Source organism: Callithrix jacchus, chromosome 1, assembly GCF_049354715.1.
Source record: "Callithrix jacchus isolate 240 chromosome 1, calJac240_pri, whole genome shotgun sequence".
NCBI classification, from domain to species: domain Eukaryota; kingdom Metazoa; phylum Chordata; class Mammalia; order Primates; family Cebidae; genus Callithrix; species Callithrix jacchus.
The window spans coordinates 155512203-155636236 of NC_133502.1; the positions used below are offsets into that span (position 1 = coordinate 155512203).

Below are 124034 nucleotides of genomic sequence, written 5' to 3' on the forward strand. Positions count from 1 at the left end.
AGCAAAGGGCTAAGTAGCAGCTGGAGCCTCTCTCCTGAAGGAAGAGAAAATGTCAAGGGCTATCAAGACTCTAGCTGCAGGGCACAAACTCATTACCAGCTGTGGTTAAGGAATAAAAAATATCCCTGTATGATATACTACCATCCAATTATGAGCTTCACCCAGGCTTGAAGCAGTTGACATTGTCCACAATCAAGATTCTGAACCCAGTCTGGATAAGGACATGGTTTGCATTCTCTGGCTACAGGGTGATACTAAGATAGATCTGAGAAAAAAAATAATAACATGGAGAGAGTTTCACACTGCCAGATCATTCGAGCTGACATTATTACTATCACGCCCAGTGATTAAGAAGAAAATAAAGGCAGAGTCCCACTTGTCTAATTTGATTACCAGAAAACCTCTGTGTTGATTACTAACGTCTGCTTGCAATTGGGGACAGAAAATGGGTATCCAATCAGCTGAAAGCTGGGAAATCACACACAGGAGCCTGAGGTCTGTGTAAATGAAATTTAATAATAAATGGGATGTGCTCCCAGATAAAGAGGTAAATTACAGGCGGAGAAAAGGGAGGTTCATACTATTTAGGCAGGAAAGGGATTCCAGCCAACCTGGAATAAGTGGGGAAATGGTGTGTGTTGAGAGGGGAAGACATGCTCAGGGCAAGAGCAAAGTGAAGGAGGCAGAGGGATGGAAAGGAAGACAATGAATTAGAGATGAGACTACAGTGTGGATGTGGTCTCAGGAGAGGTGATTATAAGTACTGCTGGGGGTGGTGTGCAAAAAGGCTTCTGTGTATACAGGAGAAAAAATATGGCCAAACGAGGAGGATCTCAGAGCCAAGCAGAGAAAGACTGCATGATGAAGGGCCAGCATCTAGTTGAAACCCATGCGCATTGCATAGGAAAGAAAGGAGCCAGCTCAGAGAACCAAAGCAGCCAGGAAATCGGAAGGACCTAGAAGTCCTAGATTAGGTTCCTAGCAGTTCACAGCCCTGCACAAAGACTCCAGAGGTAGCCATGCCATCGCCTGAAGATATTTACATGTGCACAAGCAATGGCCCAACTTGGAACTGTTGAAGTGGTGCCAGTACTGGGGCAGGGGGAGATGCTAGGTTCAAAGTCAGAAGACCTGGCTCTTTTCCTTCTCATCTGCAAAATGGGGATAATAATATAGTTTGCCCTTAGGGGTGAGGGAATAGGGGGAAAAGACAATTTAAAATAAGGAGACTGAGGTAACCCTCTGCAGATTAAAACTATAAAATCAGCATGTTACAGATCAAAGCAGAGATTGGCAAGGTCACATTAAAGAGACAGAAAAGTGCCCAGGCTGAGCAAGCGTTTGATTAAAAGTATTTAACAGGCCCGGCACAGTGGCTCCTGCCTGTAATTGGGAAGCTGAGGCAGGAGGAGCTCTTGAGCCTAGGAATTTGAGAACAGCCTGGACAACATAGTGAGATCCTATCTCTACCAAAAAAATTTAAAAATTAGCCAGGTGTGGTGTCACACACCTGTGATCCCAGCCACTCGGGTAGCTGAGGTAAGGGGATCACTTGAGCCTGGGAGGTCGAGACTGCAGTGAGCCATGATCATGCCACTGCACTCCAGCCTGGGCTCAAAACAAAAAAGGAAAGGAAAAGAAAAAAGTACTAATCAAATATGAAGAAGGAGATAGTGCAACCAAAGGGGACTTGATGGGAAACAGGAGCATCACAAAAAGGAGGACCAGAGGCAGTGGCTCGTCCAATAAATTCAAACCGGTCTTACCACAGGCCTAGAGGATTCTGGTCCCATGGGTAAGATCATACCTACTGTGGCCATCTTGGGATGAGGTCATTAACTATTCCAACCATCTAACTCCACAACTTGGTTCTGCACTCAGCAGCATCACCTTGTTTTATTCCATGGGGGAAATACTCTACTTACTTTAGAATTTCCCCTGGGTCAGTCCCAGAATATTGTATTGGTCTTTCTTGCAGAGCAAGGCCACTGTGTTCACTGAGCTTTTCCCAGGAGAGCAGCAGGAGAGGAGCCCTGCTGCTTGTGCAGTGAGGTTCTTCGTGCTCTGCCAGCCTCCAAGGTATAGAGGTGCACCAAACATCTTTGCTGCCAAAGAACCCATCAATGGGGAAGTCAGCCATGCTAATAATAGGATGTGGTAAGTACCTGTAGTTAAGCCCCTCTGTGCCTCTGCATCCTGTAACTATAAAATAGGTAATGATATAAATGAGTTTATACATGGAAAGCTCTTAACACTATGCCAGGCACATAGCGAGCTCCCAATAAAGGCTCACCACAAGCAACTACTGGGCACAGTGGCATGTGTCTTTACTCTGCTGTGCCTACTGTCCTCTTGACTTTGCAAACTTATTTCTTCATGCCATTTTTAACAGCTATAATGTGCTTCCTTATTATTGGTAGGATATGATTATCAGGATATAAACACTATGCTACATATGAAGGAAAAAAACTGCTTTGTTCAGACTGAAATAATCATTTATAAAGTGGGGAACAGAAAGATCTTCTAACACATTCACAGGTTATTTTAATATGTTCCAAATAAATGCCAAGGAAGGCAGTGTTTATAAATAGCATTCAAAACAGCCCCTTCTACTTTCTTGGTGACTGTGCACCAGCTTGTCAATGTCCCCATTGTGCAGGGCCCAGAGCAGGATATAATTAAATCCTATTACCAAGGAAAACTTGCAGCATAGTTGGTCTGACACATTTAATGATTTATTAACTCAATATGCAAATGTAATGAGAATAACTGTGCCTGGGAAGTGGGGTATGGATGATACAGTAAGGCGCCATCTTGGTCCTCAACGAGCTTATAATCCAGTGGATAAGATAGATATGGAAATGGCTAAATATGGTCTCAAGCACAAATAAGTGAATGCCAAGTATACCTTCAGCAGCAAGAGGCACCAGTCTCTGAACTGTTCAAGAGCAAGGTTTTGTCTGTGCCCCTTCATCTGTAATGAGAGACAGCTGGTGCAGTGATTGGAAATCTGAACTCTGGTGTCGGACTGCCTGAGTATGAATTCAAGCCCAAACCCTTGCCTATTGTATGAACTTAGCAGGGTGAGAAGGTTAACTTCTCTGAACCTCTGTTTCCTTATCTTTAACATAAGGATAATAATAGTAACTATCTCAGAGATGGGTGAAGGCTGAGATAATGAATATATAACACATGTTGCAATACCCGCCGCATAATCAGTGTCCACCTCAGCTCACTTTTCCCCAGCACCCACTGTAGAGATCACCCATAGTAGGTACCACTAGTGGGTATTTAAAGAATAAACAATGTATGAATAAAATAAAGAGTGAATAAATTGTTTAATTAAGGTGAATATTATATGGGAATAAATGTGAAAGTGGAATTATCTTCAATTAGGGAAACAGGAGGTTGCTTAGAGGAGGCAATATTGGAGCCCTAAAGGCTACACTTTCATGACCTGGGTGGAGCAGGGTAGATGTGCATTAAATGAGTCCTTGGAAACAATCCAAGGACTGTGTAATACTTTTTGAGGGGAAAGAAGAACCAGTGGAGGTTTTACTAGAGGGATTTGATGTGATATCAATTTTTGAAAGTGCTATTCAGGCCACATACAAAGAAGCAGTGAGAGAAAAGAGCAGAAGCTGGGGAGCAATCAGGAGGCCACCCCAACAGTTCAGGTAAGAAACCATGGGAGTCTGCACCAGGCAAAGGCTGTGGGAATAAGGAGAAGGAGTCCAAAGGGACGGAATGTCAGGGCCAGAGGAGAGGGGAGGAGTAAATGTGGACACTGACATTTCTCACCTGGGTGATTGGCACAGCCTTTATTATAGAGAGAGGTCATTATTAAACCATAGAGAGAAAATGGCGCGTAAACAATTGTTCAGTTATTTCTCCTAAATCTATAATCCTAGATTATCATGGTGGATGAGACAAGTCCCCCAAACATTCACCATCTGCTGCAACAATTTTACTCATCTGCATCCTAATTCCAAAGCAGCTTCAGGACATCTCTTATTCTTAAAAAGGTCAGCCTTATAGTGAGTTAAAATCTGCTTTCCCATAATTTCCAACCTTTGGTCCTGCTTTTAGCTTCTAGAAACACTGATCAAGTTTAGATTCTCTTCTTTAAGACCCTATTTTCCCCGACTTTGGACCCATTTAGCTAGCTAAATCAGAATGCCACTTCGTTTTTCTAATTTGTTCATAAAAATAACAAGAGGTACCTCATCAAATGATCTGCTGAAATCACAATACATGTGTCTGCCTCCTGCTGCTCTATTAGTCTATTAAACTTGACCCTCTAAAAAATATGGAGAGGATCTAATTCTGTTAGTGGTGACAAACTGGACACTAATGACCATCAATTTTGGTCTAAGTGCATGTGAATAATCTGTTTCATTCTCTATACTGGAATTTCTCCCAAGATCACCAAGTTGATGGTCCAAGTTCAATTGCAATAGTATCGTAAAGGAAAATCTCCTCTGCAAATCTCACAGAGCATCATCACTCTTAGGAAAAGTTTCTACTGCTTTTTGATCTTTGATGACACTATGACAGATCTCCCCAGCTGATTTCTGCATTTGCTGATTCTTCTATAACTTACTGATTGTGTAACTAGTTCTTTCTCATCGCCTGGGTTTTAGCTCAAATATCCCGCACTAGGGAGGACTTCCAAACCACTTGATCTAAACTCAAACTTTGTTTGCTTACCATCAAATAGAAGTCTCTTGAGGGTAGGTATTTTGTCTTATTCATGTACCAGCATTAAGGACGCTGCCTGGCCCAGAGCCTGTGCTGAAAATGAACTTGCTGAATAAATGTGTAAACATCACTGCCTTAGAATTCTAACTGTCCAGCCTCCTATCCTTTCTGCTTTCACAAACCCCAGAATGATGTTGTTCTTCTCTCTTAGTTTCCTGTCACAACCATTTTGTGAAGCAATTTTTCCTAGTTGATCAGAATTAGGTCCAGAACAGAAGTTCCCCAAGTCTCTTCCACTTCTGGCTGAAAGATGAAATTATCAGCCAAGTTGAGCAAGACAAAATGGATCAGATGCCCTGTGTGAGGCTGAATGAAGCTCCCAGCAGTTATTGCCCCCACACCATTCCTCACAGGGAGAGGCCACATCCCCCAGCTGTCTCCTTTCATCATAGGAGCTCCCCAGCTTCAAGAAGGGGCTGGATCTGCTCTGGCATTGTCAAAGCAAGGTTACCATGACCCACCGACCTCCTTCTCCTCTCTATCTTGAGTTCTTTACTCCTGGCTTTAACAACTGACATTAGGCCAGACTCTGATAGTAGCTTTCACCATGGAATTATAATCAGTGTGTACCATTGGTTGCATGGGTCAGAAACCCTCAAACTAAAAAAAAAAAGTAGTAAGTGCAATTCATAGACCCCAGGGGAATAGACAGGCAACTATTGTTATTGTCTCTGTCTCTGTCTCTGTCCCCTGCCCCTCTGAGGCCACATGCTCTTGAATCCTTTTTTTCTTTTTGCAGAGCTGAGTCATGCTCCTTTGTTTAAAAGCTGACTTTCACTCCTGGATCATGGTTTCTCTGTTCTCCAAAACCTTTGAAGTACATGTGCTATGGCTTTCCCTTTGTCATGCTGCAAACTTACTCTCAAGTCTCTATGACCTTTCAGCTCAGACACCTACCACTGATTGACTACAATCGTTAGCCTGCTGGTTCAAGCTGGCCAATGAATTGTCCTGTATTTTAGGTACTTCTCTTTGCTCCAATCAGACATAGCTTGAGAGGCCATCATATGGTTCATAGGGATGCTCCCCACAAGAGCAGTGAATGGGATTTTCTGAGGTAGGATGTAAAAAAGGGAGACATCTCAAGACATTCTAATTTGTATAGCATGATATCCTTGCTAAGGTGACATTTCTTCCTTGGTGCTCTTTGTTTTTCTAGCTCGGAGCCCAGATCAAGCCTTTGTACATTCTAGACCCGAACCTCTCTTCCAAAGGTGGAAGGAGGCCCATCTGTGTGGCAGTTAGCAGCTCTCATTCTGTCCTTACTGCTGGATTTCTGCTGCTTCTAGCATAAGCCAAACATACTCTCATGCCCAGATGCTGACACCTACTGTACTAGATGTAGTTGGTCTCAACCATGAGTGGTACCATCACTATAGGAGGGGTAAGGAAATGTATGGGAGTAGCTATGAATTATCCAAATGACTAGGGACACCTGCTGGTCTTGAATAGTCAGGGGCCAATCATCCTTAATCTCCTGTAGCATGCAGGATCATCCCTCTCAACAAAGATGTGTCCTGTCTAAAATGCCAGTAGTGTCCCCATTGAGAAACACAAGTAGACTGACAACTCAGTCAGTCATCCATGCTTATGCTCAGTACCTTTATTGCCAACAACTATGTTAGTCTAGATATAAAAAAATAAGTATGTACAACATAGTCCCTGCTGTAGGTTCTCATGGCCTGAAACAGAAGAGAGTAATATAAACGAACAATGCCAAATGGGGAAATAAGGAAAGAACTATTTCTAGATTTTTTTAAGCTGTATAAGAAAGGTAGCATAGTCATAGTACACTATTTGACTCAGCGATGAGAGATATATAATCAGAATAAATATCAATGTAATCAAAAAATTGTTATGTATCTATTTTGGTACTATGCAGGGAATGAGAAGTGGGGTAGACTTTTATAAGAAAATGGAAGAGTCATCTACTGTAAAAGAATAGATGATTCCAAGAAATTGCAGCATAGCTGTATAAGCACATTATTTAGAAATATTGAGGTAAATTCCAGAGGACATAACTAGAAGAACTTCATTGGCCACCTCTGGAGGATAGATGATAAGACCAAGTTTGGGTTTTTGGTAATAAATCTTTTCAAATAATGTAATTTTTATTTATGAATATCTATTATCCTTTGATATAAAATTTAATTTTAAAGTTAACACAGAGTGATAAGGGCTATCTTGGAGGAATGCACAAGATGCTATGCATTTACTCTTAATGTTATTATACCTCTGATTGGTGAAGGAATGAAAGGTTTTACTAAGCTAAGTGTGGGGGCCTGTGAAAATATACCACCAATCCCCAACCAAAGAATAAGTCATGTTCCAAAAGTTTATTTATTTATTTTTTAGCATCTCTGTTGGAAAATGCTCTTATTAATCTACCAGGAGCAGAGAATTCCAAGAATCTCAGCAATGGCTCCCACTTAGGGTATAGAGGAAATACAGTAAATACCAGAGGGAAGGGAATTTGGAGCCTAGGGGAAATCTAGGAGACAGGAGGTAAGAAGAGAGAAAGGAGAGGAAAAGGCAACCCAAGAGTAGCATGCAAGGATATCAGTGCCTGTGAGGCCCCCACCTGACTTTGGGGTTTCTCAGTTTTTCTACTGTAACTGGTGATTTATCTGTTTCCTCCTCCTCCATCTGTAAGTTCCCAATAGGCAAGGTCCATACCTCAATAACATCTGAATCCCTTGCATCTAAGAGGGGACCCTGCCTGTGCTTCCCTGAACAGCAGAGAATGATTGCATGTTTATTCCTGACAGATGCTATTCTAAGTACACTCTGTGTATGAACACATTTAGTTCTGACAGACACCTGGAGAGACAGGTATTATTATCTCCACTTTGCAGAGGATGAAACCAAACCACTTAGACACTCAGAAAATCTAACTGAATCATGTTGAGCCCATCTGAAATTTTAGCTCTAAATATGGCCCCATTCTGGAGAAACTTTGTTTCTCTGATTTGCAACCTCCCATGCCAATATAATTCCCTTCCTTTCTAATTCTAAAAATGCAGTGGCAGAAAAGAGAGTTAATATTTATTAAGCTATTTTTTAATGTGCCAAGCATTTTGCATGTGTTACCTAATTGAAACCTCATGATAAACATTTGAAGCAGATGTTATTATATTTGTCTTCATTTCATTGGTGAAGAAATTGAAGGTCAGAAGAGTTAATTCCCAGGATCCTATACACTTGGTTACTTGCAGAAGTGAAGTTTGAGCCCAGGTCTGTCTGATGACCATGGCTTTCAAAGTGGCCAGACTCCAAGACGGTCCCACAAGATCCCACCTCCTGGCATGAACCTTTATGAAGTCTGGGTTAGTCCATTCTCATGCTGTTATGAAGAAATACCCAAGACTGGGTAATTTATACAGGAAAGAGGTTTAAATTAACTTACAGTTCTGCATGGCTGGGGAAACCTCAGGAAACTTACAGTTGTGGCAGAAGGCACCTCTTCACAGGGCAGCAGGAGAGAGAATGAGAACCAATTACAGGGGCAACACCCTAATAAAACCCTTATAAAATCAGATCTTGTGAGAACTCACTCACTATCACAAGAACAGTATGGGGAACACCATCCCCATGATTCACTTATCTCTACCTGGTCCCTATTATGACATGTGGAGATTATAGGAACTGTAACTCAAGATGAGATTTGGGTGGGGACACAGCCAAACCATATCAAAGTCCTTTTCTTGGTCATTCTTTCAGGGTGTGTCTACATGACCAACCGAATAAAGTGAAAGTGGTAAATTGTGATGTTGAGACTATAAGTCATAGAAGACCCGTTGACTTCTGTTTGTTGGTCTCTCTCTCTCTTTCAAATCATTCACTCAAGGAGGGGCCAGTTGCCAGGTCATGAGGACCATACTGCAAGAATCTAAGGTCTCTTGCCAAGAGCCATATGAGTGAGTCATCTTGGACATCTTGCAACCCTAGTCAGTCCATCAGATGACTACAGCCCCAAGTGACAACTTGAGTTTAACTGCAAACAGTAAAAGACCCTGAGCCAGAACCACACATTTAAGCTGCTCTCACATTCCTGACCTTCAGAAACTATGTAGGACAGTAAATGTTTTAAGTTGCTACGGTTTGGAGTAATTTGTTACATAGCAATACATAGCCAGTATATCTTGTTCTTCTTTCGGAGGAGTCTGCAAGCGAGGCATTTGTATCAGTGTGACCTCCTCACCTTCCTGACTACTCCCTGCTCTTCTTGAGCACAGAGCTAATACCTGATCTCACTCAGTGGCCATGAAAAGAGTAGCCACATATCTGTGATGACTTCTTGCTCAAGTAAGCACAGAACTGGCATTGAGCACATCAGCACATGAGAAAAAGAAAGCATTTTCAACATTTGCCATACTGAACCTGGTTCTGGAAAATGAATTTGGTGACCTACAGAAAGATATCTTGTTCATCCTACACACTTGTACCTTTGCCACTTCAAAAGAACCACAGAGAATGGAGCAATTTGTGTCTTGGTACAACTCAGGGAGTTAAATTTTCAAGGGAAATTAATGTAATGCATTTAATTAGGGTTACTGTGACAATGGGCAAACCAGAGCACTTTCCCAAGCCTGTTACATTTTTGCTATTGTTGCTTCCAATTTAAATAGCACAAGGAGCTCCAGAGTGAGTCTACTCATGCTTAAACCATAATCATAAGAGGGCTGTTTGTCTCTGAAATCAGGAGCCCAGGCAGAGGATGGAGGAGAGAGAGAGCAAATGGAACAACCCACTCCCTCCTCTGCCCAGCTCAGTACCCAGCTCCCAGTGCAAAAAAAAAAAAAAAAAAAAAATCTTGGGCTGCCACAAAGGAGAGTGGATTTTCTGTTTGTTAAGATCCTACTTGGTATCGAGCCCTGTGGTGGTCTGTTTTCTCATAAGCAACTCATGAGAACCCTGTTAGGTAGGAATTGCAGTCACCATTTTTATAGACAAGAAAGGGAGGCTCAGGGAGGTGATGCCCTTGTGGGAAGTCACACAGGTCGGTAGTGAATTAGAATTCAAACTGGAAATTTTGCTGTGAGACCCAACCTCCCCTTTCCTCTACACACCCCCTTAGATGCCCACTGAAGAGATCTAGGCATGCATGATTTAAAACCCAGACCCCACCCCACAAAACCAGCAAACTGAAGTCCTCATGGAGAGTCTGCAACAGGCAGTGGAAAGTCATGGGTTCCCATCCCAAGACCTCTTTGGCTATTTGCTAAGTGGCCTTGAGCAAATCTCTCAACCCATCTGAGCCTCCACTCCTGTTCAATAATCTTAGGGTTCTTGAGATGATTAGATGAGAAAATACATGTAAAGTACAGAGCAGAATGAATGAATGATCAATAATTAAATATCATAATCAGGTAGCAGAGAGACCAATATCCCCCTCCTCATTCTGCCTCCTTGAGTTTTCAGAAACCATGACATAGCACTAGAGACAGAAGTGCCTCAAAGTCCTGAAATTTCCCTATGGAAAAACCCAGAGCAGGAATATAATATGTAGGAAGTTTCCTTCTCTGGGCCCAGCTACCTCTTTCATCAAATGGGCCTCAAATTAATTCCCACATCACAGGGTTGCAATGGCAATCAAAAGGAGCAATGTATGTGATAGTAACAGAGAACTTTAAGAATCTTAAACAAGTTATGGCTTTTTCCCTTTATCTGTTGTTTACTTTTGGATCTCTAAGACATCACTCCAGTTAAATGTGGTCAACTTGCTATCAGGTTCCATCCAGACCCAGGGACAATAGGGAGGACACACAGTTCACAAGCAAAAATGGGGTAGGAACTGCTCCATCCAACCTTTACCCAAAACCTGACCCCACCCGAATAGGACCCCACCCAACCAGGCCTCCCATGAGCAAGGAAGGTGTGTTCTTAGGGACATGCTAGGTTTTAAGCCTTGGCTTGCCTTTCTTTTGATGGAACAAGCACAAATTTTGGTATTAGAAGCCTTGTGTTTCAACCTCAGATCTGCCACCCACTGGCTGTGTAACCTCAGAGAGTCACCTAACCTCTTTGAGAATTATGGTTTTTATCAGGATTTGATAAGCTATTGTGTTTGACTGCTGAAGAATTGTGGCCAGGGATCAAGTGGTCCTTTCAAAACTGATTCAAGGAGTTTCAGACTTGAGTCCTTGTTTACCAAGAAATCCAGCACATCACCTTTTGTGATGTTGCACCTCATCCTCCTGGAGATGCCTCCTACAAAGACCTTCAGAGCCCTTGTGGGATGCTCCTATGGCATGTCTCTTACTCAGGTCAGAGCACCCACCCGGTCATCCTGTAGCAAGTCAGTCCAAACTTACCAAGCTAATGCTGGGTGATCTAAATGCTGGGAAATGCCAGCTTCCAGTGGCCAAAATTTGAGAATCTCTTTTCTCACCTGTGATTTGAAAAGTCTCAGTATATCAGTGGAGTGATCACCTCCGCATTTAAAATGTTTCTTGCAAATGTGAAATTCTCTGGGCAGTGAGGGCAGTCTCTTAACTATGGAACCCTGGTGTTCTGCAGACTGGGCCAGGTGTCAGCTGTAAAAATAACAGCACATCAATCATCCCCAAGTCATGGAAATACATTAAGCCAATGGCTGGAAATTTTTCAACTTCAAATATTTTCTCATACCTATGTTACCAGTTAGTGCTTGTCCATGCTAGAATTTGGTATTGAATTATGTCATATATATTTAGCTATTTCAAATTTCATATATCAATATTTTATGGCGTTCCACAAATAGTACAATTTAAGACACAGATAGTGTCAGCTCCCCTGCCCATCTCTGCCTGCTCACAGCTTGAGATACATAGTATCTGTGAAACAAAGGCATTGACTCACAGATTTTCTTTTTAAAACGGGAAAAAAGAAAGAATGGCCATCAACATTTCTTTCTAAGTCCGGCTCCTCAATTTGTAAGATGGATCTCATCCATTCTCATCTACTCAAAGAGTTTACTCCTGTCGATCTAATGCTCCATTTTTCAGGTTCTCTTTATAAAAAACTCTAAAGTAAATTAAGTGATGAAGCTCACTATCAGTGCTTCATCTCCCTTTCTCTTCTGGAGTCACTGTAATCAGGTTTTTGGTCTGGACATTCTGCTGAGAGAGTTCTTGCAAGGTCACCGTGACCTCCATGTTGCCAAATGCAGTAGTCAATCCTCAGTTCTCTACTTTCTCAAACTCCCAGCTCATTTTACTCCTTCTTGGAGCACTTTCTTCACTTGGTTCCCAAGACATGACTGTCTTGTGGCTCTCTTCCTGCCTCACCTCACACTCATTCTCAGTGCCTTCCCTCACTGCCCCGTGCCCCAGAGCTTGATTCTTGGGCTGCTTCTCTTTTGTTGCTCCATACCTATTTTTACTTCCTGGAGAATGATGATGATTTTATACTACTCTTTAAATGCCACCTGTACTCTGACAACTCTCAAATGTACAGATCCAACCTGGAGCTCTCCCTGAAATCCAGGCTTTTATCTACAACTGCCTCATTGACATCTCCTCTTGGATGGCTAAATGACATCTTAGACCTGACAAGTTCAAAACCAGACTCTTGACTTTCCTGTTTTAAATTTCCCGTCCACATTTTTGCCTGTTTTGGAAATGGCAACTCCATTCTTCCAGGCATTCAAACTCGGAATTACCCTTGGCTCTCCTTTCTTTCACATCCAATCCCTCAGCACATCCTGCAAGCTCCATCTTAAAAATGCATCCACCTTTTACCACATCCACTGTGTCCACCCTGGTTGGAGCCACTACAGTTTCCATCTGGATTCCAACAATAGGCTCCTGACTAACTCTCTGCTGCTTCCATGCTCCTTTCACTCTGGTCTCCCCTCAACACCTAGAGTGATCCTGTGAAAAGGGCTCACATCATATCCCTCCTTTGCCCAGTGTCCTCTGAGTGCTTTACTCCATCAAGCCCTCTGTTCAAATGGCATCTTAACAGAGAGCCCTTCCCTATTTTTAATCAACTTTTTAAAAATTACTAATCCCTATTGACTCACTGCACTCCTTTGTCCTTACCCAACTTTGCTTTTCTTCACAGAGATATTTATTTTAAATTCCATATATCAATATTTTATGGTGTTCCACAAATAGACTGAATATATATGTGTGTGTGTGTATATATAGAATGTTGACTCCCCATAGATCCTAATGCTTTGAACACTTGCCTTTTTATATTCACTACTTTGTCCCTAGCACCTAGAAAAGTATCTTACTCAAAGTTGATCAATAAATACTTGTTGAATCAATGAATGAAATGAATCAATAAATGACCTCACTACTAGAAGTGCCAAAATAGAAGAACACAGAGCAGAGCATGATTATCTGACTTTAGAGGAGGTCATAAGAGCAGCCTCCTTGGGAGAAAAGGTTCTGACATTGAGTTGTTTGGTATAAGTTTGAGAACCACTGACTGATAACAAAGTAGGAGTTATGCCCATTGAAGCCTGAACATGACTCCAGTTCAAATATCATCATTCGTAGAATTCTTTTCTTTGGTAAGGGGACCAGGTGTGCCTGACTTTCAAACTCCTTTCACATAAAAGATCCTGCCTTTGGGTCTTCATCCCCGTGCCCAGTAGAAATGGAGGCCTGTGACTGTCAGCACAAGGTACCTTTAATGTCCATGGTTCAGCCCACATAGAAAAGGGGCAATATAGAAAGCTTGCTCAGAGAGTTTAAAGGGCACATTTGCCAAACCAGACCTGCAGGAAGTTTCATGTTGCTAGAAATGTTCTGTTCTCCTGGAATGGCTGCAACCAGTAATGTTTGAGAGAAAGGAATCACATCCATTTCCAGAGGGGGCTCTAGAGAGAGCAGGTTAATTTCAGCAGCTGCCACTAGAGGTCTATTCACAGCTAGAAATAAGAGGCATCACTCCTGTAGCTTTTTCAGGGCTCCTGGAGAGCCTGGGGGAGGGGGGGTGTCTGCCCCCAGAGCACACTGAGCTCACATCACAGCTACCAGTGCCTCTGCTGTGGTCTTTTTTTTTTTTTAATCACTCAGAAACCCCATGTTGGGCCTCCTCCCCCAAACATCATGGAAGGACAGACAACCACTTAGAAGCGCTGACTGTCCTGAGCCATGGCTTGAAGGTGAAGAGATGAGGAAATGGATTCTGGTAACTAAATAAGCATTTCTACATGTAGTGGTAGCATTTGCAATTACCCAAAGCAGATCTTCTTCCTTTCATGCAATAAATGCTTCCCTAAAGCCCTGTCTAAAAATCAAGTTGTTTTCATGCAAAAGACTTGAGAGCTCACAGTCTGAAGAAATACTTTGAGAATCCTGTGAGTAGTGACTTGATAACTCTGAATAATATATCTCTTTGGTAGATTCATGCTTCGGGGTTACTTTAAGTGGCTCTAAGACTTGTCAGGAGATGAGTTTGAAGTATCAATCCTTTGTGCTGCAGAGTTTGGTTATGTATTATATGTAGATCCATTATGTGCTTTTTATTGAGGTAAAATTTATTTAACATAAAATTTGGCTGGGCACAGTGGCTCATGCCTTGATATGCTTTGGCTGTGTCACCACCCAAATCTCAACTTGAATTGTATCTCTCAGAATTCCCCCATGTTGTGGGAGGGACCCAGGGGGACGTAATTGAATCATGGGGGCCAGTTTTTCCCATGCTGGTCTCGTGATAGTGAATAAGTCTCTTGAAATCTGATGGGTTTATCAGGGGTTTCCACTTTTGCTTCTTCCTGATTTTTCTCTTGCCATCGCCATGTAAGAAGTAACTTTCACTTCCCACCATGAGTCTGACACCTCCGCAGCCATGTGGAACTGTAAATCCAATTAAACCTCTTTTTCTTCCCAGTCTCGGGTATGTCTTTATCAGTAGCATGAAAACGGACTAATACAGTAAATTGGTATCAGTAGAGTGGGGCGTTGCTGAAACGATCTCCAACAAATGTGGAAACGACTTTGGAACTAGGTAACAAGCAGAGGTTGGAACAGTTTGGAGGGCTCAGAAGAAAACAGGAAAATGTAGGAAAGTTTGGAACTTCCTAGAGACTTGTTGAATGGCTTTGACCAAAATGCTAGTGATATGGACGCTAAGGTCCAGGCTGAGGTAATCTCAGATGGAGATGAGGAACTTGTTGGGAACTAGGGCAAAGGTGACTCTTGTTATATTTTAGCAAAGAAAGTGGCAGCATTTTGCCTCTTCCCTAGAGGTTTGTGAAACTTTGAACTTGTGAGAGATGATTTAGGGTATTTGGTGGAAGAAATTTCTAAGCAGCAAAGCATTCAAGATATGACTTGGGTGCTGTTAAAGGCATTCAGTTTTATAAGGGAAGCAGAGCATAAAAGTTTGGACAATTTGCAGCCTATGTGATTTAAAAAAAAAAAAAAGGAAAACCCATTTTCTAGGGAGAAATTCAAGCTGGCTGCAGAAATTTGCATAAGTAGCAAGGATACTAATGTTAATCCCCAACACTGTGGGAAAAATGTCTCCAGGCCATGTCAGAGACCTTCACAGCAGCCCCTCCCATCACAGGTCAGAAAGCCCCGGAGGAAAAAGTGGTTTTGTGAGCTGAGCCCAGGGTCCCCATGCCATGTGCTACCTAGGAACTTGGTGCCCTGTTTCCCAGCCACTCCAGCTGTGGCTGAATGGGGTAGAAGCCCCAAGCCTTGAACCTTCCATGTGGTGTTGAGCCTATGGGTGACAGAAGTCAAGAATTGAGGTTTGGGAACCTCTGTCTAGATTTCAGAAGATGTATGAAAATGCCTGAATGTGCAGGCAAACGTTTTGCTGCAGGGGCGGGGACCTCATGGAGAACCTCTGCTAAGGCAGTGCAGAAGGGAAACATGGGGTTGGAGATCCCACATGGAGTCCCCACTGGGGCACCGCCTAGTGGAGCTATGAGAAGAGGGCCACTGTACTCCAGACCCCAGAATAGATCCACTGACAGCTTGTACTGTGCACCTGGAAAAGCCAGACACTCAATTCCAGCCTGTGAAAGCAGCTGGGAGGGAGGCTGTACCCTGCAAAGCCACAGGGACAGAGCTTCCCAAGACCATGGGAACCCACCTCTTGCATTAGTGTGACCTGGGTGTGAGACCTAGGAGTCAAAGGAGATCATTTTGGAGCTGTAAAATTTGACTGCCCTGCTGGATTTCAGACTCGCATGGGCCCTGTAACCCCTTTGTTTTGGCCAATTTCTCTTATTGGAATGGCTGTATTTACCCAATGCCTGTACCCGCATTGCATCCAGGAGGTAACTAGCTTGGTTTCAATTTTACAGGCTCATGGGCAGAAGGAACTTGCCTTATCTCAGATGAGATTTTGGACTGTGGACTTTTGGGTTAATGCTAAATTGAGTTAAGACTTTGAGGGACTGTTGGGAAGGCATGATTGGTTTTGAAATGTGAAGACATGAGATTTGTAGCGGCCAAGGACAGAATGATATGGTTTGGCTGTGTCCCCACCCAAATCTCAATATGAATTATATCTCCCAGAATTCCCCCATATTGTGGGAGGGACCCAGGGTAGGTAATTTTATCAAGGGGGCCAGTTTTTCCCATACTGGTCTTGTGATAGTGAATAAGTCTCACAAGATCGGATAGGTTTATCAGGGATGTTCACTTTTGGTTTTTCCTAATTTTTCTCTCGTCGCTGCCATGTAAGAAGCGCCTTTCACCTCCTGCCATGATTCTGAGGCCTCCCCAGTCATGCAAAACTGTAAGTCCAACTAAACCTTTTTTTCTTCCCAGTCTCAGCTATGTCTTTTTCAGTAGCATGAAAATGGACTAATACATGCCTGTAACCCCAGCATTTTAGAAGGCTGAGGTGGGTAGATCACTGATGCTCAGGAGTTTGAGAGGAGCCTGGGCATCATGGCAAAATCCCATTGCTAAGAAAAAATTAGCTGAGCATGGTAGCATCTGCTTGTAGTCCCAGTTACTCAGGAGGCTGAGGTTGGAGGATCACCTGAGCTCGGGTAAGTTGAGGCTGCAGTGAGCTGTGATCTGCACTCCAGCCTGGGTGACAGAACAAGGCCCTGTCTAAAAAATGAAAAGAAAGAAAAGAAAATATAAAATTAACCATTTTAGTGTGTACAATTCAGTGGCTTTCAGTATATTAATGGTGTTACACAACCATCAACACTAATTCCACTATTTAATTCTATTTTCATCACCCCAAAAATAAACCTGTACTTATCAAACAATCACTCCACATTCCCCTTTCCCCCAGCCCCTGGAAACCACTAGTCTTCCTTTCCATCTCTCTGAATTTGTCTTTTCTGGACATTTCATATAAATAACATCATACAATATGTGGCTTTTTGTATTTGACTTCTTTCACTTAGCATAAAGTCTTCAAGGCCCAGGCATGTTATGGTACTTATCAGAACTTCCTTCCTCTTTATGGCTGAATAATACTTTATCACATGACTATGTCCCCATTTTTGGTTTGTTTATCTACTCATCAGTTGATGGACATTTAAGCTGTTCCACCTCTTGTATATTAAGAATTATGTTGCTCTGAACATTTTTGTACAAGTCTTTGTTTGAACATCTCTTTTCAGTTCTTTGGCATACATACCTGGGAGTGGAATGATTATTCATTTTTGCATTCAATACCAAACGCCTACTCTCTGTGAGGCATCAGAGTACAAAGAGGAATAAGACAAAACTTGTCCCTCCCCTCAAGTAAACTTCCTCCCTGTTTTCTGCATGCTGTTCGTTTGTTCAACAAGCACATGCCAGGCACCGGGAGTATATCTGTGATCAGGACAAAGGTCCCAGCTGTCATGGAGCTCGCAGTTGAGTGAGCAGATGGGAATGAATCAAGTAAACAGATGAAAAAAATAAGGTAATTTCAGATGATAGTACAGAAGGACTAGTTTTAGCTGGATGGTCAGGGACAGCCTCTCTGAGAAGGTGACATTTGAGCTGAGGTCTGAATAACAAGGAGCCAGTCATATGAGGATCCACAGATTAAGCCATGAGGACATGGAGGGAAGAGCATTCTGGACAGAGGGAACAGCAGCTGCAAAGGCCCTTAGGAGGGGTGAATTTGGCATATTCAAAGAACGGAAAATTCGCTCTCATCCACAGCCCTCCCTTTCTGCATCCCTCCTGTGCAGCCAAAGCCTGATCTCATGCCCACTCATGGACCTTACTCCATCTGCCATATCCTCTCTCTTCTGTATTCCTTACCTCTCCCTCTCTACCGGTCTCCTTTTAACCATAGTTAAATTAATCTACCCTTCAGCCAACAAAACTAGAACCCTTTATGGTTCTTTCTGGCCATTGCACCATCTTTTTCCTTCTCTCTACATTTGAGTATATCAAAAGGATAATAAACACTTGAATTATCACTTTTCTAATCTTCTTTATTCTTCAACCTTCAGCTGTGTGGCTTCAACCCCCACAAATTCACGGACACTGTTTTCCTCAAGGTATCCTCCTGTTTGTAAAATCTAGTGGACTCTTTAGTCCTTACCTTAATTAACTCTTAATTATGATGGATACTCTTGAGTACTCCTGCTCCTGAAACTTTGTATTCTATGGGTATTAAACCTCACTGTCCTGCTCCTCTCCCTAAGTCTTCCTTCCACGTATCTTTTCTGCTGCCCACTTATCAAATGTCAGTGTACCCAGGGCATATTTTAGCCTCTCTCACTCTCATTCTAATCTTTCTCAAAGTGACATCAACCGAACATTCATGGCTTTAAATTCATTGCATCCTCATGATTCAATAATTTGTCTACTCACTAAAATTTATTTGTAACCACCAAATCAATACTCCTGGGCAGTGTCATGGTCATTCATGAACATGAACAGGTTGAACAAGGCAGTACTCCTATTTTAGCTTTTATACTGTAAACAACTATCCTTTCCATGGTCTATTTAGGAACTCTGTCTATTTTTGCATTTGTGTGCATTTTCTTGGTGATTTGGCTGTTCAAGATGGCCCTAGAGCAGAGTGCTGAAGTGCTGGCTGGTGTTTCTAAGTGCCAGATGATTATGATGTTCCTTAGAGAGAAAATATATGTATGAGAAAAGCTTCAGTTAGGCATAAGTTATAGTGTTGTTGACCATGAGTTTAATGTTAGTGAATCAACAATATTTATTAAATAAGGCATCTTTAAATGGAAACACACATAAAACAAGGTTATGCACTGATTAGTTGATAAAAATATTATGACCAAAGGCTCACAGAAACCTAACCCTATATTTCCCCTAGGAGCAATGGCTCCATGTTCACTAATTCAGTGTTTTTGGTGACTTTGTAGAACATAACTACCATAAATAAAGAGAATCAACTACCTGATCCAAACCATAATGTCCCCAAGGGCATTCTGTCTTCAGCCCAAACTTCACGTCTTTTATAAACCCAAATATTCAGTTCCCTATTGAACAATTCTTCTCAATTGTCACAAAACACTTTATAATTAGTACGTGCAAAGCTAGAGTTGAATCTTCATCTTGCTTTCTTTCCCCAACTAATAGATTCACCCTCCTAGTTTCTTTTCTCTGCTAATGACCTGACTAACCCGTGATTTCAGCCACCCTCCCAGAGTCCTCCTTACTGTCCCATCTCCCAAATATCTGCATCAAAGCAGTCTCCAAGTCTTCTGCATTATTCCTTCCATGTCTTGAGTCAGTCTTCTGTGTCCCATTACTCCTGCTTGCAAGAGTACTATATGCCTGCCAGACTACTATCATCCTTGGCTTTCTGGAGGGCCTCCTACTGCTTCCCTTCTAATCAAGGCTTCAACTTACTGCCAGAATTGTCTTTCTACAATGTCAGTTCAATCCTATTGGATTAATCCTATCATTTAAAATCTTTACTGGCTTTATTTTGCAAACAATGTCAAGTCCAAACTCCAGCCTGGCATGAAAGGACTTCCCCCAGCTGGACCCTGACTACCCCTCCTGCCACCTCTCCAGCTGATCCGCTCTAGCAGAAATAAATTTCTTTGCTGTTTCCTAAGCATTCTATAGTTGCATGTTGTTCTCTCTGCCTGGAATATCCTTCTTTCTCTGACTTGACCTTCCATTCCAATACACTGTATCCTTTTAGCATCCTTCCTATTCTTTTTCTCACTCCCACCAGACTGAATTAAATGCAGTCTCTGTCTTCTCTAAGCTTAAGTGAGTTAGAGTTTACTGTTCTGCAAGAGAGGATGGGCTTATGTCTGGTTACTTCTGAATCCCAGAGGTGCACTCTTCCTAAAAGGTATATCCTTGGACAAAAATGTTAGCTCCTCTGAGCCTCAAATTCACTTTTGCAAAAATGAATTAGTCCAACACTCTTCAAATGGGTCTTGTAAAAACAAAGTGAACAATGCCCTAAAACAAAGAAAAAAATTGCCCAGAATTTAGACCCTCCCCCCCACCAAAAAAAAAAAAACCCACTCAAATCTTGCTGGGACTTTTGCCTCACACATTTCAGCAAGAATTCCCCCTCACCATCCAATTATGCCCCAAACAACTTCTCCCCAAGACTTCTTTATCTTCACCAACACCATCCAAATTACTCATACTCTAAACCTGTCTTTTCCGTATTTCTGCCTATATTCATTTTTTGTTCATGGAGACGTTGAAGTTTTCTTTCATATTTCTAGCAACAACATCTTCCTGTTCATTTCCAATGCCACTTGTCTTACTTTAAAAACAAATGGACCACTCTTGTATTGTTCCTTACAATCTTCGCTGGTCTTCCTGCTCCCACTTCCCTCAATCCTCTCCATTCCTCCTGATGCTTCAAGCTACAGTAACCTGAAAATGCACAATTGCCAAAAGCTCCCAGTGTACTCACACAGGGGTGAAATGTGTATGGGTGTGATGGTAAATAATTGAGTGTCAACTTGATTAAACTGAAGGATGCAAAGTATTTTTCCTGGGTGTGTCAGTGAGGGTGTTTCCCAAGGAGACTAACATTTCAGTTAGTGCAATGGAAAAGGCAGACCTACCCTCAACATGGGTGGGCACAATACAGTCAGCTGCCAGAGCAGACAGAATAAAAGCAGACAGAGGAACACAGAAACACCAAACTGGCTGAGTATTCCAACCTACATCTTTCTCCCATACTGAATGCTTCCTCCCCTTCAACATCAGACTCCAAATTCTTCAGCTTTTGGACTCTTAGACCTTCAACCACAGACTGATGGCTGCACTGTTAGTTTCCCTGCTTTTGAGGTTTTGGGACTCAGACTGGCTTCCTTGCTTCTCAGCTTGCAGACAGCCTATTATGGGACTTTCACCTTGTGATCGTGTGAGTCAATACTCCCTAATAAACTCCCCTTCATATATACATCTATCCTATTAGTTCTGTTCCTCTAGAGAACCCTGACTAATACAATGGGTTAATAAATTGAAAGCAGTCCAACAAACGCGACAAAAGAATGTTGCTTGACGACTTCCTAAAGCTAGAGAGATTCTGTTTTTCCATGTGTCCAGTTCAATATTTAGCCAATGTTTTGCATGAATTACAGAGAAGTTATGTTAATCAAATTGCATCCAAAAAAAGTCAGAGGAAAAGCAAATATAATAGGTATTTTTCCAACCTTCCAGAATGCTAAGTAAGAATGAATAAAATGTTGTAATGACAAATTCACTTTTTATTCAGATTCCAAAAATCGAATACTAGACCAGGTGCTCTTGCTTAAAAACATTAAGAGCCCTAACCAAGTCAAGCCTGTAGCTAGGACAACAGGCACACACCACCATACCCTGCTAATTTTAAAACCTTTTGTAGAGAAGGCATCTTGCTGTGTTGCCCAGTGTGGACTTAAACTTCTGGCCTTATGTAAACATATAGGGTAATATGACTACTGAAAAAAAAAGCGTATCCCGTGAGCATGGTGTTACAAAATCAGGAAGTAATCAACCTATTGTTTATAGCTCCAAGCAGACAGTATCTGGAATGTGTGGGAACGTATTTGAAGAAGAACACTAGCCAATTGCAGAGCATCCTTGAATGAGCAATCAAAATAAAGAAGGGTGAAGATACTGACAATGGAACACATACAGCACCATTTATTTCAAAATGGTAGAGGAAGCCTCAGATGAATCTGTGTTACATCATTATACTAAAGGCCAATTTTGTTCAACATCAGTAAAAAGCAGTCACTTGAAAGATAATAAGAAGAGTCACTTTGGCTGGCTTAAACATGGCACCTCACCCTTGCCTGTAACTCATTGCAATTGCTTCTTCATTTGGGTAAATACTCGTTCCGTTATTTTTAAAATGTAACTGAAAATACACCATGGAATATTATGCAGCAATCAGAAATGATGAGTTCGTGTCGTTTGTAGGGACATGGATGAATCTGGAGAACATCATCCTCAGCAAACTGACACAAGAACAGAAAATGAAACACCGCATATTCTCACTCATAGGTGGGTGATGAAAAATGAGAACACATGGACACAGAAAGGGGAGTACTAAACACTGGGGTCTATTGGGGGGAAAAGGGGAGGGCCAGTGGGAGGGGGAGGTGGGGAGGGATAGCCTGGGGAGAAATGCCAAAAGTGGGTGAAGGGGAGAAGAAAAGCAAAGCACACTGCCATGTGTGTACCTACGCAACTGTCTCACATGCTCTGCTCACGTACCCCAAAACCTATAATCAAATAAAAAATTAAAAAAAAAAAATGTAACTGAAAATATTACAAAAATTAATCCTGTTGTCAATCAGACTGCAATAAACAATGTTTCTATGCAAACAGAGTCAAGGCCACATTAGAGCTAAAAAAAGTTACCTCTGGGAGATTACTATTATTACTTTCTTACTAATGACATCCCAGCCCCATTGTGTTCTTCCTACTTCCTCAACAAGAATTTCTGATACCAACTTGCTGAATTGTCCTCATATCCTAATAACATCTAATACAAATCTGGCTCTTGTTTCTCTAGTTTTCCCTTACAATCAACTAGGCAAAACCCAAATCCTTTAATAAATCCCTCCAATGCTGTCTTACTGAGAAACCACGTGCTCTTCCTCACTGCAGCAAGATCAATAAACCTACATGTCTTTGACTGTAGGTGTGTTCCTGGCAGTCTTGTGGGCTTCAGTACATCAAATATTTATTGATCATCTACTATGTGCTAGGTACTATACTAGGTGATGGGAGAAAGTAAGGAGCTGATTAAAGATAAGAAAATGGAGGAATCTGCAAAAATTCCAGAGCAATTTGATGACAAAAAGGGAAAAACGAAATAAGGAACTATCCCAGAGTAGCAGAAGTTGGGCCAACTGTGTACAGGGCACCTGGCCTTCCCTTATCTCCCACTGCAGGTCCCCGCTGAGTAGACACAGTCAGACTCCATACCAGGTGGCACGGAATAGGGGTAGGCATCAGCCCCAGCTGGGAACTGTCTTTTAGACTAGGAGCCCTTAACTTGTATGGCCTTTATAGAAAAAAGATAAATTAGGTATATTATATTCCTATGTAGGATGTTGAGCTAAATTCACATAGGCCAGTTCCAACTGACGATGAAGTCAAAGGACTAGGAAGAGTCACCCTACTGTAGAAGGGACTGGGTGGTCATTATGGACTATCTGCAACTGAAGGAGGAGAGAACAGATCAGCAGACAGGTGAGATTAGAGGTCATGTGCAGAGAGCAGCAGAGATGTCTTAAGTGAGGTCATGAAGCCCTCAAGAGATAGAACAGCCTTTGTGTGCAATGATATTCCCATTCACATCTCCATGAGGTCTGGATGAACTTGGGTTCCTGTCTTGAGTCTCATGTGGCTGTCTTTACAGTTGATATCTTTTCTGTTGAACTAGATCTTTTGGCCACATTACGAGCCCTAAGCAAACCAAGAAAGAACAAGAGATCTTTTGTTTTTGGGGGACAGGGTCTACTCTGTCACCCAGGCTGAAGTTCAGTCATATAATCATGGCACACTGCAGCCTTGAATTCCTCGGCTCAAGCAGCCCGCCCACCTTCAGCCTCCCTAGTAGCTAGGACTACAGGCACATGCCCCTATGCCCAGCTAATTTTAGAACTTTTTGTTGAAAAGGGGTCTTGCTCTGTTGCCCAAGCTGGTCTTAAATTTCTGGGCTCAAGCAAACCTCCTCTCTCAGTTTCCCAAAGTGCTGGGATTATAGGAGTAAGCCACTGCACCCAGCTGAGATTTTTAAACATCACAAGACTAGTAACCTATAAAAAAAAAGGGGGTGGGGGTGGGCAGGGAATGAAGGGGAGTAGAGTTCACACAACAGCCTCTGAGTTTAGCATGGAACCATCCAGGGACCAGAACAGATGATGAAGGTAGGAAGAGGTTGATGGCGGAACTAGTGACAGGCTAGGTGGTATCAAGCCTTGTTGCTGCCATTGTCTTGCCTTTCAAGATGTAGCTTGGGAGTCAACTCCCTGGGGAAGCCTTCCCTGGTGTCCTCCAGTCTGACATGAGAACTTTCTTCCCATGTTCTGACAACACCTTGGTTTACCCACCTCAAAGCCCTTACCACTCTGCATTCTGATTACTAAAATTATTTCTGTCTGAGTGTCCTCTAGCTGAGTGGTTCTGAACTGGGGGGATGTTTGCCTCCCAAGGGCTACTTCACAATGTCTGGAGACATTTTGCTTGTCATAACTGGGCAAGAGGAGTTACTGCTACTGGCATCTAGTGATGCGGATAAACATCCTGCAGCACACAGGACAGCCCTCGACAGCAAAGAATTATCTGGCCAAAATATTACTAATGCTGAATTTGAAAAACCTTGCTCTAGATCAGCACTGTTCATTTTGGTGACAATAGAAATGTTCTATTATCTGTGCTGTCCAATACAGTCGCTGCTGACTACATGCAGCTACTGTGCACTTCATGTGTGCAACTGAGGAGCCCTTTCTTTTTTTGAGACAGAGGCTCACTGTGTTGCCCAGGCTTGGAGTGCAGGGGTGCGATCCCGGCCCCACTGTAGCCTCAAATTCCCAGGCTCATGTGATCCTCCCAACTCAGCCTCCCAAGTAGCTGAGACTACAGGCATGTGCCACCATGCTTGAGTAATTTTTTTTTTTTTTTTGCATGGATAGGATCTCCCTATGTAGCCCAGGCTTGTCTCAAACAATCCTCTTGTCTCAGCCTCCCGAAGTGCTTTAATTACTTAATTTGCATTTAATTTTAACTATAGGCATGTGCCACTTAACAATGGCACACATTATGAGAAATGCATCATTAGGTGATTTTGTCATTGTGAGACCATCCTAGAGTGTACTTAAACCTTGATGGTATAGCCTACTACACACTTAGACTATGTAGTGTAGCCTATCACTACCAGACTACAAATCTGAATAGCACATTTATACTTAACATTGTCAGCAACTGTAACACAGTGGTCAGCATTTGTGCATCTAAATATAGCTCAACATAGAAATGTACAGTAAGAATACAGTATCATAATCTTATGGAACCACTATCATATATGTGGTCCTTAATTGATGGAAACATCATTATGTGGAGCCTGGCTGTCATTTGATTTTTTTGGCGGGGGAGGGATGAAGTCTCACTCTGTCACCCAGGCTGAAGTACAGTGGCTTGATCTCGGCTCACTGTGACCTCCATCTCCCAGGTTCAAGTGATTCACCTGCCTCAGCCTCCCAATAGCTGGGACTACAGGCACCTGTAGGTGCCACCACACCTGGCTAATTTTTGTATTTTTAGTAGAGATGGTGTTTCATCATGTTGGCCAGGCTGGTCTCAAACTCCTGACCTCAGATGATCCACCCGCCTTGGCCTCCCAAACTGCTGGGATTACAGGCATGAGCCACCATGTCTGGGCTTGTAATTTGAATTTAAATGAGCACATGTGGCTAGTGGCTACAGTGCAGATCAAGCCTCTCGTTTCTACTCCTCCCAGAGGCCACTCCTGTCTCTCAGCGGCACTTGCTATAGCTACATTTTTACACTTGTGTGAGCATTTGGTTGTTTATCCCCCTCAGTAGATTGAAAGTTTTCTGTGGGCAGGAATCATGCTAACTTGTTCACCTCTCTGTTTGTTTTTTTTCTTTTTTGGGGAGTGTGGACTTTGATCCTTATTTACAGGACACTGTGAGATATGAAATTCCACAAAGAAATAAAACCATTCAGAGGACAAGCTTCATACAGTATGTAGAGTTTGGAAGTGTTCAAGTATAGTCTCAGTGTAAAAAGTGCTGCAATAACAACCCATATTTAAAAAGAGTTCTTAGTAGAGAAACAGTAAGATAATCTTATACCAAACATAGTACACAACAAATTTATGCCTCAGAGCTACAGTGATCTAAAAGTTAAAGGTCTCAGGAGTCCCATCCTGAAATTGGAAGGTGTAGCCTTCAGAGGTAGGTTCTGGCACAATATTTTGATCTTCCTCTTCCTCTACAGAGAAATACTCAATTAAGCTTAATGAAGCCTTATACACACTCATATTCATGGTTTTGTAGAGCTTCAATTTTGTCTAAGCCTCCACATTCTTCAATCATCATACTAAGTTTCTCAGTTTCACCCAGTTTCTCAGCAGCCTGAAAGATATTTGAAATGGTATCCAGGATAAGTAGAATAACCTTGGTTTCTTTTGCAGTTAAGAGGTTCAACAGTTCTATTATGCCACATGAATGAGGTACACAATCTGTTCAACTGCTCCACCACTGGTATAGTTGGTCACAGCCCATATGGCTTCCTTTTCTGTCTTAAAATCTGACTTCGCGAGAACATTGGCAAGGAATAGGACTAATCCATGATTCACAACTTGCTGTGTCTGGTCCTGATGGACAGCTGTGATGTTTAACATTGTCCATGTAGCTTCCTTCTAAATGTTAGTTTTGGGGTTGGTAAGAAGACTGGGAAAGATGGTGAGTGCTCCTGCATCCGGTCACAACCTGAGTCTGTTCATCTGTACCAATATTCCCTAGAACTCTTAGTACAGGAGTCACAGTTCACAATTCAGAAGCTCCTAGAAGCTTCACAAGTTGGGGCACAACTCCTGTTTTCACAACCATGTCAATTCATTCATTTGGACCATTAGTCAGTAAGAAAGAGCCCAGCAGGTATCTGCTAACACTTCTGGATCATCATGATGCAGGAGCCGAACTCAGATAGAAAGAATTTCCTCAACAGCATCTGACGGGGGTGCAGGATTCTTGTTGCAGCAAAGATTTGAAAGTGTCCAGGTAAGACTATATAAGTAACCACATGCTAAAGATGACCTATCAGGAACTGGAAGAAGAGCCAATAGTGGCTCAACTACACGGTACTTAGTAACCAAGTCTTGGAACACTGAGCCATCACCCGCAGTCTTTCCTGGAGCTGATACAACTTGTTCACTGATGTGAGCATGGGGAGATGCCAACAGAGAAATGAATGCTGGGATGGCACCTCCATCTACCACAGCCTTGGTTTGTTCTGATGTCCCAGAAGCAATGTTAGTGAGCGCCCAAGCAGATTCAAACTGAATGGGACTACAATCAGTTCTGGACAAGGACACAAATTTTGGGATTAACGCAGCCCAGATTGTGTTGTTTACGGGGTGGTGGCAGTGGGGAGGGGCTGTTTTTCTCTAGAAAGTAGTTTCCTGTCAGCTTGAGTAGCTTGGAGCTGACTTGCCACATTGTTGCTATTTATGCCTTTGACAATGTCAACAGACCAATTTACAGTGCCCTGGGTGTTACGGTTTTCCTGCAGCGGAGAAGTAGCATCGTCAGGAAATGGGTTTATATTGCTCCTTTTCAGTATCTGGTCATCCTTAGTTTTCCTCAGCTCCACATTGACTTCTATTCTGCGCCGCCTCATTTCTGTACTGTCTTCCCCCTTGTTCTTGAATCTGTTAAGTCAGGCAGCTGAGTTCACCTCTCTATTTTGGGTGCCTAATACAGGACCTAGGATTAGATAAGTTATCAGTATGTGAAATGTGTGAAAAGAATGCATAGCCAAAGCATGAATGGCCAGCCAGGAAGTGTGTTAGTGAGAGTTCTACAGAGAAACAGAAGAAATGGGATATTTTACATATGGACATATACACATAATATACGTATTTTATGTTTTCTATATACACACACACACATACATACATATATATATATATACATATATATATATACACACATACATACATATATATATATATACATATATATATTAAAAGGAATTTATTATAAGGAGTCGACCCATGTGATTGTAGAGGCTGAGAAGCCTCCATATCTGTAGGGTGTGACGCAAGACAGCTTATGGTGAACTTCTAGGCTGAAGACTGGCAGGCTTGGGATGCAGAAAGAGCCATTGTCCAGTTTGAAGAAAGTAGCCAGGTAGGAAGAAGCCTCTTTTATTTGGAGGAGGGAGAGTCTTTTGTTCTATTCAGGCCTTCAACTGATTGGATGAGGCCCATCCACATTAGGGAGGGCCATCTGCTTGACTCGGTCTACAGATTTAAACGCTAATCTCATCCAAAAACACACTCACAAGAGCACCCTGAATAATGCTTGATCAAATATTTGGGCACACCATGGCCCAGACAAGTTGACACAAAACTAACCACCACAGGGGGGTGACAACTTTCCTTGCTGAGTTTGTGTTTAGGTAAAACTTTATTGTAATTAGGCAAATAGTTTAAAGGTTTTTTTTAAAGGACTTAGGGACCCTAAATTACGGTTGGCTTAGCCCTGATCTCTTTCCCTGAAGAAGACAGGTAAGAGCAAGGAAACAGCATAAATCCATTAACCCTGGTTCAGCCCATGATGCTCCTCATGGGACACTGAATTACACAGTGGCTCCTAGGGTGATGGGCTGCCATGACTTACTCAGGTCTCAAGTGGGAGTGAGAAGACCACCAGGGGCTGGGCACCATGTCCTTCAAATTCTGGACCACGAAACTCTGGGTCCCTAGTCATTTCTAGATATGGTAATTGCTAACCCTCAAACTGTCGTTTTGCACAAAAGTAAATGTGTTTTCATCAACAAGAGGGATTGCTATTTCAGAAATGGAAAGGCTCTGCTCTTCGAGCTCAGAAACTGCTACCATCCTAAGTCAGCCTCTGATGCTCACGCTCTTTGTGCATGGAACCAAAGGACTGTGGCACACTCCTGCCACCTGGTGGCAACATATGAAAAGTCATGCAAAGGCTTAACCCTGAGGTTCTGATTTGGCCAAAACACAACACAGAAAGAGCATGCTTGGAGACTTGCATTAGTGAAACAAAATTATAAGTTAACTGGGCCATAAGTCTGGAAAGAAATTTAGTGATTACTGAGTTCGACCACCTCAATTTCCAGATGAGGAAACTAAGGTTTAGAGATACTTTGTGACTCACTTGAAGATACATCGGAGCCATGACCTCACCTTCTCCCTTCAAGTGTAATTTCCCCTTTAATCCACCTCTTTAAAACATTTCCTTACTTGGGGCGACTGAAGACTTGATTAATTGGTAGAATGGTGAGAAATTAAATGTAATTGTAAAATAAACCAAAGGAACCAGTTGCTGTTAAGACATCTCTTTTGTAGTGAGCAAAGGTCTTTGTACAGACACTTGTTCAGAAGTGACAATTCTACCAGAGATGGTTTGCAATGAACTTGCTCTTTCAATCTGAACAGAGATGGATGTGCATCAGCAAAATCAAGTAAGTGATCACTCCCCTCTACAGGAATAGGATAGCACCTTCTCATTTTCATAGATCAGATATGGACTACAAATTGCTGTGTTTTGCTAGTGCTGGGAATACAGTGAGGAGAAAACCAGAAGAGATTTTTGCTTTCATGGAGCTCACAGTCTGATGGGGAAGAAAGATGAGTTAAAATGCAACTACAGCTATGCATCACATAAGGACATTTCAGTCAATTAGGGACTTATGTATACAACAGTGGAGCTGAAAAATTCCTGTCTAGTGATGGCATAGCTGTTGTAATGTCATTACACAAGTGTTTGTGATGATGTTGCTGTAAACAAACCTCTTGTGCTTCCAGTCACATAAAATATATAGTAGCCAGGCACCCAGGCTCACGCCTATAATCCCAGCACTTTGGGAGGCCAAGGTGGGAGGATCACTTTAGGCTAGGAATTCGAGATCAGCTTGGCCAACATAGTGAAACACCGTCTCTACTAAAAATACAAAAATTACCCAGGAGTGGTGGTGCACACCTGTGGCCCCAGGTACTGAGGAGTCTAAGGCACAAGAATCGCTTGAACCCAAGGGGCCGGAGGTTGCAGTGAGCTGAGATTGTGCCAGTACACTGCAGCCTGGGCAACAAAGTGAGACTCTGTCTCAGCAACAACAACAGTATGGTAATGTCCTAGGCTTTCACACTCACTCACCACTCAGCTAAGTAATATCCAGTTTTTATTTTTTGTTGCAACTTCTAGTCCTGCAAACTTCACTTATGGTAAGTTCCCTGTATAGGTGGACCATTTTTAATTTTTTATACCACATTTTTACTATACCTTTTCTAAGCCTAGACAAGTTAGATACGTACACACTTACCATTGTGTTACAGTTGCCTACAGTGTTCAGTACAGTAACATGCAATATAAGTTTGCAGCCTAGGAGCAATGGGCTAAACCACGTGGCCGCGGTGTATAGTAGGCTGTATCATCTAGGTTTGGGTAAGTATACTCTAGGAAGTTTGCACAACAATGAAATCACATAATGACACATTTCTCAGAATGCATCTGTGTGGTAAAACTATGCATGACTGTGCTGTGCAAGGTGGTCATGAGAACACTCTACGTGAGGCTAGGGATAAGAGTTGAGCTAGGACTGGAGAAGATAGCTGTCAACAGAAACAGGATCAACTAGAGTCCCTGGCACTAGACAGGCAGCAGTGTCCAATGGAGCCAAATTCCAAATGTGGTCAACGCCAGACCAGCCAAGTATTCAATGGCAGCACTGCCAGACTGGAGAGTCCAGTGGGAGTGGGCATACCGCCCATACAGCCCACTAGGCTGCTTGGCTATGGAGGACTGGCCCCTGGCATGCCATGTGCTGAGTGTGGTTGTCACCAGAAACAGACAGAGGGGCAGAAGGAGGCAGTGGCAGAGGCTGGACTGCTGAATCCCTGCTTGGGAAGCTCCGCTGTCTGGCTGAGGGAGAGAGTGTTCACACACACCCTGCTTCTGTCGGGATTTGCCCAGGCAGTTGCACTAGGCTGAGCCAGCAGGCAGTGGGGCAGCCGGCACAGGCAGCCTCTGTGGTGAGGGCACCAGCAAGGCCCAGATGGAAACTCTGACCACGGTGTTAATTCATTTCTCTGTGGTTTTCTGTTCAGACAAATACCAGTTTCTTGTGGGTTTGTTTAGCTTAATGCTATTGGCTGTGCAGGGTCAGGCCCTACATCCTCGATTTCCAAGTCCCTGATCGGCCAAGTTTAAAGGAAGGGATGATCAAGGTATCGGCTACTGGGAAGGATATCATAAGGCTTTGGGGAGCCATTGGGGAAACCCTACTAATTTCCCCCAGACCTGAGGTACAACCCAGCCTGCAAATTCATTCTGTTGTGCTCATGATACAACACAAGTGTGTGAGGTTTCAAGGCAGGCAGTGAGCCTGTGTCCTCTAACATGTCTAATCCAACATCTTCTTGGGAAGAATATTGACTCATCCAGATGGAAAGTTGGCCTGGAGCCAGGAAAGGATGCAGATGGAGCTTAGTTGATTCATGATAACACAGTGTCTTGTCCATTTGTTGGACTGAGTATTCCCTGAAGAACTTTCCACACCCAAACCTGCCCTGGGACATTCAGTTTAACCTTCTGCAGCGAACCTTGGCCCACATAGCAAGAGATTAGCTTCCACCAGGGCTTGGCCACAGACCAACCATGTGACTCTGAGGGAGTTCTCACTCCATGACTCAATTTCCTCAGCTACTCTTGAGATAATTTTCAACACTGAAAAGAAAAACTGTTGCCATGGCCAAAAATAAAAACTAGATATTAGTTATGCTAGATATTAAATGTCGTCCGAGAGACAGTAAATTTAATGGCCCAGAGTGGTTTCAGGTCTCTGAGAGGAATTTAGTCCCCAGCTTTAAAGAAGCAGCTAAGTGCTGCCCTTCTATTTCTGTCCTGCATTCAAAAAGTCATAAATAGTTAACTGCGTGAGTCCTTTTGTAAAACCTCCTAGGAGCATCTAAAAATAGCCTCTGGGGACTCAACGCATATTTCTGCAGGTCCTCTTCTTAATCTTTCAGTGAAGGTGGTGACAATTTACTGTTACTGTCACCTATGGATTTACAGAGACAAAAGCAGCTAGGCTGGAAGGCAGAGACAGGAAGCTTTTCTTGTGGGAAGGATCTCTTGGGAAGTGGAACCTAGAATTGATTCAGGTTGAGAGTACAGGGATGAGACATGTCACCTCTCCTTTTCTTGGTTTCCCTGCTAGTAAAGGGGAGGGAAGGAGAAGTCTCTCTCCCCAGGGTGCAGCAAGAATCTACCCTCAAGTAGGAAGCTTCAACAGACAAAGCAGAACCTTTGCTATTAGACAAATAGAACCAAATGCTATTATGACAAGTCAAGTCCACACTCATTACATGGCTTTGCAGTGCATGTCACCCCTGCCATTCCTATCTCCAGGCCCTCCTGCCAGTTTTCCAGCCCAGTGGCATGACAGGAAGCTGACTGTCCATCACAAGCTTGATGGACAAGGGGCGGGAACAGCCAAGCCCAGCTCAGCTGCCTGCCTGTTCCTTTCAACCATGCCTCTGCTTCCCTTATGCTTAACAACAGCAAATAGCACCCCACTCTGATTCTCAGTAATCTTCAGGCAGGCATCCTTGCAAACAGACCATCAGCCCAGGGCGCTCCTATGGACTTGGAAGGAAGGATAGGGCAGGAACATTCCTGGCGGCCTCCATGGCCTCGGTCCTCTCTCCAAACACTCCTAACAATGCACAGTAATTAGCTGCATCTCGGGCCCCCTGACACCCCTTAACCTGGAAAATCAGGCAGACTTGTGCGACAGCAATCAGCTCCCAGACACATCCAGCCGTAATGTGATTACGCCATTTACCAAAATGCAAAGAGAGATACTTGAGGCGTTTCTGATTAGGGCTGACATTATCCCTCTAATGGGCCACCGCATTAATCAAAGCTGTTGCTATGACTATGGCGATGGTGGGGAAATAACCCCAGCTTGATTCTGGGCCTACCCAATGCCGCCAAGGAAGAGGTCAGCTTTTGTTACAGACATAGCAGAAGAATTGCTTCTTCCTGCTTAAGAAGAGCTTTCTATTGAAATTGCACCAGCAGCCAGAAAGACAGGCCTCTGTTTTCTTTCATTATGCTGGAATTTTCTGGTGCCATTGCTCAAGATGACTCGATAGTATTGTTCTGGGAGGGACTGGGATGCGTGTGTGTCGGGGGTGGAGATATGGAGGCTGATTTGTGGGGCTGTCAGAGCCTTCTGCTCTCCAAAACTGTATCTTAATTGCTGGGTGGCCCCCTGGGAATCATGCAGGGCATGAGAACCTGGGGGCGGGGGAGAAGGATGATCTGTGGAAAAGCCCAGCTTTTCCCATGGCATAAACACTCTGGGCTTCTGCTGCTTTCTCCATTCCAGAGCCACTAAAGCATTTGGCAGAGACAAGCCTGTACCACACACCCTATGACAAGGCAGATGGAAAAACAGGCGGGAATGAAATGGATCTGACAAGCCTGCCTGGAAAACCCCCTGTCCTCTACTCTGGGCTGTGGAGAACCCATGAGCTGCAGGGGAGGGTAGGGGAGACCAGGTGATGGGGGCTGGGGACAGGGTCATCGGCACCCCATGATGGCTAGATAGAGGTAAACTGTTCCAAAGACCCAAGGCAGCCTTCTCTCAGGTGCAGATACTGTAAGGGAAATTTAGAGGTTAGTGATGTGGCACAGCATCTCCCCCCAGCACAGGGATAGAGCAGTGAAGAGGAATCAAGAAATCTGGTTCTAGTTCAAGTTCTTTCTAGAATTTTCTCTAAGCCTTGGTTTTCCCATCATCAGAGTGGGGACAATGAAATCTACTCTGATGTCCTCATAGGGGCGTAAAGGTCAGTCCGACCACTTCCTCTGGGGGGAAAGGATTTGTGAACTCTAGAGCACAGATATTCAAACTTGGCTTTATTTGGGAGTCACCTGAAGAGGTTTTTGAAGTTCTGAAGCCATGGCCCCAGCATCAGACATTCTGGGTTCATTGGTGTGAGAGGCGGCCAGGGCATGGGGATTTTTCAAAGCTCCCAGGGGATTCTCATGTACAGCCCAGGTTGAGAACCACTGCTCGCAAGTGCTATAGGGAGCAGTACCCTGCCTTTGAGCCTCATTTCCTATACTTTTTTAATGAGAATAAAAATTTTTTTAAGTAAAAGCCTTTCAAGAGAATAAAAGGAGAAAATGTATGAGAAAATGCATAAAGTCATATATCCTGGATTCCTAATTAATGTTCAGGTCCCTCATTAGAGGCCATTGCCTCTGTTTCAGGGGAGTCTTGTCCCCAGGGGGAGACCCCAGACAGCACCTTCCCCCTTAGCTGTGTGACTGTGTTCAACTTACTGAATAGCAGCAAGCATTTACAGCACCTGAAGCCTTTCACATGCTTGAGCTCACTTAATTATAGCAATAACCTGGGGAGGCAAGCATAGATCATTGTTACCACCCTGTGAAGCAACATCATAGGTGATTCAGGCAGTCAGTGGTGGAGCTGGGATTTTAGCCCAAATTTGTCTTGTTCTGAAACCAGAGTTCTTTCCATGACCTACTTGGTTAGAACTGACCTGAGTCAATTTTGTCATTCACTATGTAGATGTAAAAGGTCTTAGGGCCGTAGGTCTCTGCATGTTGTAATGAAAGCAGGTGTCAGATGGAATTCTGCCATACAGACTTTCATTTATTAGCAAAGCAGGTGCAAAAACAGGCATGCAGCTTGCTCTGTGAGCTCAATGACATCCTGAATCATTGTCCTTTTAGGTGCCCCAGTAGATCCTTGCATGAAAGCTTCACTCGGGGCAGAGGTGACATTTTTCAGCACCAGGATTCAGCTAACCTTGTCATTGGGTCATGAGAAAAAAATTAGCTGATAATCAGCCTAACAAAACAGAATCCATTGGAGTCATAAGCTCACGGCACTGTTCCATTTTATAAACACAGGGAGATCAGTCAGAAGGCTACCAGGACATTCTAGCCCAGAGTTGACAAAGGTCTCTCCCAATGGCTATGGGGAGGTAGGAAAGGGGTAGGATCATTCACTGAGTCAAGCAAATATGTTGGGCACTCTATCAGTTTCCTGATACAAACTACCAAAGCAAAGTACCACAAAATGGGTGGCTTACAACAACATAAATATGTTCTCTGATCATTCTGGAGGCCAGAAGTCTGAAATTAGGGTGTCAGAAGGGCCATGCTCCCTCTGACACCTCTAGGGAAGGATCTTTTCTCGCCTCTCTCCTGGCTTCTTAGCTTCTGGTGGGTGCAGCAATTCTTAGTGTTCCTTGGGTTGTTGCTGCCACTCCAATCTCTGTCTCCGCCATCACATCACACGGCTTTCTCCCTGTGTGTCTGTGCTTCTGCATCCTTTCCTCTTCTAATAAGGACACAGTCATATTGGATTTACGGCCTGTCCTAATTCAACGTGACATTAACTAATTATATCTGCAAAACCCTATTTTCAAATAAGGTCACATTATGAGGTTCTGCATAGACATAGGTTTGGGGGGACATTATTCAACCCACTATAGGCACCTACATTATGCTAAGTGCTGTGAAGAAAGAAGATAAAGGTGAATAAACATTTCCCTGCACTTGGGTTGCTCAGCTCCCAGAGAGGGAGATAAGCAGGTTGGTGCCTACTCTGAGAGCAGCAAACACACATTGCTGGTACAGGGCAGAGGAAGCATCTCACCCCAAATTAAGAGGGTCATAGAAGCAACCTCTGAGCTGAGTTCTGAAAGCCTGGCAGGAGGTAGCCAGGGGGAAGAGGATGGAAAAGCAACAGAGACAGAGGAAGGGACATGTAAGTTGTATAGGGAGCAGGATGAGTGAATTAAGGCCGGAACGTGGGGTCTGAGATGGACAAGTAGAGATGTGTAAAGCCAGACTGTTAAGCAAGGGCAGGTCAAGAAGCATCTCATGTGCCTGTCTAAGAATTTTTTCCTGTGGACCATAGAGAGCCATTGGCATAGATTAAGCAAGGGAGGAATGCAGTCATATTTGCATGTTAGAACAATCACTGTGAAGCAATGAAAAGGGTAAATTGGAAAGGTTAAGAATGGAAATAGGAAATCTCAGTAAAAGGCAATAAATAGAAGGTCCTGGCATATGACTGCAACCATGAGGATGGGGAGAAGGGAACTCATTTAATATTCATTCAAGACGAGGGAATCAGCAGAGTTTGTGGATAAATCAAATTCTGGGAATGAAAAACGAGTCAATAACATCCAAGGTACTCTGCTCTAGGTTTTGTTAATTTCAGTCCTGAAGTCATCCCTGAGCTATCTGGAAGTGGTCAGGACAGAATGCTGGAGAACTTCAACATTTCTGGAGCAAGAGGAGAAAAATCAGCTAGTAAATAATTCAGAGGAAAAAAAAGTCATGTGACAGGAGAAATGGAATTACATATGGGGAGCATTAAGCAGAGAACCACTGGTACCCAGGCAGAACTAGCACCCAAGTAATAATGCTAGCCCAATGAGGAGACTCCTGGGAAGGAAGAACTCTGGGAAACTTGGAGACCCAGAAAGAAGGCAGAGTGGGGACAAAGAACACATAACTTTGTATTAGGCAACTTTCTCAACTTCGTATTAAGCTTGGATATCACCAAGAACAGTGGGGTCCAGTTCAATTAATGAGGGTGACCAACTGCCAGGTGTGCCCAAGTCTGTTTCAGTTTAATCCTGAGAGCCTAATCTCCTGAGAAAAATTTCTGTCCTGGGAAAACGAGGACACTCAGTCACCCTGATTAACAAACACTTCCTGAGCATTTGCTACATGCCACATGTATATTGGATGATAGCAAGATTAACAGTGCACAGAGCAGGCTCTTGTGCAGCCCACAGCCTGGTGGGGGAAATAATGGATTGCAAGTTCCTAAAACCTGTAGAAGAGTAGGTTGAGGTTCCTCTCCTTCACTGCAAGGGCAAGTTAAAGGAAAATGGTTTGCATATAACTTAGGCCAGGGATGAAGAAAAGTTCTCTTAGCAAAATAAGGCTCTGGTGTGTGTTCATAAGTGCATGTTAATAGGAGAAATATTAATTTCTTGTATCAAATTGAAAAAGGCAGAAGTTATGCTTATTCTGGGGAGTTTTCTTTTGGTGTAATAAAAGAAATATGAGTTTTCAAGATAGTTATGTTAAAAGGAGGAATAAAGCTAAGGACAGTTTGGGGCCAGAGGGAAGGGAAGATGTCCACACAGGATAAAATGTGCTGGATTTTAGATACTGCAGGAAAGAACCAGTTACAACTCAAAAAGAAAAAACCTTGTAGTCTCTCCTTCGTCCCCATGCCTAGATAAGTCTCTAGGGCTGCTGTAACAAATTACCACAATCTACATGGCTTAAAATAACAGAAATTTGTTCTCTCACAGTTCTGGAGGGCAGAAGTCTAAAATCAAAATGTCTGCAGAACCTCACTCCCTCTGGAGGCTCCAGGGAGATTCTGTTCCTTGCCTTCTCCTGGCTCCTGCCGTCACTTGACATTCTTTGACTTGTAGCTGCATCAACTCCAATTTCTGTCCCCATCTTTGCATGACCTTCTTCCCCATGTTTCTTTATGTGTCTTATTCAGTTTGTCTAATCTCCCTCTGCATGACTCTTATAAAGACATCTGTCATAAACTCATTGCAAGTTGAGGAGCCTACTGTATGCATATCATTGCAAGTTGAGGAGTGTACTGAATGCATATCACTTTCACACTTAAATTGAAACATCAAATATAGAGAGATATCATCCAGATTGCTTACTTGAGGTGTTCTGCACTCACCTCCACAAGGAAGGATGAAAACAACAAATAGATAACCATGTGTCAAATAAAATGTCCAAAGGAGAACACCAGAATTCAGCAAGGAAGTGACAAATACCTTTTGAGATAGGAACTCAGGACAGCAACATTTAGAGGGAAGTACAGCACCCAGCCAGTATCAGCTCAGAGCCAAAAGGGACTCCCCAATGTGAGGGAAAGGTAAGCAGGAAATCTCCAGCAGTCCATATTCCCACTTTACATGCCCACAATCTTAGTTACCCTTACCCTACCCACCACATTCACAGGCCTTAAGTCCAGTGTAGGAAGTTGCCTGGAATCCACATGACTGCATTATTCCAGAAGCCAAATTCACACAGAATCACTTCTTACTCCCCAGAACACAGGCTATTGCAGCACAGTACAGTTTTGAGAGCAGAGCCACCACCAGAGTGCATCCTGCCCTGAGGATTAATAGTCTTCTGCACTTCTCCATCCCTGGAGCTCCACAGATAACCCACTACATTTACCCAGAGAGCTGTAGAGTCAAAAGACCAGCTGAAACTAGCAGTATAGCCATATTTTTCATAACGGACCCCATGCAGTACCCTACATCGTGGGGAACAGGCAGTCCAGCACAGGTGAGAAGGCTGCCCTCAGGAGAGAGGGAGCTGATGCATGCATTCTCCAGAGCCTGAGAGCCATTTACCCAAGGTCCACTGCCTCCAACCCTGCTCTCTCCAGCGTCAAAGCTGCCAAGCAGCCATGTACCCAGGAGAGGACTGGCCTGCTGATGGTCTGCTGCTGGTGGTAACCATGTCATCTTCAACAGTGAAACCCCAAGGGCTCAAGGACTGGCCTGCCCAGTGTTCCTATCCCCACCAAAGCCATAGCAAAGCTTCCACAAACAACCACAACCTAGACTGCTGAGGCACTTGAAGACACTGCTGACATTGATTATAGCCAAAGAAATTATACAGAGACTATGCTACTTGACTCACCCAGAACCAAAGCCAAAGCACCCTACCCAATCAATGCTATAGGACACATCTACAGGAAAAGGTCTTTCCCTACAAAAGCTACTCCATAATATTGGAAGAAGCAAATTTTCCACCAAATGTCAGATATTAACATAGGAACACAGAAAACATGAAAAACCAAGGAAGTATGACATCTCTAAAGAAACACAATAATTCTCCCATAACAGACCACAAAGAAAAGGAACTCAATGAATGCCTAGAAACGAATTCAAAATAATGACCTTAAGGAAACTCAGTGAGATACAAGAGAACACAGATAGACAATTCAACAAAATCAGAAAAACAAGTCATGATCTAAATTTTAAATTCAATAGAGATAAATATCTTTTAAAAATGATCCAAACAAAAACTCTAGAAAAACTCTAGAACTAAAGAAGTTAATGACTAAAATTAAAAATATAGTTGACAGCTTTGGCAGTAGACTGGATCAAGCTAAAGACAAAATTTCTCAACTTGAAGACAGGTCTTTTGAAATAACATAATCAGAAAAAAATAAAGAATAAAAAGAATGAAGAAAGACTGCAGGACATATGATATGCTATTAAGCAAAAAAAAAAGAGAAAGAAGGAAAGGAGAGAAAGAAAAAAAGAAATTCAGGGGATTTTAAGGAGAAGACATGAGAAAACATATAGAAAACCTACTTAATAAAATAATACCTAAAAATTTTCCAAGTATTGGGAAATATCAGGACATACAGATACAGAAAGTTCAAAAGATTCCTAAATAGATTCAACCCAAAAAGATCCCCTCAAGGCACATTATAGACAAACTGTCAAAAGTTAAAGACAGAGAATTATAAAAACAGCTAAAAAGCAATAGAAAAGCATCAAGTCACATACAGGGTAGCCCCCATCAGACGAACAGCAAGTTTCTAAGCAGAAACCTTACAGGTCAAAAAAGTAAAATTATGTGTTCAAAATGCTGGATTTAAAAAAAGAAAGAAAAAAAAAACCTATCATCTGAGAATACTATACCCAACAAAACTATTTTTCATAAATAAAGGAGAAATAAAATATTTCAGAAAATCCAAGCTAAAACTGAAAACTGAAGGAAATGAGCACCATTAGTCTTGTCATACAAGAAATGTGTAAAAGCTGGGCATGATGGATCATGCCTGTAATCCTAGCACTTTGGGAGGCCAAGGCAATAGTATTGCCTGACCCCAAGAGTTTGAGGCTGTCCTGGGCAACAAAATGAGATCCCCATCACTACCAAAAAGAAAAAAAAAATTAATGAGCCAGCTGTGATAGTGTGTACCTGTGGTCCCAGCTACTCAGGAGACTAAAGTGGGAGGATCATTTGAGCCCAGGAGGTTAAGGCTGAAGTGAGGCATGATCATGCCACTGCAATCCAGACTGGGTGAAAGAGTGAGACCATGTCTGAAGAAAAGACATGGTAAGAGAGTTGTGCAACTGGAAGTGAAAGAGCAGTTGCTATCATCATGAAAATGTATGACTCCCTGGTGCTTAAGTGTTTAAGATAAAAATAAAAACACCAAAAAACTGTAAAACCCACTGGTGGAACAGATAAACAAATGATAAAGAGAAAAAAATAAAATGATAGCACTACAGAAAACCACCTCATGGCAGAAATAAACAATAAAAGAGGAAAAAAAGAATAAATGATATATAAAACAACCAGAAAACAAGTAACAACAAGAATAGGTCCTCACCTATCAATAATAACCTTTAATGTAAATGGTTTTAAATTCCTCAATTAAAAGATATATTCATGGCCACCCTTGTGTCAAGCAAAAAAAAAAGATATACAGTTATACATTGGCTGAATAGATTTTAAAAAAACAAAAGACCCAATTGTGTGCTGCCTACAAGAAACTCATTTCACCTGTCAAGACAAACATAGGCTGAAGGTGAAGGGATGGAAAAAGATATTCCAAGCAACATAAATGAAAAGCCAGCAAAAGAGGCCATATTTATATCAGATAAAATAGACTTTAAGCCTGAAAAAAAATGCATAAAGAAACAAAGAAGGTCATATATAATGATAAAGAGATCAATTCAACAAGAGAATATGACTATTGTAAATATATGCATACCCACTACCAGGGCACCCAGATATATAAAGCAAGTATTAGAGCTAAAAGGAGAGAAAAACTCCTATACAACAAGAATTGGAAACTTCAGTGTACCCTGTTAGCATTGGACAGATCATCTGCACAGAATATCAACAAAGAAACATTGAATTTAAACTGCACTATAGACCAGCTGGACCTAACAAACATTTACAGAACATTTTATCCAACAGCTGCAGAATACTCATTTTTCTCATCAGCATATGAAACGTTCTTTAGAGAAGACCATATGTTAAGCTACAAAACAAATCTCAACACATTTTAAAAAACTGAAATTATATCGAGTATTTTTTGAGATCACAATGGAATAAATAGAATCAATAACCAGAGGAACTTTGGAAACTGTATAAATACATGGAAATTAAGCAACATGCTTCTGAACAACAAATGGGTCAATGAAAAAATTAGGAAAGAAATCAAAAAAATGTTTGAAACAAAAATAGGAACACAACATATGAAAATTGGTAAGATACAGCAAAAATAGTGCTAGGTTTATAGCAATAAATGCCTGCAGCAGAAAAGTAGAAAGATTTCAAATAAATAACCTAATGCAGAACTAAATAAAACAGAGACAAAAAATACAAAAGGTAGACAAAATGGAAAGTTGATTTTTCAAAACGATAAAATCAACAAACCATTAGCAGGATGGGCTAAGAAAAAGAGATGTTCGAGATAAATAAAATTTAAAAATGATAAAGGAGGCATTACAACTGATACTACAGAAATATAAAGAATCATTAAAGACTATCAAGACCAAACACTGAAATTGAATCCAGTGAAATTCACGTCAGGGATACAAGGATGGTTCAATATACACAAATCAATAAATGTGATACATTACATCTACAGAATGAAGGACAAAAACCATGTGATCATCTCAATAAATGCAGAAAATTCATTCGATAAAATTCAACATCACTTCATGATTCAAAGATGCAACAAATTAGAGGTAGAAGAAACATACCTCCACACAATAAAGGCTATGTATGACAAACCCACAGCAAACATTATTCTGAATGGGAGAAAGTTGCAAGCTTCTCTCTTCTCAGAACTGGAACAATTAAAAAAAAAAAAAGCCCACTTTCACTACTCTTATTCAACATAGTACTGGAAGTCCTAGCCAGAGCCATTAGGCAAGTGAAAGAACTAATGCACATTCAGATTGGAAAAGAGGAAGCCAAATTGTCCCGGTTTGCAGATGATGTGCCCTTATATGTAGAAAAACCTAAAGACTCCACCAAAAATCTCTTCAAATTAATAAATTCAGTAAATTTCCAGGATATGAAATTAATGCAAAAATCAGTTGCATATCTATACTCCAATAACAGACTATCTTAAAAAATCAAAAAGCAATTTCATTTTTAGTAGCTACCAAAAAATAATATTTGGAAATAAATTTAAGCAAGAAGGTGAAAGGTCTCAACAATGAAAACTACAAAACATTGATGAAGGAGATTGAGAAGGATACAAAAAGTGAAGACATCTCATGTTCATGGGTTGCAAGAATTAATATTGTTACAATGACCACACTATGCAAAGACATCTACAGATTTTATGCAATCCCCATTAAAATACCAACAACATTCTTCACAGTAATTTAAATAACAATTCTAAAATTCATATGGAACCACAAAAGAGCCCAAATAGCCAAAGCAATCCTATGCAAAAAGAGCAAAGCTAGAGGCATCATACCATCTGACTTCAATATATACTACAAACCATGGCCCTGGCATAAAACGAGACACATAGACCAATGGAACAAAATAGAGACCCCAGAAGTAAACTCATGTATTTAGAACCAACTGATTTTCAACCAAGGTGCTAAGAGCATACACTGGGGAAAGAACAGCCTTTTTAATAAATGGTGCTAGGAAAACTAGTTATCCATATGCAAAAGAATGAAATTAAACTGCTGTCTCTTATCATACATAAAAGTGAACCCCAAATGGGTTAAAGACATAAATATAAGACCCAAAACTATAAAACTACTGAAAGAAAACAAAGGATATGCTTTAGTACATTATTCTGGGGAAAAGATTTTATGAGTAAGACTCCAAAAGCACAGGAAATGAAAGCAAAAATAGACCAATCTGATTATACCAAAATAAAAAGCTTTTGCACAGCAAAGGAAACAATTAACAGTGAGGAGACAACCTGTAGAATGGGAGATAAATTTGCAATATCCATCCAACAAGAGATTAGTATCCAAGAATATACAAGGAACTTAAACATCCCAATGACAATAGAACAAATAATACAATTTTAAAATGAGGAAAGGATCTGAATAGACATTTCTCAAAAGAAGACATAAAAATGGCCAAGTATGTGAAAAAATTCTCAACATCAGTAATCACCAGGGAAATGCAAATCAAAACTAAAGTGAGATATCATCACCTAGTTAGAATTGTTATTATCAAAAAGATTAAAAATAAGCTGAGTGTGGTGGCTCATGCCTGGAGTCTCAGCTACTTGGGAGGCTGAGGCAGGAGCATTATGTGAGTCCAGGAATCTGAGATCAGCCCAGGTAACATAGTGAGATCCCATCTCAAAAAAAGAGACCAAGGCCGGGCGCGGTGGCTCAAGCCTGTAATCCCAGCACTTTGGGAGGCCGAGGCGGGTGGATCACGAGGTCAAGAGATGGAGACCATCCTGGTCAACATGGTGAAACCCCGTCTCTACTAAAAATACAAAAAATTAGCTGGGCATGGTGGCGCGTGCCTATAATTCCAGCTACTCAGGAGGCTGAGGCAGGAGAATTGCCTGAACCCAGGAGGCGGAGGTTGCGGTGAGCCGAGGTCGCGCCGTTGCACTCCAGCCTGGGTAATAAGAGCGAAACTCCGTCTCAAAAAAAAAAAAAAAAAAAAAGAGACCAGAAAATAATGAATGCTGCTGAGAATGTAGAGAAAAGGGAATTCTTACACACTGTTGATGGGAATATAAATTAGAACAGCCATTATGGAAAACAGTATGGAGGTTCCTCAAAACTAAAAGCAGAACTTTCATATGATCCAACAACCCCACTGCTGGATATTATCTAAAGGAAGAGAAACCTGCACTCCCATGTTTATTGCAGTATTATTCACAATAGCCACAATATAGAATCAATCTACGTGACTACCAACAAATGAGTGGATAAAGAAAATGTGGTATATACATACACAATGGAATACTCTTTAGCCATTAAAAAGAATTAGTTCATGTCATTTGCAGCAACCTGCATGGAACCAGAGGTTATTGTGTTAAGTGAGCCAGGCACAAAAAGACAATTATAGCATAATCTCGCTTATATGTGGGAGATAAGAAGGGTTGAGTTCATAGAAGTAGAGAGTAGATCACAGTTATTAGAGGCTGGGAAGGGTCGGGATGGGGAAATTGGGAGGGGGTCTAGTGAGAGGTTGTTAATGGATACAGAATTACAGCTACATAGGAGGAATAAGTTCTAGTGTTCTACAGCACTGAAAGGTAACTACAGTTTATAATGTAGTGTATATTTTCACACAGAGGAGAGGATTTTGAATGTTCTCAGCACACAGAATGATAAATGTTTCAGGTGATGAATATGCTGATTTTCATAATTTGATAATTAGACATTGTATATGTGTATCAAATCACTCTGTACCCCATAAATATAGTATAAGTATTGTCTGACAATTTAAAATAAATATTTATCACTGGATTTAGGACCCACCGAGGTAACCCAAGATGATCTCATCTCAAGATCCTTTAGTTAGTCACATCTACAAAGACTCTTTTTCCAAAAAAGGCCACATTCACAGGTTCTGAGGGTTAGAACTTAGACATATCTTTTGGGAGCTATAATTTAATTCACTACACATCTATTAAAATAATCGGAATCCATTTTCTTCTCTTATGTGTTGCAAGGAGCAAAGAGAGACCCCTGCTATGCCAAAGAGCCCACCTTCCCTTAGTCCCAGCTGTATATGAGCAGAAAAGCCACTGACAGCTTTTCTCCACATGTGGTTGTCTTATTTGTATACTGCTTAATCCCTTGGCTAAGGGGTAATTAGGAGGGGATACTAAAATCCAGCTTTCTCTCTACAGGTCAAACCATATGCCTGATCAGCACTGCATCCACTGGGAAAAACAAGCAATTTTTTTCTTCCCACAAAGATGCTGCTCACTTCCTATGCTGTGTGCCCATTCAAAGGGGGTTCCTTTTTCTGATTTGCATAGAGACATTGTATAGAATAGGAGAGACTCTCACATCAACATGACCTCAACTGTGTTTGCCGGTGGCCAATTAGAGGTGATGGTATAAGGTACTGGCTAAAATTGTTAGGACCATGCAAAATTTGCCAGACACTAAAAGAGATGGAGAAGGGACTGTTAAAAAGCAGGGGTGATACAAGGAAGGAAACAAGAGGAACAGCAGGTGATAAGTTAAAGGGAGTTTCTAGGAACAGAGGGAGGAAGTGGATGTAGAGGTCCACCAGACTTGGACAGCCTTATGTGAGCACACCCCCATACTCACCACCCCCACCACAAGCAGCAAAGCCTTGTCCTCTTTGTGATAGGAAGGAGCAACATAACCTAGACTGAGACCTGTTCCCCAAACCCACCTAGCTCTACCCCTTGCTCTGTAAGATTTTGAAGTAACTATCAGAGCCCCTGTAGTAAAAACCTGCTTGAACTTTCAGTGGGAGCTAACATGGCTTTGCTGAACTGTGGTATCTGAGCCACATGGAGAAAGGCAGCTGAATCCTCACTGGGACCAGCTACGTCTCCAACAACAGACACTCCCAGGCAATGACTTGCTTAAAGGAAGACCCAGTCTCCCTAGTTGACCTGCCAGAAGGCAGGGCAAACATCCATCTTGTAGAAGAGGACAAGGAAAAGCTAGAGAAGGCCTCCACTGACACCGAAATCCCTTAGGTATGTACAACCCCAAAAGCCCTTCTATATCCACAATTTTGTTGAATCCTTACAACAAGATCTCATTTTGAGCCCATTTTACAAACCTGGAAACTGAGTTTCAGAGAGGTGAAGGTCTTGCTCTGATACAGGGCTCTCTACTCATGGTTGCTTTTTGCCATTCAGAGTAGTGATTTTTAGTTTAGGCTTTTCCATGTGAGACACAGTAGGAATCTGAAGGCTGGGTTCTCATCTAGACTCCCTCGTGCTGTGGTCTCAAGCATTTGCCCCAAAGTGGTATTTCTTCTGTAAATAAAAAAGAATAATAATTATCTTCCCCATGATATCACTGTGGAACAGCCAATAAAAAGTATTAAAAAGCAATTGCCAACAATTGAAGTCAAACACCTAATAGGAGAGTAAATGGCTGTGTTCTACTAGCTTCCGTGGGAATTTAGATACAATTTTTTTAAAAGACCAATCCCTGGATATCTATGCAAGTTAGAGGCAGTCATTAGTAAGATGGAAAGAAAAGTGATTTTATTTTCTTTGTGGTTTTATTAATAAGAAAAACAGTAGATGTGTATTGTTTCTCCAAAAAATGAGATTTTTCAGGAGCATATGGCAAATTAATCATTAAGACTCTCTCATGGCTCAGACCCACTTAATATGTTCTCTGTGGTGTGTGTACAACAAACCTGCAAAATTACATTACAGTGACTATTAAGTGATTCATCAGGGTCACTTCCCCAGTAGATTTAGAATCTGGTGCTTATTCATGCTTCTCCCTCGGTAAGCTTTATTATCTCAATTGTGTTTGCCAGTGGCTAATTAGAGGTGATGGTACAAGCTAATTGCTAAAATTTTTCAGAACCATCAAAGTATTTATTTTGAGAGCAGGGGAAAATTACAGTTCCATCTTTGCCAGCAGAAGGGATGCATTGTGATTTTAACAAATGGTGTATCTGCTGGTCCTTAAGAGTTCAGTAGCAGTTTAATATGCAAAGTGATTGGCTGACAGTGTGAACCTGGAGCTGAGATGCTATTATTGCTCCTAGTACCCAGGAGTACTCAGGTTACAGCTGGGCTCATGCTTCATGGCTTCAAATTCCCATAGCCTGGATTTGTTCTATGAAGACGTTTTTTCCCCCTTTTGTGGCTCTTAACCATAGCAAGATTGGGAAAACCATGGGGGTGACAAATTGAATCAGGCTCACAAGGGATGTCAGGGGAGAGCAGAGCAGATAAGCTCCAGGTGATAAGAAAAAGTGCAGTCTGATAGGCAAAGACTTCAAAGAGCAGAGGAAAATTGCTTGCCAGTAGGGCACAAAGACATGAATGCAGGAGAAGCAATGCTTAGTAACTCAGGCTGGCAGCCCTGAGAAGTCTGACGACCAATAGCCAAGTCACAAACTCTAGAATGAGGTCAGGGAAGAGACTGGCCCCTAGGGAGAAAGAGGGTAAATGACAGAGAAAGAAGAATCAAGGCTGGGTCTCAAACACAAAGGATAGAAGCAAGAAGGATAAGGCTGAGTCCCTGAGAACAGGGGTTAGATAACTCACTTTTGATCCCAGGAGTGATGCTGGTTCCCTCAGAAGTCAGTTACTGGCCCCAGGTCAGACAGCTACAACACTCTCACCTTCATGATACTCTGAGGTCAAGCAGCACCCAACACACCCAGCATTCATTTCCACTTCCCTCATGCCTTCTGTTGTTGGGGGTGGGGGTTAGAGGGAGATGGAAAGGGGAATTGTAATTCCTTGGCTCACTTGTAGCTAGAGTTTGCCATGCAAATTAAATGCACTCATGCCAGATCTGAATTTTGGAAGTGGAGACCATTTCCCTGGTTGGTTGGTTGGTTGTTTGTTTTTCCAGGTAAGAAAAGCCATGAGGATATAGGGCTGTGGCAGCCATGAGAATGTACCTCTCACTTCTGCACTGCGAGGACTGGGGTTGACAACAGTCCTGCTACTGCACTCTGAAATCCACGCTCACATTTACCCCCATCACAGCCATGCTTCTCACAGACTGATTCCAGCCGGTGACTATGCATGGCAGAGAGACATGAGCTCCTTGGACGGGTGACTTTGGCCCAAGGATTCTCCATGTGCTTTGCTGAACATTTCTAAGGTCTTCTCTCTTACAGATGGGATTCTCTGGCATCAGTAGAAAGAATCTGATAGAACCTTGTCTTTTGCAATCTGATACTTGCCACTGTGAACCTCTTGAGGAAAGGCGTAGTGGCTGCCTCATTTTGTGCCTTACAAACTGTGAAAAAGACACAAAGGTAAAGACTCTAACATCTATTTTATTCATGTATTGTTTGGTTTTGAATTAGTAGTATAATGATAGCCATCATTAGCTGAATACCTAATCTCTATGCCAAACATTTTACATTATGCCCTACTAAATGTATTAGCTCATTTTATTCAATTCTCACAACAAAGCCGGTCTTATTATTAGCCCCATTTTGCAAATTAGGACATTGAAGCTTAAAGAGATCATGCAATTTTTCCCAAAGTCACATGGCTAGTAAAAGACAGGCTCTCTTGTCTGATTTTCATACAATCACATCACATGCCAGGTGCCAAGCTAGGACCTATCTAGAATTCATTTCACATATTCCTTACTATAAAGGTAACACCAGTACCAGAAGTACAGCAGGGGCAGGCTCAGCTTAGATAGATCTGAGTAAGAACGCTTCATTGTTGGGTTCCTTTTCCATGTTGTCATATCTACAATAATAAAGATTGCCAGATAAAATACAGGACAACCAATTAAATTTGAATTTCAGATAAATAATGAATAATCTGTTAGTGTAAGTATGCCTTCAGCAGTATTTGGGACATACTGATTTACTTGGGTGTCTTGTATATTCACTTGCTAAATTTAGCAATCCTAAAAATAATTAAGAAGCTGCTCCCTGAGATCAGGGGGTATGCTGTTCAAAGCCATAATGCAAAAAGCCAAGCACTCTTAGAAGAAAGGTAATAATAACAATAATGACAACTGCTAATTTATTGAGCACCTTTTTCTGTGCTAGGCACTGTTGTAAGGTCTTTTACATAATAACTCACTCTAACCTTACAACAAGCTAGTGGGATAGGCATTCCTATTCTTCCTATCTTGCACACGACTGAGACAGATGAACTTGCCCAAGGACAGCCAGCCAGCAAGCAGCAGGGTTGGGAACCATGACTGTCGCTTCTAGATACTACATGTTTAACCACTAACCCCATAAAGAGCAAGGCTCAATTTGCCAAATTATAAAGGGAATATTCAACTCAGGGTTACACAAATTCTATAAACTCTCTCTGCATTTGTTATTTCTCATTTACCAAAAATCTAGAACCCATTTTTGTATCATACCCTGGTAGGGCAGTGATCTAACTATAGTTTCAAAATACAATTTTCCTATTTAAAAATTATTGTTAAGGTTTGTAAATTTTGGAAAACAGAAAAGTATAGAAAGTATAAAGAAGCTTAAAATTACCTTAATTTCCATCATTAACATTCTGTATAGCCTTTCAATCTTTCTATGAACACATATTATTTGCTTTTTTAGACATAATATGAATCATACTATATACACTGTTTTGTGGCTTCCATTAACAATACATTGTGAACATCTTTCCTTTCTACAAATAGTCTCTGAGAATGCTATGAACTGAACTGCATCCCCCACGAATTTCATATGTTGAATCTCTAACCTACAATGTGACTGTATTTGGAGAAAGGAAGTAATTAAGGTTAAATGAGTTCATAAGGGTGGGGGCCCTGATTCCAAAGAATTTATGTCTTTATAAGAAGAGACACCAGACAGCTCACTCACTTTTTCTGCCATGTGAGGGTATAGCAAGAAGACGGCCATGTGCCACCCGAGAGTAGAGCTCTCACTAGATGTCAACCTTGCCATAGCTTGATCTGGGACTTCCAGCCTCCAGAAACTAAGAGAAGATAAATCTCTGTTGTTTAAGTCACACAGTCAGTCTGTGATACTTTATTATGTAAGCCTAAGCAGACTAATTGTTTTTTTTTAGGACTATAATACTCCATGGATGGATATACCAAAATTTATTCAACAATTTCCCTTGATAGGGTTTGATCTGTGTCCCTACCCAAATCTCATATTGAATTGTAATCCCCAATGTTGGAGGTGGGGCCTTGTGGAAGGTGATTGGACCATGGATGTGGTTTCTCATTAATCGTTTAGCACCTTCCCTTTGGTGCTATTCTCATGATAATGAATTCTTGTAAGATCTGGTTGTTTAAAACTATGTAGCACTTCCCTCTGCTTTCTCTTCCTCTTGTTCCAGGCATGTGAAGTGACAGCTCCTTCATCTTCTGCCATGAGTGTAAGTCTCCTAAGGCCTCCCTAGATGCCAAGTAGATGCCAGCATCATGCTTCCTGTACGGCCTACAGAACTGTGAGTCAATTAAACCTCTTTTCTTTATAAATTACCCAGTCTTAAGTATTTATTTACAGCAGTGTAAGAACATCCCCATTGCTAATTCTGTAAATTGCATTGAAATTTTCACTTTCATAAGTAACATCTAGAAGTAACCTTTCCTACCCCTACCTTAAGGTAGATTTTTTAGATACAGAGTTGCTGGTAGAGTGACTGACTATCTCAGTTTGCATTGAACTATCCTGGTTCTTGCACTGAAAGCCCCATGTCTTGGAAAACTCCCCAGTTTTGGCAAACCAGGACAGCTAGCCACTGTATTTATAAGTAAAAGACAATGCATTTTCTATGGCTTTGTTACACATATTGCTGGATCACTCTGAAAATGAGTGCTATTTCCATACCCACCATGCAAGAGGTTTCTCTTCAGAGGTATAGTACCTTGTCTATAATTTACGTGAACATACTTTAGCATAGACAGTGAGATATAGGAGCTGTAAATTAAAAGTGATCTATACCTTAGAAAGAGTTAATTAATATGTGAAGTACCCTAATCAGGAATCCACATTCTAGAGGTGGCTGGTTAGCATTTGAAAGACCCTAATCAGGAGCTCCTACTCCAACTCCAGCGCTTGCCACAAGCACTCAGACAAGTGCTTGCTTTAAATACCATTTTGTGAAGCTGCATATTGAGCTTGTTAATTAGCATAAGGGATATTAGAAATAATGTTTCATTGGTGAAATATGAGCTATTCAAAAAACATTCTAGCTTGCATTAACAGAAGATTTCGAAAAATCTGGTATCAAAAACCAGCAGCCAAACACTTTGCGGGTAACACCTTAGGTGTGGAACTTTGATCCCATCACCCCTACATTTATCAGGGGATTTAAAAGGTTTAGAAATGGGAGGGTATAATCTGGGGGTTACCATGATAACTAGAGGGGTGGCAAGAGGATGGTAGCAGAATTCAGTGCCTGGGTACAGAGTAAATGTCCTACAATGCCCATGCCCAGACCACCCAAAATGCAATGGATACTGGAAGAGCTCAGAACCTTGTGGCATTTTTGCCTCAAAATTATCCTTCCACGTTGGAGAACCCCAAGAACAGAAGTTCCACACGTTAGTGGTTTTAGAAGACAGAACAACTGGTCTTTGTATATTTTTATTGTTTTATTGTATTGGGGCCTTTTGTTTATTTATTGTTTTTGTTGTTACATGTGGCTGGGAGTTTAAAGGTCTGAGAACCAGATGCTCCAGTGTCAAGGGCAGGAGAAGTCAGATGTCCTAGCTCAAGAAGAGAGAGTGAGAAATTGCCCTTACTCTGCTTTTTGTTATATTTATGCCCCTAAGTGACTAGATGATTCTCACCCACATTAATGAAGATGATCTTCTTTCTTCCATGTATTCAAATGCTAATCTCTTCTGGAAACACCCTCACAGACATACCCCAAAATAACGTTTTCCCAGTTATCTGGCCATCCCTTAGTCCAATCAAGTTGACATGGGAAATTAACTATCACGTCATCCAACAAGGAGACACAATGAGGACTTGTGCAGGCTGAGATGGGGTGAAAGGAGCAGACTTAGGTTCATGACTTTAAAAAAGGTCTAAAATGAGATATAAACTGGGATTGGGAAGTTCAGGAAAAGAAAGGGAGTCAGCACTGGGAGATTGCCAGATACCCCTCCCAACCCTTGGGGAGGAAGAAGCACCTCAGGTCACACAGGTGGAAGGGCCATGGGAGCTTCGCCTTCATATACTCTTACATCCCAGCCACCTGCAACCATGCATCACCTATCACAATGATCCTTCATGCTGGTTGCATATCAGAATCACTTGGAAATGTTTAAGATATAAGTGCTCAGGCATAGATTCTGATTTAATTGATCTGGGATTGGTCTAAGCATCTTTTTTTTAAATGTTCCCCAGGTAATTCTAATGGAATGCCATGTACTAAGATAACCATAATTGTTTTTAGACCACCTCAGCACAGGTTATATGGTGTTATTACCTTTTTAGATTAAGCTAGTGGTTCTTGGCCTGGGCTGTATGCTTTAGTCACCTGGAAAGCTTAAAAAAACACCAATGCCTGGGTTCCACCTTCAGAGATTCTGATCAGTCAATGGTGCATCAATGGTTCTAAAAGGTCTTCTAATGACTCCAGCAGAAATCAAGAATGAGGCCCATTGGATCAAGTTCTAGCTCAGAAACTATAGTATATTTAAGTATGCAAAGTTTGGGTGGATCAGGTAAATTCTAATCTAGACACTCATTCTTCAAGAGAGAGCTATTATACATTCTTCTATTATCCTATCTCAATCAAAAACAAACACTTTGCAAATTAGCATATTGGACATTAAACATGGGTTTTTATTAAATTGCATGATGAATATGATGAACACGCTATCCACTGGTGAAATTACAGTTAGATGATATATATGTATTGACTAACAATATTTGAGAGGCACTTTCTACCTTTGCATAAATAGGGTATGGAAATTCAGTGAGGCCCATATTCTTTAATCTCAGGGATATTATTTTAGAAATATTACACTGGAGCTATATTAGGGATATATTGCCGTAAGTGAAATCTCTAAGTGGTTCCATGTTCAGCTGTGAATTCTCAAAGGTGTTGGTTGCCTAATGCCATCTCTCAGGGTAACAGGAACTTTGGCCTTCACCACTATATTAGTCCATTCTCACATTGCTACAAAGAAATACCTGGCTGAGCACAGTGGCTCATGCCTATAATCCCAACATTATGGGAGGCCAAGGTGGATGGATCACTTGAGGCCAGGTGTTGAAGATGCTGTCTCTGCTAATAAATAAATAAATAAATAAAGTAGCTGGGCATGGTGGCACATGCCTATGGTCCTAGATACTCAGGAGACTGAGGCATGAGAATTGCTTGAACCCAGGAGGCAGAGGTTGCAGTGAGCTATGATCACACCACTGCACTCCAGCCTGGGTGACAGGACAAGACTCTATCTCTAACTACATACGTACATACATACATACATACATACATGCATACATACATTCCTGAGACTGGGTAATTTATAAAGAAAAGTTTTAATTGGCTCACTGTTCTGCAGGCTATATAGAAAGCATGATGCTGGCATCTACCTGACTTCTGGGGAAGCCTCAGAAAACACAGTTTTGTTGGAAAGTGAAACAGGAGCAGGCACATCTTACATGGCAGGAGCAGGAGCAAGAGACCGAGTGGGGAGGTACTACACACTTTTAAATGATCAGATCTCATGAGAACTCACTCACTGTCACAAACATTCCCATGATTCAGTCACCTCTCACCAGGTCCTACCTCCAACATGCAATTTGGCCAAGGACACAGATCCAAACCGTATTAACCACAAATGAACCTTTGATGCAAAGTGTTAAGTTGAGCACCTGAGAGCAGACTTCCTCAGGTATAGAACAGGTCACAAGAATCCTTTCATGATAACTTGCCAACAAGCATTTAGTTAATAAATGTTTGTACACCTAGCAGAATTTTTTCCGGTACTTGCTTTAATTAAAACTGGTTAGGAAGGATGTAGAAGCATGTGACTCTCACTCACCCTGTACTAGAGCAGCCCCTGATTGCTGTCAGTATGGAGCTGGCCTGGCTCTAATAGCAAACCCATGGTATTCTCTTCTAAAACATAAGCAAGGCTCTCTCACTTGCAGAACAAGACGTGAAACACAGCCACTCCAGAATCATGTCCCAGCCCAAAGACAAAAGCGCCAGCCAAACCATGAAAATGGCCAAACACCTTCTACCAGCTAATAGAGTGACTGGTGCTTCTTTACCTGTTCTAGATTTGGCTCTACTCTGTTCCTCCTACCTCCTACATAAAACCTATCTAGGAACTATGCAATCACAGAATAGCCTTGCTTTCCGATAGTAACCAAACCAGAGCAAAATTATGTTCCCTTGAACTCTCCCCTGAATCACCTAACACAAGCCCAAATTCTATTTTTAAAAAGCCCTTTCTATTACTCTCCTACTGAGATACTCCAAGGTCCTCCATTTTATTTTGCCTCTCTTGTTACAATTACCTCTTCATATTAGTGTTCTATTATATGTTAGTACATAACAAGTTATTACAAATTTAGATGCTTAAAAACAATACAAATTTATTATTTCACATTTTCTTTCTTTTTTTTTTTTTGAGACGGAGTTTCGCTGTTGTTACTCAGACTGGAGTGCAATGGCACGATCTTGGCTCACCGCAACCTCCGCCTTCTGGGTTCAAGCAATTCTCCTGCCTCAGCCTCCTGAGTAGCTGGGACTACAGGTGTGCACCACCACGCCCAGCTAATTTTTGTATTTTTAGTAGAGACGTGGTTTCACCTTGTTGACCAGGATGGTCTCGATCTCTTGACCTCATGATCCACCTGCCTCGGCCTCCCAAAGTGCTGGGATTATAGGCGTGAGCTACCACACCCAGCCTATTTCACATTTTCCATGGGGCAAAAGGCTGGGCTTGGGTAGCTGAGTCCTCTCCTCAGACTCTTACAAGACAAAATCAAGATATTAGCTAGGGCTACGTTCTCATCTGCAGCTTGGGGTTCTCTTCCAAGCTAATTCAGGTTGTTGGCAGAATTCAGTTCCTTGTGGGTGTAGGACTGATAAGGTTTGGCTGTGTCCCCACCCAAATCTCCTCTTGAATTGTAGTTCCCATAATCCTCATATCATGGGAGGGACCTGGTGGGAGGTAACTGAATCATGGGGGTGATGGTTTTATAAGGGGCTTCCCCCTTCACTTGGTTCTCATTCTTCTCCTTGCTGCCCTCATGTGAAGAAGGATGTGTTTGCTTCCCCTTCTACCATGATTTTAAGTTCTCTGAGGCCTCCCCAGCCATGCTGAACTGTGAGATAATTAAACTTCTTTCCTTTATAAATTATCCAGTCTCAGGTATGTCTTTATTAGCTGTTGAGATTCTCTCAGGGTGGTTGGCAAAATATTATGGAAAATATTAAAGATATATTAGGGCAAGTTATAGATTAGTCTGAAACCTTTTGGAAAGCCGAAAGGTTTTATTGGGCCAAAGGCAGCCGGCCAGTCCATTAAGTTAAGGAAAGATAGGGATGAGGCTTTCCCAGTTAAGTCTATTTACCCACATCCCTTTGTCTCTACTCTGTTTACTTGGGTAAACTTGGTGCTGGATGGTCCTCTCAGGGGTAGGTCAAAGGGGAATTACCCATTAATAGTGTTTACTCTGGGCCCAGAACCTAAAGCTTTTATCATTTGTATAACCACTCTTTTAACCATGTTAATGATCCACAAATGTGTTAACTTAGAACCTCTGTTAGGAATAAATGTGTGGAAGAACAAGGAGTCTAGGTCCTTTGGTTGCATTTTGCCCTCTGAAAGCAGCCAATGACCATCCCTAGCCTACTTGTATCACTGTAATGGTGTGAGAGTGCATTCATTCATCCATCGAGTCAGGGTCTAAAGGTCAGACTTCCATAAGTAATGACCAGTGTCTCAGGTGGTGACCCCGACGTGATCAAGGCCACAATTAGCAGTGTGAGAACAGGCTAATACAAGAACTGAGGTCCTATCTTACTGGCTGTTGGCCAGAGGTTGCTTTCTGCTTCTAGAGGCCATCCTCACATCTCAGCCCCATAAGCCCCCTCCGTAGGCAATTAACAACTTGCTGTTTGCTTTCTTTCAAGCTACCAAGATGATTTCTCTGAGATTTCATCTTCTTTCAAGAGCTTACCTGATTAGGCCAAGTCACTCTATATAACCTACCTTTCGACTGTAGTAACCTAAACATGGGAGAGATATTTGAATGTACTCACAGGTCCCATTCAGATTCAATTTAGACTCAAGGTGAGAAAATTATACGAAGCATGTTCATCAGGGAACAGGATTCTTTAGGTCTATCTACCTACCATACCAAGAAACCTAAATTTGTTCCACTGTGCTTTTAACCATCTTTGGCTAAAAGACACCAACACTTTTCAACTATTATTTTCTATCAAAAGGAACCAAAGACAGGTGCATGATCAGACTACAAGTCAGTTCATAACAACAGGATGGGAAACCACAGACTCGTTGGGACACTTGACTGAGTCCCAGTCTAACCATCTGGGTGATCACTCCTGCTTTTCAATAGTCAAGGCACTCAGAAGCCTCTCCCACCAACAGGCAGGTGGAGCTTGATACTCAGAGGAATGAAAAGAAGTTAGTTGCCTAATGTAAACTATTCATTCAATATCCTATTCTCCAAATTTGGACCACCTGTTAATGATCTATTCCCAAATTTTAACTTTAGCCATTTACTTAAATTTATCTTAAAAATATTCTTGATATATTAAGTAAATTTCAGTATATTCTGTTAAAGATAGGAATAATGTCTAGCATGTCTCCTCTCCTGTAAGAAGCAGAGAACACTTGCTAAGTGAGCAAATAATGGTATTTCTATTATCTATAATTTTCAGCATTTTCTGTCTTAGGAGTCTAATTTAAATTATCCTTATGAAAAAAAGTATCAGAATGGTAGGGACCCTTGAATTCACACCCAATGGAAACGTCTTATGAACCACAACAGGTTGATTTGCCCCTGAGGAGGTGTCCTTCCAACCCCAATTATTCTTTAATTTATGTGAATCCTCTGATTATCTTCTTTTAGGCTTTTATTCAAATTATCAGGATCATTCATTCATTCACTGAATAAATACATTTTGAGCAACAACTATGTGCCAAGTGCTCACTATGGAGATACAGCAGTAGATCCATAAAAATTTGCCTCATGGAACTTCATGGAACTTTCAATGTAGCAGGGACATAGACAGTAATTAAAAAACAAATACATAATTATAAATTCTGATGACTAGTTGGAAGGAAAAAAATAAGAGCGAGATAAAACCCTATGGTTATCATGGTTATTTTAACTATGAGGTAAAAACTGTGAGCTTGACATTTTCTCTTTTTTCCTGCCTCTACAAATATTAATTAGGAAGACATCTAGCTTCTCAGGAAATGAGAAGGGCAAGTAGGAATGTGCCAAGGGATAAAGAATCCACGCATTCCTTTCAGAGATTAAAAAACAGGTCAGCTGGTGATATGTTTTAGCCGTGTTCCCACCTAAATCTCATCTTGAATTGTAATTCCCATTATCCCCACATGTCAAGGGAGGGATGGGGTGGGGTGATTAGATCATGGGGGCCATTTTCCTCATGCTGTTCTTGTGATAGTGAGTTCTCACAAGATTTGATGGTTTTATAAGTGTTTGACAGTTCCTGCTTCATATGCTCTTTCCTGTCACCTTGTGAAGAAGGCACTTCTTCTTCACCTTCCACCATGATTTTAAGTTTCCTGAGGCCTCAACTGCTATGTGGAACTGTGAGTCAATTAAACCTCTTTCCTTTAAAAATTACCCAGGCTCAGGTATTTCTTCATAGCAGTGTGAAAACGGACTAACACAGCTGATAACCATAACCCACCACTCACTTCACTGTGACTGTAACAAATCGTACCACTCAAAGATCTCTACCTCCTGATATTACTTGCTGAATCAATCTTTGTTACAAAGTCAGCTAAAGGAGAAGCTTTTTTCTATCTATGACCATACCACCCAGAACATGTCTGATATCAGAAGCTAAGCAGGGCCAGGCATGGTTAGTACTTGAATGGGAGAAGTGCTTTTTCCCACTCTGAATTAAAAAGTAAAGAAATCTACTTTGGATATACTTAAGGCCCATTAAAATTGTATATGAAAATCAGGAGTTACCTCATATTTAAATATTTACCAAACGTGAATAAATCTTAGATCTTATATAGAACAGTATAATCCATGTCAGTTTATTCATTCTAAAATAGGGATTCTCGATCATAATTAGCCAGGTGAAGTCAGCTACTCTCTAAAACCTTCCTTAATTTCCCTAGGCACAGTTATTAATAGTGTTATGTCCTCCTCTCTGCTCCCATAAGACTTCTATTATAGCTCATTTTTGCATAGTACCATAAATATCTTGAGGTCTTTAAAGTTATTTTTCTGCCTCTTTACTCAACTGAGACCCTTAAAGAGAGCAACTTGCTCTTATTCACTTGTGTGCCCTTAGTACCCAGTAGAGTGCCAAGTTTAAAGTAATAAAATCGATAAAAGCTTGAGTGAATGAAGAAAAAGGTTTATACAAATTAAATTTCATTATGATGAATAGAGGAGGGTGACTTGACTTTTGACTTGGGCCCTGAATGAGGAGACAGACAGCTATATCTAGGCAGGAATAGCAGTCCAGAGAACTGCAAGTGCCATGATGGAAAGGAAAGTGATACAGACAAAAAAGGCTACTGGGGACAGTAAAAGAAAGTGGAGATGTTGAGATCAGAGTAGAGCAGTAAAGGCTAAATAGTGTGGCAACCTGTAGGTTAGGATAAGAAGTTTGGAGGTCCAAAAATAAAAATAAAGTTTGGAAAGTGTATTATATACAAAGGATTCATTTTCAGCACAAAAATTACATGATATATTTTATATTCTTAAAAGATTGCCCCGGGTATTGTTTGGAGGATTCATTTCAGAGGTGCATGCTTTGGAGCAGGGAACCCTAGGAGACAATTGCAGAAGTCCAGGCAAGTGATATTGATGCTGGTTCTAGAGCAGTAGCAGTTGAAATGGACAGAACTAGCTGACTTGAGATATCTTTTGAAGGTAAAGGCAACCGGACTTGGTAAATTAGATATGAACAGGGCTGCTATTCAGCTGATGAGTCCCTAGAGAGCTCTCCCAGTTGTCAAGATAATTGAAATATTTTTATACCTTTTGGAAAACAGTCACAGCCAAGGGCCCCCAAGGGGAGCCTCAATTCTAACACCTCAATACTCCTAGACTCCCCTATAAGCAAAAACAAAAATGTTAATGCCTGGCATGGTACCTATTCCTCTAGACAGCTCTATTTCCTGCCTCTTTTCTAGTTTATGAGTCCCATTCTATACCATTAGCTAAAAATCACAACCACCTTTAGAGGAAAAGAAAAAGGAGGAATGGGGAACACCTAGGCTTTTGGCTTGAGCTGTTGGATGCACGGTGTTGCTATGTACTGATATGTGAAGGAATTAGAGAAGAACATGTTTGGTAGAGGGAAAATAATAAAAATTCTGTTAATTTCTTTTTTGAGATGGAGTTTCACTCTCGTTCCCCAGGCTGGAATGCGATGGCGCCATGTCAGCTTACTGCAACCTCCACCTCCCAGGTTCAGTTGATTCTCCTGCCTCAGCCTCCTGAGTAGCTGGGATTACAGGCATGCATCACCACACTCAGCTAATTTTGTATTTTTAGTAGAGGTGGGTTTCTCCATGTTGTTCAGGCTGGTCCTGAACTCCCGACCACAGGGGATCCACCTGCCTCAGACTCTTAAAGTGCTGGGATTACAGGCATGAGCCATCATGCCCAGCCAATTCTGTTAAATTTGAAACTTATTAGACATTCTAATGGAAAAGGATAGAAAGACTTCATAGGCCAAGTGAAGATTTCCAGTCACTACCCACACCAGCAAACCTCAATGCAACTCTAAAACAATAAAACTTTCAAATAACCTTAAGAGTCATTTTACTGCAAAAAAATCTAGAATTTACTACAAATAAATCTGTAATGCTCTGGATTCTATTAAGCTCATGAAGTACCTCCAAGCCCTTTATAAATCCAGGTTCTAACAATCCATGTGGATAGCTGCAGTAGGCTGAGTAATGGCCACCCAAAGATATGATGTTCTAATTCTGGTACCTGTAAACATAACCTTATTTAGAAAAAGTGTCTCTGTAGATGTGATTAGATTAAGAATCTTGAGATGGGTTGACTGCCCTGAATTATCCAGGTGGGCCCTAAATGCAATCACATGCATTCTTATAAGAGGCAGAGGGAGATTAGAGCAGACAGAAGAGAAGTCCATGTGAAGACATAGGCAGCGATTTAAGTGATGCAGCCACAAGCCAAGGAATGCTGGCAGCCACCAGAAACTGGAAGAGGCAACAAAAAAATTCTCCCCTAGATCCTCCAGAAAGCAAGCAGTACTGCTGACCCTTTGATTTCAGCTCAGTGATGCAGATTTCAGACTCCTGGCCTACAGAACTGTGGGATAATACATTTCTTATGTTTTAAGCCGTGATGCTTATGGTTCTTTATTACAGCAGCCACAGGAAACACATCCACTAAGGTAGTCCAGAAGGAAGGCAGTGCTGTATACCTCTTATAAATGAAAACTCAGATACAGAGATGCTTTTGACATTGTGCTATAAACTCATGCTACTCCTACTCCCCCCAGCTAGATGAGGCTAGATGGCTTTCCCTAGACCTCCTTTAAAGCCTTTATTTCCTGTGAGATAAGAGAGAGGGGACAAAGACTTTCTCTTACCAGACTTTAGTCAGGCTCCTCTGAGCCCTCCTTTCAACTAGTCCTCAATTTTGGTCCCTGTCCTGTCTTCCACCTGTCTAGCCCACTTTTAGAAAGAATCCTGCTGTCAGTTGAGAGAATCCCTCACTCTCAGTATCTGATCACCCTTATATATGATCAAGCTTCTCACCCCCTACCTTTGATATATATGTCCATAACCTACCTTCATCAAGAAAGAATTCCCCTACCCGCTCTTGGAAATCTTCCATCCACTGACACTTTTATCCTTTTCCTTGGCAATAAATATCCACTTGTCCTTGTATTTGGAGATGCACTTGATCTCCGTTTTCCATTGCAACAGAGTTAACTCCTATTGTGATAGTCTTAAATAAAGTTTTCCCACCATTTTAACCAATGTCAGGACAACTCATTCTTTAATAGAGACAGCATTGCTGGCTTATCCGCTGTTGACTTCCAGACATTGGAAACTTCAAATGGCTTTCCTTTCTAGATGTGACGTTTGGTGCTGCTGAAAATGTCACAGGTGAGCAAGAAAAGGAACTATCCCAGTTCTCTTTGGAGATACTTATCTTTAAGTTGAAATGCCTCATAACATTGTGCTCCAAAGAAGACATAAATGGGCCAACTCTTTCATTTAATGTCATTTCCCTCCCTCCCTCCCTCCCTCCCTTCCTCCCTTCCTTCCTTTTTTTCTTCTTTCCTTTCACCCAATTATTCATTCATTCATTCAGCAAACATTTACTGAGCCATGACTGTGCACAAAGGCTACATGCTCTGGGCCACAGGGCTAGAAACGTGTAGACATGATAGTCACCACCCTCAAAGGAGGAAGGAAACCACAGTAGGGCTCAAAGCCCGTACCTGGTATCTGGCTCTATTCTGGACATTTTCACATGCATTGTCACATTTAATCCACCCACAGAATCAGAGAGATGATTGTTGTTATTCTCTTTTTTTCCCCAGCAGATGATGGAAAAATGAGTCTTAAAAGAAATTGAGTATGAGAAGGAGAGATGAATAGGGCACAGACTATTTTTAGGGCATGCAAAATATCCTATACAGTATCATAATGGTGGATACAGATTATACTTTTGTCTAAACCCATAGAATGTACAATCCCAAGGGTAAACTTGATGTAAATTATGAACCTTGAGTGATAATGATGTGTCAATGTAGGTTCATCAATTGCAACAGACGGACCACTCTGGTGGGGGATGTTATAATGGGAGAGGCTATGCCTGTATGCTGGCATGAGGTATAAGGGAAGTCTCTTTATCTTTTACTTTTCTGTGACTCTGAAACTGCTCTATAAGAATAAAGCCTTTTTTAAAAAGAAAAGGAAGAAAAATGGAGAAACTTACTCAAGACCACACAGCTACTCAGTGTTGGAGTTAAGTCTCACAACCAGATGTCAGACATCGAAATCTATGCCTCTTTTTTCTCACTGTGCTGTAACACGATATGCATACAAATAACTATGATACAAAGTAAATGGGAACAACTTTGTTATTTTAGAAGAGAATGGGTAAATGCCTTTAGAGTTCAAAGAATTTTTTAAAATAGGAAAGAAAGAACTATTGTGTAGCTGGTATGTGCTAGGCATTTCATCTTGCATATCCACATGCATAATCTTTCTTTGTGGAAGTAAGAACATGTAATATGAGTTATACCCTCTTCATATATTTTCAACTGTACAATACCATATTGTTGATTACAGGCACAATGTTTACAGCAGGTCTCTAGAACCTATTCATGTATCACTGAAACTTTATACTTGTTGAACAGCAACTCCCCATTTCCCCTTCTTCCCCGCTCCTGGAAACCACCATTCTACTGTCTGCTTCTATGCATCATCTTGTTCAATCCTTTCCACAACCCTGTGATGAGTGGCATCCCACTTTCAGCTGGAGAGGTTGGGGAAATTATCAAGGAAAAGGCAATTCTAATTCTGGGCTTTGAAAGATGAGGGGGTAGAGCATGCAGAATTGGAAAGAAGGCACATTCCAAGAGAGGAAACAAAGTTCTAGAAAAAGAAAAAAATATTTTTACAAAGCAGCTGTTGGTGAAATTGGCTGGAGCAGTAAAAGCACAATAGGAAAGAAAAAAAGGTAGAGAGCCATGAAGGCCCAGGTACTTGAACCTGGCCTTCAAGGCTCTCTACCTTTGAAGAGAACCATGTTCAGTGAACCATGGGAGCTCTTGACAAGGAGGCCAGGGCTGAATTTTAGGAAATGTGTGTCATGGAGGCTCAATGGGAAGAATGAAGGGAGAAACCAGGGTCAAGGGAACCAGGTGGTGGGAGGCTTTGAAAATAATCTAAGGAGTGGTTGTAAGACTCTTCTGAGGCAGGGGACAGGCTGGGAGGGAGGGGGAAATCACACAGTGAGATAAAAATTGACATCATTTTTCAAAAAATGCATTAAAGATAGGGAAAAAACCACAGCTCAAAATAACTAGTTATCTCTTAGAAAAGAGGCAGCAATGAGCCAAGGATATTTTCACTTAAACCTATATTTATTAGATGGCAAGGACAGCAGCTGGCCAGTGGTAAATTGCTCCTTATCTCTAGACCTAGGCCATTTCACTCCTCTACCCAGAGTCTGAATAATAGATGTTCTGTTCTTCCAAGGAAAACAATGTCATTGAAAGAGGTGGAAACATCAGAAACAGGATGGTTTGTTTTTTATAGACAAAGTTTCATGCACTGTGTCAGAAGTCATCTATTTCTTTCCCAGTTGACCCAACAGCCCAACCAGTTGACCTTGGAAGTCATTTTCTTTCTGCTTTCAGTACAGTTTTAAAAATCGAAGTGTTCTTAGAATTGGAGAGACAAACCTAGGAATGAGGCTTGCAGCAAAATAAAAAGGTAATCGATCTGTTCAAGAGTTCTGATGAGACTGAACAGTGAAGGCTATGGATTATGCAGTGATGGGGAAGGGAACTAATTTACTGGCACCTGTTACTCCTCAATACTCAGCTTGATGCTGTGTATTTAGCAACGAACAAGACAATCTCAACCCTCAGTGCATTCACAAACAGATAGGAAAATTACTGGAACAACTAGTTTGAAAAGGAAATTTCTAGAGGCATTCAATGAGATGAAAACTCAGGCAATCTTATAATTTACTGATCATTTTCTGATCAAAAATCTGATGGCCACCTATGCCTGCAAACACAGCATATATTCAATGATTGAAAAGTTGAATCTTGCATAATAATACTCAAAGATCCCAAATTATTTGAAATTATAACTCTCTTCTCCTTCTTAAAAGAGGAGGGCATGGTCTGGAGAAAGGAGGAAATAAGGTCATTTTCTTCACCTGCCAATGTCCGCCTCCCCCAGCTGGTCAACAGCAGTTTCTGACCCCCCTCAAGACTGGGTTAGGGGAGGATTGGATAGGTGTCAGTGGTAAGAAAAAAAGTAAGGGTAACAGGTAATGTCTTACCTGACTGGGTGTATCATAAGCAGTTTGGGCAGTGGGGATGGGAACTGTCAAAGCTGCTTTCTAGGGCAGCTCACTGATAGGCTCCCACAGGCTATGTTCTTGACTGAAGTAAAAGCCTACTGATCCAGCATTACTTATTCTCTCCCCTGCTCCTAGGAATCCAGAAATGCAACTTACCCTCTGTTGAGGCCATTTCTTCCCCCACGTAATAACCCTGTTGGATAAGATAACAAGATGACTCCAGCAAGGGTTGTCAGATAAACTACTCTGTCTTTGTCCAGACAAAATCTGAGAGGGAAGACTAATCCCCAGCAGGAACAATTCTCATCCTCTGATATTCTGGGTGGTGTGGGGGAATAGGGGTCAGACGACAGGCCTGTGTGTTCCCCTCACTGTTCATGACATGGTCCCTTTGAACTCCTCTTCCTTGACAAGGTAAAGGGGGAAGTTCCCCTTTCAACTCTCCTCCTTGGATGGAAAAGGAGGACTCACAACACAGCCACAACTCTTTCCAAAGAATCCTCATAAGTTTTTCCTAAATCTGCACTCTCTCAACCCTATTGTATCTCGGGGTTTGACAAGCTATCATTTTCAATTTATCTTCTCTAGAATTTCTGCATATGACCTAAAAATAAAATGTATGGTATTACATAAACTAAAACCTCCAATATAATATCCTGTTTAACTTTCAGAGAAAAGGTTGAAAATAAATTGCAGAATTTATTAATATCTGGGTAAGTGCTTGATGCTCCTGTGAAAAGCCCTTTTAAGAGAATAAAGAATACTGATGAGGCCAAAGCCTCTTGCTTCCCAATCATTGACTCGCTGCCTCTTCCTTTCCAAACGCAAGAGTGGGAGGTTACCACTGCAGTGCAAGGAAGACTACCAGAGGAAGTGGAGCATGTCAAACCACTAAAAAAAGTACATCTGACCCCAAATCATGTGCTGAGTAATCCAGGCATCTTAGTGCAGAGTGAGAACAATGAACAGGGTCAAGTTGTCATCTGGAAGAAAAGAACACTGATTAGAGATGAGTAAGTCTCATCCATCACAGTAAAGGACCCAAGACCTTTAACTGGTTCTTAGAGCAGAACGTAAAAGAATGGGCAGGAGAGCCCACCTTGCAAAAACTGAAGAAGTGACAGAGAAAGAGGTTGGCTTTGTTTCTGCCACTGAGTAATCCAAAGCCTTCTAATGGGCCAAGTTATGTGTCACGAATAGACTACAGTTGTGCCACAATATCTTCAATCCATAAACCTGCAGGGCTGCCAGGGACCCTGAACTGGTCACCTCTGACCATGAGCAGTCTTATTTGGGTCTCTTCAGAGGGTGGCTCAAGATGAGTGGGATCAGTCTGTATACCTCACAGTCACTGTGGGCAGAAGCATAATAAGTACCACTGTGCAATAATGGCTCAACTTCAACATGCTGAGCAGAGCCAAGGAGGAGGCCTTCCACCCACACAGCCACATCAGCAGCTAAATGTAGAGTCCAAACAGCTCATCATGGACAAGTGGCCCGTGGGGCTTACGGAGAAGTTTGTGTTCCTGATGTCCAAGGCCTATAGTACACAGACCGAGGTGTCACCTGTCTGCACGAAAAGGGAAGGATGTCAAGCTCCTGGGGTGGCCTGCCAACATATTTAGAATTTCTGGTCATTTGTCATTGATGTGCCCTTTAGTGGCATTCAAGCCATCTGCACAGCAACTGCTCTAATGATATGTGAGAGTTCTGCAAATTAGAGTCATATTATTATTTTGAAGTACCAGATATGACAGTTAACTAAATTTGAAAAGCATTTACACGGCCACAAGAAATTACAATAGTAAATTTGTCAATAAAAGGATGGGCTATTATAGTCCTAACTATAATTTCAACTATTATGACTTTTGGAATTGTCGTAAAGCAATGTTCTAAATACTATTATATAACATCCTTATGCAAATTTTCTCACTGATGGTGAATATCCAAAATTTGAAGAGATCATTGTTAAAAACTTTTGATCAGGAATTGAGTATAGCCATTTCAAGTATCAAACTTGATATTCAAAAGTTATATTTCTAAAAGTAAACTCTCATTTTAAAAATGGGTAATATCCTATTTAGATGCTTTATGCAAACATATCTAATATCTTTCTCAATTTTTTTAATAAGAAATTGGCTTCAACATACATATTTTAAAGTTTTCATGTTTTATAAAGACTATATTCCTTGTGTATAGCATCCAAGGATTGTTCCATAAAAAATTTGATTCTCAAATATGGCTCTCAATCTTAGAGGTTCTGGTATGAACCTCCTCTCCTTTTGAAAGGAGGGCTCACAGCTACCTCATTCTTGGAATGCTCCTTCCCATGAAAGAAAGTAGAACAACCTGAGCCTGTATTTTCCCAGATATTTGATCTTAAGTCACATTTTCTTATTTGATCACTTTTTTAAAGAAACATTTAAAAAAAATTTTAAAACAAAACAAAGACACATGGTAGAGATTCCTAAAGAATGAAAAGTAGAACTGCCATTTGGTCCGGCAATGCCACTACTGGGTATCTACCCAGAACAAAAGTCATTATACAAAAAAGGTACTTGGACACACATGCTTATAGCAGCACAATTTGCAATTGCAAAAATGTGGAACCAACCCAAATGCCCATCATTCAATGAGTGGATAAAGAATGCGTGGAATATATATATATATGATGGAATACTACTGAGCCATAAAAAGGAATGAATTAATGGCATTTGCAGCAACCTGGATGAGATTGAAGACTATTCTATGTGAAGTAACTCAGGAATGGAAAAGCAAACATTGTATGTTCTCACTCATAAGTGGGAGCTAAGCTATGAGAATACAAAGGCATATGAATGATACAATGGACTTTGGAGACTCATGAGGAAAGGATGGGAAAGGGGGCAAGGGATGAAGACTACAAATTTGGGTGAAATGTATTCTGCTTGGGTGGTGGGTGCACCAAAATCTCACAAATTACCACTAAAGAGCTCAGGTAACCAAACATCACCTGTTCCCCAATAACCTATGGAAATAAAAATTAAGACAATTCAGTCTACTTTTAGCATATACTTTGGTTAATTTTACTATTTTCATTGTTTTCTCTTTAAAAATATTTACTCTTCTATTTCTAAAATATTACAAAGATAAAATTATTTGTAATACTTTATCTTTTTTCTCCTGGTCCTACACGATTGTAGATTGGAGAGGTGAAGGTCCTCAGAGACTTTTCAGAAAAGGCATCATAAAAGGGAGCCAGGTCGGAGAAAAGGGCTATTCATCCAGGCCCACTTCACAGAAAGCCTTGTTGAGTTTCTCCTATGTCATCATTCACTGTTCACCTGCTACCTGGAGGCACATGCAGATGCTTTTGCTAGTCATCACAATGACTCAGCAGCATAGGTATTAGCAGGTCCAATTTACAGAAAAGGACACTGAGGCTCAAAGCAATCGCTTAGCAATCACCCAAGGGCAGCAGACACATCTTTAGTGAGAAGGGGAGTGTGTCAGGAGTTACAAAATCTGTTTGATTTTGAACCTCTGCTCTTTCCACTCCTCCAGTGCTCAAACTTTAATGTCCTTATGAATCACATAGGCATCTTAAAATGCTAATTCCAATTTAGTAGGTTTGAGGTGGAGCCAGAGATTCTGCATATTGAATAAGCTCCTAGGTGAGGCTGAGGCTGAGACTTCTCTTCTGAAGACCACACTGGAGCTGAAATGTGCACGTGGTCTTCACCAGGCCCCTCTGGGTAGATGGGCATCAAGGAGGCAGCCCAGACAGAGCTGTCGAGGTTATCATTTACAGCAGATTTCTCCGTCTTTCACTGACTGGCTTTGATCAGGGTTCCAATGGATGGCTAGCAAGAGCTAATTACAATCCCAACTAATTCACTGTGTCAGTTGTTATTCATTAACAAATTATGCTCCTGACAAACTGCTCTAGTGTGGTACCCTAAGTACTGTAATTAAAATCTTAGAAAGTTGCATGTGGGCCTAATTGATTTCCTTAATGTATTACTCAGACTAAACATTCCATTATTTTGTGTCTTGATGTTTATGAAGGGGCGGAACTGCTGCTGCCACCCAGGCGGCAGATAGATCCATCTCTGGGTTAATGGGGGAGCTTTTTCTGCTCTTGGGTCCTACTCAGTTCCCCAGAAGCACTGCCCAAGCATTCAAATGGCAGTGGCATTTCTCTCTGCCAGAAGTGTTCCCACAGAAAGGGATGGAGGGCAATTGGATTTTTGTCTGTAACTTGTATTTCCTTCTTGGGTTTCCAAACTTTGGGAATTTATGATGACTCTTTGGTGTTGCTTCCCGAGGCTGTCATGGTCCCATGTCCTAGAGCTCCCCTTTAAGCACTGAGCACCACAGGGCAAACAGGAGATGGAGCTGGGGACAATATCTAAAAATGTCTGTGCTTCATCCAAAGCCGTGTGTGATGCAGACAAATCCAAGTGTATTTGGCAAATGTGGAATGCTATGAACAGCCAATATGTATACTGCAGTTCACTGAATTAGACTACATTTATTCATTCATTCATGCGTTCAACAGCCTCTGAATAAGCATGGGCCAGGCCCAATGCTAGGTTTAAAAAACAAATAAACAAAAAACGATCAAAATAAGCACAATCATAGTAACAGCAAACAGTTATGTATTGTAAGCCAGGCACAGTTCTAAATACTTTAAACATATTCACTCCTTTTATTCTTGCTCATTTCCTTTGAAGAAAGTACTCCTCTTATCCCTATTTTACAAATGAAAAAACTGAAGTGAAGGGAATGTAAGGAAATTGCCTAAGGTCACACAGCCAGGATTCAGGTCCAAAGAGTCTGGCTCCAAATCCTTGTTTGAACCACTATGCTATACTGCCCCCCTTCAGTATTATAATAATAATAGCTAGTGAGCACTTAGTATATCCTCATGAACAGTTTTACACTTACAAAAAACCTAATGAGGGCTAGGCGTGGTGGTTCACAACTATAATCCCAACACTTTAGGAGGCCAAGGCAGGAGGATCACTTGAGCCCAGCCTGGGCCATATAGTGAGACTATATCTCTACCAAAAACAAAACAAACAAACAAACAAAAACATTAGCTAGGCATGGTGATATGGGTCTGTAGCCCAGCTACTTGGGAGCCTGAGGCAGGATTGCTTGAGCCTAGGAGGTAAAGGTGGCAGTGAGCAGTGATTGCATCACTGCACTCTAGCTTGGGCAACAGAGTGAGATCCTGTCTCAAAACAAACAAATAAACAGAAAAACCTAATGAAGTAGTGCTTTAACCCCATTTCACAACTGAGGAAACTGAGGCACAGAAAGGTTACTTAACTGCCCCCAAAGTCTTGGCTTGTAAGTGGCAGAGTCAGGATTTGAGCCCAGGCCTGGAACCTAACATTTCAATCTCTATGCATCTTATATAGAGCTAGCAGAGATCTGAGAAATCAAATAGGGATTTGGGGCCAGCACGGTCCAACCAATTTAAATAATCAAACTCCAGGTATCCCTGTCCTAGATCTCCAGCAAATGGGATGTGAAGCCACAGGCTGCCCTCTGCCTCTGCATTGGAATACCTCTTGTACAGCCACAACTCTCTGAAGCTCCTTCATGTGCCCTCTATCCTACTCACCTTCACTAAGCATCCAACACAACGGGGGTGGATAACATGTGTCCAAGGATAAACTTAACCGGCTTGCTATACATTGCATGATATGCTACATACTGTAGGTTAAAGAAACTAAAATGTGCTTAACTTGGAAACATTCCTTTCATTTTTTATGAGAGTATACATCAAAAATGCAAATTATGAAAGGCAAATATTTCTCATGGTTTCCTAATTCTTAAAAAAAAAAAAAAAAAAAAAGGTGCCAGCTGTGAGGTCTTTTGGAAGAATTGGACTATTTTGTTTGCTAGAATAGGAAACAGGGCTTTTTCGATAGGTTATTTCTCACACTGCATGGATGCATTAAGTTAGGGCTCTCACCTTCTATTGGCTGCCCCAAGCACAATGTGGTTCATTAGCGTGTTCAAGTCCTTTCCTTGGTTCTGGTGCTTTACATGACTTGACACCATTACCCCCTGAGTCATTTCCTATAACCCTGGTTCACAGGCTTCCTCATCACAGATTGTATTATTTCTGCTTCTCTTCAACAAGCGCCCTTTCATACACCCAATGCAGGCCCCTCCAAATCACTTTTCTCCTAGATTTCTGCCCCTGACATCACAAATCCTTTCCCTCTGGTTTCTGGGAATGATTCTACTATGCACCATCTTTAGTGAGTTCCTTTCAGCAGTTTCCACTCATGGTTAAGCACTTTCTCCTCCCAGCTAAACCAACTGTACCCTTCCATCGGAATGTCCCACTGGTAGAACAAACTGGCTTTTCAGTCATCACTCTCAACATATGATGTTCTTAAACTTTTTTAAAATGCACATGTAGCAGGGCATGGTGGCTCCTGCCTATAATCCCAGCACTTTGGAAGGCCAAGGCAGGCAGATCACCTGAGGTCAGGAGTTCAAGACCAGCCTGCCCAACATGGCGAAACACCATCTCTACTAAAAATTAAAAGATTAGCTGGGCATGGTGGTGGGCGCCTGTAATCCCAGCTACTCAAGAGGCTGAAGCAGGAGAATCACTTGAACACAGAAGGCGTTGCAATGAGCCAAGATCATGCCATTGCACTCTAGACTGGGCAACAGAGCAAGACTCAGTCTCAAATAAATAAACAAAATGCGTGTGTGTGTGTGTGTGTGTGTGTGTGTGTGTGCAGTCAACACTGCAAATTTTTATTTATATTACTAAGCAAAAACTAGATTTAAGTTTAAAATATCATGTACATATATTCATCCCAGAAAACTCCACTGTCAATTCTTATGTAGGACTTTGTAGCATTGATGACTTGGCTAATAAAAATGCTGTTGGAAGTTAAGAACCACTTCTGGGGTAGTGCTCCCTTTCAATAAGAGTTGTTAAAAACACTTGACCAAACTAGGGAACTTGGTTATGCATTACAGATTTTTCTCTCCACACAAGCCAACATTTTTAAGCAAAGAAGGAGTCAGTGCAATTGTCAGAAAAGCATCAACCGTTTTCTCCAATTTATCTGATATAAAGGAAAACATCTGGTTTAGGGTATGTGTTCAGGATACAGATTATTTCTGAGGCATGATACTGGTACCTGGTAAAGACAGGATTTCTTTCTTTTTCCTCCTTTGTTTTTGCTGAAATGGTCATTGGGATGCTGCTCAGAGTTTTTAGTTTGGGGAGGCTGAGAGGCTCTCAGACTCTTTGGAATGAATTTGTTTTGTTTTTGGAAAATTACAAGATTGATCCCATAGTTACCTAAGTATAAAGGAAGTACCCATTTACTGTCCTTGGCAACAGCAGTGAAGTCACCATAAATCTGAATGCTGATGTTGCAGATTAAGATGCCAGCTATTTTGCCCAGTGATATAAGTAAGTATCTTTAGCCAGGACCATGCCCTTGAGGAGGGAGAGAAATGTTTTGCCCAAATGTGAATCTAGAGCATTGGTATTTAAGTGGTATTTAAAGAGCAAATGATACCAATTTTGTGGAGTGTATTTTGAACAATTTGATTGCTTTCAACTTTTTCTGAAGTACAGTTTTTCAAGATTTTTTTTTTTGAGACAGTCTTGCTCTGTTGCCCAAGCTGGAGTACAGTTGTGCCATCCTGGCTCACTGCAACCTCCACTTCCTGGGTTCAAGTGATTCTCTTGCCTCAGCCTCCTGAGTAACTGGGATTATAGGCATGGGCCACCACGCGTGGCTAATTTTTGTATTTTTAGTAGAGACGGGTTGCACCATGTTGGTCAGGCTAGTCTCAGACTCCCTCATGATCCACCTGCCTTGGCCTCCCAAAGTGCTGAGATCATAGGCATGAGCCACCGCATGGGGCCAATACTTTTTAAAATATATTTTATATTTTACACTGTATTCCAGTGAACACATACAACAAATATCTAACAGTAACAAAATTTCATTAAGCAATACTTACGTTTATTATATGTAATGTTTTCTGCTATGTCTATATATTCTATCTCATTGTTTTTAATGTTGGTCATGTCCCACTGAACTGATATTACATCTGTTAATGGTTCATAATGTTTAGTTTGGAAAACACTGAACTATTGTGATTACTTTATCTGGATCCAGTGGCCAACCACATCCTATAAAGGGGAGTGGGAGGAAATGAGCAAGCCTTCCACTGAGCAGGAGCACCTGTGGAGTCCAGGGGGTTTGGGGCCTTAGACTTTGAGATTTAAGGGCCTGTAATGATGACAGCAATATACTATAAAATGCTTCAACACAGACAGATACTATATATGTGCCAGTTAGTTGCAGCTTTAACTAAGAGCAGCCAGGGGTGGTCAGCTGGCACTTTCATCTAGAGTCCACCCACCAGTGCTTCTGTTGTCTGGATCTCAATCAATAGTCAAAACTTCACCATTGAATATCTTACACACTGAATATCAAAAATGAGTTTTTATCATGCAAAACTGTGTTCTATTGATTTACTTAACAAATTTCAGAAATGATCTTTTATTGGTAAAAATTAAAAGAATTCTTAATAAGTGGACTGACTAAAATATCTCTACCCTCATCTAGTCAGAGTATTCGAATCCAGGGAACCTGGTAGCCTACTACCCTGGGAGACTTGATTGCTAACAGGCTCTGTTGGCAGCCATCGGTGTGTAGTCATCAATGTGGAATATCCTTGCTATCTGATGTTGACTATAAGGGTGACAGAATCCTGCCTCTGCAGTATTGGCTTTTGACTCCAGTAAACAGAAGTTCACGTGCAGTGCTCATCAGAGCATCTAAAAGGCCAGATGGGCTATGACTTCATCAAGCCTCCAGAATAGGCCATGTGAGCCATTTTGTGATCACTTGCTAGTGAATGTGTGTTTAGCAAATGTCTGCTTGTGTAGCAGAATTTGGTCTGAGACTTGCTTTTATTATAACCTGATAGTGAGTTTGTGTGGGAATGGCAAACTGTCACCCACCTCAAACTTCTTTGGGTGGTTTGTGTTATCTTAAAAAAAAATAATAAAACCTAAGAGCTGTGATTACCAAATTTATTATATTCAGTTCATAGGCCCCTTCCTCACTTGCAGCTCTATGTGGAGAGTGAAGGATGCTGGAGAAGCAGATAAGTTGGAGAATGAATGGTCAATAAACATGCCCAACAGCACAGATGTGTGGGGCATGGGAGTGGCTCCTTGTTTCCCAGAATGCAATTGTGGAGGAAAACTCGGCAGAGGAAGGGTGTTAAAAGGATGGGGACTCAGGGCCATTTTACTTTAGATTGTAAAAGAAAATATGACCTTATTTGGTAGCCAGAGGCTGGTGAGGACTGGAAATCCATAGGTCATATTTGCAATCGCAGTCTACAACAAGAAGGCATTCCACTCCGTATGAACATTAACATTTTAGATATGAAGTAGACTTTCTCAGGGTAATATTGTAGAGGGAAAGGTAGTGGGATTCCACATGAGCCTAAGACGCATCCACTGCTATGTTTCAGGCCTTTCTGACAAGTCAAACAAAGGGAAAAGTTCTAATGGAATAATCATTGAGGATGTGGCTATCTGCATTTTGGGGCTATTTGGAAGGAAGCTAGTAGAGAAGGCTTGAGAAGGGTCTGAGAGAAAGGAAGATGGGAGGAAGAGCTTGAGATTGGCTTTGCCTATCACTCTTTGGCCCAGCTCCATGAACTAGGTCTGATCTGGCTGGGTCATACGCAAAATCAAAGGAGACACTAGGATGTTACTCACAGTGCATTGGGCCTGAGAAACGAAGTATAACACCAAAGGGAAGAGGAAATTTTCTTTTATTGCTGTGCGGATCCAAATAGAGAAAATCCAAGAGAGTGAAGAGCCACTTAGGAGCTAGAGAGTCAGGGTCTGCATCCTGTGTATCACCTGGAGAGTGCAGACTTGGCTCAGGCATCATCAGCATTGTCACCCAAGACATTAGTGACAGTACTGAGGCATGACTGCCAAGTGGCATTCAGTGGACATTGTGTAAGCCAGAGAGGAAGAACTTAAGATGAGGGTCATGCAGTTTGGAGCAAGAGACAAGAAATTTTTATCTTTACCCTCAGTGTGCCTCTGTTGTACCTAAATATACAGGTAAGACTTGAGGAAATTTGACTTACATTGGATTGAGATGATTTTGGATTTTTCCACAAAAGTAGAGCCCAAGAAAAGGGCTTGTGCAAGTAGTTTATCTGGGAAATGATCCAGGAAAGAGAGGGTAGGAGGGCATTATCAAGTTGGTCACTGCTGTGTAACGAGGGCTTCACCCCACTAAGACCTTCTGAGGAGCCGTATAGAATATGCCTCATTTATCCATTATTTATCTATCAGCTCTTATCCCCCATTAGAAAAGGGATGCCCTATTGGGCTTTAACTCCCCTGCCCTTTCAAGCTGCACATGCCTGAGTGGGTTTCCACAACCATCTCACAGCACAGCATTTGAGAAGTCCCAGAGCAGCAAAATGGGATGCAGATGAAGTGAAGCACTGTCTGAATTTATTTGCACAAAACTAGTTGCCGCAGCAGTGACTGGAGTAAGTATAAACTGAGAAGCTGTGAAGATGTGAAGTGGTACACACAAGGTGTCTGACAGATTACATCTCCTGCACTGCTCAGATCCACTCATGCCCTACATTATTAAATCCTGACCACCAGAGAGCTCAACGTGGTAGCCAACCACAGTCTCTACAAAGGACTTACTACAGAAAGTTTCCTGAATAAGGCTACAGTCCCTACTGCTGCAACTGGTAGAAGGGGTTTGATACAAGCAAACAGTTATTAGGTGCTTGTTTGTTCTCTTCAAGTGATGGGCCATTCAGAGGATTAATACAAGTCTCTGTGTTTGGCAAGTTGGGCCCTTAGCTTTAGTGAGATGGAACCCAATGCCATTGTACTCATGTATAACTTCCATCCTTGTACCATGACCACTCTACCATAAGTCCATTGCATAGAGCTAGAGTGGCTGAGACAGAGGGTGGCTGAAATCTGCAGGACAAATGATCTGTTGACTCAATTGATGAGGGTCTCCCACAGATGACTGTTCTTCAGTGGGCATTACCACGACACACAGAAAGCTTCATGCCTACTTTCATGGGTCCATACACATGCCTCTTACTCATACATCTTGTCTTCCAAACTTACCTCCTTTAGGGCCTTGATTAACCAGCCAAACCATTTACTACTGCCTAAGACTCCATATACATCACCACTTCAGGATATTTCACCTGCCATAAAAAGTAACTGCGCCAACTAGCAAGATGGCCAAATAGGAACAGCTCCAGTCTGTGGCTCCCAGCAAGATCAACACAGAAGGTGGGTGATTTCTGCATTTCCAACTGAGGTACCTAGCTCATCTCATTAGGACTGGTTAGACAGTTGATGCAGCCCACTTCGGAGGGCAAGCCAAAGCAGGGTGGGGCGTTGCCTCACCCAGGAAGCACAAGGGGTCAGGGAACTCCCACCCCTAGCCAAGGGAAGCTGTGAGGGACCATGCTGTGAGAAACAGCGCCTTCTGGCCCAGATACTATGCTTTTCCCATGGTCTTTGCAACTCACAGACCAGGAGATTCCCTCAGGTGCCTACGCCATCAAGGTCCTGGGTTTCAAGCACAACTGGGCAGCTGTTTGAGCAGAAGCTGAACTAGCTGCAGAAATTTTTTTTTCATAACCCAGTGGTACCTGGAACACTAGCAAGACAGAATCATTCACTCCCCTGGAAAGCAGGCTGAAGCCAGGGAGCCAAGTAGTCTAGCTCAGTAGATCTCACCCCCACAGAGCCCAGCAAGCTAAGATCCACAGGCTTGAAATTCTCACTGCCAGCACAGCAGTCTGAGGTTGACCTGGGATGCTTGAGCTGGGTGGAAGGGAGGGGCGTCTACCATTACTGAGGCTTGAGTAGGCAGTTTTCCCCTCACAGCATATAAACAAAGCCACTGGAAAGTTCAAACTGGGCAGAGCCCACCACAGTGCCCCAAAGCCTCTGTAGCCAGACTGCCTCTCTAGATTCCTCCTCTCTGGGCAGGGCATCTCTGAAATAAAGGCAGCAGCCCTAGTTCCTGGGACAGAGAACCTAGAGGAGGGGGCAGCTGTGGGTGCAGCATCAGCAGACTAGAACTTTCCTACCTGCCAGCTCTGAAGAGAGCAGCAGATAGCCCAGCACAGCACTGGAGCTCTGCTAAGGGACAAAGTGCCTTCTCAAGTAGGTCTCTGACCCCCATGACTCCTGACTAGGAGACACCTCCCAGCCGGGGTCGACAGAACCCTCATACATGAGAGCTCCAGCTGACATCTGGCAGGCACCCCTCTGGGACAAAACTTCCAGAGGAAGGAACAGACAGCAATCTTTGTTGTTCTGCAGCCTCTGCTGGTGACACCCAGGCAAACAGGGTCCGTAGTAGACTTCCAGCAAACTCCAACAGACCTGCAGGAGAGGGTCCTGACTGTTAGAAGGAAAACTAACAAACAGAAAGGAATAGCATCAACACCAACAAAAAGGATGTCCACACAGAAACCCTATCTGAAGGTCACCAACATCAAATACCAAAGGCAGATAAATCCATGAAGATGAGGAAAAACCAGCACACAAAAAACTAAAAATTCCCAAAACCAGAACACTTCTTCTCCTCCAAAGGATCACAACTCCTCACCAGCAAGAAAACAAAACTAGATGGAGAATTAGTTTGATGAATTGACAGAAGGAGGCTTCAGAAGGTGGGTAATAACAAACTCCTCTGAGCTAAAGGATCATGTTCTAACCCAATGCAAGGAAGGTAAGAACCTTGAAAAAAGGTTACAGGAATTACTAACTAGAATAACCAGTTTAGAGAAGAACATAAATGACCTGATGGAGCTGAAAAACACAGCATGAGAACTTCATGAAGAATACACAAGTTTGAATAGCCAAATTGACCTAACAGAAGAAAGGATATCAGAGACTGAAGATCAACTTAATGAAATAAAGCAGTAAGATAATATTAGAGCCAAAATAAAGTGAACAAGCCTCCAAGAAATATGAGACTATGTGAAAAGACCAAACCCACGTTTGATTGGTGTACCTGAAAGTGATGGGGAGAATGGAACCAAGTTGGAAAACACTCTTCAGGATGTTATCCAGGAGAACTTCCCCAACCTAGCAAGGCAGGCCAATGTTCAAATTCAGGAAATACAGAGAACACCACAAAGATGCTCCTCAAGAAGAGCAATCCCAACACACATAATTATCAGATTCACCAAGGTTGAAATGATTAAAAAAAAAAAGTTAAGGACAGCCAGAGAGAGAAAGGTCAGTAACCCATAAAGGGAAGCACATCAGACCCACAGCAGATCCCATGGCAGAAACCCTACAAGCCAGAAGAGAGTGGAGGCCAATATTCAACATTCTTAAAGAAAAGAATTTTCAACCCAGAATTTCATATCCAGCCAAACTAAGCTTCATAAGCAAAAGAGAAATAAAATCCTTCACAGACAAGCAAATGCTGAGAAATTTTGTCACTACTAGGCCTGCCTTACAAGAGCTCCTGAAGGAGGCACTAAACATGGAAAGGAAAAACTGGTACCAGTCACTGCAAAAACATACCAAACTGTAAAGACTGTTGACACTATGAAGAAACTGCATCAACTAACTGCCAAAACAACCAGATAGCATCATAATGACGGGATCAAATTCACACATAATAAAATCAACCTTAAATGTAAACAGGCTAAATGCCCCAATTAAAAGACCCAGACTGACAAATTGGATAAAGAGTCAAGACACATCAGTGTGCTGAATTTGGGAGGCCCATCTCATGTGCAAAGACACACATAGGCTCAAGAGAAAGGGATGGAGGAATATTTATCAAGCAAATAGAAAGAAAAAAGAAGCAGAGGTTGCAATTTTAGTCTCTAATAGACTTTAAACCAACAAACATCAAAAAAAAAAAAAAACAAAGAAAGGCATTATATAATGGTAGAGGGATCAATGCAACAAGAAGAGCTAACTATCCTAAATATATATGCACCCAATATAGGAGCACCCAGATTTATAAAGCAAGTTCTTAAGAGACCCACAAAGAGACTTAGACTCCCATACGATAATAGTAGGATGCTTTAACATCCCACTGTCAATATTAGACAGATCAACACGACAGAAAATTAACAAGAATATTAACCTAATAGACATCTACAGAACTCTACTCCCCAAATTGACAGAATACACATTCTTCTCAGTACTACATCACACTTATTCTAAAATTGACCACATAATTAGAAGTGAAACACTCTTCAGCAAATGCAAAAGAATGAAAATCATACCAACCTGTCTCTCAGACCACAGTGCAATCAAATTAGAACTCAGGATTAAGAAACTCACTCAATGAGAACACATGGACACAGGGAGGGGAGCATCACACACTGAGGTCTGTTGAGGGGGAAGAGGGGAGGGATATTTGGAGGATGGGAGTTGGGGAGGGATAACATGGGGAGAAATGCCAGATATTGGTGATGGAGATGGAGAGAGTAAACCACATTGCCATCTACGTACTTATGCAACAATCCTGCATGTTCTTTACAGGTACCCCAGAACCTAAAACGCAATAATATATATATTTAAAAATAAAAAAAAAGCAAAGAATTCTTCAGTGAGGGTCTATTGCTTGTAAACTTTCAGTTTTTATCTGAAATGTGTTTATTTTAACCTCACCCTAAAACCTCAGACTCCCAGATAATTTTCTGGGAATACAATTATAGTTAAACTATTTCTGGTCAGTAATTTAAATGTATTATATTCTGGTTTCCAGTTTTTATTGTTACCATTGAGAAGTGAGATATCAATGCTGTTCCTTTCATGGTGAATTGTCAATCTCTCTGATTGTTCTCAAGATTTTCTCATTGCTTGATGTTTTAAAGATTCACTCTGATGAGGTATGGTGATGAGGTGGATTTCTTGATATTTATCCTGCTTGAGATCATTATGCTTCCTGATTCTAGTGACTCATGTATTTCAATATTTATTGAAAATTCATGGTAATTATCTACTTGACTATTGTCTCTTATTTTCTGTATTATCATATCTAAAGCTAAGAATACATTAGATTTTTTTTCATTGTCCCTCAAAAAAAAGAAAAGAATATAAATAACCTGATGGAGCTGAAAAACATAACAAGAGAACTTGGTGAAGGATACACAAGTTTTAATAGCCAAATCGACCAAGCAGAAGAAAGGATATCAGAGATTGAAGATCAACTCAATGAGATAAAACGAGAAAGCAAGATTAGAGAAAAAAGAGTGAAAAGAAATGAACAAAGCCTCCAAGAAATATGGGATTATGTGAAAAGACCTAATCTACGTTAGGTGTACCTGAATGTGACAGACAGAATGAATCCAAACTGGAAAACACTCTTCAGGATATTATCCAGGAGAACTTCCCCAACCTAGCAAGGCAGGCCAACATTCAAGTCCAGGAAATGCAGAGAACACCACAAAGATATTCCTCAAGAAGAGCAACCCCAAGGCACATAATCTTCAGATTCACCAGGGTTGAAATGAAGGAAAAAATGCTAAGTGCAGCCAGAAAGAAAGGTCAGGTTACCCACAAAGGGAAGTCCATCAGGCTCACAGTGGATCTCTCAGCAGAAATCCTACAAGCCAGAAGAGAGTGGGGGCCAATATTCAACATCCTTAAAGAAAAGAACTTTCAACCTAGAATTTCATATCCAACCAAACTAAGCTTCATAAGCAAAGAAGAAATAAAATTCTTTACACACAAGCAATTGCTGAGAGATTTTGTCACCACCAGGCCTGCCTTACAAGAGCTCCTGAAAGAAGCACTGAACATACAAAGGAATAACCAGTACCAGCCACTGCCAAAACATACTAAATGGTAGAGTATCAACACAATGAAGAAACTGTGGCAACTAACAGGCAAAACAACCAGCTAGCATCAAAATGGCAGCATCAAAATCCTATTTGACCAATAGGATCAAATTCACACATAATATTAACCTTAAATATAAATGGGCTAAATGCCCCAATCAAAAGACACAGACTGGCAAATTGTATAAAAAGTCAAAACCCATCAGTGTGCTGTATTCAGGAAACCCATCTCACATGCAAGGATACATACAGGCTCAAAATAAAAGGATGGAGGAAGATTTACCAAGCAAATGGAGAGCAAATAAAAAGCAGGAGTTGCAATCCTAGTCTCTGATAAAATAGATTTTAAAGCAATGAAGATCAAAAGAGACAAAGAAGAGTATTACGTAATGGTAAAAGGATCAATGCAACAAAAAGAGCTAACTATCCTAAATATATATGCACCCAATACAGGAGCACCTAGATACATAAAGCAAGCTCTTAATGACCTACAAAGAGACTTAGACTTCCACACAATAATACTGGGAGACTTTAACACTTCACTGTCAATATTAGACAGATCAACGAGACAGAAAATTAACAAGGAAATTCAGGACTTGAACTCAGATCTGGACCAGGCAGACCTAATAGACATCTACAGAACTCTCCACCCCAAATCCACAGAATATACATTCTTCTCAGCACCACATTGCACCTACTCTGAGATTGACCACGTCATTGGAAGTAAATCACCCCTCAGCAAATGCAAAAGAATGGAAATCATAACAAACAGTCTCTCAGACCACAGTGCAATCAAATTAGAACTCAGGATTAAGAACTAACTCAGAACTGCACAACTTCATGGAAACTGAACAACTGGCTCTTGAATGTTGACTACATAAACAATGAAATGAAGGCAGAAATAAAGATGTTCTTTGAAACCAACAAAAACAAATACACAATGTACCAGAATCCCTGGAACACATTTAAAGCGGTATCTAAAGGAAAATCTATAGCAACAAATGCCTGAATGAGAAGCAAGGAAAGATCTAAAATCGACACCCTATCATCAAAGTGGAAAGAGCTAGAGGAGCAATTAAAAAAATCTCAAAAGCTTGCAGAAGGCAACAAATAACTAAGATGAGCAGAACTGAAGGAGATAGAGACAAAAAAACCGTTCAAAAAATCAATCCAGGAGCTGATTTTTTGAAAAAGATCAACAAAATAGGCAGACCACTAGCCAGATTAATAAAAAAGAAAACACAGACTAATCAAATAGATGCAATAAAAAAAAGATAAAGGGGATATCACCACTGACTCCACAGAAATACAAACTACCATCAGAGTTTACTACAAACTCTATGCACATAAACCAGTAAACCTAGAAGAAATGAATACATTCCTGGATATTTGCACCCTCCCAAGCCTAAACCAGGAAGAAGTTGAAACCCTAAATAGACCAATAATAAGGGCTGAAGTTTAGGTACCAATTAATAGCCTACTAACCAAAAAAAGCCCAGGTCTAGATGGGTTCACAGACAAATTCTACCAGACATAACAAAGAGGAGCTGGTACCACTCCTTCTGAAACAATTCCAAACAATACAAAAACAGAGTATCCTTCCCAAATCATTTTATGAGACCATCATAATCCTGATGCCAAAACCCAGCAGAGACTCAACAAAAAAAGAAAACTTTAGGCCAATATCCATGATGAACATAGATGCAAAAATCTTCAATAAAATACTGGTGAACTGATTGCAACAGCACATCAAAAAGCTTATCTTTCATGATCAAACAGGCTTCATCCCAGGGATGCAAGGCTGGTTCAACATATGCAAGTCTATAAACATAATCCACTACATATACAGAACCAAAGACAAAAACCACATGATTATCTCAATAGATGCAGAGAAGGCCTTTGACAAAATTCAATAGCCTTTATGCTAAAAACTCTCAATAAACCAGGTATAGATGGAACATGTCTCAAAATAATAAAAGCTATTTACAACAAACCCACAGCCAATATCAAACTGAATGGGCAAAAACTAGAAGCATTCCCTTTGAAACCTGGCACTAGACAAGGATACCCTCTCTCACCACTTCTATTCAATATGGTATTGGAAGTTCTAGCCGGAGCAATCTATCAAGAAAAAGAAATAAAGGGTATTCAATTAGGAAAGGAGGAAGTCAAACTGTCTCTATTTGCAGATGATATGATTGTATATTTAGAAGACACCATCATCTCAGCCCAAAATCTCCTTAAACTGATAAGCAACTTCAGCCAAGTCTCAGGATACAAAATCAACATGCAGAAATCACAAGCATTCCAATACACCAATAACAGACTAAAAGAGAACTGAATCAAAAGTGAACTGCCATTCACAATTGCTACAAAGATAATAAAACACCTATGAATACAATTTAAAAAGGATGTAAAGGACCTCTTCAAAAAGAACTACAAACCACTGCTCATAAGAGGACACAAACAGATGGAAAAAAATTCCATGCTCATGGTTAGGAAGAATCAATATTGTGAAAATGGCCATAGTGCCCAAAGTAATTTACAGATTCAATGCTATCCCCATAAAGCTACCTATGACCCTCTTCACAGAACTGGAAAAAACCACCTTAAACTTTACATGGAACCAAAAGAGAGCCCACCTAGCCAAGACAATCCTAAGCAAAAAGAACAAAGCTGGAGGCATTAAGTTACCTGACTTCAAACTATGCTAAGAGGCTACAGTAGTCAAAACAGCACGGTACTGGTACAAAAACAGAGATATAGACCAATGGAACAGAACAGAGTCTTCGGAGGCAATGCCACACATCTACAGCCATCTGATCTTTGACAAACCTGACGAAAACAAGCAATGGGGAAAGGATTCCCTGGTTAATAAATGGTGTTGGGATAACTAGCTACTCATGTGCAGAAAGCAGAAACTGGACCCCTTCCTGACACCTTACACTAAAATTAACTCCAGATGGATTAAAGACTTAAACATAAGACCTAACACCATAAAAATCCTCGAAGAAAACCTAGACAAAACCATTCAGGACATAGGCATAGACAAGCACTTCATGACTAAAACACCAAAAGCATTGGCAACAAAAGCCAAAATAGACAAATGGGACCTAATTAAACTCCAGAGCTTCTGTACAGCAAAAGAAACAATCATTAGAGGGAACCAGCAACTAAAAGAATGGGAAAAATGTTTTGCAATCTACCCATCAGACAAAGGGCTAATATCCAAAATCTACAAAGAACTAAAACAGATTTACAAGGAAAACAAACCCATTCAAAAGTGGGTGAAGGACATGAACAGATACTTTTCAAAAGAAGACATATATGAGTCCAGCAAACATATGAAAAAATGCTCATTATCACTGGTCATTAGAGAAATGTAAATCAAAACTACATTGAGATACCACCTCACCCCAGTTAGAATGGCGATCATTAAAAAATCTGGAGACAACAGATGCTGGAGAGGATGTGGAGAAATAGGAACACTTTTACACTGTTGGTGGGAGTGTAAATTAATGAAACCATTGCGGAAGACAGTGTGGTGATCCCTCAAGAGTCTAGAAATAGAAATTCCATTTGACCCAGCAATCCCATTACTGGGTATATATCCAAAGGTTTATAAATCATTCTATTATAAAGGCACATAGACACATATGTTCATTGTGGCACTGTTTACAATAGCAAAGACCGGGAACCAACCCAAATGCCCATCAGCATCTATTTCATAATTATTTGATGTCCTATGGCCAGGTACTCAATTCTCTATCAGGAGCCAGAACATGTTAGGAAGTGCTTTTTAAACGGAGACTATTTCTCTGCTCAGAAGGCATGTCCTTGCCTCAGAACCCTACTGATGTATATTATGATGTTCTTATTGGAGTTTGCAAGAATATCCACATACCTTGTTTGTCCACAATAGATTCCTTTAGCACCATTATATTTGCTCATTTATATCCAGCCTGGACCACAAAGCTCTCTCTTTCTCCGGAAGTACTCCCAAGGGCTTCCCTCCAAATTCTAAGCAGCTTATGAAACACCGTGACTCTTTCTTAGTGGTAGGAGGATACAAAGTGCAACTAATTTTGATTTATCTCATCTCAAAGAGCATGTCCTGGTAAGTCCCAGACCACTGAACTTCTAAAAAATGCATTGACTTGGAAAGCCCCTTAATCTTATGAGGTTTTCTCCAGCCCTCTGGCATACATGTGTCTTATTAGAACATCCAGACTACTTGTCACTTCCTACTCACCAGGTCCAATTAGAATGATGTCACTAACGTAGAGGATCCTCATGACATTCTGTGAAATGCCATAATGATCAGTGTTCTTACAGACTGTATTATGGCAGCCACAAGATAACATATCTCTGTGTCGAGGTAGTGAATGTGTACTTGTGTCCCTCCCACATAGTGTGAACTTACCTTTGAGCTCCCGAGTAACAGGTACTAAAATGAATGCATTTGCCAGATTAATTACCACATACATTATACCTGAATAATGAAAGCTGTGCTGATCTGCCCAGGAAAAACTCCATATTTCTCCACAGCATCTGTAATTGGAGCTATTATCTGCCATAACCCTATGGGTTTTATAGAAGTCATAAAGGTAAATCAATCAAATAGGAATATGATGAGACCTGCCATCCCTACAGCCTTTAAATCTTTAATGATGACATTAGCTTCTGCAATTCCTCCCAGAGTATCGTATTGATTGAGTTACTATCTCAGTCACAAAAAGACACATGAGGGGGTTCCCACATTTTCAGGGCCTTCCACTTAGTCCATTCTTCCCTTATGGCACAACACAGAATATGCCATAGTGTTTTCTGCCCAAGGAATGGATAGAGGTAGCCCTTGTCCACTGGCTCTTATCTCTCTATTAGTCAGGGTTGCCCCTGAGCTTCAATCAGTCAACCCTTCCAGATTTTGTATGCATGAGAGCCAAGTAGCCACCGTATTAGGGTTGCTGCAGGGCATAAGAACAGATGCACCTGAAGGAAGGTACTATCCAAATACACCTGCACAAAGCTAGTTGTCGCATCTGTGGTTAAATGGTGATCAAGAAAACGTGAGATGGTGTACACAAGGTAATCTATATAGTGGTGCACTACCAATCTTTACTGCTTGCTAATTAGTTATGACCTCCCCATCCCTGTCTCATTCATTACTAATTAATTGTTACCTCTAGAATAACGTCATTGGCTTGCCCAACTCCTAACTTCATGACTCCATTAAGTAAAAAACTAGCCCTTCCACCAACTGTCTTGATCCTTAGTTATCACATATCTCCCCAAATGAAAAAGGAAGTGGAATGGGTGCAGTGGCTCATGCCTGTAATCCCAGCACTTTGGGAGGTCAAGGCAGGAGGATCACTTGAGGTCAGGAGTTCAAGACCAGTTTGGCCAACAGGGTGAAACCCTGTTTCTACTAAAAATACAAATACTAGCTGGGCATGGTGGCATGTGCCTGTAATCCCAGCTACTAGGGAGGCTGAGGCAGGAGAATTGCTTGAAAGTGGGAGACAGAGGTTGCAGTGAGCCAAGATTGTATCACTGCACTCCAGCCTGGGTGACAGAGTAAGACTTTGTCTCAAAAATTAAAAAAGAAAAAAGAAAGTGATTGAAACTTCTCTAGTGGAGCATTAGAACTCCTGGAACAGGTATATTCATTTTAAGTGGGTTTATCAAATCAAAAAAGAAGCCTTGTCAATTTCATGTGACCCACAGAAAACACAGAATGTCATAAGAAGTGTTTGATGAGGCAGGGTCTTGAAAGATGTTGTGAAGAAGCTAGCCTCTGCATTCAATAATAAAATTTTAAAAGTAAAACCTAGGTTTTTTTTTTTTTATCAGCTAAAAGGGAATCTATGGCCCCCTTGATGAGAAGTCCCTTTCCTTCCTTAACTACTTGGAAGAAATCCCCTGGCAACTGAGTTGAGGCCCTAGTATAGGCAATTAGGTGAGCAATGAAGCCCATGACAGAAGCTACTTGATTCCAAAAACAAAGACTGGGGAAGGAGTAGTGCCAGACCCTGTAAAGGAAACCTAGGAATTGCGCCTGGATTGAGGCTCAGCAGGGCTGCAGTGTCGGTTCCCTGAACAACACAGAGAAGAGGAAGTTTAAAAATCCACAGGAAGAGCCTCCGTTAGGTACAAACGATAATCCTTATATTCAGAGGAATTTACAGTTCATGAAACTTTTGCCTCAAGGTTTTCTTCTTTTGGTTTGATCTTAACTACAAGGGAGCAGGGGGCCTACCCTGTAGCCTCTCCTTCTGATCCCCTTCTGATGTCTAAACCTTTAAATTTGATTTTCCTTTTTTGACCCTGAACCCTTAAAGAAATAGAAAATTAACACTGTGTTTCTAAATTTGTCCAGAACACACAGTCACTGCTGCTGTAAGCATTCTCTTCCTAGTCAGGCGTAAAGCTTTCAATCCCTGGATCAAAAGTTGATATGCTGTCCCTTTTTTGTGTGTCTATCTTTTCTAAATTTTCTATAATGAACAGGTCCAGGCAGTCCTTGCTTTGCACAGTTCCTGTGTGCACAAATTTCAGTTACCATGGCTTAAATAACACTAGTCTCCCAGCAATACAGTTCAAATTCCAGTTTCCACAGTATATTAACTGTGAAACTTCCCCGTTCACTCTTGAGTACACAAATCACTACATAAATAACAGATGTACATCATCATCAGTAGCCAACCACGTCCCTTCTTTCAGTTCATCCAGGCTCGGTCACTGCACATCTATTATTCAGTTGACTCACAGATGGCAAATCAAGTGGTTGTGCTGTCTCCTTGTCTCTCAGGGATAAACCCACATGAGAGTTTACAAAAACAGATAATCATGAGACGAGTGGCCCAGATGAAACACAGCAAAGAAAGGAGAAGTGGTAATACTGGGAGTGAAATTTGAACCAAATGTAAATGGAGTGATAGTAGAAATAGCTGACTGTGGAATGTGGACACTGCCTGTATCTGCAGCTGGAGAAGCTTAAAGAACGTGAACTTATCAACACCAGTTAGAAAGTGGCTGTGATGAAATGATGAGGATGCTCCAGAGGAAGTGACACCGGCAATAGGGGGGGAAAACCCTCTCATTAAAGGAACTCTCAGAGATATTTCATGACATGGAAGGCACAAAGGACACAATATTGGCAACTAATCAAAACTTAGAAAGGATATGAGAGTTCACCAAGGCATAGGAAAAGATGCTCACTATCATAAGTTACAGAATGAGAAGAAGGTAAGCACCATTCAAACTATTTTTGATAAGATTTTTACACAGAAAAGAAAAATTTAATTCTCAGTACTTCCAATATTCTAAATTACAGAGTACTAAATAAATGTGAGCTTTACTATTTTTTCATTACTCTATATATTTAGAATGGAGAGTAACAGAATAATGTTATGACAAAATTTTTTAAAGGTCACAGGACAATCATAATTTTTCCCATTGATTATGAAAATCACTGCACAGTTTCAGCTAGCACAGTCCTTTTTATTGTTCCATATGACTGGCTAAAGTGGGGATTGCATGAGATGAAAAAGGTGCTTTTAATATGTGTTTTTTTCCAGGTGAAGTGGCTCACACTTGTAATCCCAGCACTTTGGGAGGCTGAGGCAGGAGGATCACCTGAGGTCAGGTGTTCAAGACTACCCTGGCCAACATGGTGAAACCCCATCTCTACTAAAAATACAAAAATTAGCTGGGCATGGTGGCACATGCCTGTTTATCTCCAGCTACTCGGGAGGCTGAGGCAGGAGAATCACTTGAACCCAGGAAGCAGAGATTACAGTGAGCCGAGTTAGTGCCACTGCACTCCAGCCTGGGTGACAGAATGAGACTTGGTCTCAAATTTAAAAACAAAAAAGGGATTTTAAAAACTAACAAGGAATAAGAATGTTCTTTCCTCTACCACCCCGAATTGACTGATGTGTCTCTAAGATGAACTATATATCCTGATATAGCAAACATTTGAGAATTGATCAGCTTCTGCTTACACAAGAATTATAAATATCCAACTGTATGCATGGTGCAAGTAAAATAATCTATTGCATATTTTTACCATTTTTGGTGTAACAGAGATGAAAAAGTAATAGCTTATGAATTAGCATATTTAAGCTATCATTCAAAAAATACATCATTGAAATTTTTCAGCTGAAATATTTTTCAAATCTCAAAAAAATGTGGAAAAAAATCCTTAAAATGTTCTCTAAACTTTGAGGTAGGTGGGTTCTGTCTTTGACTTTGCAATTTCTTTTTAAATATATATCCATCCTAGTGTATTCCAGGACATGAAAGCTTTCAAGAAAAAATTTATGTATTATATATCTTCTATGTTTGAGAAGCTGTAATAGATTTGGGGAATATAGAATGTTGCAAATGCTTAATTTTCATCTAGTATCCTTTAAAATGTGGTGCTTCTGGTAATGCTTGGGAGATTTTATCATTCTGGAAATGCTTTTGCTTAATTAGATTTTTCTAACATTCTAGGAGCCAAGCATTCACAGACAGCACTTTGAAAGAGATGATATTTTCGTATTTCCTTAGTACAGCTCTTTTAGTAACAATATTTATATAAAAAGTATTATGACATGTGAGTCATAATATTTGTTTTAATTCTCAAATTACCTGGCCCACTGTTAATAGTTTGTTATATAAACATGAAGATAGCCAGTAAGTAATTTGCTGTGTCTTCCAAGGAAAATGAGATCACTCTATAGACAGGTGTCTGGAACTTGCTTATTCACCTGCGAGAACATCACAAGTATCTCTTCAAATTAATACATGATAACTCACTACTTTTAATAGCTGCAAAATGTTTCTCAGTATGGAAAGAATGTAATTTGTTCGATGTTCTCACTACTGATGGACATTCACATTTAAGTTCTGTCTGTCACCCAGGATGGAGTGCAGTGGTGTGATCTCAGCTCATTGCAACCTCTGCTGCCTGTGTTCAAGCAATTCTCCTGCCCCAGCCTCCCAGGTAGCTGGGACTACAGGAGCACGCCACCACACCCAGCTAATTTTTTCTCTTTTTACAAAATGTATCCCACACACACATGCATGGTATATTGTCATGTATAGACTTTGTAGCTGACTCTTCAACATCTTCTCCCAGATAAATAGTCAAAGCAAAGGATAATTCTATCCCTTTTTAATGATTGGTGATAAATAGGCAAATAACAATGATAAATGAACCCAGTTCTGGACAATGAATGTAAGGGGAGGTTGATCATAAAATTTCTGAGATGTGATTGATAAAACTGCTTCAAACACCTTGCTCCAGCTCAAAGCTTAAAAATAACAATGAGGGAGAGGACTCAAGATGGCGCCGTGAGAACAACCCAGGATTGAAGCTCTCACTGGACGCACGGAGAGGGTGAGTCAGGGAAGCATGTCCAGACGGATCTTAGTTGCCCACAGAACAGGGAAATTCCCAGGTATAAAAGAGATGCAGGATGCCAGGCAGAGGTCTCCACTGGTGTAGCCAGCAGCCGGTGCGGCTCCAGCCCGCACCAGAGCGCAGAGGCGCTCCACAGCACTCCATACAAAAGCGCACTGTTACCGGTGCCCTGTTGAACTGGCAAACTAAGATCCGAGAGGGCTGAACTTGAGACTGAACGGGTCTTGAACTGTGACCCAACCCAGGAAATCCCAGGGACTCAGCGTTTGGGGGAGCGCAGTGCGACAAACAAAACGGTGATTCCAAACTCTCCCGGTGAATAAGTTTTTTTTAAAGCTCAGCTCCACGGGGGAGGGGCATCAGCCATTACCGAGGCAATCAGCCCCTACTGAGGTACACGCCCATTGCTGACGCAGCCTGCTGCTGCTGAGGCAACCCGGTACAACAGAGAGACTCCGCCGCAGGACGTAGCCCGTGGCAACAGGGCAGAGACCACAGCAGAAGGGCAGAGCCTGCAGGAAAAGGGCGAACCTCACACCAGCAGGGCAGAGCCTCGGCAGGCAAAAAGTGACTAGACTGCCTCCTAGCTGGGCAGGACAGTGAGGCGGACACTCACAAGGAAAGCCCCAACCCCCCCACAGACAGAGCATCTGAGGAAAAAAAGGGGTTTTCTTACGAGTTAGGTTGCAGCAGAACTAAACATAGCAGCCTAGCAGCCCTGAATGAACAACAGAGCTCACAGCTCAGCACTTGAGCTCCTACAAAGTACAGACTGTCTCCTCAAGCAGCTGCCTGACCCCTCTATATCCATAAGACTGACATTTGGCAGACATCATCCTGGGACAAAGATAGAAGAAAAAGAAACTGGTAGCATCCCTCACTGTTCCACAGCTGCTACAGGTGCACCCCAGACAAGCAGGGCCTGGAGTGGACCTCAGCAGTCGTACAGCGAAGGGGCTAGACTGGTAGAAGGAAAACTAAGTAACAGAAATACTCCATCATCAACAATCTGGGTGTCCACTCAGAGATCCAATTGAAAAGTCAGCAACTACACAGACAACAGGTGGATAAATCCACAAAGATAGGAAGAAACCAGCGCAAAAAGGAGGAAAACACCCGAAACCAGAACACCTCGCCACCTAGAAAGGACCAAAACTCCTCACCAGCAAGGGAACAAAGCTGGACGGAGAATGACTGTGACGAAATGACGGAATTAGACTTCAGAAGGTGGATAATGAGAAACTTTTGTGAGCTAAAAGAACATGTTTTAAATCAATGCAAAGAAACTAAGAACCTTGAAAAAAGATTTGAGGAAATGATAACAAGAATGGATACCTTAGAGAGGAATATGAATGAATTAAAGGAGCTGAAAAACACAATACGAGAACTTCGCAAAACATGCACAAGTTTCAATAGCCGAATTGACCAAGCAGAAGAAAGAATATCAGAAGTCGAGGATCAACTCAATGAAATAAAACGAGAAACCAAGATCAGAGAAAAAAGCGCAAAAAGGAATGAACAAAGTCTCCAAGAAATGTGGGACTATGTGAAGAGACCTAACCTACGTTTGATAGGCGTACCAGAATGTGATGAAGAGAATGAATCCAAGCTGGAAAATACTCTTCAGGACATTATCCAGGAAAATTTCCCCCACCTAGCAAGACAGGCCAACACTCTATTGCAGGAAATACAGAGAACACCACAGAGATATTCCGCAAGAAGAGCAACCCCAAGGCACATAATCGTCAGATTCAACAAGGTTGAAATAAAGGAGAAAATACTAAGGGCAGCCAGAGAGAAAGGTCGGGTCACCCACAAAGGGAAGCCCATCAGACTCACAGCAGATCTCTCGGCAGAAACACTACAAGCCAGAAGAGAGTGGGGGCCAATATTCAACATCCTTAAAGAAAAGAACTTTCAACCCAGAATTTCATATCCAGCCAAACTGAGCTTCAGAAGTGAAGGAAAAATAAAATCCTTTGCGAACAAGCAAGTACTCAGAGATTTTGTCACCACCAGCCCTGCTTTACAAGAGCTCCTGAAAGAGGCACTACACATAGAAAGGAACAACCAGTACCAGCCATTCCAAAATCACACTAAATGCTAAAGAGCATCAACATAATGAAGAATCTACAACAACTAATGGGCAAAACATCCAGCTAGCATCAAAATGGCAGTGTCAAATTCACACATAACAATATTAACCCTAAATGTAAATGGACTAAATGCACCAATCAAAAGACACAGACTGGCAAATTGGATAAAAAGCCAAAACCCATCAGTGTGCTGTATCCAGGAAACCCATCTCACATGCAAGGATACACAAAGGCTCAAAATAAAGGGATGGAGGAAGATTTACCAAGCAAGTGGAGAGCAAAAGAAAGCAGGAGTTGCAATCCTCATCTCTGATAAAATAGACTTTAAAGCAACAAAGATCAAAAGAGACAAAGAAGGCCATTACATAATGGTAAAAGGATCAATACAACAAGAAGAGCTAATGATCCTAAACATATATGGACCCAATACAGGAGCACCCAGATACATAAGGCAAGTTCTTAATGACTTACAAAGAGACTTAGACTCCCACACAATAATAGTGGGAGACTTTAACACTCCACTGTCAATATTAGACAGATCAACCAGACAGAAAATCAACAAGGATATCCAGGGCTTGAACTCAGACCTGGAGCAAGCAAACCTGATAGACATTTACAGAACTCTTCACCACAAATCCAGAGAATATACATTCTTCTCAGCACCACATCATACCTACTCTAAAATTGACTACATAATTGGAAGTAAAGCACTGCTCAGCAAATGCAAAACAACTGAAATCATAACAAACAGCCTCTCAGACCATAGTGCAATCAAGTTAGAACTCAGAATTCAGAAACCAACCCAGAACCGCACAGCTTCATGGAAACTGAACAACTGGCTCTTGAATGTTGACTGGGTAAACAATGAAATGAAGTCAGAAATAAAGAAGTTCTTCGAAACCAATGAGAATGAAGACACAACATGCCAGAATCTCTGGGACACATTTAAAGCAGTCTCTAGAGGAAAGTATATAGCAATAAGTGCCCATATGAGAAGAATGGAGAGATCCAAAATTGACACCCTATCGTCAAAATTGAAAGAGCTAGAGGAGCAAGATCAAAAAAACTCAAAACCCAGCAGAAGACAAGAAATAACTAAGATCAGAGCTGAACTGAAGGAGATTGAGACACGAAAAACCCTTCAAAAAATCAATAAATCCAAGAGCTGGTTTTTTGAAAAGATCAACAAAATAGACAGACCGCTAGCCAGATTGATTAAAAATAAAAGAGAGAACAACCAAATAGATGCAATAAAAAATGATAAAGGGGAAATCACCACAGATTCCACAGAAATTCAAACCATCATCAGAGAATATTACAAACAACTCTATGCGCATAAACTAGTAAACCTGGAAGAAATGGACAAATTCCTGGACTCCTGTGTCCTCCCAAGCCTAAACCAGGAGGAAGCTGAAACTATGAATAGACCAATAACAAGGGCAGAAGTCGAGGCAGCAATTAAGAGCCTACCACACAAAAAAAGCCCAGGTCCAGACGGGTTCACAGCCGAATTCTACCAGACACAGAAAGAGGAGCTGGTAACATTTCTACTGAAACTATTCCAAATAATCCAAAAAGAAGGAATCCTACCCAAATCATTCTACGAGACCAATATCATCCTGATACCAAAACCCGGCAGAGACCCAAGGAGAAAAGAAAACTTCAGGCCAATATCCATGATGAACATAGATGCAAAAATCTTCAATAAAATATTGGCAAGCCGATTGCAACAGCAAATCAAAAAACTTATTCATCATGATCAAGTAGGATTCATCCCCGGGATGCAAGGCTGGTTCAACATACGCAAGTCTATCAACGTAATTCACCACATAAACAGAACCAAAAACAAAAACCACATGATTATCTCAATTGATGCAGAGAAGGCATTTGACAAAATTCAACAGCCCTTTATGCTAAAAACCCTCAATAAACTCGGTATCGATGGAACGTATCTCAAAGTAATAAAAGCTATTTATGACAAACCAACAGCCAATATCATACTGAATGGGCAAAAACTGGAAGCGTTCCCTTTGAAATCCGGCACTAGACAAGGATGCCCTCTGTCACCACTCCTATTCAATATAGTACTGGAAGTTCTAGCCACAGCAATCAGGCAAGAAAAAGAAATAAAGGGTATTCAAATAGGAAAGGGGAAGCCAAATTGTCTCTATTTGCAGATGACATGATAGTATACCTAGAAGACCCCATTGCCTCAGCCCAAAAACTCCTGAAACTGATAAGCAACTTCAGCAAAGTCTCAGGATATAAAATCAATGTGCAAAAATCACAAGCCTTCCTCTACACCAATAACAGACTTAAAGAGAGCCAAATCAAGAACGAACTGCCATTCACAATTGCTACAAAAAGAATAAAATACCTTGGAATACAACTCACAAGGAACGTAAGGGACCTCTTCAGGGAAAACTACAAACCACTGCTCAACGAAATCAGAGAGGACACAAACAGATGGAGAAACATTCCATGTTCATGGTTAGGAAGAATTAATATCGTGAAAATGGCTATACTGCCCAAAGTAATTTACAGAATCAACGCTATCCCCATCAAGCTACCATTGACTTTCTTCACAGAACTGGAAAAAACCACCTTGAACTTCATATGGAACCAAAAGAGAGCCCGCATAGCCAAGTCAATTCTAAGCAAAAAGAACACAGTGGGGGGCATCACACTACCGGAATTCAAACTATACTATAAGGCTACAGTAATCAAAACAGCATGGTACTGGTACCAAAACAGAGATATAGATCAATGGAACAGAACAGAGGCATCAGAGGCAACACAACATAGCTACAACCATACAATCTTTGATAAACCTGACAAAAACAAGCAATGGGGAAAGGATTCCCTGTTCAACAAATGGTGCTGGGGAAACTGGCTAGCCATGTGTAGAAAGCAGAAACTGGACCCCTTCCTGACACCTTACACTAAAATTAACTCCAGATGGATTAAAGACTTAAACATAAGACCTGGCACCATAAAAACCCTAGAAGGAAATCTAGGCAAAACCATCCAGGACATAGGAGTAGGCAAGGACTTCATGAACAAAACACCAAAAGCATTGGCAACAAAAGCCAAAATAGACAAATGGGACCTAATGAAACTCCACAGCTTCTGCACAGCAAAAGAAACAGTCTCTAGTGTGAATCGGCAACCAACAGAATGGGAAAAAATTTTTGCAGTTTACCCATCTGACAAAGGGCTGATATCCAGAATTTACAAAGAACTCAAACAGATTTACAGGAAAAAAACAAACAAGCCCATTCAAAAGTGGGCAAAGGATATGAACAGACACTTTACGAAAGAAGACATATATGAGGCCAACAATCATATGAAAAAATGCTCATCGTCACTGGTCATCAGAGAGATGCAAATCAAAACCACATTGAGATACCATCTCATGCCAGTTAAAATGGCGATCATTAAAAAATCTGGAGACAACAGATGCTGGAGAGGATGTGGAGAAAAAGGAACACTTTTACACTGTTGGTGGGAGTGTAAATTAGTCCAAACATTGTGGAAGACGGTGTAGCAATTCCTCAAGGCCTTAGAAATAGAAATCCCATTTGACCCAGCAATCCCATTACTGGGTATATATCCAAAGGACTATAAATCGTTCTACTACAAGGACACATGCACACGAATGTTCATTGCAGCACTGTTTACAATAGCAAAGACCTGGAATCAACCCAAATGTCCATCGATGATAGACTGGATTGGGAAAATGTGGCACATATACACCATGGAATATTATGCAGCAATCAGAAATGATGAGTTCGTGTCGTTTGTAGGGACATGGATGAATCTGGAGAACATCATTCTCAGCAAACTGACACAAGAACAGAAAATGAAACACCGCATATTCTCACTCATAGGCGGGTGATGAAAAATGAGAACACATGGACACAGAGAGGGGAGTACTAAACACTGGGGTCTATAGGGGGGAAAGGGGAGGGCCAGTGGGAGAGGGAGGTGGGGAGGGATTGCCAGGGGAGAAATACCAAATGTGGGTGAAGGGGAGAAAGCAAACAAAACACACTGCCATGTGTGTACCTATGCAACTGTATTGCATACTCTGCACATGTACCCCAAAACCTAAAATGCAATAAAAAAAAATGACAATGAGGATAAAGAAAAGAGAGAAAGAGCCGGAGTCCTCAATGACATTTTGGCACACTGAATTACTACTCAACTTTAGCATCTACTCTGTTTTCTGGGCTTCCTTTCAGGTAAGAGATACATTTCTTACTATTTAAGCCAATTTAGTTTTTCTGTTTGTCATAGCATAGAACACATCCTGTCAGATATACCTCATGTATAGTTTTATTTCTGTGACAAAAATTTCCAAAAGAGGGTTTGCTGTATTTTTATTATATCTGAGTCTGACAGATTACAATCAAAACATACTGTAACAACGCATACTTCTATCAGCAGTGGTATATGGGAATGTCTATTTTCCCCAAGGAAAGTATCAACTATACGAATTGCAATTCAGTTTCAAGTAGTAGGTAACTAACCCAAAAGGTCTTAAATTTTAAAGGGAGTTTATTTGGCTCACATAACAGAAAAGTCCAAGAATAGATGTGTATTCAGATGGGGCTTGGTTCACAATACATATGAATCAATCCATGGAACAGAATAATTAATGCAAGGCAGGAAAGATATGTGTGTGTGTGTACATATGTGTGCACGTGTGTGTGTGTTACACCAATATTTTAATTTTTTCCCAAAAATGAAAAATATGGCATTTTTACTAGCATTTTTCTAACCAAAGTTGGTCGAAGTGAGATTTGAATACAAATCAAATGACTCAGAAATTCTTTTACCAATGCTTTATACTATATCCTTCACATTAGCTCCATTTGAAATCCTGAACTAGAGAAAACCATGAAAGAAACAAAATACTGTCTAGCAGTTCTATGAAGATGATAAAGATTTAGAAATACTGCCTGGGAAAACTTAGTGATCTGCTAAATTTTTACAGCCTATAAAATAATTAATCTTCTCAAGAACAATTAAGGGTTTAATTGTTGCCTTTTGCTGAGGAAGAACCATGGAAAGATACTGAGTAGCAGGCAGAAGAAAGGGATCAAACTGGAGCCAGAAAGAATCAGTCTAGTTACAAGAATTCTATTTCCCAACAGAAAAGGTCCCATACAGGACTGGTATAGTCGGTCTGTGTTGCTTGTCTGCCCTACACTATCCTCCAGTTCACATGGTCCTGATGGAATTGCGAATTATTATGCCATCCTCCTCTCAACTCGAGAGCCATCATGTGACCCAGGCCAACTAATCAGTATGTCCCATCCCTCTGGTCATGGTGAATGGTTCTGAGATGGGCATGTGACATAAGTGGAGCCCACTGGAATCTTCCTTAGGACTTTTCTGCCAGAGTAATTAGAAGAGAATATCTCTTTTTTATTGGGGTTGATAACCTGGCATCTTCATGAAGCCAGAAGTAGTCCTGAATTTCCAACTTATGTGATCAATAAATTTCCTATTTTGCCTGGGATGCTTTGTTCAGTTTTCTGTTTTCCAACAAAATGTTTTTGAGCAATATAGTGGGTCACTCACAAGGCTCTTGTAGCTCCTTCTTCTGAGGCTATTAATAAGAGATAACTTTATGTGCAGAAGGAGGATGGTTAAATGACACCTCATCAGGGATCCCGTAGTGGGTGTAATGGAAATAAAAGAGAATGCAGGTCCACTGTGATTGTCACTCAAAATTCTCAGAAATGCATTCATTGGCCCCACATTCTTTAAATACGATTTCAGAACTCATAGGTGAGAGATATTTCACTGACTGATAATTGCCAATGCTATAATCTTTTTTTATTTTACTTCATAGGGAAAGAAAACTTGATTTTTATTTACAATTATTCACACAAACCAAATTCTGGACCAAGTGTCAGCTGCTGTGTGATTAGCCAAAATGGTACTTAAACAGTCCTTTCTAAAACTCAGCTAGTTGAGCCAATTTATCCATCAGGTTGTGAGTTGGAAGCCAGGCTATGATGGTTGGAACCACAGCCAAATTAAAGCCTTTCTGAGAGCCTTTGTAACTTGGGGTTTGAAGGGAACAGAAGAAGGAGCTGAATTGAGCTCTAACCTTAAGGTGTTTAGATTCTATGGAGAAGGAGAATAACGTCAGGCTATATTAGGAATGGCCACCATTTTTGGAGCTACTTCTACATGCTAGGTACACTGCACATTCTATCCAATTTATCCTCACAACTAATTTTTAAAGGAGACATATTTAACCCATGAGTATTCACATGGGGAAACTGAGGCTCACAGAAATCAAGGTTTGCCCAGAGTTACATAACTGGTATACGAAGGACCTGGGAGTCATGATCAGTTCTAGCTTGTCCAAGGTCTTTGCCTTGGGTCTCTTCCCTAAACTCCATGTTTTTCTCACAGCATTATGTGGCCATCTACAGCTGAGTTTATTAAGTTTTGACTTAAGGCATTCCTTCCAGAACTAGACTTCTGGAATCAAACTGCATCCACAGTTACTGCAGTATTTCTTGGTCTTCTCTTCTAGAAGGGGTCCTTCTAGAGGAACGGTTTACTGCCTTGAAATGCTGTCTAATAAAATCTCAGTTCAAAGGTTGCCTATGTCCCAGGAAGCAAACAGCTTTTTTATTCTTTGCCACTAGCTTAATACTGCATTATTGCAGCTCATAACAAGTCATGATATGCTAATTTTCGAGTCACATGACACACTCGATTCATATTATAGACACTACCCTGATTATATGTCTCCTCAACGGAAATGTTTACATAGTTGTGATGGAATCAATTTGATTAATTTTGCAGCAATCACAGATTTCGCCTCTTCCCAAGACTGCCAGAGAGATCCTGTAATCACCTGCCCAGTTTTTCTTCTTAGGAGACATGAGAAAAGGATAGAATTCCTCTCATTATTTTCTGCTTGTTTGTGCCTCTGTAAATTTGACTCTTCTCAGAGATGAAACCACCTGGGACACAGCTTCTTTAGAGTTGCACAGTGACACCTGGGAAGTTAGCAGTGCATCAGGTACAGAAGCACACACACCTGGTGGCAGGGCAAGATGGGATGATTCCCGGAGCCAAATCATCCCTGATGTGTTCCTTGCAGTGTTATCAGGGGGATTACAGGAAATAATATACACAAAAAATTGTTTCTTACCTGCAAAGCACTGTGCAAACGTGAGCTGTTAAGCCAGGTGGTGTGTGCAAGGGAGATTGCCTTTTGCCAGGGGGTAATCATTTCAGTTTATATAACACTTATCACTCCAGGAGCCCCAAGCCCTTGTGAATATTATCCTGAGAAATATCACTTGAAATAAAATGCACATGCATAAACAGAGTCTAGCAAATGGAGGCACCAATTATGATGACAATGACGAAGGTCTTAAATGAGAACATAAACATTTTGACATGTCAGCTCCCAAGGATGTTGCCACTGTAGTCACAACACCTTCTGAGGGGAAAGTCAATTCTCAACGTTAATGTTTCCCATGAGTGTTGACTGTTTGGGGAACGGGGGAGGAAGAGGAAAACAAAAGTGGAAAAACATTTTAAAATATAAATTTTGTTTTCCATAGCAGTACATCAGAAAACTCAAATATAATTCCACAACTCTTTTAAGAGTTTCTTTTTGTTTTCCAATGGTAACGGGAAAGAAAATAAGCTGTCATTAGCAGAATGATCAAACACAGAGAGAAAAGAGGCAGAGGTAAGTAAAACACCAATTACAGCGTTGCCAATCTGTGCGAACTGGGCTTCTTCCAAAGAACAGTGCAAATGGATTTGAGGACATGGGGAAGGGGATACGAAGGGGGCAGGGAAGAGAGAGCTGCCAAAATACAAGACAGGGAGGCTTAGAGAAATTGCCCCTTGGCACTCTGGCAGCGGTTTAATCAGCCAGAGCCCTGTACATTCCCATGCACCAATTCCATTGTGTATGTTCACTTGCAGATTTGACTTCTGGCTTGCTCTCTTTGTTTGGGTAGCTAGGCATGAAAAAGAATCATCTGCAACCAGAGCTCAACTTAATTCCCAGTTCCTCTCTGGAAACTATCTGTTGGCATCATGAAATGTTCTGTTAAAAGGCCATGCTTTGACTGATCAAAATTGGGATTTCAGACCCTCTATCAGAGTCTTTGTGGATAAAGCTGAGCCAATGCTCAGGAAGTGACAGAAGAGCCCTGCACCTCTGCCATAATTTACGTCTCCCCAGCATCTCACTGTTCCTGCCAATGACAAACAGGAACTCCCAACAATTTTTCCTCTCTCCTGGCAAATGCAATGATGGCCCAGCTGTTTTCTCACTACAAAAAGGCAGTCACTTCTCTCTATCACTTCAGCCTATAGCAAAAGGTCGACTTACATTACTGATTGAACGACTACGTATCATATGAAATAACATAAAAGAAATCTGCAGGAGAGGCTCTTAGATTTCTGATTATTTTATCCAATCCCAGCATCTACATCTGAGCATGGTACGCAGTAGATATTGAAGGACAAGAAATTTGGAAAAATACTGTACTGTCTACTATTTTCAGAAATCTTTATGCAGGGTAATTTTAATGTCTGCCTTTTCCCCCTTGGGTGAGGGAAGCCACTGTACAATATTATAATTGCTTTGATTTGTATTGTGTGCCTACTAGGTTCAATACACATTCAGGAGTGTTCTGAAAAGCATAATAGAAATTGATAGTAAAAAAATGACTAAATAAGTCTGTGTGCAGTGGCTCACGCCTTTGGGAGGCCGAGGTGGGTGGATCATGAGGTCAAGTGATCAAGACCATTGTGGCCAACATGGTGAAACCCCGTTACTACGAAAAATACAAAAATTAGCTGGGTGTAGTGGCATGGTACCTGTAGTCCCAGCTACTTGGGAGGCTAAGGAAGGAGTTTCGCTTGAACCCAGGAGGCAGAGGTTGCAGTGAGACAAGATCACACCACCGCACTCCAGCCTGGCAACAGAGTGAGACTCGGTCTCAAAACAAACAAACAAAAAACACCTAAATAGATTTATTTCGGAAATATAAAAGAGTGAATACAGAAGTTTGCTTTCCCTTTAAAAGCACCTCTAAAATAGCAGGAAAAATAAAACATGGATTCCCCAAAACAAAAAAATTTGGACAAAATTTTGGACATGGCAACCCAAGAGGGGCGAGGGATGAGGCTACAGGAGAAGGAATCAACCAGAAGAAGCAAACCAATTTATAGCTCAGAATACCCAGAAAGTGTCAGGAATTGAGGATGCCAGCTGTCTCCGAAGGCAAATTGAAAACAAGACAATCGATTCAAACTCCTTGTAAGGAGTAAGTAAACTGATAGGTCTTCTCATCAACCCTTGTGGCCAGGTAGCCAACTCTCCCTACCCCAGCAGAACACCAAAGATGTCCTTCCTGGAGACGTGAACAGGTGTTCCAGACCTGAGAACACCAGACACAGCTGAGGTACCACAATTAAATGAGGAAACTAAGCAAAAAATCACATCATAAGCAAAAGTCTGACCCAGCTCCACCTCCTTCTTTATGTCAATTCTCAGAAATACTGCATTGTCATTAAAGCTTAAAACTGTAGACAGGAGAGAGAAAACTAGTCATAAACAACAAAAAATAAGAATAGCATCATCTTCTCAACAGCAACAACAGCAGCTTGATCTCAGTTTACTCTGATTCAGTCCCACCCTCACATACCTCCAAATACTTAGTTCTGTGGCTCTGACTTCATGCGTAGAGTCCTGTAAACTACTGGTGTTTGCCTCTTACAGCATAGCATACCCATCTACCCCCTGTGACCAAAGAAATAGCTTTGGTTCTCATACCAAGCAGCAGCCTTAACAAAGGAAAAGACCAGCATGGATTGTGGCCCTACATCCTCTATTCTTTGGATAGTACTTACTCTTAATTCCCTGTTTTCCTCTTTTGATTATAACCTAATTGGCAACCATAGCAGCCAATCCCAGACATGTTCCTGATTCCTGCAATGTAGCCAAAGGCTGATTTCATCACATTCTCCTTTTATTTTTGCTGGTGATAGAAGGAGCAATTAGATCATGAGCTTGGTTTGATGATTAAATAAACAGTTTGGTGACAGAGTGGCAACCTTCCAGACCTGCAATTGCCATGAAACTGCAGACACAGATAATGAACCTGGGGTGGAGTTGCTTGGTTCAGAGACCATAGACTGGATACTAGAACATCGGTCTTGATTTCCCTTTCTTGGCTGCATTTAGGGGCTAGATGCCAGCTCCTCCATAACTATGTAATGGAGACAAGAAGGTGATACACAGAAAGTCCACCATAGTTTATGGAGCCTACAGAAGCCAGGATGCTTGACACACACTGTAATCCTGTTGTTACAAGTATTCTTTTTATATTGGAGGAGGAGGAAGAAGAGGAGGAGATTAAATTTTAAAAAGAATAATTTCATCTCTTTAGGTGAGAAAATGGAGAAGATGATTACATTTGCTTTCAGCAAACCAATGGAAAAGTCAATTCACATGATCTTAAAAGGAAAATGAGAAGCTAATTCTTCTATACCATGAAGAATTTAAGAAATATAATTCCTAAGGACTCACAGGGATACAGCCCTGGTTCCTGGACTTCATGTTTTGGCTTGGTCTTTCTGCTTTTTTAATTTTGCCATTGGTAAGACTGGCCCCACGTCACCCATGAGGAGGAAATTTGCACATTTTCAAGGTTAAAATGCTGAGTTATTAGAAAAAGTGGTGTTACTAACTGAATGGCAATAGAGAAGCAGCAGCAATTGAGGGAAAGGAGATGATAAGTTTGTTTTGGGGCACGATCAATTTGAGATATCTTGCTGAACATTCAGATTGAGGTTCTTATGAGCCCTGAAGATGTCACAAATTAACTAGAAAACAGATCTGCCAGGCAAGGTGGCTCACACCTGTAATCCCAGCACATTGGGAGGTTGAGGCAGGCAGATCACTTGAGGCCAGGAGCTCAAGACCAGCCTGACCAACATGGCAAAACCCTGTCTCTGCTAAAAATGCAAAAAAAATTAGCCTGGTGTGGTGGCAGAGGCCTGTAATCCCAGCTACTTGGGAGGCTGAGGCCGGAGAATCGTTTGAACCTGGGAGGTGGAGTTTGCAGTGAGCCAAGATAACACCACTGCACTCCACTCCAGCCTGGGCAACAGAGTAAGACTCTGCCTCAAAAAAAAAAAAAAAAAAAGAAAGAAAAGAAAAGAAAAGTGGGATTTGAGCTCAGGGCATCAATCAAGCTTAGTCTGGTGGATTTGATTAGAGGATAAAATTAAAGCCATAATCTTTGATAAAACCATCAAGGGATAAGGTGAAGAGTTTAAAAAAAAAAAGAAGGCTGTTTCAGTCAGGGTACAGCTAGATTATGCTACAGTAACAACTCCAAAATCACAGTGACTTATACATCACAGGTTTATTTCTCATTCATTCTTTATGTCAAGAGCTATGAGTTCTGCTCAGCATCATTTCACCCTGGGATTTGAGCTGAGGAGCAAACCACCCACCTGGAACACTGCTAGTTTCTACAGCAGAAAAAAGGAGGATCTCACCCTGGCAATTAAATGTCCTAGCCCAGATGCGACAGACATTATTCTGCCCCTATATCAAAGGCCAGGAGTCATCACATGGTCCCACTCAACCACCAAGGAGGCAGGAAGTGTCATCCAACCATGAGTCTGGAAAGAGGTGTGCTACCATCAGAGTCATATTAGTAACTACCTTAAGGCCCAGGACAGAATTTGTATAAACATGCTGCTTCAGAGATGCAAGAACTTACAGCTAGCATAGAAAGAAGATAATAAAAGAACCATCAGACATAGGAGGAGGACCAAGAAAGCAAACCATGGATAACCAGGATGAAGAAGAGACAGTGAAGAAAGATGCAAGCGATCAACGCAGAAGTTTCTGATAGGAAGGGGCACCAGGCACAGTAAGACAGATTTAAGAAGGCCAACCAGCTATTTCATGAGGGGAGCTTCAAGATGGCACTCATTGCCTTGATGAATTTCTCAGGATCACAATTTCTTTGCCTCGGCCCAATCCTAACACCACATCTAACCTTAATTATTATGATAATTAAGGTTGCCTGTTGCCACTGAACATTCTAAATGTCTAATCCAAAATTTCTTGCTCTGATTTCGTTCGTATTAAGCAAACTATTGCTTTGGTTTGGCTTCCCTTGAATGTCTATCTTCAGTAAGAGAAAGTGTCAGTCATACAGATTTAGAGGATTTCAGACCATATGACAACTCTAAGGTTAATTGGGTAAGTTTAAAACCCAGTATTCTGATACTTCAGAGTGATGAATTTTGTATATTTGAGTCTCCTTCCAAATGGTTCCACCCTGAATATGCAGGCAAATGTAAGGCCCATGAGCCTTATGTGTAATATCTGATATTTCTATGAGCATCTAGCAGCAAAGAAAAAGCCAATACAGGCAATTTCCTATTGAAGAGAGACAGAGGGAAGAATAAAAGGGAGAATTCAAGAAAGGGGAGAGCTGGATAACAAGGAATTAGGAAGTCAATGAAACAGGGAAAACAGAGACCATGGAGTAGAGACTGCAATTTCAGACATTTAAAGAGTCTGGTGACCTTTTTGTTTTTGCTGAATTTAAAATAGAACTGCAGGCCCAGCGCGATTGCTCATGCTTGTAATCCCAGCAGTTTGGGAGGCCGAGGCAGGCAGATCAGTTGAGGTCAGGGGTTCAAGACCAGCCTGGCCAACATGGTGAAACTCTATCTCTACTAAAAACACAAAATTTAGCTGGGCATGGTGGCAGACACCTGTAATCCCAGCTACTCAGGAGGCTGAGGCAGGAGAATCAATTGAACCTGGGAGGCAGAGGTTGCAGTGAGCCAAGACTGTGCCACTGCATTCTAGCCTGGGCAACAGAGCGAGACTCCATCTCAAAAAATACATTAATTAATTAAAATAAAATGGGACGGCAATTGTTAACAGACGACAAAGTGAGTATAATTTGGCAAAAAATTAAGGTTATTGATGGCGGGATAAAATACCAAACCTGAATACATGCCAGAAGCCAAATGTGTATCAGGTTTTTCTATTTCTAAAAATAAGAATGCTGGGAATTGCTACATAAATTATATTCAGGCAAGATTATATACTACAATATTGTATACAATATGCATTATAGTATAAAAAATTATAACATGTTCTAAAATGATACGCTTCAGTCATCAAAACTAGATTGTTAGCAATTATTTCATGACACAGGAAAAAAAAAGATGGCCTCTATATAATGTTTAGGGTGTAAAACAGCAGGATTTTTCAAAGTATGTGCACTATTTTATCAGCTTTGAAAAGTAAAAAAGACTGGAATATCTCAAGAATGAGTATGGAAGTGTTAGTGTGGTTATGACTGATTTTTACTTTATTCTTTATACTTTCCTGTGATATTCAAATTTTCTATAATGAACATCAAGTTCTTTTATGATAATGTAAATCATATAGAGAAGCATGCTTCCATTAGCAATTCTGTTTTCAATTATTTTTGTTATATTGGAATTAAAAACTCATTTGATACATTAAATGTAACATTTTTAAATGCTGAGGGTATATATACTCCCAACTGCTTTTAAAATGAAGTTGTAATTAGATGGAATTAAGAGAATTGAGACTAGAAAAGCTCTCTGAAGGTAATAGCAAAACACAAAATGCCCTATTTCAAATACTGTAAAATACTCTATGAATGGTAATCTTTGGGATGTATTTTACAAAATTTCACACATATATATTAAAACTTGACTTTAGATCCACTCATAGGTTTTAATACAAATAAGCAAACCAATAACGAAGATAAGATTATAGAGGCAACAGTGCACCTGCTAAGGAAAATATACTATTTTCTTTTTTTTTTTCAAGACGGTCTCACTCTGTCACCCAGACTGGAGTACAGTGACACAATCACAGCTCACTGCAGCCTTGACCTCCAGAGCTTAAGTGACCCTCCTACCTCAGCCTCCCAAGTATCTGGGACTGTAGGCACAGGCCACCAGGCCTGGTTAATTTTTTTTTTTTTTTTAAGGGACAGTGTTTCACTATTTTACCCAGGCTGGACTCAAACTCCTGGGCTCATGTGATCTTCCTGCCTTACCCCCCTGACATGTTAGGATTACAGGTATGAGCCACCACCACACTGGGCCTATACAATTTTCAAAGAGTGGAGTCATCCATTACATATCTGTAACACATGTGTTAACAATTAATATTCTAAGTATAGTTCTAAGCTCCATTTGGTAACACAGAATAAATGGAGGGTTTGCTCACATCTGATGGATTTGACTTTCTCTGTGAAGACTGAGGCAAGATCATCTGAGCGTAAGGAGGCAGTGTGAAGTTCGGAAATTAAGGAAGGTAGAGATGCTTAAGGTAGCTTTGCAGAGAATAGGAGAGGCACTACCTGAGTGAAGGAATTCCAGTTGGACAGGTCCAGAAGGTGAGTGTCTGAGGAGGCCACAGATACGGAAATGAGAGCATAAAAGTCAGCTTGAAACATCAGCCAGAGCCAGAGGGCATGTCCACCAAACAAATGTTAGAGGATTCCCATGCCTCAAAGGCTGAGACCTACCTGTGGATGATTGAGATGATTCATGTATTTAATGATACTAGCAGAATTATCCCTGCAAGCAAGCTGGACTCCTAGGATGCAAAGAGAAAATAACTTTATTCTTCATCTCCAACTGGCCATTTGAATCCTCTTTTGGGACAGTTCTTTCCCTCTCTGTAACTTCAAATGAAATAATAGAAAGGTCTTTGGACTCTGATCATCTCAGATAATAAAATGTCCTCTGGTCACTTCAGTTCCAAACCACCACCTCACGTTATAAATTAATCTGCCCAGAAACTCCCAACTTCATTGCAGTCTTGATGAAGCTTTAGACTAACAGGCCTAGAGTGGGGAATGAGATACTCATTTCTATGTTCCCTGTAATGCTACTTTTCCATGACTCTGACTTTGTTTCCCCAGCACTTAGCTACCAATGTGTCCTCCAGGATGGGAAGCAGAGATGGCAGGAAAGGAAGAAGAAGAAAGGTCTTATTTGACCTACATACATATAAGTTGGTGTAGCTGCCCTCTGGCTCTGGCTGACATTTCAAGCTGACTTTTATGCTCTCATTTCAGTATCTGTGGCCTCCTCAGATTCTCACCTTCTGGACCTGTCCAGCTGGAATTCCTTCACTCAGGTAGTGCCTCTCCTTTAATCAGCTGTTTATTATCTCCCTCTACTTCTCTGTATAGTAAAACCTTCAACCTCTTTTTGTCAAAGACACGCCATCCATTACAGGAAGCCCTCTGGGTTAGAATTCCTTTTAAAACAACTCAGACTCACATTCCTACTGTGGATTTTATTTGGTCCCAGGAAAAACGCAGCTTTGGCCTGGCATAGGCCAAAATGTGCTTACTTCCTAAATGCAGCCCTCTGCTGTGCTGACACAGTTCACTTCAGCCAGCCTCTCACTCAAAGACTTTCTCTTTGGGTATGAGTCAATGCCTGCCTGTGTCTCCATGTTTCAAAAGATACCTATCAAGATCTCTTTGAAGTTCTCACATGGTGGAGGGTCTAGGGGCGCAGTGGTAAGGAGTGTCAAATAGAAAGAATTCACAGCTAAAGGTAAAGTACAGATCACAAAACCTGTTTTCATGCAGTTTCTTTAGAAGTCATTGATAGATGGGCTAATACTTCGCCTTGGAATTTGACAGTATTTGGTATCTTTGGTTTTGGGGCCTCAGTGAAAACTAGAAGGAAGAGTCCTATTTTAACTCTGTCTTCCTTCTATGCAATTTCTCCAGTACTACTTAGCCTCCTAGTAGAAGAGAAAGATGGTTGGGTTCAAGTTGTGTCAAATAGAAATGAAAAATAGAGCAACCGGGGCTTTGGGCTCTGGCAAGGGTGACTGAATCGATGCATCACAGAATCAAACTGGAGAAGGAAGAAAGGGAGAAATCAGTGGCTTAAAGGGCCCAGGAGGTTGGAGAATGTAGAAGAAATCGTTGAGTCAGCATTCTGGAAAGATACTATAACAGCTGATTGGCTAAAGGAAAGGGAGATGAGAAACAGTGGAATGGTCTTTGGGGTATGGAGCCTTATGGATCAGACAGGTTATGGAATCATTCACAGGATTAGAGTACCGGAGAGGGGAACTGGTTTTCAGGGCATAATGATGAACAAACTGAACAGGAGAGGATAATGAGACGTCTAAGTGGCATGAAGGGCTGACCATCAGAAGAACCACAAAATTCAAGGTATGCCTTTCAGAGTGAAGACCAGAAACAGTATTGGGGTTCAGGATTCAGTGACTTCTCAAAAAAGAAAGTGTGAAGACTGAAATGCAGGGGTTAAGAAGCATCTTGTTAAAGGAAAGGGTATAAAGAGAACCCGTTAACACAGAAGAAATGGAGTTATCTGTCATCTAAGACAAAGAGCTGCATCTGAGTCAATGATCTGCTCTGAAAAGTGCTTCATCCAAAAATATATTCTCTTTTTTCCCAATCATCTTTATTGTCTGGTTATGCAACTAAATCTTCTACCTCTTAAGCCTCAGGTTCCACATCCATAAAATGAATATATTAGTATCTATCTTCCATGGCTGTGGTGAGAATATAGTGAGGCAAGGAGTTATTTGCCTATATATAGGCACAGAGTACAAACTCAACCAACGTGAGCTACCCTTATCATTGTCATTATTATTATTTGTCAACTTCTCTGTTTAATCAATAATCATTCCTTTAAAAGATGATTATCTCAAACTTACTTCCAAATACTTTGCCATTTTTTTCTCACTTCACTTAGCCTGTCTGACGCAAATGGCAAGGGGAAAGAAAGAATGACTCAAACATCACAGATTGGTATTACCCTGGCATGGTTAAGATAAGTATGTTGACAGCAGGATTCTAGTTTGACTCTCAGGTCTGATATTCAGTGGTTACTATTTCCTTTTAGGGACTATGCTTAAGGTTTGGAGACATTGCCACCATCTAGATGATGGTTGCTCAATTGTAACGTTTATTTTCTGTATAAATTTTCTATTGCTGTGTATCAAATTTAATGGCTTTAAAATAACACCCTATGTATTAGCTCACAGTTCTATCTGAAATCTGGGCACTGCATGTATGAAATCAAAGTATATGTTGTGCTGTGGTTCCCTGGGGTTCAAGCCCCTCCTAGAAGCTCATAGTTGTTAGAATTCAGTTCTTTGTGGTTGTAGGACTAAGGTCTCTATTTTCTTACTAGCTGTTGGTTGGGGACCTGTCTCCGCTCCTAGAAGCTGCTCCTCTCCATCAGCAGTTCACTACATAGATGTATGGTTTCTTCCAGGCCAGCAATTAACATTTCTTTCTGATTTCCTCCTCTGCTACCAGTCACAGAAAATGCTCTACTCTTAAAGGACTCACCTGATTGATGCAGCCCACCCAGGACAACCTCCCTTTGCCATATAACATCATAATTAAGAGAGAGATACCTCATCAGATTCCTGTCTTCCACCCACAGTCAAAGAGGAGGGGATTACACAAAGGTAAGGATCATTGGAGGCCATCTTAGAATTCTGTCTATCACATTTACTTATCGAACAGCGTTTATGACCTAGGCTCTGTAGGGACAAAGATAAATTACAGTTGCCTTTGAGATGTTCATGCTATAGTCCAGCACTATCAAATACAGAAGCTATTAACTACATGTAGCTACTGAGCATTTGAAATGTGATTAATCTGAATTGTGCTGTGCTGTAAGTGTCAAATGCACAGAGGATTTCAAAGAATTAGTACCAAAGTGGACTGTATAATATCTCTTTAATATTTGTGTAATGACTACACACTAAAGTGTAACATTTAGGATATGTTGATTTAAATAAATTATTAAAATTAATTTCATCTGTTCTGTTTACTTTTGTAAAGTGTCTACCAGGGAACTTCTAATCACATATGTGGATTGCATTATGTTTCTATTGGACAGTGCTGGTCTAGACCAAGAAAAACAATAATCACTTCAAAGTGTACTACATGCCATGACAGGAGAGGCCAATGGTGTTTTGGGGTCACAAGAGAGAGTGGTCAGTTTAGCTGGGGAAGAGAGTGAAAAGAGGAAAGACTTCAACTGCTTCCCTTTAATAGCAGACAAGGTACAGCATGATTTTCTATGCAAAAATCCTTTCCCAAGAGATAGAAATTATTTATACAAAACTGCAGAGTAATTCCTAGAGGCTTTTAATTTTAGAAGGCATAATTCAGAACAAAATTTTAAAACAAATACAAAAGCCCAAATGTACATCAGCCCTTCTCTGACAAACCTTTAACTGTTGTGCCTCTGCCTGCACCTTTCTTTTCACTTGGACACCAGCAGACACAGCTAATTCCCTCTCTCCAAGCTATTTTATAGGGTCAGAAGCTTCCAGTTGCTCATCACTGAGAGCAGCCTATCTTCAAAATTCCCCATTGGCAGTGATTCTCTGGCTCTTGATCTCTCCAATAGAGGGCAGCTATTACCAGCTTAATTGGAGAGTAATTACCTTCTTGGCCCTCGCAATTAGTTCAAAGAGCTCTCTTTGGCTTCCCAGCTTATGACAAATCAGAAAAAGAAAGAAACATTGAAATGTGATCTATGCAACTTTTTTCTATAGTGGCTTTTTGTCCCATTGTGAGTTGCTCTATCAGTTTTTCTGTTGTTGTTGTTGTTTGGACTAGGCCATACTTCCCATAAGGACCCATGTGAATATTTTGTACTCATTAAACAAATACTTTTACATGCAAATAGTTAATACTTGTTAAGTACATGCTATGTATTAGATGTCATGCTAAGTACATCATCTCATTTAATTTTTAGCTCAAAAAGGTAACAATAATAATATAAAACTGAAAGTTAGAGTGCTTGCTATATGCCAGATACTTTTCTAAACTCTTTTTGTGATAAAGTTAATTTAAGAAGTTAAGGCTCAAGAGTGCTAAGAGATGGAAAGTGCTAAGAACAGTGCCTAACACTAAGTATTCAATAAATGTTAATTAATATTTAATACTTGCAAAGATCATGTGTCATAAAAAACATTACTATCATTCCTATTTTACAGATAAGTAATCTGAGACTTAAAGACCTTAAGGTATTTGCCCTAGATCAGTTGTTCTCAGTCTTTAATGTGCCCCAAAAATCAACTGGAGGGTTTGTATAAAGACAGATTGCTTGGCCCCACCCGGAGATTCTGATGTAGTAAGTCTCCAGCAGGCCTTGAAGATTTGCATTTCTAACAAGTTTCCCAGTGTTGTTCCTGATGCTGTCCAGAGGATCTCACTGCTCTAGACCATTGATTTAATAAAGATTTTACCCCTGGCCAGGCATGGTGCCTTATGCCTGTAATCCCAGCACTTTGGGAGGCCAAGGTAGGTGGGTTACCTGATGTCAGGAGTTTGAGACCAGCCTGGCCAACATGGTGAAACCCTATCTCTACTAAAAACATGAAAAATAGCTGGATATGGTGGTAGGCATCTGTAATTCCAGCTACTCAGGAGGCTGAAGCATGAGAATCGCTTGAACCCAGGAGGCGGAGGTTACAGTGAGCCGAGATTGCACCACTGCACTCCAGCCTGCGCAACGAGTGAAACTCCCTCCCCCCGAAAAAAAAAATTCACTCCAGCTCTTCATACTCTGCACCAGTAGTCAACACTCCCTCTTTGTCACATTGATGGAGCTTGAAATGTCTAACATTCAAGCTAATGTCAACTTAGACAACTTTAAGTAAACCATAAAAGATTTTAGAGAGAGTAGAAAATGACTGGCTCATATTAGATATTGGAAAAGTCTGAACAAAACAGAGCATGAGTCCCTTTTTTTTTTTTTTTTTTTTTTTTTGATACGGAATCTCACTCTATCATCCAGGCTGGAGTGCAGTGGCACAATCCTGTCTAACTGCAACCTGCACCTCCCAGGTTCAAGTGATTCTCCTGCCTCAGCCTCCCAAGTAGCTGGGACTACAGACACACACCACTATACCCAGCTAATTTTTGTATTTTTAGTAGAGACAGGGTTTCACCATATTGGTCAGGCTGGTCTTGAACTCCTGACCTCAGGTGATCCGCCACCTCAGTCTCCCAAAGTGTTGGGATTACAGGCATGAGCCACCGTTCCTGGTGGCAACACTTCTCTAAGGAGCATGCTCTCGTTAATAAACGTCTTTTGCTCACTTCCAGTATCTCTATTTTATAAAGTTTTCTGTTTTAGTAACTCATAGATGAGTTTTAGCTACCCGTGTATGCTGGCAAAGTTGAGTGATATCTTTCTTGGATACGTATCGGATATGTATTTGCCATGCAAATTATGGCTTGTTTGTGTAGAAGAGTGATACACTGTTCTGTAAGAAAATCATCATAAGAAGTGTTTTCTGCAGACAGGAAAGGAGGGCTGTGAGATTGAGAGGAATTCACAATGCTTTTAATTAAAAACCAATGTTTTGTTCTTTAAAAAAAAGTTTGAAGCAATTCTAGCAAAATATTGGGATTTGTTAAAACTGACCATTAAATACACAGGCATTTATTATACTCTCTGGGACATTTTTCTAAATCTTTGAACTGTTTTCTAACTACATATTTTTCAAAGGCCAAATGCCTACTCTTTGCTACGAAAAAAAAGAAAAAACCCACAGAGAACACAAACGGATATAGCCCCATCTCCCACAGGAGTTACTGACCTCTGAAACAAGTAGCCCATAATCAAATAATCATAGATATGTACACAGTTACACAGTTACAAACTGCAATCAGTTTTACAAAGCTAAGGGCTAAAGAATTATGAAAACTTCTAACTCTGGTACCTGACCAGGACTCCAAGTCAGAGATTGCTTTTCCAAAGAAGTGGAAATTCAGCTATGAGCCAAAGGGTACGTAGGTGTTAACAAGGACAAGTGGGTTGAGGCACAGAAAGAACTATAAAAAGACCAAGTGAGGCCAAGCGTGATGGCTCGCACCTGTAATCCCAGCACTTTGGGAGGCTAGGCAGGGGCATCATTTGATGCCCCTAGTCTGGCCAACATGGTGAAATCCCATCTCTGCTAAAAGTACCAAAATAAAATTAGGTGGGCGTGGTGGTGTACACTTGTAATCCCAGCTACTTGGGACGCTAAGGCAGGAGAATTGCTGGAACCCAGGAAGCAGAGGTTGCAGTGAGCCAAGATGCTACCACTGTTCTCCAGCCTGGGTGACAGAGTGAGATTCTGTCTCAAAGAGAAAAGAAAGAAAGAAAGTGAGTGGGGGAAGAGAGAGAGAAAGAAAGAGGACAGAAAAAAAGGGAGAGAGAGATGAGAGAGAGAAAATGAGAGTGTGAGAGAGAGGGAGAAAGCAAGAAAGAAAACAGATTAGAACTACAAATTTTTAACCTTGGCTGGGCATGGTGGCTCTCATCTGTAATCTCAGCATTTTGGGAGGCTGAGGCAGGTGGATCATGAGGTCAGGAGATCAAGACCGTCCTGGCTCACACAGTGAAACCTTGTCTCCACTAAAAATACAAAAATTACCAGGCTTGGTGGCAGGCACCTGTAGTCCCAGCTACTCAGGAGGCTGAGGCAGGAGAATCACTTGAACCCAGGAGGCGGAGCTTGCAGTGAACCAAGATCGTACCACTGCACTCCAGCCTGGATGACAGAGCAAGACTCTTTCTCAGAAAAAGAAAAAAAAGTTAAACTTTGAGTATTAAGGATCTGTTGTATAACCAGTGTCATAATAGCAAACTAGCTCTTCAAATTGGGGGAAAATATGTAATCAAATCAGAAGAACTATAATTTCAATCTAACCTTGAGTTTATAAATCTCATTCATCCTTTGCTTCCTTATTCATAGAATGAGGAATCCTTTGAAGGGAGAAAATCTTCATTGTTTTATGAAATGTGGTCTTTTATAATCAAGATTTAGCTTATGCCCATTAAGAGTGATAGCTTTCTAGTTTCATTGTCAGGGTGTGGGGACACAAGAAATCTGCCATCTGCTCGCTAGTGGTTGCTGACTCGTAAAATGGCATTTTCCCTCTTCTCTTTACATTAACATCACTGAGACTAATTAAGTGATTTGACTTTGCATTTTAACACCTAGTCCTGAGCTACTGTGAGAAGTTGTCTAATAACTCAAATATCTGTCTAACTACTGTAAGCATTTTTTATATCCAATATTTTTTCCTCCAGGACCTAAGATTAATTCTACCATTAAAATTTTAGGCACCTGATTTTCTAGAGCCACTCTAGGTACTGGCTCACTGTATGCAATTCTCTGAGGGCCTCAGGCATCCCTGGCTTTCTAAAGAAGTTTAAATGAAAAAATAATAATCAGGGCTGATGCTGTCTCACGAACCCCAGTTTGGTACACCATAGCTGTTTTCAATAGCTTTGATGCTTCAGGTTATACAGAAAGTAGAATTTCCCCGATTACAAAGTTTTTTTAAGACTGTAATGCAATAGTGGTCCCTTTGACAAAGGATCTCCCAGCATCAGTGACAATGGGCCACAATAATTTCTCTTCTAAAATATTCCTTTATGATTCGTTTATTGCACTAAATAAAAGTGAATGGTGGCACATGCTCACATGGAATATCATTTGAAATCTCTCCAAGGACTTCGTATTACTTTTAAAACACCCCATTACAGTAATTTATCGTGATATCTTATTCACGTGTGCTTGCTTCAAGGGCTGTAATTAGAACCTGGAGAACCAACCAGGGGCACATGGCCATAGGTTGGCCATATTGCTTCAAGAGACTTTCTAAATTTTTATTATGGACATGAATTTTCAAACGGACCCCAAATTAGAGAGAAGAGCAGAATGAACCACCATGTACCCAACACTTAGCTTTGATAATGATCAATTAATGGCTTTTCATGATCTCACCCTGTTTCCATTCACTCAATCATGTTTTATATTCCAAGGAGGCTTTCAAAGAAAGTCATGGAATCTTCTGTGGCTATAACAACCATTCACATTCACTGCTGGAGATGTAGACTTTCTTGTGGCCTTACAGTTTGAGCACAGCCATCAAAGAAGGAATGAACATATTTCCCAAGACACTCTATTTACATACTCAGGGTGTTCCATCAATCATGTAAAAGAGGGTTACATTTTCAGGTCATACCAAAGTGACTCATCAAACCAGAGGGGTGAGTCATGGATGACATATGACACTTTCCAGTTTAACCTGCTGTATGACTATGAACACCTGTAATAGTCATCTTGACATAAATCTCTCCCTGACCTTTCTGTGACAAGAAAAACTGTTTGCCAACTCCTGAATCCTACCTGTATAGTAAGAAATGATTTCAGTGTTTATTGTAGAAATTCTCAATTTGGGCAATTTAAATCAAATTCAGAGGCAAATTCATATCTTACTTTAAAAGTAAAGCAAATCATTGGGAAAAGCATTGGGGAGAGAGATTGTAATAGAGAGAGAGAGATTCTCTTTCAATCAGTAATTCATGTCTATTAGTTTTTCTTGAAGAAGTAAGCAAGTCCTCAAAGATGTATGTTCTAGGGTGTTTATTGTAGAAGATTGAGTATTAGAAAAATATTGAAAGCAATTATTCAAAAATTTAAGACTGTGAAACTAAATCGTGGAATATTCATACAATGAAATATGAAGTCTTAAAGAATAATGGGAAAATGTGATATATTGTTTTAAAAGCTTTATCTTCAATAAATAATGAAAAGAAAGAGATATCAGAAAAACCTATAGATTAAAAGAGACTTATGAAACATTTTTTTGAGGGAGGTTGCCCAGGCTGGAGTGCATAGTGTGATCATGGCTCACTACGGCCTCAAACCTCCTGATCTCAAGTGATCCTCCTGCCTCAGCCTCCCAAGCAGCTGGGACTATAGGTGCACACCACCATGTCCAATCAGAAAACATATTAACCAGTTGCAATGTATTGCATTTCCCTTACAAGTCTAAGCATGCACACATATATAATATTGAGGAAACGTAAACACTGACCAGTTATAGAATTATACTATGGAATTTTTATAAATATTTTTAAATGTGGTAATAGTATGCTATTTTTTAGTTCTATATTTAGAGAAAAAAATGCTATGCTGATTGGGGAATGTGAGGATATAGATGAAACAAGGTTGATGAAGTTAGAAGGTTTATTATACACTTCTCTCTACTTATGTACATGTTGAAAATGATCCACTTCTTAAAAGGTTTTTCTTTTCTTTTCTTTTCTTTTTTTTTTTTTTTGAGATGGAGTTTCGCTCGTTACCCAGGCTGGAGTGCAATGGCGTGATCTCGGCTCACTGCAACCTCCGCCTCCTGGGTTCAGGCAATTCTCCTGCCTCAGCCTCCTGAGTAGCTGGGATTACAGGCATGCGCCACCATGCCCAGCTAATTTTTTGTATTTTTAGTAAAGACGGGGTTTCACCATGTTGACCAGGGTGGTCTCGATCTCTAGACCTCATGATCCACCCGCCTCGGCCTCCCAAAGTGCTGGGATTACAGGCGTGAGCCACTGTAGGTACTGGCTTTTCTTAAGTTATAAAAGAGTATGTATATTGTGACCCTATGTGTTAATATATTTTAATATATGTTTTCTTATTCTTCTATATAAAACATGATAATATTTTGATGTAAACATACTTTTTACATTTTTTTTTTTTTTTTTTTTGAGATAGGGTCTCACTCTGTCACCCAGGCCTGAGTGCAGTGGCATGATCTTGGTTCACTGCAGCCTCTGCCTTCCAGGATCAAGCGATTCTGCCTCCGCCTCCCTAGTAGCTGGGATTACAAGCGTGAGCCACTACACCTGGCTAATTTTTGTATTTTTAGTAGAGATGGGGTTTCACCATGTTGCCCAGGCTGGTCTTGAACCTCTGATCTCAAGTGATCTGCCCGCCTTGGCCTCCCAAAGTACTGGGATTACAGACATGTGCCACCGCACCTGGCCCAACCATACTTTTTATAATAAATAAGTAACTTGACAGCTGGAATTGATTTACGCTAGACATTAATGTCTCAAAATTTGCTGTTTTCTCCTTGTATCTAATATACTGAGTTTACAGTTCATAAACTATCAAAAATGACAGTGTGAGATGGACTCACATGTTGTCTCAGATTAAGATCTTCTATTATCATAAGGCCCATCCATCAGTTATGAGGTGACTTTTATCCTGTGGCCAGGGAGCCTGATAATTCATGCCTGGGGCAAGCAAAGAAATCACGTAAAACCCCAGACTTTCCAGTTTTCATACAAAGCTGGACTTTCATAAACAAAACAAGGAAAGAAACTGAGCATCTTAACAGGTGAATCTAGAAAAAAAAATAAACATCTTTTTTATATCAATGATTTGGCTAATTTAGAAAAATTTTAAGGGCTATTTTGCCTAAATTAATAAGAAAATGTGATTGCCCCAGGTGCCAATTTTGCTCTTTTCCGATGGCTGGATTTACCTCAGCTCTCAGAAAAAAAGCAAATTGCCACAACATAACATTTTCACACTCCTAAAAGAAGCTTTACATTTTATTTATTAATTTATATATGTATTATTTGTTTTTGAGACAGGGTCTCTCTCTGTCACCCAAACTGAGTGTAGGATCACCTGGGCACAAGTGATCCTCCCACCTCAGCGTCCCAACTAGCTAGGACTACAGGCACACAACACCACACTTAGCTATTTTTTTTTTTTTATTTTTTGTAGAGATGGGGTCCTGCTGTGTTGCCCATGTTGGTCTCAAACTCCTAGATGCAAGTGATCCTCCTGCCTCAGCCTCCTAAACTGCTGGATTACAAGCATGAACCACCACACCCAGCCAAGTTTTAAGTGGGCCTTCCTGAAAGTGACTGTGCACATATGCAATAGAATTGGAATAAATTAAATGTAACAAACGATCTTCTCACATCAACCTCTGTTGATGGGTGGGCTGTGCTATGTACTTGCTCCTGCTTCAAGACTCAACCACAAGTCCCGTGTGCAGGAAAGACAGCAGTTTGGAAATTGGAGGACTGTGATTCTGCTTGTGCTTTCCAAGGCTCCAAATTGTTTGACTAGAAAATTCTGCCTGTACCTCTGGCATTGGTCTCCCCTTGCCAGGCCTCTCTACTGCAGGCCCTGAGCCCTATCTCAGGTAACTAAGTTCTGCCCCATTCAACTTCTGAGTCCAAGTTTACCAACTGTCTGGAATGAGTCTTTGCCACACCAGAGTGTGGTGGAGTGAGCCTTGCTACCCTGTCCTATAGCCAGATGGGTGCTAGGTCTGGAGGCTTCTCCCCTGGCCCCTCGTCATTCAATAGCACCTCGGGACTTCTGTTTTGGTTTTCTGACTGTTCTCTTGGCCCACTCCCAGGGAGAAAACTGTAATCTCAGCACCCCCAGAAGTGGCCCCTTTCCTTTCTGTAGTAACCACAGGCTGAGGGCTGACTCCCTTATACGGGACCACCTGGAACCATACTGCCCCCTCCTGGATGCCATTCCTCTTGCTGTGACATCCATGCAAGCAACTGGCCCTCCCCACTCCAGACACCCCAAAATTTTCTTGGGATGGGATTGAATTCAAATTTGCTATGCCTGTAAAGCATAATTAGAACCATAGGATATGCCTCAGTGGTAATATAGAAGCAGGAGCTGAATGATACATTTTCAGCTTTTTTGCAAGTTAGATTGTTAAACACCCCAGTATTAAAATTTGAGTCATATAAACTTAAAATTAATTGACACTAAAAAAAGGTGATACTCAAAACTCATCATTTCTTATCTTACTACATTTTACTACTGTCTATGCTCTGGGTTAATTTACATTGACTGTAGTGTTATTTGTATGGTGGAAATTACTCCACTTATCAAATCATGGTTGAATTGTAATCAACAGTTGACTATGGAGACAAGAGTTCAGTAAAAATCAGTGAAAGCATTCTGTGAGAGTCGACTGGACATATGGGACTTAAAATAAAGGGTATTGCATATTTTATTATTATTTATAAATTGCATGCTACTTATCCTTTGTATCAATAAAATTTCTAAGTTGATGTATTTTTTTTCCACAGAGCCCATTGTTAAACATTTCCCAGCATACTACTGTATCCCATCTGCAGGACCATGAGCCCAGTTCCATAGTCTCATCCACTCTCTCGGTTCTGCTCACCTTCCACATTGATTCTGAGCCTGTTGCAGGAGGCTCATACCCAAAGCACTCTTGATTTATCTCATCCATGTGGCAGGACATCCATTAGCATAACACACCTGGCTTCGGCTCCTTGCCACATGCCTCTAGGCAAACTGACTTGCCCAGTTGGTGAATTTGGAAGAATAAATGTGTCATATATAGCTTAGCTCTTTTCCTTTCCTTAGGAGCTACCTGCAGGAGGGGCATCTTTCTCCAGAGGCAAAGCCTGCCCTGTTCTGATGTTGCCTAAGGCTGATGGACAAGTTGATCAAATCCCAAAGTTTAGTTGATGAGAACTGCACTTGCTTGAAGACAGAAGCTATGCTTTCCCAAATAGCATTGAATCAATAAGGAGCTCCCCACAGGTAGCAGGTATGTTGGCCTCCATCTGTTGACTACTTGGCTTTATTTCTCAATTGGCTCAAAACTTGAGTGGGAAAAAAGGAGTGTTCTTTATTGGGCCCCTTAGAAACTCTACAGTGATCCTCTCCCATCAGCCTTTGCTCCTGAGGTCCCAGAGTACCTTGTGACCATGCCCATATTTCTTGACACACATAAACCCTTTCTAAAAGTAGAAAAATGGACTGGCAAATTTGCTTTATTCTAATCCCTTTATTCTCAATATGTATATATAATCATCATGTTTACACAGTTGAGCACCTTTTATATGTTAGGTATTATACATACAAATAGCAAATTGACCTTGGAAAACAAGTGTTATTATCACTTTACAGATGAGGAAATTATGTCCTAATGTGCTTAAGTAACTTGCTAGGGGTCACAAAGTGACTGAGCCAGTTGTCAGATGCCAAGGCCCTTGCTCTTTCCATTCCAATTTCTCTCCCTTCCCTTTCTCTTTTCTCCACACCAAATCTGCTCGTCTTCCTTCCTCTTCTTTCTCTCGCCCTCTCTTCCATCGAGCTCTCTCTGACTACCTTTCCTCATTGTCACATTTTCTAGCCCTTTAACATGTTAGAAAATTGAAGAAGCATTTGAAACCTCAGATATTTCAGTATATTTTAAAATATCTGCAAAATCTTACCACAGCAGCTGGGCCCCCAAGAAATCTGGCAGCAAGCAGTAGGAAAACTGTGGCTGTCTTTTTAATATCCTCCTTGGGTTTCTCAGGAGGAATGTCCAGCATCCCATTCGAGGTCCTGGGGCAGGAGGTCACAAAGAAACTAGTACATACAGAGAGGGAGGCCACAGGACTTCATCAAGCTGGGGTCTGCCCAGGCATGACCTAGGAGCTGGGCCCTGTGTGAAAAATGCAGCCTTTCTTCAGAAGGAGTATGTGCCCGTTACCTCTGAATCAAGGTTTTTTTCCCAGGGGTCAATAGTTGTGCAATAAGCTCAGGGACTGAGCAAACAGTTTAGCAATTGCTTGGGGAATGACTGAGAGAAGAAAATATGTCATGCATTCTCAACCAGGTAGTATTTCCCCATACAGCATAAAAGTTGGTTCTTGGGAACTCAGAAAAATACACAGTATATATATATATGATATTAAAATTTCATAGAGGGATTAAGAAAAATATGTCTTAAAAGGCTCCTCAGGAGAGCAATGATTTTGTTAATGGTTGAAAAACATAGATGAATATAAAGAACTTAGCACAGCATGTGACACATAGTAGGTTTTCAATTTATGAGAACTGTAGTTGCTATTATAGTCATTAGTTGTTATTATGATTATCCTACAACCAAATTAGAGAAATCATGCAGACCCATCATAGTTAGGGCAAAGAAGGTTGTACTGTGCCAAGTTCACAGATGAAGCTAGCCTTTGGTGGATTTTGCCTGAGCTAGAGGTCAGAACTGCCCAGGATTCTAGAAAATAGAAATATTCTCGCACACTGCTGAGATGAGCAGAAACATTTGTGTATGCAGTGTTAAAATTTAAAAAAAAGTAGGGGGGCATGGTATGAATGTTTGGGCTGTGTTCAGACTTTCGCAATGCCTGCTATCATGCTCTGGGGAAAGGACATGATTAAGAAATGAATGAACGTAGGGTTGCAGAAAATGCAGTGCTCTGTAGGCTTGTAAAAAACGAAATATCCGGGGCTGGGCGCAGTGGCTCACGCCTGTAATCCCAGCACTTTGGGAGGCCGAGGCGGGTGGATCATGAGGTCAAGAGATCGAGACCATCCTGGTCAACATGGTGAAACCCCATCTCTACTAAAGATACAAAAACTCAGCTGGGCATGGTGGCATGTGCCTGTAATCCCAGCTACTCAGGAGGCTGAGGCAGGAGAATTGCCTGAACCCAGGAGGTGGAGGTTGTGGTGAGCCGAGATTGCGCCATTGCACTCCAGCCTGGGTAACAAGAGTGAAACTCCATCTCAAAAAAAAAAAAAAAAACTAAATATCCAATGATTAGTCTTAAAACCTATGTTTGTATGACTCTTAGTGTACAAAGTGGTTTCATGTAAATTAGTCCAACAATTGTGGAAAGCAGTGTGATGATTCCTCAAAAAACTAAAAACAGAACTACCATTCAACCCAGCAATACCACTACTGGGTATATACCCAAAGAACTATAAATAATTCTACCATAAAGACACATGCAACTGTATGTTCACTGCAGCACCTTTTGCAATAGCAAAGACATGCAATCAACCTAAATGCCCATCAACAGTACTATGGGTAAAGAAAAGGTGGTACGTATATACCATGTGAAGCTACGCAGCCATAAAAAAGAATGAGATCGTGTCCTTTACAGGAACATAGATGAAACTGGAGGCCACTAGCCTTAGCAAACTAATGAATGAATAGAAAATCAAATACCACATGTTCTCACTTGTAAGTGGGAGCTAAGTAATAAGAACACATGGACATATAGAGGGGACCAACAGACACTGGGGTTTACTTGAGAGTAGAAGAGGGGAGAAGGAAGACGTTCAGGAAAAAAAAATGTTGGTTACTAGGCTTAGTACCTAAGTGACAAAGTAATCTGTATACACCAAACCCCCGACTCACAAGTTTACCTTTGTAACAAATCTGCACAGGTATCCCTGAACCTAAAATAAAAGTTAAAATATTTTTTAAAAAGTGATTTTGAATACATGGACACAGGGAGGGGAGCATCACACACTGGGGCCTGTCAGAGGGTGGGGAGGATTAGGGGAGGGATATCATTAAGAGAAATACCTAATGCAGATGACAGGGTGATGGATGCAGCAAACCACCATAGCATGTTTATACCTATGTAACAAACCTGCACGTTCTGCACGTACACCCCAGAACTAAAAGTATGGGGTATAAAAAAGTCGTTTCATATTTCTTATGAAATCATCATCATAACCCTGCAAAGTCAATACCTAAAGGATGAAAAAGCAAAGGCTTAGAGTCCTCTCAGTTACTTGTTCTTTTTAGCTACCCAGTAGTAAGTATCAGAGCAAGCCTTCTTTCTACTGTACTCTACCACCTCTTTAAAATTCCTTTCCCACAGAGGAGGACCTAGTAATGGTAAAGCTATGGAGCAAAATCACATATTGGAACTTGGGGACTCCCTGGTAAGGAATATTATAGTGCATGTAAATGGACACAACCAAACCATGTAAGAAGTGGGTATTATATTCATGGATTATGAATCTAGCCTATGGCAGAACCTACTGAGGCTGGTCAAAGTCATCTACTGCCAAGTTATTGGGAAATGAAAACCCATCAAAATAGAACATAGAAGCATCACAAGATGCTGTGAAGTCTGGAACATAAATAAAAGACTTAGGGACACAAACATTGAGAATAATAATGTAATATGAAAAAAGAATGACTAGGTACATAGTTGGTGCTGGCTTTTAAGGCTGTAGCTTCAAATGTAGGAATGACGGCTATTTGGCTAAGAGTGAAGAGAATTTTTCAAAGACTGAAAAGAATGTGTTTAGTCAGAGACTAACTCATCTGGCCAGAAGGGCTATAAATGGAAAACAGATGGGAAGGGAGAAAAAAATACCTAGATAAAACTGAAATGGGTTTCCGTGGATGATATGAAGGAGGGCCTGAAAGACTTTCAACAGTGAGGGAGGTGCCGAGTAGTTCAACGAGAAAACAGTTGGGAAGGACATCAGAAACAAAACATAGGCAGCAGATGTCCAGGTATCATGCACAGAACATGAACAACATGGTAACATTGAGATTACAGCACAGAGTGTCAAACAAGACCTCACAGATGCCACTGAGAGTTGGCAGGCTGGAACAGATCCATGGGAACATAGCGATAGAAGGGTGTGCTGTGTACAAAAGACCTGTTGAGAGGAGGAGGAGGAGCACTGTGGTAACAATAGATTCAGAGGAATACCTGAACACTTGGATGAAGATGAAAGGACAGAGGAACAGAAGTGATGTTTTTGTGGAAGCACAGCTGAGCCACATGGAGGAAAGCCACAAAATTGGCACAGTACACATGATTAACAAGGATAAAATTCAGGATACTTCATTCAGGTAAAAGCAGAGGTTTTCACTTGCCTCTCTAATAATTTCATGTCCTGGAAGGTAGAGGAAGAAATAAAAATAACTGTGCTCTGACCGATTCCAATATATAGAAAGAAGCCACTTGGCAGAGTGGAAAGGATGACAGCTAGAGAATGTGCCTGTCATCTTCGGGGGAGGGCAGACTTGAGCTAGAACAAAGGTGGATACAGGACTTCAGGAAGTTAGACTTCAAAATATTTTAAGAAAATATGGCGTAATTTCACAAGTTTCTAGAAAAGAAAACAGCATCAAGAAGCACGGCTTTGGGTAATTCCAATGAGAAGAAACGAGAGATGGAGAGATTCTCAAAGAAACTAGTGATGGCACAGAGCGTTTTAAGTGAGGATGTATAATGGATGTTCAGAAAGATGGAGGTAAATGATCACTGCATGAGAGTGGCAAAGAACAACAAAAATAGTAGCAGGGATGCTAAAATCCTGGTAGGATCAAAGCATGCAAAAATGGGAAGGACCAGAGAGAGTGTTATGGGGCCAAGGGGATTATGATAATGGATTGGAGAAAGTATGCACTATTTCTCAAGTGTGTCACATTCTTTTAGGCCCTGTCAAGGACTGTGATTGTAGGGCTGAAAAGGTTGTACAAAAGTAAATAAGAGTATGTTGAAATCCAAGTTTGGGGAAAATGTTACTGATCCTCTTTGAAATCTAATCCAGGATTAAAGTTCCTGGTCCACAGTCTGGGAATCAAAGAGCATACATTTACTGATTTCTAAACTTTCTTATTCCTAAGTATTATGAATTGCATTTCAGCTAGTTGATTTTCAAATTCATCTTGCAGAAGCTTGGGAGTGAGCTTGGGAGTGTAATTCATTTGGGTGAGAACTGATTCCATTTTTGGATTATCTGCATATTCTCTTTTATTATCAGAATTTTTCAATTGGATATGTCCAGCTGAAGGCTTAAAACTAGCTAACTAGATTTAGAAGGACAGTTTCCAAGGTCCTCAGCAGGATGCTGTGTGTATCTCCAGGTGAAGAAATGTTACTTAATTAAGGTATTCCATCTTTAAGAAAGCAAATTGCAATGTGTTTGAGTTTCCTAAGAATTTTTAGAGTGGCTCCTCATAAAAGAACTAGTAAAAGTGGGTATAATTCCTTGTATAATGGTTATGGAATTTTTCTCTAATTAGTACAC

At 41.1% G+C, this 124034-nt stretch overlaps 1 pseudogene; it reads right to left on the reverse strand.

Annotated features, from left to right (window-relative positions):
• Positions 1-25995: 25995 nt before the first annotated feature.
• LOC128932164 (importin subunit alpha-1 pseudogene) lies at positions 25996-84234 on the reverse strand (annotated as a pseudogene).
• Positions 84235-124034: the final 39800 nt, after the last annotated feature.